The sequence below is a fragment of the Protomyctophum parallelum genome, assembly GCF_964188405.1.
Source record: "Protomyctophum parallelum genome assembly, chromosome: 2".
In the NCBI taxonomy this organism is placed as follows: Eukaryota; Metazoa; Chordata; class Actinopteri; order Myctophiformes; family Myctophidae; genus Protomyctophum; species Protomyctophum parallelum.
Window position 1 is genome coordinate 41,983,791 of NC_139699.1, and position 111,277 is coordinate 42,095,067.

General features: G+C 42.9%; 7 protein-coding genes and 1 long non-coding RNA gene across 9 annotated transcripts; 3 read left to right on the forward strand and 5 right to left on the reverse strand.

The window, feature by feature from the left end:
- Positions 1 to 329: 329 nt before the first annotated feature.
- On the forward strand, positions 330 to 6,405 carry LOC310854626 (organic solute transporter subunit beta; the record flags this gene model as incomplete). The annotated part of the gene is made up of 6 exons (XM_083759301.1): positions 330 to 339; positions 1,790 to 1,915; positions 3,082 to 3,172; positions 4,082 to 4,265; positions 5,221 to 5,397; positions 6,400 to 6,405. The coding sequence occupies exons 2-6, from the start codon at positions 1,864 to 1,866 to the stop codon at positions 6,403 to 6,405; spliced, it is 510 nt and encodes a 169-aa protein (XP_083615427.1). The 5' UTR covers positions 330 to 339; positions 1,790 to 1,863.
- Positions 6,406 to 7,572: 1,167 nt separating this feature from the next.
- On the reverse strand, positions 7,573 to 20,103 carry rasl12 (RAS-like, family 12). Its single transcript, XM_083760164.1, has 9 exons — positions 20,087 to 20,103; positions 19,429 to 19,480; positions 19,045 to 19,286; positions 18,137 to 18,246; positions 16,870 to 16,926; positions 15,663 to 15,736; positions 10,256 to 10,431; positions 9,260 to 9,425; positions 7,573 to 8,842 (listed from the first exon to the last, which is right to left on the reverse strand). The coding sequence occupies exons 4-9, from the start codon at positions 18,243 to 18,245 to the stop codon at positions 8,618 to 8,620; spliced, it is 807 nt and encodes a 268-aa protein (XP_083616290.1). The 5' UTR covers position 18,246; positions 19,045 to 19,286; positions 19,429 to 19,480; positions 20,087 to 20,103; the 3' UTR covers positions 7,573 to 8,617.
- Positions 20,104 to 25,553: 5,450 nt separating this feature from the next.
- Positions 25,554 to 32,808, forward strand: kbtbd13a (kelch repeat and BTB domain containing 13a). The gene is made up of 7 exons (XM_083759302.1): positions 25,554 to 25,710; positions 26,055 to 26,296; positions 27,701 to 27,714; positions 28,314 to 28,733; positions 29,819 to 30,041; positions 30,333 to 30,558; positions 31,889 to 32,808. The coding sequence occupies exons 1-7, from the start codon at positions 25,576 to 25,578 to the stop codon at positions 32,288 to 32,290; spliced, it is 1,662 nt and encodes a 553-aa protein (XP_083615428.1). The 5' UTR covers positions 25,554 to 25,575; the 3' UTR covers positions 32,291 to 32,808.
- A 91-nt stretch (positions 32,809 to 32,899) lies between these two features.
- Positions 32,900 to 35,319, reverse strand: LOC310853865. The gene is made up of 3 exons (XR_014568846.1): positions 34,800 to 35,319; positions 33,528 to 33,584; positions 32,900 to 33,444 (listed from the first exon to the last, which is right to left on the reverse strand). It is a non-coding gene; the product is annotated as an uncharacterized lncRNA (long non-coding RNA).
- A 652-nt stretch (positions 35,320 to 35,971) lies between these two features.
- ubap1lb (ubiquitin associated protein 1-like b) lies at positions 35,972 to 53,568 on the reverse strand. Its single transcript, XM_083759303.1, has 9 exons — positions 53,486 to 53,568; positions 47,861 to 47,996; positions 43,054 to 43,253; positions 42,451 to 42,592; positions 41,498 to 41,579; positions 40,651 to 40,913; positions 38,190 to 38,405; positions 36,581 to 36,682; positions 35,972 to 36,462 (listed from the first exon to the last, which is right to left on the reverse strand). Exons 2-9 carry the CDS (start codon positions 47,984 to 47,986, stop codon positions 36,331 to 36,333), a joined length of 1,263 nt encoding a protein of 420 aa, XP_083615429.1. The 5' UTR covers positions 47,987 to 47,996; positions 53,486 to 53,568; the 3' UTR covers positions 35,972 to 36,330.
- Positions 53,569 to 54,559: 991 nt separating this feature from the next.
- On the reverse strand, positions 54,560 to 69,101 carry pdcd7 (programmed cell death 7). Its single transcript, XM_083759677.1, has 11 exons — positions 68,911 to 69,101; positions 68,020 to 68,349; positions 66,375 to 66,517; positions 65,275 to 65,478; positions 64,641 to 64,765; positions 62,814 to 63,341; positions 61,941 to 62,029; positions 60,788 to 60,837; positions 57,856 to 58,086; positions 55,961 to 56,048; positions 54,560 to 55,539 (listed from the first exon to the last, which is right to left on the reverse strand). The coding sequence occupies exons 2-11, from the start codon at positions 68,307 to 68,309 to the stop codon at positions 55,419 to 55,421; spliced, it is 1,869 nt and encodes a 622-aa protein (XP_083615803.1). The 5' UTR covers positions 68,310 to 68,349; positions 68,911 to 69,101; the 3' UTR covers positions 54,560 to 55,418.
- Positions 69,102 to 73,410: 4,309 nt separating this feature from the next.
- On the reverse strand, positions 73,411 to 76,155 carry LOC310854927 (uncharacterized protein). Of its 2 annotated transcripts, none has more exons than XM_083759689.1 (3): positions 76,063 to 76,155; positions 74,207 to 74,799; positions 73,411 to 73,881 (listed from the first exon to the last, which is right to left on the reverse strand). In XM_083759689.1, exon 2 carries the CDS (start codon positions 74,666 to 74,668, stop codon positions 74,252 to 74,254), a length of 417 nt encoding a protein of 138 aa, XP_083615815.1. In that variant the 5' UTR covers positions 74,669 to 74,799; positions 76,063 to 76,155; the 3' UTR covers positions 73,411 to 73,881; positions 74,207 to 74,251. The 2 variants fall into 2 exon arrangements, with proteins under 2 accessions (XP_083615815.1, XP_083615814.1); XM_083759688.1 differs by having other exon boundaries at positions 75,787 to 76,147.
- Positions 76,156 to 79,172: 3,017 nt separating this feature from the next.
- On the forward strand, positions 79,173 to 104,377 carry clpxa (caseinolytic mitochondrial matrix peptidase chaperone subunit Xa). The gene is made up of 13 exons (XM_083759573.1): positions 79,173 to 79,540; positions 85,004 to 85,158; positions 85,523 to 85,622; positions 85,930 to 86,084; positions 90,627 to 90,789; positions 94,901 to 95,074; positions 96,746 to 96,910; positions 97,441 to 97,529; positions 99,567 to 99,731; positions 100,626 to 100,919; positions 101,551 to 101,643; positions 101,885 to 101,991; positions 102,255 to 104,377. Exons 1-13 carry the CDS (start codon positions 79,486 to 79,488, stop codon positions 102,343 to 102,345), a joined length of 1,806 nt encoding a protein of 601 aa, XP_083615699.1. The 5' UTR covers positions 79,173 to 79,485; the 3' UTR covers positions 102,346 to 104,377.
- Positions 104,378 to 111,277: the final 6,900 nt, after the last annotated feature.

The window sequence follows — 111,277 nt, forward strand, 5'->3', positions numbered from 1 at the left end:
CCTTGAAATTAAAATGGTTGAGCTATACAAATCTTCTCTTATGGGGGTCCCTGGCATATATTTTCAAATGGGGGGTCCGCGGGCTAATAAATGTCGATTTGGGGGTCTTTGACATGAAAACGTTTTTGACGCATGCAGACCCCCGTGTCCAGACCGTGTCCTGTGACGACCATGCACAAGAAGGGCTGGTTTGGGACTGTGAGGGCGACAGACTCATCCTCCAGAAGAACCCGTCTCTGGAGCTGTCCACAGACGGGACGCGTCTGTCCCTGTCCCACCAGAGCAAAGAGACACTGTGGAGATCTGTGGAAGAGGGAGATATCTGCAAAGAAAACCTCAGTAAGTCAATCTGGTTTCTTTTGTTATTCCTTCCGCTCAAGGTTCAAGGTTATACCTTACGTAAGAGTAAAACCTATTTTTGTTTGGCATTCCAATGTCTGTTAACATTTTTACAGTATACACTGGATAGTAATGCCTGCCTTTAAAACGAATCAACAGTTCAGCACATTACAGAATTAGTTTTCATTGAGGTCCATTTGACTTATATATAAGCAAGATATAAAGGAATTTCCTCAGCAAACTTAACATCTTCTATGTCAAGGGTTTTCACTGATTGTGAACGAGGGACCACCACCCTGACTTAGAATCAACCTGGGTACCACTGACCACTTGGGTGGGCATATGGGCTAAGATTAGTGCTTTTGTAACACTTGCTATACAATGCATCCCATGTGTATACATCCCAATGTTTCTCAACCAAGACAACCATTGACTACTAATCATTTACTAATAATAATTACCTCAACCAGATAATCCGGTGCACTTCCTCCTCTTGAGATTCGAACTCCCTTTTTCTGTTGAATTTCCTGACCTCCGACTTGTCAGTAAAATGACTACATGGACGTTCATCATAGGTCACCAGGGCATTCACTTCACGGTTTCTCAACTAGTCGAAAGAAAATTACAAAAAATCAACAAATTCTACATTACTAAATGCTTGGTCAGGGCCCACCTTCACAGACACGGGCCACTTGTTGAAAACCCCTGGTCTGTTTGTGGAGACATCAATCAGTTAACCCATTTTGAACTGAGGCCGATTCCAAAAATGCCATCTAAATACTGAAATAAGTTTTCTGAAATTGTTCAAATATTAATTCAAAAATTACAAAACAAATTATGCTGCTAATATACTGTACATAGCAACAAGAACCGGCCAGAGGGGCCAAGGGGTTCTCGCCTGGAATGGAGAGAAAGGTTTCTGGCGTTTAATACTGTATATGGCTATAGAAATTTCAGTAGTGCATGTAAGATTGAAATATTACATAATTATTGAGAAATCCAATATATACCAGTTTCTGAGTCGTGGAATTGACCCCTTCACGCCACTGATATAAGCCTGTGAATGATGGAAACATCAGCGTTTTGGGTAAAGGTGAAGGTCCATTCATTTAGCCTACCCTACCGTGTGAGTGACAGTGTCCTGTGTTGTAATGCAGGCCAGGGGGTCTGGGACCACTAGGTGGTCCTCAGAGGTACAACAGGGGGTCAGCACAGCGCAGGGTGCATAGCATTGGTTACCAATGCTATCTGCTCTCTGTAATTTCTTATGTTTTTAAAAGGCTCTGCCTCTTTTTTTAATGTGTCTATTGTTTTTAAATGCGAAGCATCATGAGTTGTGGAGAATGGTATTATGCGCCCGTGTGCCCAGTGTGTACTGTAGGTTATTGTGGAAGTGACAATAAAAGTGATTCTGATTGTGTGTCTTGTGATGCGCCCCGGCCTCTGACAGGATCCAAACGGGCGTCCAAGGAGCCCGAAGAGTTTGAGGTGAAGATCCTGGAAGAGGATCAGGGACCTGCAGCCATGACGGATGAGCAGAGAGAGTTCCTGCGCTGGTACTATCGCACCGAAGACCGTAAGTGTGCTGTTTACTCACTCACTCACTGCTGATGCTGTAAATCACTCACTCACTCAATTGTGCACTTGCAGTTTGGGCAACTCCAAAGCAAACTCCACATGCAATGTCCGGAGCAATTTATATCTCTTTGGATAATGTCAATCCATTTAGCCTATTAACTAAAAGCCGATCAAAAGCTATTTCGTTCCACAAACCACATTCCTGAAGTTAAACAAAGACTCACGTATGAACATTGAAGGCCACCAACTAACACACAACATACACATGACATGGCACGTTCAAAAAGATGCGTGGCACACCTGGCCACACCCACCCACCCACCAGATTAGACTGTGATCAGGATGACATCATTATTATCAAGGAAACACCTATATACATTTCGGAATGTACATTTGAAAATAGCAGATCTACAAGCTCACAATGCGTCACATTGTGAGACTTGGTGCATTTATAGATAGATTTTGTAACCCTTTTTCAGAGGGGTGAAAGACCTTTCTTTGGGTGGAACTGCAACACTGTTGTGCAGACAGAAGGACTGCATGACAAACCCATCGCCCTCGTCTCAAACCCATAAAAAGACACATTTATAGTAGCATTTTGCTGAGAAGATTCACATGGCAGTAAAACCTTTACTCCTTCCAAGCAGTAAATAATTGCTCAAATGTCTTTGATTACCTCGTAAATGTCCTGCTGCACTTTTCATTTATTTGATGATGTGATAAGATGTGCTTGTGGTCTTGATTGATGATTGGAAATGTTTATTCACAGTAGCCAAAAACTGCTACGGGGATAAAACCAGAAGACTTGTTTACTGTACGTCACGGTCCTCCATCTTCAATTCATCAGAACATTTGAAGACATACAGATAATATACACTTCTATGAAAAAAAGGAAATAATCATATACAGTTGAAAAAAAGGGGGGGAAATGTGTGTGTGTGTGTGGGGGGGGGGGGGGGGGGGGGCTTTGACTTTGTTTTACAGGGGCCAGTTACGAATTGTCTAGGGGTTCACATTTTTCAATGGCTGTTGGTATAGGCCGTTCCACATTTTTGTGACGAAATGAATTTAACCCCTTGTTTGAACCCAATCTCGTGGAAGTTAGATTTAATTGTAATGTATACATTGATGGTGTGATAAGATCTCCCTCTCTGTCTGTCACAGCAACACCGTGGAAGTTTGCCATGCTGGCGTTGTCCTTCGCCTGTCTCCTGGTGGGTTTCCTGCTGCTGGGAATGGGATCCATGGCCAACAAGTACGTATTATCTGTCTCCATGGAACGTAACTAAGTACATGTACAACTAAGTACAACTAACAAACCATGTGCAACCCAGATACGGCACAAACAAGGGACAAAATCTATTTTGCTCCTATGCCAACAAAATGTGGAACGCCCTACCAACAGTCATTAAGACATGTGAATCCCTTGACTCCTTCAAAACCACTCACAAAGGGCACCTATACGGATGGCTGCAATTCGAATCCCGTAAAGTCCCCCTCAGGACCCCCACCCACCCCCTTTTCCCAACCATTTCGGACGCAGCGTGGCTCGCCGGAATCGGGCCTACCCCCTGGGCACGTTCCTGGGGGTCAGGATGTTCCGGGGATGTCCCTAGCCGTGTTCCTGTGGTCTGGAACTTCCGCGGAACCCCACACGGAGTTGCACCACTCACTTCACACAGGTGTGATTTTTTTATATAGCCTATATATAGAAGTGTTTTTACGTCTCTAAATGTTCTGATGAATTGAAAATGTTGGACCCTATTGTAAACAAGTGTAATGCTTTATGGTGTCGACCACAATAACAGTTTTTGTATTGAGTTGCCCATCCTGCAGTTAATAAATACTTCAATCAATCAATCAACCAATCACATTTACTTAAGTACAATATTTAGGTATTTGTATTTTACTTGAGTATTTCCCAATTTCCAATACTTTTTAACTTTTAACTTTTAACTAATATCCTTTATTGGATAGCGTACAGTATGGTGACAGGAAATGGGGGGAGAGAGAGATGGGGTGGGTTGACACACGGCAAAGGTCGTCGGGATCGGGAGTCGAACCCGCGGCACGCCTTCAGGTTGGCTTAGCAGCCTAGGTGCTCAGACCGCTACACTAGCCACCCGGGCCTTATATAACCAGCTCTGTATCCTCTCCCATACAGGAACAGGAAGAAGATAGCCAAGTACAAGGCGGCCGCCACATTGGCTCAAAAACCCGAGGCAGAGGAACTGCAGCTCATCATCACAGAGGTCACCGCAGGGGTCACCACAGAGGTCACGGACCACAAAGAGGTCCTTGCGGTGGTCAGCAACGGCGCCGAGGCCTCCCAGGCAGACACGACGCAGGTTAGGGATGGATGGCGATATGGAAAAATGTAATATCACGATACGTTTTCAAGCAGTATCACGATACAGGATGTTATCACTATATTTTTTTCATGCGTTTTTTAGGGTTATCGTTCAAGTGACTTAACAGTACAACCACTATAGAGGGTATGCACGTGACATCATCATCAAACCCGGAAGTTACGCAGGAATGCCTACTGAGTGGGAAAAAAAAGACTTTCTGGCCTTGCAACCCATGCATCCAAACAGAAAAGTCCTATCTGATTGCATTAAACAACGTTAAACAATGTTAAACTCACTTTGGCAACAAGGGCGCTCCTTTGCCACTCGATGTACCATTCACTTTAAGCATGCGCATACCTTCTATGGGTAACAGAAACGAACAGAAAAAGGAGTAACAGAACATTTAGAACAACGAATTTGGCTAACGAAACCGTCGTTCTACAAAAGTATAAATTAAGGTATAGCAGTGGTTCCCAAAGTGGGGTCCCCAGGGGTCCCTGAGGGAGTTCCAGGGGTCCCCAGCTAAATGATAGTTTGGAGCCAAATGGACCCTTATGGGTCTGTAACTCAGTCCATTTGTACATGTTTACAATATAAATTGGGGCTCCCAGAAATAGAAATGCCATTAAATGGGGAGCCGTAAGACTAATGCATGTCAACCTGCGGGTCCTTGCAATTAAACGGGTTGAGAATCTCTACTAGAGCCGTAAAAAATGTCTCTTATGGGAGTCCCTGGCATATATTTTCAAATGTCCGCGGGGCTAATTAGTGTCAATTTGGGGGTCCTTGGCATGACAATGTTTGGGAACCACTGAGGTATAGAACCGCTTCAACCGCAAATCATAGAATGCCCATTCACTGTATCACGATTCACGATACATATATACGATACCTCTGAAGATCGCATCGCGATACGATATTAATCAGCATTATCGCCCAACCCCTGACGCAGGTGCGCGGACACCACAAGGCCAACGGGGTGAACGGCATGAACGGCGACACGGCGGAGGCACTCAAACCCGGCGACATCGTGGTCACGTGGAAGGACGGGAACATTTCTAACCTCTACTCGGACGACTCTGCTGCTGCAGAACTGCCGGAGGAGGAACAGACGGAGAAGGAGGAGGAGGTGGTGGAGGAGGAGGTGGAGGAGAAGGTGGTGGAGGAGGAGGTGGAGGTGGTGGAGTCAGCGGCTGGGACTGATGATGCACAGGTTATTGGAGCAGAATAAACAGCTAAATACAGATTCTATGGCAGGTGGTTCTCAAATTAACATGTTCATGTCGATCCCCATCTGAAAATGTTTTGTGCCATGGAGGGAGGGACCCCCAGAAGAGAATAAAGAAAGAAAATCAAATCAAAATAATTAAAGATTTTCCAAACATTTGATGTATTTAAAAGAAATATATATATATCCAAAATAGCAGACTCACAAGCTTGCAGTGTGGCACAAAGTGTCGCGCCGTGAGCTTGTATATCTGTTGTTTTTCGAATAGCCAAACACACACATGGATAAGTGGTTCAAGTGATTGTGATGTTAACTAGCTTGATTCTGAACACACGGGGCGAGTGTGAGTGAGCGAGTGGCCGAGATTTTGGGTATTGGAATTTGGCTCTAGGGTAGGTACCGTCACAAAAAACATGCAGTAATCCTATGTCTCTAAACGGCCTCCCCATGGCCAGCTGGGGCGCCTGATGGAAGGGAAAGGAACTGGTTGGAATAACGCGTTCCTTCCACGCGCTATATCCAACCGGGGAAACTCTCCCCGGTCAGGTGAAAAGAAGCGGCTTGGACATGCAGTGAAGGAAGCATGAGGTCACTCCGTTGCTCCCCCAGGTTGGCAGAGGGAGTGTAGCACCCATGGATTACATTAGATAATTGACACTGGGTGAAAAAAATGGTTTACAAAAATCTTGGGATTATGGAAGACTCCAATTAAAAAATACAAAACTTCCCTCATACATTGTGCCAGTGCTGTTTCAACAATTAATATTTTATTGCTATTAGTTGAGAAACGCAATATTATTTACATTAATCCACTTTGTTACAACAACACCAGTTGCACACAATGTACAAGAATTTAAACGTTTCAGCTTTTGTGTGTTACAATGATCTTTTGGGGTTATTCAGTTTTAGTCAAATATGAATTGGAAGAATAAAGGTATGAACAGGCATTTTAAAATATTCCATTGATTTGTATCTTATCTTTCCATATGTTTGTATATTTTTACCATTAAACTGTATACAGAATCAAGTTGTACTATGTTTAATACCCAGATGGGAATAAACTTCAAGAATATCAAGATATCACTTTTTCACATTTTAATTGTGCAGAGTACACTATCATATATTTACTGTACGTAAGAAAATGCAATAAATAAAAGTTATTTTATAAATGTTTTGTGTGGGTACATGGGTAGTAATTCTAAGAACTATTGGTACACTTAACAGACGTTGAAGTGTGTTTATGGAGGAAGTGCTTTTCATTTCAAATGTTGGCTTTACCTAAATCAGTGGTTTTCAACCCTTTTACTATCAAGGTCCGTTATTTATTCAACATCTGAGCCACGGACCACCATTTGATGACATTTAGCCTCTCGGACCCAAAATGAAAGAATATTTAGTTATTGTTGGATAAGATTTTGTACACAATTTCATGCTGTATTGATGTTGGTACCATTAGGAGAGGTAACAGGCAAACGTTAATCATAATAAATAAAAAAAATCTACATTCTAATTCTAATTCTAAAGTGTATACTTCTTGAAATGTAATGCAGATAATAATAATTTAAATGAAACCAGGAAAACAAATTCTAAAATGAAACCAAATGGACCCTTTTGGTTTCATTTTACACTCTCAAGAGTTAAAGATCTATTAAGGGTCCATTTGGTTACCAACTCTCCATCATTTAGCGGGGGACCACCTGGAACCCCCTCAAAGACCGCTGGTGGTCTGGGGACCGCTGGTGGTCTGCATGGGGACCGCTGGTGGTCTGGGGACCGCTGGTGGTCTGGGGACCGCTGGTGGTCTGGGGACCGCTGGTGGTCTGGGGACCGCTGGTGGTCTGGGGACCACTGGTGGTCTGGGGACCACTGGTGGTCTGGGGACCACTGGTGGTCCGGGGAATAGGTCATAACAAATTACCTAGAAACACCACGTTAAGTGTTTTAAAACTACAGTGAGTACACAAATATCTGATGAGTGAAATCACTCCAGTGATAAGAGTGATACAGTGTCCCTATAAGATTGACAGCATGGATAGCATGGTAATGTACACTTTAACAATTACACGTTCAGTGTCCTACCATCGGAGTCGCATGTAGGGCCGGCTATTGGCTACAACCTCACGATACAGAGGCTACCGTACGATATTTATCGCGATGCGCGTTGAGTCGAATCGTCGAGTGTCCTACTAAATTCACTTTTACAAAGTCCTAGTCCTAGACCACTGATTGCTGACCAATTTCTGTCAATATATTGACAGAAAATGTAAAGTTTACAAATCAATTTGAAAAACGTAGTTTTGATGGATAAATACAAAGAAAAAAAATATATATCATCACTGTCGATCAGAAACTGATCCTGTTTTGTACTGTAGTCCTCCACGCATCCTGAAACATTTCCTGTAGTTCTTTTGACTTATACCTCAGGTCTGCAGTTTTTGTTTATTTTTTGTTTTGACTTTGTTGGCGAGGACGGACTAATAGGCACACAGAATAACTCTTCCTACTTCCGGGCCCCTTCCCTATATACTTCCTTCACAGGTGTTACAGATGATACTAATGAAGGCTCTATTCTGATCAAACAGAGTCAGAGTTAATGATACTAATGAAGGTTCTGTTCCATTCTGGTCAAACAGAGTCAGAGTTAATGATACTAATGAAGGCTATGTTCTATTTTGGTCAAACAGAGTCAGGGTGCTGCTATTGTGCATGTCGGCTCACTGGAAACACTTTTTTTTCTTCAAGAAGTTGCTGCCGGTTCCGTAAAAGCAGCAAGAAGGTTCCAAGAATCTAGAACGGAAGCAGTTCTAGAACCAAAGTTATTTTGGTGGAAAAGGAGCCTGTTGTGTCCTTGAGTGGGTCACGGGTGTGTAACTCTGAGAGTGTACAAATGGAACCAAATGGGTAACCGTAAGGGTCCATTTGGTTCCAACTCTCTCAGAGGTATATGGGGGGTACTTGAAATAAAAATAAATCTTGAGAAACACTGTACACTAAATGGAACAGAGGCTTAACATCGGTAACAAACACCTGTGAAGAAGAAGGAGCCCGGGAAGTATAGGATCGGGTTCTTTCCAAAATGGCTGCTGACTGTGCATGTATATATAAATATATACCCTATCTATCAGAAGATCTTAAAACCCTTGAGCAGCATGAGCGTGGGGGCACGCCGTTTGCTCTGGGCCCTCGCCGACTTGACGGTCACCAGCTTGGCGGTGGCGGGCGCCGGCAGCTCCTTGTAGCACGGCGTGGCGAAGGACGGCAGCGTCGAGACGACCAGCGGTTTTTTGTCCTCACTGATGTAGAGCGTCGGTCGCAGCGGAGGGACGCTCCTCTCTCCTCCTCCTCGCTAGGGGTGGGCGATATGGAAACATATAATATCACAATATCTTTTCAAGCAGTATCACGATACACGATATTATCACAAAAATAATTCATGTGGTTTTTAGGGTTATTTCTCAAGTTACTTAAACAAGGAAGTGAACGGCAGTTACGGCACTGTGCATGAAACCGGCTTAGGATCGCTGAAGAAGGAAAGGCCTTTTTTATTTTCATAATATGGTTTGATATCAATAATATGGTTTGATATTAGCATAATTAGTGTTAAGGTATAGAATTGCAACTGTAGAATGTGGATTCACTTTATCACGATATATATACGGTATATATATATATAATTATATATACATACACGATATCTCTGAAAAGGCATATCGTGGAGACATCGTATCGTGGAGACAATATTTATTGCGCTTTATCGCCTTACCCCTCCTTCTCGCCTGGCCTCCCTCGCCGCCTGGCCTCGCCTGGCCTCCCTCGCCGCCTCATGGAAGACGCGCTGCACAGACAGGAAGTCCAGGCAGGCCGACACCTCGTAGAACAGACAGCCGAAACGAGAGGCGAGCGCCGAGCCGTCCGTCTTGTTTACTTGCCTGGAACCCCCCCCCCCCCAAAAAAACAAAAAAAAACATATGTTTATAAAGGCATTATAATGGCCTCATTTTGATCATAAAGACTAAATGACTAAAGACTAAATGTCTCAGTATCCAGGTTTTCTTCAAAATATCTATGTATGACACTGATTTACTATGCCTATGGCACATTAGGAGTCCAACTAGTACTAGTGGTTCTCAAATGTTTCCAAAATAGAAACATAATTGTCCAACAGCCATTAAACAAGAAATGATCTTGATATTTGTCAGGTGAAAGAACGTTGTTTGCGTTTGTTTCTGACGTTCAGTGGTTCAATGACTGTATTTTGTTGTAGCTTTCCTGCTGTCCAGCTCATAACATTAGCAGCTGTTTTCGCTTCGAGGCTTCGGTGGTGCGGAAATCAGCCCTTTCATAGTGCGTGTGGCATAGTTTAGGAGGCAGGCAATCATACTACACTCCCATTGGCTTAGGCAGCGTGTGTGGCGTTTATCTAATTATAATTAATTCTGAACCAAATAGGGTCTGGATCTCAATGTGTTGAAACATGCACGCACACACATATTCTGTGTGCATGCACGCACACACATTCTGATGAATTGAATATGAAGGACCCCAATGGAAACAACCAATAGTGCTTTATTCTGCAAACTGTTAATAAAGTATTCAATCAATCAATCAAGGCAAGCAATCAATCAAAACACATACGAATATGCCATTATGCGCACTTGCGCACTTGCGCAGTCGTGCGCACACACACACACACACACACGCACACGCACACGCACATGCACACGCATGCACGCACGCACACACACAGAGATACACAGACCTGTATCTCTCCATGTCCAGCTTGTTTCCCAGCAGTATGACGGGGGTTCGGGTGTGAAGGGTGACCGTCTCCAGATATCTCTGACATCCTTCGAAGCTCCGCCTGTCGTCTAGGCTGTAGACCACCAGGAACACACTGGCCCAGCACAGGTAGCGCTCGCTGTTCACTGGACCGTCCTGACGGAGTACAGAGAGGACACTGTTCACTGGACCGTCCTGACAGAGTACAGAGAGGACACTGTTCACTGGACCGTCCTGACAGAATACAGAGAGGACACTGTTCACTGGACCGTCCTGACAGAGTACAGAGAGGACATTGTTCACTGGACCGTCCTGACAGAGTACAGAGAGGACACTAGTGTTCACTGGACCGTCCTGACAGAATACAGAGAGGACACTGTTCACTGGACCGTCCTGACAGAATACAGAGAGGACACTAGTGTTCACTGTACCGTCCTGAAAGAGTACAGAGAGGACACTAGTGTTCACTGGACTGTCCTGACAGAATACAGAGAGGACACTGTTCACTGGACCGTCCTGACAGAATACAGAGAGGACACTAGTGTTCACTGGACCGTCCTGACAGAATACAGAGAGGACACTGTTCACTGGACCGTCCTGACAGAGTACAGAGAGGACACTAGTGTTCACTGGACCGTCCTGACAGAATACAGAGAGGACACTAGTGTTCACTGGACCGTCCTGACAGAGTACAGAGAGGACACTGTTCACTGGACCGTCCTGACAGAATACAGAGAGGACACTGTTCACTGGACCGTCCTGACAGAGTACAGAGAGGACACTGTTCACTGGACCGTCCTGACAGAGTACAGAGAGGACACTAGTGTTCACTGGACCGTCCTGACAGAATACAGAGAGGACACTGTTCACTGGACAGTCCTGACAGAGTACAGAGAGGACACTAGTGTTCACTGGACCGTCCTGACAGAATACAGAGAGGACACTGTTCACTGGACCGTCCTGACAGAATACAGAGAGGACACTAGTGTTCACTGGACCGTCCTGACAGAATACAGAGAGGATACTGTTCACTGGACCGTCCTGACAGAATACAGAGAGGACACTGTTCACTGGACCGTCCTGACAGAATACAGAGAGGACACTAGTGTTCACTGGACCGTCCTGACAGAGTACAGAGAGGACACTAGTGTTCACTGGACCGTCCTGACAGAATACAGAGAGGACACTAGTGTTCACTGGACCGTCCTGACAGAATACAGAGAGGACACTGTTCACTGGACCGTCCTGACAGAATACAGAGAGGACACTGTTCACTGGACCGTCCTGACAGAGTACAGAGAGGACACTGTTCACTGGACCGTCCTGACAGAGTACAGAGAGGACACTAGTGTTCACTGGACCGTCCTGACAGAATACAGAGAGGACACTAGTGTTCACTGGACCGTCCTGACAGAGTACAGAGAGGACACTGTTCACTGGACCGTCCTGACAGAATACAGAGAGGACACTGTTCACTGGACCGTCCTGACAGAGTACAGAGTGGACACTAGTGTTCACTGGACCGTCCTGACAGAATACAGAGAGGACACTGTTCACTGGACCGTCCTGACAGAGTACAGAGAGGACACTAGTGTTCACTGGACCGTCCTGACAGAATACAGAGAGGACACTAGTGTTCACTGGACCGTCCTGACAGAGTACAGAGAGGACACTGTTCACTGGACCGTCCTGACAGAATACAGAGAGGACACTGTTCACTGGACCGTCCTGACAGAGTACAGAGAGGACACTGTTCACTGGACCGTCCTGACAGAGTACAGAGAGGACACTAGTGTTCACTGGACCGTCCTGACAGAATACAGAGAGGACACTAGTGTTCACTGGACCGTCCTGACAGAGTACAGAGAGGACACTGTTCACTGGACCGTCCTGACAGAATACAGAGAGGACACTGTTCACTGGACCGTCCTGACAGAATACAGAGAGGACACTGTTCACTGGACCGTCCTGACAGAATACAGAGAGGACACTGTTCACTGGACCGTCCTGACAGAGTACAGAGAGGACACTGTTCACTGGACCGTCCTGACAGAGTACAGAGAGGACACTAGTGTTCACTGGACCGTCCTGACAGAATACAGAGAGGACACTAGTGTTCACTGGACCGTCCTGACAGAGTACAGAGAGGACACTGTTCACTGGACCGTCCTGACAGAATACAGAGAGGACACTGTTCACTGGACCGTCCTGACAGAGTACAGAGAGGACACTAGTGTTCACTGGACCGTCCTGACAGAATACAGAGAGGACACTGTTCACTGGACCGTCCTGACAGAGTACAGAGAGGACACTAGTGTTCACTGGACCGTCCTGACAGAGTACAGAGAGGACACTGTTCACTGGACAGTCCTGACAGAGTACAGAGAGGACACTAGTGTTCACTGGACCGTCCTGACAGAGTACAGAGAGGACACTGTTCACTGGACCGTCCTGACAGAATACAGAGAGGACACTGTTCACTGGACCGTCCTGACAGAGTACAGAGAGGACACTGTTCACTGGACCGTCCTGACAGAGTACAGAGAGGACACTAGTGTTCACTGGACCGTCCTGACAGAGTACAGAGAGGACACTGTTCACTGGACCGTCCTGACAGAGTACAGAGAGGACACTGTTCACTGGACCGTCCTGACAGAGTACAGAGAGGACACTGTTCACCGGACCGTCCTGACAGAGTACAGAGAGGACACTGTTCACTGGACCGTCCTGACAGAGTACAGAGAGGACACTGTTCACTGGACTGTCCGGACAGAGTACAGAGAGGACACTGTTCACTGGACTGTCCTGACAGAGTACAGAGAGGACACTAGTGTTCACTGGACTGTCCTGACAGAGTACAGAGAGGACACTAGTGTTCACTGGACCCTCCTGACAGAGTACAGAGAGGACACTGTTCACTGGACCGTCCTGACAGAGTACAGAGAGGACACTGTTCACTGGACTGTCCAGACAGAGTACAGAGAGGACACTAGTGTTCACTGGACCGTCCTGACAGAGTACAGAGAGGACACTGTTCACTGGACCGTCCTGACAGAGTACAGAGAGGACACTAGTGTTCACTGGACCGTCCTGACAGAGTACAGAGAGGACACTGTTCACTGGACCGTCCTGACAGAGTACAGAGAGGACACTAGTGTTCACTGGACCGTCCTGACAGAGTACAGAGAGGACACTGTTCACTGGACTGTCCTGACAGAGTACAGAGAGTACACTGTTCACTGGACCGTCCTGACAGAGTAGTTGAAACACAGGTTCCACACCCCCACAGTGCCCGGTGTCAAGTCCATCGGATACATGGTTGTCCAGAACCAGCACAAAAGCCTCTGCCCCAGGCTCCGGACAGGGCCCAAATCCAGATCACCCCGTGAATCCCCACATATGGATCTGGCCTTTTCTGACATCACAATTATTTTCTGACATCACCCCTAGAGTTCTGACATCCCAATGATCCTCTTAAAAAGGGACACATACAGTGCATAATAACTGGGTGGGGCACACATTTCCAACTTGCATCGTTCCAAGTAGGCCAGTGCTCAATGGGCACCGCTCTAGTCTCTGTGTGTACGAATCCACGTAACTCGAGAACCGTTTGCCCCACCGACTTTAAACCACCACAGGGAGTGCAGTGCAGTGCCCGGCCATGAGTCAGTCTGACCCACGGTTGACCAGAACCGCCACAAAAGGCCTCTGCCCGGGCTCTGGACAGCTTCATATATGGAGCTGGCCTGTTCTGACATCACAATGTGTTCTGACATCTGCATAGACCCCATGTTTGGGCATGCCTGACAAATAACTCCATATATGGGCATAAAAGGGACACAGACCTAACTAGAACTGCACTCTGTCGAGTGCATACTTGCTTGTTGCACACTAGTATAGGCCATAAATGGCCAACTAGTGCGCAAGCAGAGCGCGCAAGTCCTTTCGACCGCTGTAAACTGTCAAATCTCAGTATCTCTGTGAAGGAACGTTTGAAATGTATCATTTTTAGATGTAACTATTTGCTACCTACCTACTTTATGCATATAAACACCTAGTATTATTAAGTATGATTCAAGTTTCTATCTATACGTATAAGTTTGGGTGAAGAGCTAGTCATACATATACACACCACGTACTCTGGTCCCAGCAGATCAGGCACAACTTGCTATTTTATTTTTACTGATTATGTACATAGTATACGTATGACTAGCTCTAAATGATGACGTAAGAGATATGGTCATTTGTGGTCGTTTGGTCCCAGCAAAGCAGGCATATACTATATAGGCCATATACTATATATAGTATATAGGCATATACTATATACGTATACATATATACTATATAGAGTGTGTAGTTGTAAGTTGATTAGCGGTATACTGTGGTTACTTTGCGCCAAGAACCATTTGATGTTTATGTAAGAAAACAGCAAATCTGTGCCTGGTTTGCTGGGACCAAACGACCACAAATGACCATATTTTTTTTTTTTTTTTTTTAAGATATTTTTTTGCGGCTTACGCCTTTTTATTGATTTTTGAAGGGATAGACAGTAGGCTGACAGGAAACGGGAGAGAGATGGGGGGATGACATGCAGTAAAGGCCGTGTCGGGCTCGGGAGTCGAACCCGCGGCACACTGCGACTGGATTACCAGTCAGGTGCCCAGACCGTTACGCCACGGCCTGGGCAATGACCATATTTCTTACGTCATCATTAAGAGCTAGTCATACATATACACACCACATACTCTGGTCCCAGCAGATCAGGCACAATTTGCTATTTTATTTTTACTGATTATGTATATAGTATACGTATGACTAGCTGTAAATGATGACGTAAGAAATATATATAGTATTATGTATATATAGTATATAGGCATATACTATATACGTATACTATACTATATAGAGTGTGTAGTTGTAAGTTGATTAGCGGTATACTGTGGTTACTTTGCGCCAAAAACCGTGACAGCTGTCCCGCCATTTGATGTTTATGCAAGAAAACAGCAAATCTGTGCCTGGTTTGCTGGGACCAAATGACCACAAATTACCATATTTCTTACGTCATCATTAAGAGCTAGTCATACATATACACACCACGTACTCTGGTCCCAGCAGATCAGGCACAATTTGCTATTTTATTTTTACTGATTATGTATATAGTATACGCAATGAGAATGTAGAAGAATTGTTATGTTATCTCTACTAATGGTACCAACATCAATACAGCATGGAATTGTGGTGACAAAATATTCTTAATTTTGGGTCCAAGAGGCTAAATGTAATCAAATGGTGGTCTGTGGATAAAAATGCAGAATAAATAATGGACCTTGATAGGAAAAGGGTTGAAAACCACTGATCATACCTGGTATGACAGGTATGAATCATACCTGCTCAGCAGTGTCCATCACCTTCACTGTGACTGGCTGATGGTCCACCATCTCCTCAGATGAGTAGATGTCCTCTAGATGGCGCCACCAACGCATGAAAGATGGTGGAAAAAGTAGTCACATTTTTTATTCAAGTAAAAGTATCAATATGTAGAAATACCTCTGTTTTGACATTTACTTGAGTAAAATACCAAAGCATTGGCATCAAAATATACTTTTAAAAGTACCAAAAGTTAAAGTACTTACTTGTTATGCAGAATGTTCCATTACACAAGTTTTCAAAAGTAAAACAAAACAAAAAAGCAGATCTACAAGCTGACAATGGTTTGCATCGCGACGCATCATGAGTTTGTAGATCGGGATCGGCTATTTTTAAATGGCCGAAATGTGTATAGGGCTGTATAAGTTGTTACTGTATGCTTTGTAATGATAATCAAAATCTACAAAGAATAACCAGTAGTAATAACTACAGTTTTCAAATAATCGTAGTATTGTAAAAGTATTATATTTGCCTCTCTGTGGAGTAGAAAAGTACTGAAAATGTATAATTATTATTAATTTACAATTATTATTGTAAATTAATTTACAAGATGTCTACAGCAACAGCAATACAGCATGGAATTGTGGACAAAATCTTATCCAACAATAACAAAATATTCAACATTTTGGGTCTGAGAGGCTAAACATCTCATCAAATGGTGGTTCTGTGGCTCAAATGCCAAATAAATAATGGGCCTTGATGTTTAAATGGTTGAAGCACTGCTTTACACCACTGATTGATATCCAGTCTTAAGAGTCAGTGATGCAAATAGCCTAGCCTCGCGTTGCGATACTAATATACCACTGCGCTGCGCTGCGTCGGGGCATATGCATATGCAATAGGGGCGGATGAAGTATGGCTGTGCCAGGCTACAAATAGCCTGCATCCTGCATCCTTAGACGCACTAAATTGAGAAAGGACGCAATCATGCAATCATGTCACCTTCCGTGGATCATGGGATGCAATGCAATACTGTACTCAGTACTGTACTCTAAAGTAGGACTCATAAAATGTCCCCGGGACCCTTCTAAAAGACCACCCCTGGGTCCCGGGACCCATCTAAAAGACCAACCATTGGTCCCGGACACGGAGCCATTACAATGACAACCTATTTACATTAAAGATCACATTTACAACAGTTCATCAATGAGACAAGAGGAATCTCACCCAGTTTGGGGTCGTATTCACTGATGAATCTCTTGGTCAGGAACTTCACGGTCAGCGCTGCAGAACAAGAGAAAGGCTTCCTGTCATCAGTGCTGATTTTGACCTCAAAGTTTGATTTTGTCTTAGTCATAGTCTTTTGAGTAAAATGTAATTGTAGTTTTAGTCACATTTTAGTCACCTGAAATGTTTTAGTGTTAGTCTCGACTTGATATTTATTATCATAGGATTTCATTTTGGCGGGCCTTAACTGATGCCATATCATAGTGGCTGATTTTACACTTGGTTCCATGCTGAAAATAGCAGATCTACAAGCTCACAACGTGTCGCAACGCAACAAGTTGTGAGCTTGTAGATCTGCTATTTTCATAATACAAAATGACCACTAACATTTTTCTCTAGTCTAGTTTTTATCTGTTGACAAAATTGTCAACATATTTAGTCTTAGTTTTAGTCATCATAGCTTAGTCTCTATTTAGTTTCAGTGAAAAATGGTAGTTGACGAACATTTTTCGTCATAGTCGACAAAATCAACACTGCCTGTCATGCAGTGTCCTCAGATGTAGGGTCTCCTTCCTCGTAGAGTAGAGTTATAAATAAACGGTACACAGGGTCTTCCTCTCCACAGAGGCCATGAGAAAACCACTCTACTGTAAACACTCCCAAGACATTTATCACAGGGCTGACGACACTCCTGGATCCTGCAATGCCATTTCTCCTGGATTTGGTATCAATGTGCCAAAACTCACCAGAACACAGGAACTTAGAATCTATACGCACGTAGTGCATAGAAAAGCGCTAAAATAATAATAATAATAGACTAACACTAAAACAAGTTTCATTCCGAAGACTATGACTAAACTAAAATAGAAATTTGATGCTAAAAACAACACTGCTTCAGAGATCAAATCAATTTCTGAAGGCCTATACGTTTTGCGATTTAATGGCTGTAGGCTAATGGCTGAAAAAGCTTGTAACTCTCAAAATACACAGGAAATGATCGACATCTACTCTGTTAAATACTCTGTGTATGGGGAGGACCCCCAGACCCCCCCCCCCCCCCAAATATATAATAAATAAATAAATAAAATAAACAACCTCCTGCATTCTCACACTGTCCCTGATTTATATATTTTTTATCACAGGACGTGTACTGTATGTCATCAGATTTATAAAAATAACAAATAGGCCTAGGCCTACCTATATATGCAAACACTATAACCACATGTGGAATAAAATGCACCAATCATAATCACAGGTTCAAACCAACCTGACTTTCCTGAGCCCGTCACTCCTAGAATCACCACTCTGACCTCAGGATGATGAATCTTATCTGGAACTACAGGACTGATCTTTGCTTTCCCAAACATCACAGACATGCTTTTAGAATGAGAGAGAGAGACAGACACACACAGACACACAGACACACACACACACACACACACACACACACACACACACACACACACACACACACACACACACACACACACACACACACACACACACACACACCAATTCAACAGTGTAGAAGCCATTTAACTGTTTTTTTATTTTCTTATTTCCGTTATTTAGCCTTAGTAGTTTGAGGGTATTATTTAGATAATTGGATGTATTGGCTAATTGAATTATTGTTTTGGGCACAAACGGGCACGCCTCCCAGGCCTAGGCTATAATTATGGACAGGTGTGTTGGGAAAATCCGAAATCACGCATGCACCTACGTGGAGACATGTTTTTTACCAGTAGCACAGAAGAATGAGTAAATGTTTGTATTATGCATTTTATTTCCAGTAAAAGCAAAGCTAAATGAATGCAACTTGTGGACATTGAAGTTGTTCTTCATGGGTGCATTGATTGATTGATTGAAATATTTATTAACAGTTTGTAGAATTTACAGTACATTTTAAGCACAAACTCAATACAAAGACTGTCAACTGTGAGTGGACGACCCAATTAAGCATTACACTTGTTTACAACAGGGTCCACATTGTTCAATTCATCAAAATGCATCAGTGGGTTTGTCATTGAAATGTTTGAAAGCAAACAGCACTTACAACAAACAGAATTCAGCACCGCGCTGGGAATAGTTCTTTACATGATCAAAAAAAGTAAGATCGTAAAATATATATCTTCTGCACAAATAAACATGCATCGACAAATTAAGTGATATACGTACAGGTATGTTGAAAAACGACGACACGGTTGGCTGCCCTCGATCGGGACGAATTAAGACGTGGACAGGTGAAATATATGATCCGTCGTCAACTCATCTTCTTCTTCTTCGTAGGATTCCGAAAATAAGTATTACACATGCTTGCACCCACGATCAAAGTCCATGACGATAGGAGGAGGAATAGGAAACAGCTGGAGTTGTACCCTGCATGGCAGTGAGTGGAACTCTGAAATACTTCCCAGCTCCTAAAATGTGGCCAAACACAAAGCTAAATTGATATATTCCCCCCAAGACAGCCAGGGTAGGCTTAACTTATTATTTGACACACTGTTTTCCAAATTATATAATACTGTATCACATTATTTTATTTTGTATTATGGTTCTTACATGTTTTGCTGCACTGTTTCAACAGGTTTGGAAATCCACTGATGTCTGCGAGCTAAAGAATACATTGAAGACAACAAAAGAATGAGAAGACAATTATTTATTTGCAATAGCCTACCTTATGTTTATTTCTATTTCTATACTACCTCCAGCGTTTCATTTTTATGTAGTTTTCAATCATTGTTTAATGTCATATTGCTTATGTGAACTAGTATTGTCTATAAATATTTTATGTAATAAAATCATAAAACAAAAAAGAATAGTGTTTTTTTATTGTAGGCTATATGTGCAAAATAGTCATGATGTCCGCAATGCATAATGCTTTGAGAGTTAAGTTGACACTGATTTTTCTGCGCAGGGTATAATGTACATTTTATTTAAGGACTTATTAAGCCTTAATCCATCAATTCAGCCTGTCATGTAGCCTACTGGAATTTAAGAATAAGAATCAATACATTTGACTTTGAACTCAACTGTTTTTCTCTTAGCTATTTGCATGGCTTTCCTTTCATCTTGCCAATGTAGGCCTATAAACAAGATTAATTTGCAAGTGATGCAATTAAATGTCACTTGAACTCTACACGGGAGTATTCACAAATAATGTTACAAACTTACATAGGCCTAGGCCTATAGATAATATAACTAATATAATAATCCTCACCCTCTTCAGCATCAGCGTTGTTCAAAAAACGGATAGGCTCATCGCTCATGATCATCATAGTTAGTCATAGGCTACTGAAATTGATGTTTAAACTGTCAGTTCACATGTTAGATCAGTAGATGGCGATATTACCCTGCATACAAGTGATGCTGAGGTTGTAGATAGGGCTACTCAGGTTAAATATAATACATTTATAGGTTGGTATATGGTGGCAAATTGCCTCATTTGCCTTGTTTGGTGGTGGGTGGAGCTAATACTAATTTGGCACACCTGGGACTATATAGGCCTAAGCCCTGTAGGAGGCCGAGGCACACAAACATTTGCTTTTCTCACTGGAGAGGTGCTGGGGCACACCACAGCTATCCTGTGTTTGATGTTGATTCATTATTCGTAAGTTTGCTCCTCGTTTCCCAGAATGTCCTTTTTAGTATTTGATTTGTTCATGTTTAAGTTTGTTTATAGTTTGAATTGTTATGCCTAAGTTAGTTTGTTTTGCTCTAAGTCTGATATGCCTTTGGTTTATTTGCACTACTGACTACTGTCTGTTACCCGTTTCCTTTCTTGTCAGTTAAAATCATCATCACTTCCACCATCCATCGTTTCACCATTGTCATGCCTTAAAACCATCTGAATAAATCACAGTGAATATTGCATAGCCTGGTCTGTGGCCCTCACATGCTCTGATAGGCGTGCTGGTGTAGGAGTGATCATTATAGCCTGCAGCAGCCTCCCACCAGTTGGAATACTTTTCACATGTTCAAAATCATGGGCCTTGGCCTCACCATATTATGCCACCAGAATATTTGTAATTGTACAATTTACACATTTGTATATGGGTTTAACCAACATAACTGTAGAAAGTCCCCTTACATGGTGAGTAGGGAAAAGTGTAGAGAAGACCAGTGTACTCAGGAGTGGGCGGGGTTTAGTCATTTTCCCTAATTGGCGCACCTGTGGTGGGCCTATATAGGCAGCCGAATACAGGGAGCAAACATTTGTGTGGGAGGAGGCAGCACCACCATATGCAGCACCACCATAACTGGTTATTTGTTCCATGATGTTCCATTATGATGCATTAAGTAAGTTCCCCCATTCTGCTTTAGATCGTCTGTTCCTTTACCTGTTTGCCATTAAGTGACAAATTTAGTTTGTCATTTGTTTTACCTTCCTGTTGTATGTACTTTGGTTGATTTGTTTCCCTTGTGTATTTTCATTCCTCTGCTTATAGTTTAAAATCATCGTTCCTAATCACCATCATCATGTCAATCGTCACCAATGTATTGTGTATATATATATATATATACAAGCACTTGATTATCTTGAGCTAAAGAAGAAATTTCTGATTCTTTGCTAATTTAATCTACATTTACAGGCCCCTCTCAAACAGCTTCTCCTGTGCGTTTCATAGGTGATGAGACTATATTTTGCGATCATCCTCCCCCCCCCCCCCCCCCCCTGGTAATCCTGGTCTCTAAACTACCTCCCCCTGGCCAGCCTGATGGAGAGGAAAGGAACTGGTCGGAATAGCGTGTTCCTTCCACGCGCTATGTCCGGCGGGGTTGCAAAATTGTGGGATAAAAGGGACCCCCCGGAACCTAACCACTAGGACAATCAAGGTTTGGCTGGATTACAAAACTCCTCCCCTTTAAGAGTCAGGGGCGTGGCCACAGCTCTTGGCTACACCCGGCAGACCCTCCATGCGCTGCATCAAGGACGCCTCACTTTCGCCTACATAGGAGGAGGGGCATGCATACATGGCCCCAGAAATACTGCTGGTCCCCCAGGTGGTGGGTAAAATATTATATATATTTACAAAGTGGCCCTTAATGTATGTAACATAATAAACGCCTGATCATTGGATGAGGAAAAAAAAATATATTTTTTTTTGTGTTTTTTGACTCTCAGGCTACAGGAATCTCCAGGTCTATCACACCAGAATCTGGATAACGTGTTCCTTCCATGTGCAATGTCTGGCCAGGGGGTTGCAAAATCGTGGGATAAAAAAAAAATTGGGACCCCCAAAAAGCCAGGCCTCTCTGGAGGAGGAGAGAGACACCCAAGCTTTTTTTGGGGTCCCCATTTTTTTCTCCTGGATTGTCCTCCTGTACATGTTTTATTGTTAAAGTCAATTGACCAACCATGTTTTCGTCCTATACATGTTATTCAGATGGATCAATTTATCAACGAGGCTAAATTGAAAATGATTGCTCCATAATCCATATGACACCAATGGGGATATGCGGTGAACCAGCTCCTTCAAAAGGGCTTAGGTTCCTGCAGAGCTCGAGATTGCCATTTCAGTGCTACACTGCCAGCAGGTTTCCAGGAGTCCGTCCAGAGCCAAATTGGCTATTAGGTCGGTGGGGCAGGGGCCCTTGGCTCTCAGGGGCCCTTCAGGGAAATTGGACTGCACAGTACTGGGTTTGAGGCTGTTAAATTTAGGTAAAACAATACAAAAAAAAATCACACCTGTGTTGTGGGGTGGGGGGGCGCTAATTAAATTGTAACTCATGTTGATTAGGGATTAGGTGATGTAAAACAAACGGTGCCAACACAAACAAATGCCAATAAAGACATTTTCCCTTCATTGTTAATGGCGTTTTTAAAACAACATTAAACCTGTGTCTAGGAGACGCTAGCACCCCTCAAAAATACAAAACAATTAAGACGTGGACAGGTGAAATATATGATCAGTCTTCAACTCATCTTCTTCTTCGGACTCTGAAAATAGAAGTAGGCTATTACACATATATTCTTGCACCCACGATCAAAGTTTAGTCCAAAACAGATGTCCATGATGATAGGAGGAGGAATGATAGGAAACAGCTGGAGTTGTGCCCTGCATGGCAGTGAGTGGAACTCTGAAATACTTCCCAGCTGTACAGACTCTAGTCTAATGGTTGACTGGCTGGCCAACTCCATTCATGGACAGGCCAGGGACACAACTACACATTTTAGATTAAAAACCTTCATCAGTGAGTAACTATAGGCTAAATCAGTGGTTCTCAACCTGTGGGTCTCAGGTTCTAATGATCCTCAGGGGGTCCCCCACATGATTATCATGGATGGATCATGGATGGATGGATAGATAGATACTTTATTGTTCCCCAAGGAGAAATTCAGATGATCCTCAAGGTTAAAAATACATTTAAAAAAAAGTGAAAAGAAATATAAATATAAGAATATATAATGAATAAGCATAACAAATAATTAAAAAGGTGTCAGTGGATATTGCACATTATAGACCCATCAATAACTAAAAACAAAAAGTTGGAAAGTTAAAGAGCCTGGTTGCTGTTGATACAAAAGTGTTCTTGAATCGTTTGTTCTTACACGTCAAAGAACGGAACAGATATTTGCGACCACTTTTCTGCCAAGATATTGTGGAGAGGATGACTCACATTGTCCATTATGGCCCGCATCTTATTTTGTGTGCATAGCTCCCAGTGTTAATTTTGTTGACTAAGACTAAAGACTAATTGATCGACTAAGGTTCTTCATAAGACTATGGACTAATATAATAATATAATTATTATATTATATTATATTATATTATATTATAATATAATATATCTTATAACATATTGTTACATTGTTTTTATTGGTTTTTCACACAACACAACATACAGCAACATAACAACATACACAGCCTACATATATACACCACTGGACTACAAATTAACATAGAATACATTTACTTGAGTCTCATCTTATTTTGTGTGCATCTCTCCACAACAGACTGCTGCAGTCCAGTGAGTCCGGCCTCTCCCCAGTAGCCTACTGAGCCAGCCAGCCTTCTTCACCAGTTTGTTCAGCCGCTTGGCATCCTTGTCCATCACTCATGACTGGTAAAGGACACTTAATTGCCATTGCTGACTGGTAGAACATGTACAGCATTCTGCTGCACACACGCGTCGAAGGATCTGTGCCTCCTCAGACAGAAGAACCTGCTCTGTGACTGCTCTGTGACAGACAGCGTCTGTGTTCAGAGTTCAGGTTCAGAGTCCAGGTTCTCGTCTATAGGTGAGCTCCCTGCAGGACTGTACTGGTTTGATAGCTGTCCCTTAATTGGACATTAATACCTTTTTAATACCAAAAAATAATTAAATACAAATTAAATGATAAATATAGGCCCTTATACTGCATCAAAAGTAATCAACAAAGCATTTTATAAAAAAATTAACTGGCCAAACTATTTTCACAATATTTAACAGAGTCAAACTAAATGTAATGCCTCAACTCCTTGTCAAAACTCTGATGCTGGCATTCAAAGCAACCAAAGGTATGGCTCCCCCATATCTTGCAAGTATGATCGAACCCTACAAACCCTCCCGCGCACTCAGATCAGCCAACGCAGGGAAGCTGGAAGTACCATCACTAAAAACACTGCAGGGACAACGCTCCACACGTCCCAAACTCTTCTCCCTTCTGGCTCCAAAACTATGGAATGCACTTCCTATTACAATCAGAACTGCAGATTCACTCCGTCTCCATCTTCCGCCGTAGTCTGAAAACCCACCTCTTCAGACTCCATCATGGCCCGTAGCACTTGCCCTAGCCCCGACATTTTATGTAGACTTAGATAGTATTTTATGTAGACATAGCACTATAAAGTATACTGTACATGCGTAGTTCCATTAGGGGGGGGGTTCAAATAGGATTATTTTGGGACCACGTAAAGGTGTCTTTCAGGTGTCTTTGTTTTTAAGCCCTTTTAAGTGCTTAGTGCACGGATTCATCTCTGATAAAAAAGAAATGAAGCTTGGCTGTTGAAGTATTGGTATTTATAATAATAACCTCAGAGAACAACCTATTGTTATAGGTCGATATTTTTAGACGTCCGTCCATCCAAGGACAGTATTTTCCGCTGTGATTCCCCAGGCCACCACAGACACACAAAGAGCCATCAATCATCGGCACATTAAGTGTAAAATGCCTCCTTTGGCCCCTGACTGTCATATTTATTCCATCTCCTCTTTCAGTACAATGCCTCCTCTCTGGCCCCTGACTGTCATATTCCATCTCCTCTTTCAGTGAGAGGGTGAACTCTGGTGTCTGCCTGCCCTTCCTCGACTGCATGTCATCCTAATGTACAACGGTTCTATGTATAGAGCTGGTCTATTCTAGTATAGCCGGCGTGGACACAGAATACAAACAGTCGATACAGTTAAGCTCGTGCATCTGCTCTGCTCTGGACTGGACTGGACTGGCAGCATTCACGCTGCATGGTTGCCGGTGATGCCCAAAGGACGTATTATGGAATCTTTCTAGGATTTAGATATTTCGAATCATCCTCTGGGTGCGTTTTCTGTGTGTGTGTGTGTGTGTGTGTGTGTGTGTGTGTGTGTGTGTGTGTGTGTGTGTGTGTGTGTGTGTGTGTGTGTGTGTGTGTGTGTGTGTGTGTGTGTGTGTGTGTGTGTGTGTGTGTGTGTGGGGGTGGGTGGGTGGGTGGGTGGGTGGGGTGTGTGTGTGTGTGGGGTTGCGTCGTAATGAAGATCTTTGCCTGTGAAGTGATGGAGGTGAGCAGCTGCCCGGGCTCAGAGGAGGCTGGCAGCCAGCGGGATCCGGAGGTCCACTGCAAGGCGCCCAACTCACCGGTAGTGCTGCACGATTCTCGCTCAAATGTGAATCTCGATTTTTATAGTCCACAAGATTTGAGATCACGATTCTCACACGATTCTCATTTTATCCATGAAAATATGTATTGTATCTGTAAGTTGCTAAACATTACTACATTCAAAATGTGTCACCGCTGGAGCCATAACTACGGCAGTGGCTTTAAACAGACAACATCAACAAGTGCTCGACTTAAACCTCTCTTAAAGTCTCTCTCTTGTAGCAAAAACACAAGAGTAATGAATTGGACAGCTTAACTAGTTCCTGCACCATTTCTGCTCAAATTTAGAAATTAAATCGCAAAAGTGCATGTCTGAATCTAGATCTCGATCTTTTTTAATTAATTGTGCAGCACTCACTCACGGAGAGGCCGGAAAGCCTGAGGGTGAGAGTGGACGACAGCATTTTCGAGGTGGACAGAGCCCTCCTGGGTCACGGCTGCGAGTACTTCCGGGCCCTCTTCCGGTCGGGGATGAGGGAGTCCCGCCAGGAGGAGATCTGTCTGCGGGGCGTGGGCGCCCTGGGCTTCCTGCAGGCGCTGTGCGTCCTGCGCGGCGAACGGCCCGTCCTGCAGGCATGGATTAAAGTTCTCAAGTACTCGCCCCCACGACTGATTTCCGTCATTTGGATTCCATAGAAGCCATGCAAGCATGTCTTCTATATAGACGACATGTTGCGCACCGAAAATAGCCGATCTACAAGCTGACAACACGTCACGCTGCGACATGTTATGGATCGGCTGTTGTAGATCGGCTATTTTCTGTCATTAGTCATTTTAAGATTATAAAGGATATTTGTTGTTATAAGTTGTTAAACTAGTAATAGAATACACGTTCAGAAGCTTCACAGCGTCACAATACAATAAAAACTGTTGGAAATGGGGAAAGTACAGTTGGAGGGGGTATACAGCATTTTGTAAACGGAGCAATGTCACATTGCATCATACATCATACTATTTAAATAGTATACAGAACAACTCAGATTTAAGATCTGTTTAAAGGTACCAGCTCTGTTTTACATGTGCAAGGTCCAGCGGTACCGATAGTAGACGTAGTCCTTAGGGTGGTTGTATTCCATTGGCTAACCTTCTTTTGTCGCAACAGTTCACACATCTTGCTGCATGTTTTTTTTTGTCATTGATCATAGTAATCTGTGGGAAGTATACTGTAGGTCTCCATCTTGCGCCACCCTTATCCCTTATCCCTAAACTTATTTGCCATTTTTTACTATTTTGAAAATCATTTTAAAATATTTCTACTAGCTGATCTACATCTACATGTTGTGAGCTTGTAGATCAGCTATTTGAACTATTTTAAAGGACAACTTTAGTTTTTTTCATGTTTTAGTTTGTTATTAGAGAAAGTAAAAGATGAGTGTTCTTTTTTTTCCATTTGCTGCTTTCTTTCGTTTTAGGGATTTTAGCTGTTTTGTACAGGGGGGCGGGGGCATTCGAGCATGGGGCAAAATATGTATTTTTTTACAAAATATTATGGAGATTTATTTTTTTATTATTTACTATAGCCCTAATAAACCCCAGGAAATTACATCTGGCCACAAATAAATCACAGGATCTACTGAATGTGAAGGTAGTCTACTGTGTCATAGGCTCAATGTCAGTTTGACACATTCAGTAGATCTCGTGATGTTTTGTGGCCAGATGAAATTTCCAGGGGTTTATTAGGACTATAGTAAATAATTAAAAAAGAAATCGCTATAAAATGTTGTAAAAAATACATATTTAGCCCCATGTTCGAATGCCCCCTGTCAAAAACAGCTAAAATCCCTAAAACGAAAGAAAGCAGCAAATGAAAAAAAAGAACACTCATCTTTTAGTTTCTCTAATAACAACCTAAAACATGAACCTTGGTTGAAAAAAACTAAATTTGTCCTTTAAAAGGTTTTTTTTAAATAGTAAAAAAAAAAGGCAAATAACTTTAGGGATATAGCAAGATATAGCAAGATATATAGCCCATATGTGTCTCTGATCTATTGGTATAGTCAGTGGGCAGGTGGTTAGAAAGTGTAGCTCTGTTTCCACCACAGTCTGTGTGCAGTGCAGTGTTGTTTTGGAAATAAATTTCCATTTTAGTTTCAGTCATTAGTCTCTTGAATAGTTTTCATTTACTTTTAGTCTCATTTTAGTCAACTGGAATGTTTTGTCGTTAGTCTAGTTTTAGTCGACTAAATGTCATGCGATTTCAGTCGACTAAATCTACAGTTGATTTAGTCGACAATTTATTTTTATTTTTATTATTGCCGTCGTAATGACTGTTTTTACTCTTGCTGAAAATAGCCGATCTAAAAGCTCGTAGATCTGCTAATTTCAGCCTGCAACCAAGTGTAAAATGACTTGTATACTGGATCTCATCTCCACTAGTCCCTTCCTAACATTTTAGTCTAGTTTTTATTTGTTGACGAAATTGTCAGTATATTTAGTCTTAGTCATCATGGCTTAGTTTTCATTTAGTTTCTATTTAGTTTCCATCAGTGAAAAAAGGTAGTCGACGAACATTTTTCGTCTTAGTTTTAGTCGATGAAATTAACACTCTGTCTTCCCTTGGGAGCGGGGGTCTGTCTGTGTCTGTGTCAGTCATGAGATTTTTACTTATAGCTTTATTCCATGTGCTGCAGGGCGGCGACCAGATCGTGGCGGCCATCGAGTGCGCCGCGTTCCTCCAGGTGGGAGCGCTCACCGAGCACCTGATCCACAGCATCGACTCCGACAACTGTCTGCTCATGCTCCACACAGCGGCCACCTTCGGCCTGTGGGAGCTGTCCCACAGCGCCGCTCTGTTCGTCAGGGACATGTACCGGGACCTGCGGGAGCACCTCGGCGCCTTGCCGGCAGAGCTGGTCCAATACGTGGAGTCTCTGGCTCCCAGCAGCTATGCGGCGGTGTGCACCCATTCGCCGACCACCCAGGCGCTGAAGGGCTGCCAGAGGACGGTGTTTTATTTGGACGAGGAGAGCAACGGAGGAGAGTGGAAGGCCCTGACCGATCTGCCCATGAGCGCTAGCACCACCATGGCAGGTAGGGGTGGGTGGGACGACTCACTGACCTGCCGATACCTGCCGATACCATATCGATATCTGCCGATACCATATCGATACCTGCCGATAACATATCGATACCTGCCGATATCATATCGATACCTGACGATACCATATCGATACCATATCGATACCTGCCGATATCATATCGATACCTGCCGATACCATATCGATACCTGCCGATACCATATCGATACCTGCCGATACCATATCGATACCTGCCGATATCATATCGATACCTGCCGATACCATATCGATACCTGCCGATACCATATCGATACCTGCCGATACCATATCGATACCTGCCGATACCATATCGATACCTGCCGATATCATATCGATACCTGCCGATACCATATCGATACCTGCCGATTTGATTTATATTGCGATTCTTATTTCATTGACACACTTCAGCTCAGATTGACCATAAACCATTTTATTGCAAAGCTATTGCATGTTAGTATGGCGGCGTGGCTCACTGGCTCTGCTCATGTGATTATCAGATAATCTGAGTACCGAGACACAGGTCTGCTATCACATTTGATATCTCGATTATCTGTGCACCGAGACACAGCTCTGATATCAACAACCCCCCAGAGCAGAGCCAAAGATACAACAATACACAGTAACAACACATCAACACAATGAATCTTCACAATCGCAAACAATACAATAATATCCCATAACCCCTGGACTAAGAACTACAGAGAGGAGGCCGGGGAGGTGGGGGACATTTTCACGCAGACGCTGCACGAGCTGCTTGTCAGCTCAGCATGGAGAATGAGTAGTGAGCTGAGGCTTCTAAAGAAGGCCGCCTGAATTGCACTGTGGGAATGAGGGCGTAGATGAGATAGCTCGTACCGAATGAGTGTGAAGGCCGATGGCCTGGTCCCTGGAGGAGGCCAAATAACGTCAGTCAGTCTTTCTGACATGGACAAAAATAAATACAAAATAAATACATACATACACAACTGTAAAAATCGATTTGAACTTGGCGATTCGATTTTAATACCACAGCATCACGATATATCACTGAATCTTTTTTTTGTTTTTGCCCACCTCTAGGCGTTACCGTCCACGACAACAGACTGTACATCGTGGGCGGTGTGCACGACGTCAGCAAGAAGGTGGTGCAGGGCGGCTTCTGCTACGACCCGGCCAGTAACGGCTGGTCCGCCATCCCCGGTCCGCGGCAGCTACGCTACAACCTTACTCTGATAGGACACGAGGGCTGCCTCTACGCCCTGGGAGGGGAGTACGAGCGCAAGGCCATGTCGTCCGTGGAGAGGTAGGGGTGGGTGCGATATGGTGATGAATATCATATCGTGATATGATATTCAGAGATATCGTATATATCCTGATTCTATAACTAATTACTTTTTAAAAGTAACTTGAACAACACTGATCCGGATACAGTGAATGCACATTCTATGATTTGCAGTTATACCTTGAATTATACTTTTGTAGAATGACTGTTTCGTTAGCCAAATTCTGTTCTGTCTTGACCGCACACAAAAGGATTGTGATAACATCATCTATCGTGATGATACTGCTTGATATATATCGCCCACCCCAAAAGGTACAGCGTGTCTGACGCCAGCTGGAGCTTCATGTCTCAGCTGCCCTGCCCAGTGGCGTCCGTGCCCTCCACCAAGGCCATGAACAGGATCTTCGTCTGCCTCTGGAGGGCTCATGGCGCCACGGAGATCCACGAGTACGTGCCCCAAACGGACCGCTGGGTGCTGGTCACGGTGCTCGTTCGCCCGCAGAGCTATGGGCATCGCATGGTGGCACACCAGGACAAGGTTTGATTTGATGTCTTTATTAGATCCTCACAGCAGCTATACTCTTCCTGGGTTCTCTAGCGTCTAGCACATCATCAAAAACAAAACACCACCTCATGACATGATTTGGGTGATTTGGAAAACCCCCTCTGTCCGCCCCGCGGTAGTACTTAGTTTAGACAGTTTTTGGTTTAGACTAGTCATAGGTTAGACCAGTCATTAGTCCTACAACTACAACCTATCTCAAACCCTCACCCTAACCCTAACCTCCCACGGGGCAGCACACCTAAACCTAACCTTAACCCATGTCTAACCAATGACTAGTCTAAACTAAGTATGCACCCCGTGCACATGCACGCACAACAGTGGGGAGAGACGTGATAGGCCAACAGCACACACACCAAGGCCCGCCCCCGCTCGATCATGATTGGTGGAAGGCCCCTCTCTATCCTGATTGGATGAAGGCTGGGCCACCTTGCCAAAAACGAAACCTAAGGTTTTTTTTCACCCCGAGGGTTAACTGGGGACAGGGATGGGATGTCTCCTTTACATCTCCTGAGTGAACAAAAACCACTATATCCTTTTCTCAAAAAGGTCTCAGAAAAAGAATTAAATTAAAAAATACGTAATGAGTTCCATGCCACCATTTCTCTGTAATGGACTGTTCTTTTTTTTGTTTAACATTTTGTTCTACATGAAGGGAAGGGAGCAGGAACCGACACCTCTGATGACTGCCCAGTAAAATAATGATGTGTATTCTGAGACCGATGATACGTTATTATAAATTATTGCTGGGGCTTATAGTTGTGATGTATTTGACAAAACACAGTAACGAATAATCCAACCATGTTTTAACCACACTAAATAATTGTTCATTGTACTTTATACTCTTGTTCTACTGTATATGGCAGTGGTTCCCCGAAGTGGGGTCCGGCCGGGGACCCCCAGGGGTCCTTGAGGGAGTTCCATGGGCTCCCCATGCAGCTAAATTATTGGAACCAAATGGACCCTTATGGGTCTGTAACTCTGAGAGTGTACAAATTAGTACACTCTCAGAGTTAAATTAACATTGATTTTACAATATAAATTGTACAGAGATAGAAATGCCATTAAATGGGGGTCCGTAGACTAATGCATGTCAAACTGGGGGGTCCTTGAAATTAAACGGGTTGAGAATCACTGCTAGAGCCGTAAATATCTTGTCTCATGGGGGGGGGGGGGGGGGGGGGGTCCCTGCGGCATATCTCTTCAAATGGGGCTAATTCGTGTCAATTTGGGGGGTCCTTCACATGAAAAAGGATGAGAACCACTGCTTTGTGGGGATTTAAAGCAGTGCTCTGTTTGTTCCAAGTTGTACGTGATGCGCAACGGGCCGTGCGACGACTTCCTGCTGTGTGTGATGGACTGCTACAGCCTGACCTCGGGTCAGTGGACGTCCGTGGCGGGACAGTACGACAACAGCAACTGTTCCCTGTTCACGGCGGCGGTGCGCGGCGACTCCGCCTTCACCCTGGACCAGGCGGTGACCACGGAGTACGCCGTGGAGGAGCGCGGCTGGAAGACCAGGAGGCGGATGAAGGGGTTCGGAAGGATCGGATCCATGTACACCTTTCTGATGCGGCTTCCCAAAGCCGCCGCCGGTGGTGGTGATGTCACCGTCCATCCTCGCGTGGCGGGAAACACCATGGACGTTCTGACGACGACGACTCGCGGGCGGTGGCGGGAAAAGTACTCAAATGTTGCACTTAAGTAATAGTATCAATACTGCAATGTAGGTGTACTCAGGTTATGAGTAGAAGTCCCATATTCGAAAATGTACTTGAGTAAAAGTAATATTGTGAGCTTGTAGATCTGCTATTTTTCAAACGGCCGAAATGTATATTGACGAATTCAGAAACGGGTCTCATGGTTGCAGCCTACCGGAGCCGCCATAGCTGCGAAACCTGCTAACCTCTTCTACTACAGTGAATGGTAGAGTGACTGATGTTAGTCTGATCATTTACTCTTTTACCTGCTTTTTACTAACACTAACTTTACAAAGATGCCCATTCAACTTTGGAGAAAAATGGAATGTCAAAAAATACACCACGGTGGCTGAGACCAGAGCCATGATAGAGTAATGGTTGAGACGAAGCAGTGAAAGGTCCTGAAAGATACATAACGCCAGTCTTACCCAATACCCAATTTTTCTGTACACAAGGCTGCTGTACTGGTTCCATTTGGAGTTAAAATAACATTGATTTTACAATATAAATTGGGGGTCCCAGAGACAGAAATGACATTACATGGGGGGGGGGGGGGGGGGGGGGGGGGGTCTGTAGACTAATGCATGTCAAACTGGGGGGTCCTTGGAATTAAATGGGTTGAGAATCACTGCTGGAGCCGTAAACATCTTCTCTTATAGAGGTCCCTGGCAAATCTCTTCAAATGGGGGTCCGTGGGCTAATTAGTGTCAATTTGGGGGTCCTTGACATGAAAAGGTTTGGGAACCACTGGCCTAAAGGACTCTCTCTCTCTCTCTCTTAGCCCTGGTCCAGTGCGTTAGCGAGAGAAGAACTCTCTAATGCACTACACTGGAACAGGGCTATAATGCTCTCTCCGTGGGGAGAGAAAACTATGAAAATGAAATAGCAAATTAAATGAGTCGCTTCAGTTAGTTTTGGAAGAGTGAAACCAGATCTAGCCATCGATACACTGGCGAATCGCGATGCCAGTCAACCCCTGATAACAGGCGCTCTGTGCAAAGCAGACACTGGCAGACACATGCACTTTTACTGTTTTTACAGAAAACAAACACTTGTATAACGGCACGCTCCCAGGGGGGGCATTCATTCTGGGAACCATGGGATTAGATAAGGCCAAGAAGATGGTGTTCCTTGAGAGGGAAATAAGAACACTTGTGCGTAGCTGTGTTGAAGTCTCCCTAGATTGACGTGTTATTAGATTTAAAATCGTGCATTGTTGTTAAATGACTAAACATTATCTTATACTTTGTAAGCCACAAAGAGTGCATATATTTGTGATGTCACTGATCACAGTTTCTACACCTCCAGTTCTAGGCTAAACAAGGGGGGAACTTTTTTATGTATTACTTAAACACATCTCTAACGTATATTAATAGTTCAAATGTTGAAAATCTGTGGTTTGCCACATTACATATGTAATGATGTAATGAAAAGGGCGACCATCTCCAAGGCATAATAGAAGTCTCATAATCCATTTGAGTGGTGGGTGAAGATCCATTGCGAGTCGCAGGTAGGGATGGAGCTCGTTTTTATTGATAACGATCACCTTATCGATCAGGCTTATCCAGGTTCTTATTGAGCCCACTATCGAGCATTTTATATTATTTTGTGGTGTGGTATATTTTCATACCATTATACACTGCAGAGACTTAACCAAAAACTGGAGAGCAGAAGAGAATTGTGACACGCCGACACAGCACGACAGCAGATCAGAGATGTTCCTGGTGTTTATTTAGCAGCATACAGCATAGGCTCACGCTGGCCTTGACCAGCCACAAGGTAGTGACTGGCCATACTGACCCAGTTACATTGAAATCAACTTGGTTATCAAGAGTCCCAATACACATTGATCCAGACTGGCATTTGGCCACTCCCTGGAAGGTAGATCACTGTAGCTTTGATCCATTGTTTATCTTCTAGCATGTAAAATCCTTAGGTGTGACCCAGGATCTGAACTCAGACAAAAGGCATGTAAACAAGCCAACACCACAAGTTGAGCACTCTACTGTATGTAAATAACAAGGCACATTTGTCCCAGAATTATTGGTTCGAGATTCCACAGTGGAAAGACGGGAGATGACAATACATTCTGAAGAGAACCAGTATCTTTTACTAGGGCCTACTAGATGGAAGGCAATTGACCTTTTTTTATCAATAAAATAATATTATAGAAACTGTTAACTGGTCACTTTTAAAGCGTCATTTTGTTTACCCGAGCAGCACTGGTTGGCTGGCAAGTATCAATACACTTTTAGACCGAAATGTTTGTGCCAGCATGGATTATTACACTTATTTCTTGATCGCCTCTGGTCTTGATTGTTTCAACATGACGTCATGGGCCATACTATGCTCCATAACAGGCTTGATAAGCCCAAAGCTTATTGATACCGGGTACGCAAGCTTGTTATCGGATTATTTCGGGTATCGGTTATCGAGCTCCATCCCTAGTCGCAGGCGTGGAGGAACACATGTCAGACACAGTTAGCCGCCATGCATTCTGAAGTTTATTACACACACAGAGGTATATATACAATAGGACAGTAGATCTATGACGTCCCTAGTAGATTATGGAAACCATAAGAACAGAATGAGCAGGAACCCGCTTGCATCTCATATCATATTGTACAGTCAGTCCCTCTGATACAGTACAGTAGTAGACATGGTTATCAATATGCTTATGCAGCTATTTGTGTCGTCTGAGTTAGTCCCTTCCGTAACAACACCATGCAGTAGGTACAGTATAGGTGGGTATGACTATGTTCATTACATTAGCATTACACCGATGAACAAAAATAAAGTTAAAAGGTGTTCTCCCTTCGTAGAGTGTTTTCTGTCCATCATCACAGATACACATCTTTAATATCCACAGACTTCCCTTTGCTCGGCTCCGATGCCAAGCTGCTGAATCGCACACTGAAACAGGCTGCTAACAAACCTGTATTGTACAGCCATGTGAAAACTGGCACGAGTCCACAGCGAAGGCACGGCAAATATGTGCACGAATACAGTTATGTTATGAAGAGCTGCTGAAAACACAATAAAAACACAACCGTCTTTGTACTGTATGTTTAATGAATTTTAGACAATTGCTGTTTTGTGTGTATGTATGTGTGTATATATATATATATATATATATATATATATATATAATATATTATACACACACACTCTGTAGGCTATGTATACATATATATAGTCACAATTTGCATTCTTATAAATTAGAGTTATAGGCATATTAAAAAGCAAAAGAGCCAGGAATTGCCAGATGTATGTACATCATTCATTCACTTGGCAACAGCATCCATCAATCACAAGGGAAACATTACGTGACTTTTGCACATTGAATAAACTATTTGCAAACTAAACTATTTTGGTCAAAGGCTCAATAACAAAACTGGAAAAAAAAGAAGCAATATCCTTATTTAAAGGCCACTGGTCCATAAATGAGCAAAACTATTAATACTTTTCTTTTAAATTCAGAGCACCCTCTACAGATCTGGTCAATGGGTCATTTATGTTGTGCTAAATGTAGGGAGAGCAAAATTCAACAAAGTTTTGGGTCTGAGAGGCTAAATGTCATCAAACGGCTGTCCGCGGCTCAAATGCTGAAAAAATAATGGGCCTTTTTTTTTATCCCATGATTTTGTAACCCAACCCAATTATCTAATGTGATCCTGGGCTCTACACACCCTCCGCCAACCTGGGGAGAGCAACGGACTTTAACTCATGCTTCCAAGTTGCTCCTTTGCACCTGACAGGAGGGAGTTTCCCTGGTTGGACGTAGCGCGTGGAGGGAACACGTTATTCAAACCAGTTCCTTTCCCCTCCATCAGGAGCTGCATGTTTTTTGTGAGGGTACCTACCCTAGGGGACACAGGGAGAAACTCCAAACAGAAGGCCCTTTCGCCAACCCCGCCTTGGGTATGGGCACTGATGAGGCGGAGGAGAGGACACGCTGCCAGCGCCCACAGCGTCACGAGCGGGAATCGAACCCAGGACCTTCTAGCTGTGAGGCGACAGCACTACCTGTCCCTCCCAGTGGTTGTTGTCATGTATGCATCATTAGTTCCTCCAGGGCTCTCTCCCAGTGGTTGTCATGGACAAGCAGGACCTCTTTGATGGCGTTCTGCTGGAAGCCCATCTCGTTGAACTGCCTGAGCAGATGAAGGAACTCCTTAGCCTGAGAACGGACACGACAAGATCGTTTTACACTCTTTACACTCGTATAATTATTATACACAAGCAGTGTATACATGACATAGGAGGAGGAGGAGGAGGAGGAGGAGGGCGATCTTTACCTTGGTCTCACAGTTCTGGAACATCTCCAGGGCCTCCTCCACCTGAGCTTCATCGTACCCCAGCTGACAGAGACGCTCACAGGCCAGCATGTAGCTCAAGATCTACAGACAGAGACACACCATGTAGCTCAAGATCTACAGACAGACACACAACATGTAGCTCAAGGTCTACAGACAGACACACAACATGTAGCTCAAGATCTACAGACAGACACACACCATGTAGCTCAAGATACAGACAGACACACACCATGTAGCTCAATATCTACAGACAGACACACACCATGTAGCTCAAGATACAGACAGACACACACCATGTAGCTCAATATCTACAGACAGACACACACCATGTAGCTCAAGATCTACAGACAGACACATAGACACACCATGTAGCTCAAGATCTACAGACGGAGACAGAGATGGTCACATCAGGCCACCATGTAACTGCAGCATCTGTCGACCGGGTCCGGGGACCCCCAGGGGTCCTTGAGGGAGTTCCAGGGGGTCCCCAGCTAAATGATAGTTTGTAACCAAATGGACCCTTATGGGTCTGTAACTCTGAGAGTACACGTACAAATGGAACCAAATGGACCCATTAGGGTTAAATTAACATTGATTTACAATATAAATGAGAATCCCAGAGATAGCAATTCCATTAAATGGGGGTCCGTAGGGTAGACTAATGCATGTCAGTCCTTGAAATTAAACGGGTTGAGAATCACTGCTAGAGCCGTACAAATCTTCTCTTATGGGGGTCTTTGGCATATCTTTTCAAATGGGGGTCCGTGGGCTAATTAGTGTCAATTTGGGGGTCCTTCACATGGAACAGGTTTGGGAACCACTGAGATACACTGGGAGCTGAAACCAGATGTTGCATTGGTTCAACCAACGCCAACAGTGAGCTAGAGGCGGTCTGCTTCACGTTAGGAAAGGTGCAAAAAAGGATACAAATAATAAGAAAAAATGGATTTGGCAGACCGTTGCAAGAATTACATAAGTTAAATAAATTCTATCAGTTGTATGACGGGGATCATTGCACAAAAATGTTGGCCCCGTCGCAAATTACACAAACGTTCAGTGACAGTGATGGATTGCTGCTATTAGATCTTTGAACTATAAGTGTACCAATATTACTATACAAAGGAATAAGATGTCAGCGTGCATTAGAGCTCTGAATGGGAACGGAACAGAAGAACAGCGAGATAAGAGAGACATGTTGACATTATTGAACGGGGCAGTGTTGATTTCGTCGACTAACAACTAAGACGAAAAATGTTCGTCGACTACCTATTTTCACTGACGAAAACTAAATGGAAACTAAATGAAAACTAAGCTATGATGACTAAAACTAAGAATAAATATATTGACAATTTCGTCAACAAATAAAAACTAGACGAAAATGTTAGGAAGGGACTAGCGGACGAGAGATCCAGTAGAAGTCATTTTACACTTGGTTGCATGCTGAAAATAGCCGATCTACAAGCTCACAACGCGCCGCAGCGCGACGGCCAATTACAGATAAGTCTGGGGGTCCTTGACGTGAAAAAGGTTGAGAACCACTACGGTTTTGTAGAATGGTCCTCAGGTCTGATTGGGTGAACCAACCGACCTGTTCAGGGGACTGCTGGCCCGTCCTCTGCAGGGCGACGATGGCCTCTCGGAGGGGGTACCCTCGGTCCGTCACGGCCCTCAGCAGAGCCCTCTCCTCTGGGCTCAGAGCCGACAGCAGTTCCACAGACCAGTCCGGCTGTAGTGGTGCTGCTGCGTGGGAATCCAGGGGTCGCGGCGGGGTCCCAGAGCAGGGATAATAATATGGGCTGAGAGACTGCAGCGGGGTGGGAGAGAGAGAAGAGACCAGAAGTCATGGAATGTGTCCCTCGGGTGCGTATACGAGTCATGACTGGATGTATAAAGACAGAGGAAGATAAACAGGGTGTGGAAAAACTAAATATGACTTTAGATGCCCATGTGGGGGCTGACTGTGACCCTGCATGCTGACAGACAGTGGTGGTGGAACAAGTACTGAAATGATTTACTTAACTCATTTAGACCTGAGGACGATTCTACAAATGCCTTCTAAATCCTGACAGTTTTCTGAAAAACCTCATGTTTCTATGTCAGTCGTTCTCAAACATTTACAGGTCAAGGACCCCCAAAAATATACGTAATTTGACCGCCGACCCCCCATCTGAAAATATGTTGTTCCAGGGACCCCCCACCCAGAAGCAAAGATTTGAACAAAAACGTTCACTCTGAAAGAATATATATAAAGATTTGTAATACTACTAATAATCCAAATCTACAAAATAACTAGTTTTCAAATAAGTGTATTGGACTAAAATTATACAAAATGTGCCTTCCGAGATGTAGTGCAGTAGAAGTAAAAGTATTGGAAATTGGAAATACTCAAGGAAAGTACAAAACAATACCTCAGAATTGTACTAAAGTACAATACTTGAGTAAATTAACTTAGTTACTTTCCTACCGCTGGCTGACAAGACGGCGTGAACGTGCCAAATGGAATGACATTCATGGCGTGTCTCACCTCCGGGCGAGTAACCTTGAGACGCTTTGCCTTGCTGAGAAAGACCGTTTCGGAGCACATCCACTTGTTAATCCTGGTGAACTCATAGTAGGATCTTGGCCAGATTCCAGGGCCAGACTTTACGCTAGCTAAGTTTAGACAGCACAGTAATCCACAAGAACATTTTAGAAATGTGCAGTGAAAAGTGAAAGAGGGGGGGGGGGGGGGGGGGTTGATAGTTAAATACATTTTCTCTTCTATTTGCAAAAACAGTGGTAATCTTCAACCAAAACATTGTACGTAATAAATTGAAACAAATGCCTCAAATGACATGGAATTGAATTACGTGAACTGTAAATGATGTGAACTTGAACACAAGCAAGTTCAGCTAGGTCGGTGTGTATGAGCCTACAAGGTCACACACGTTGTGAGCTTGTAGATTGTCCACTTTCCAAAAGTATCACAATACTCTAAACAAGGCTACCCCTCCTTACCCCTTATCCCTAAACTCATTTGCCATTTTATGCTATTTTGAAAAACCTTTTAAAATAGTTCAAATAGCCGATCTACAAGCTCACAACGTGATGATGTAGATCGGCTATAGTCGAACTATTTTAAAATGTTTTTCAAAAGCAAGATAGGGCCCTCATTCTGCAAAGTAACTAGTACTGTAAGTTGCCAAATTATTGTTGTGTAGTAAATAAAAAAAAGTACAAGCATAAAGTATTTAACAATGTAATGATCAAGAAAAGTACGTATACCGGTACGTAAGTAACCAAAGTAAAAAAAGTACAATTACACAGAGTAAATGTAATTTGTTACTTTCCATCACTACTTGTGGTGATTAAAATGCCTACTGTATGTACTGTAAGCTACTCATAGTAAGGTCATTCCTCCTGGCCGCTAAAAATAAGAAATCTGGACTTCCAGCTAGAAAACATCCCGCCTTTGGGAAAACCAGCCTATGATTATTTATCCCAAGAGAAAAGGACTTTGTTTTCTAGCCAACATATTTCCAGTGATTCCAGTAAACACAGCTCAGTGTAACTAAAATAGTCACAGAGTCTTATGTAAAAAACAAAAAGGCCAAATTTATAATTCTCCATTTCTTTTGTGTGATGATGGGCTCTAAAGAATGAATGAAATTAAGAGAAATTAGAGTTGGTTTTGTGAGTAATTTTTATGAGGTTTCTCGGGGGGGGGGGGGGGGGGGGGGGTGTCAATCATCCCCCGTCGTGGGACATGTAATCCAATGTTTTACTTATAGTAAAAATAGAAATACTGCAATATAGAAATACTCTGTTACAAGTAAATGTCCAGAATTCAAAATGTACTCGAGTAAAAGTACAAAAAAAGTGTAAAAGTCATTACGATGGCATCAAGTCCCGCCAAATTACATTTTAGTAAATCACCTGTAGATTTAGTCGACTAAAACTAGACTAACACTAAAACATTCCAGGTGACTAAAACTAAGTGAAAACTATTCAAGAGACTATGACTAAAACTAAAATCAAAACGCGTTGCCAAAAACAACACTGCCCCTTACCAGCTTGTTGTTGTGTTTAATGTCGGCGACCCCGCCGACCGTGTTGGCCCTGGTGGTGGGAGGTCTGTGCTTCTGGGCCGTGGGAGCCTGCGTGGCTTTCCTCTGGGCCGTGGGAGCCTGCGTGGGTTCTGCGCTGTGATTGGTCTTCTTCTGGCCGTCCAACGACCCCGAGAGGGAACACTGGCGCAGGTTCTTCCTGCGCTGATGAGGCAAGCTGCGCAGACACAGGGACGTGCAGAGAGTGTTATAGAGAGGCATGCAGGCTGCGCAGACACAGGGACGTGCAGAGTGTTATAGAGAGGCATGCAGGCTGCGCAGACACAGGGACGTGCAGAGTGTTATAGAGAGGCATGCAGGCTGCGCAGACACAGGGACGTGCAGAGAGTGTTATAGAGAGGCATGCAGGCTGCGCAGACACAGGGACATGCAGAGAGTGTTATAGAGAGGCATGCAGGCTGCGCAGACACAGGGACATGCAGAGTGTTAGAGAGGCATGCAGGCTGCGCAGACACAGGGACGTGCAGAGTGTTATAGAGAGGCATGCAGGCTGCGCAGACACAGGGACATGCAGAGAGTGTTATAGAGAGGCATGCAGGCTGCGCAGACACAGGGACGTGCAGAGTGTTATAGAGAGGCATGCAGGCTGCGCAGACACAGGGACATGCAGAGAGTGTTATAGAGAGGCATGCAGGCTGCGCAGACACAGGGACGTGCAGAGTGTTATAGAGAGGCATGCAGGCTGCGCAGACACAGGGACGTGCAGAGAGTGTTATAGAGAGGCATGCAGGCTGCGCAGACACAGGGACATGCAGAGAGTGTTATAGAGAGGCATGCAGGCTGCGCAGACACAGGGACATGCAGAGTGTTAGAGAGGCATGCAGGCTGCGCAGACACAGGGACGTGCAGAGTGTTATAGAGAGGCATGCAGGCTGCGCAGACACAGGGACATGCAGAGAGTGTTATAGAGAGGCATGCAGGCTGCGCAGACACAGGGACGTGCAGAGTGTTATAGAGAGGCATGCAGGCTGCGCAGACAGGGACGTGCAGAGTGTTATAGAGAGGCATGCAGGCAAGATTTGCGCCACATTTTCATGATTTTTCAAAAATAGCAGATCTACAAGCTACAAGATCTAAAGCTCGCTATGAGCTTGTAGATCTGCTATTGTTCAATAGCTAAGGTATAACATAATGTTTAAAAAAAGGGGTTCCCGTCCAGAATGGGTTAATGCAAAATGCTGCGTTCAGGAGACTTCTGAATGCTGCCTTCCGGTATGGCATCATGGAAAGGAAAGGAAAGGGGGGGGGGGGCAGTCGTTTTTACAGACTGGGTAAAAGGGGGCAGGGGCTGAAGCCCCCCATTGATGTCTATGTGTGCACGTGCCTGCTCAGACAGGTGGGCGGGTTGAGCAGGTCTGGGGTGAAGGGTCTCTGGGCTCTCCTCTCGCCTGGCAGCTGGCATGAAGCAGGCACGGTGGGGCCTCCTCCTCCTCCTCCTCCTGCTCCTCCTCCTCCCAAAGAGTAGGGCTGCACGATATGGACAACATTTCATATCTCTGTATTTATGCCAAATATTGCGATATTGATGCGATACACGATATTACCGTTAAACAGTCATATTCTATATATTAAGTTCCCACACTTGTTATTGTAGCGACAATGAAAACTAGCATCGATGGGATGGCTTTACAAGTAGTGGACAAAATATCGATATATCAATGATATATTGATACCGGTATATCGATACTGATATTGCGCATTTTCATACCTCGACAACAATAACGATGTATCGTGCAGCCTTACCAAAGAGGCTTCTTTAGCCAGCAGAAGAACCTTTTTAGTTTTCTCCGCCGCGGCGGGGCTCTTCTCTCCTTCGTCGCCCGAGGAGTCCGAGCGGGCAAAGTTGATGGCGGTGCGTGGGTCCTTGGGGTCGAGGCTGTGGGACCTGATTGATTGATTGATTGATTGAATTTTTTTATTTCACAGTATGTAGAATGGGTACATTTCAAACGAAAGCACAAGTCAATACAAAAACTGCTACTTTAAAGAGGATGAAACCATGATAAAGCACTTGTTTGCATCAGGGTCCACCATTTTCAATTCATGCATAACAATTAAAGACGTACAGATATACGCTTCTATGACAAAAGAAAACACGTACAATATGGGAAAAAAGGAAGTCCGATTTTTATTACGGCGGCCAGTTTTTCTAATTTTTCGAGTCACACTTTTATTGGAAGGGCATTATTCTTCCGGTTTGAGGGAAAGGGAGTTCTGGTTACAAGCTCGTAGTGCCGCGCTACGAGCTTGTAGATTTGCTATTTTTCAATAGCTAAAGTAGAACAGAATGCTTAAAACACCAAAAGGGGTTCCCGCCCCAACATGAGTTATAACGGCTATAATAACCTCTGTCGAGGGTTGGGCTCCCAGAAGTCTGAGTGGTGTCGGCTGGCCAGGCGGCTCTGCTGGGGGCTGCTGAACATCATCCAATATGGAGGGCAGGACGGCTGCACGGAGCACGGGACAGGAGGTTTAGGCTGGCTGGGGGGGGCAGCGTAGCCCCCCTGGAGCCCCGTCAGCACCCACTTCTCCAGACTGAATTCGTACTGCATGAGACACAAAAACATCAAGAAAAATGATTAGTATGTACATTTCTTCACTCCATTTCTTCCTCGGCTAATTAATAAAACTGTAGGGGACAGTGGGATTTCGCAGTGGCCGCCCCTTCACTGTGGAACTCACTCCCAGCTCACATCAGAGCTGCCCCCCCCCCCCCACCACCACCTTCACCACATTCAAAAGCACACTCAAAACCCACCTTTTCAGACTTACTTTCCCTACATACTGTAAATCCCTACCACTATTTGTTTTCCCTTAGTCTCTAGTTTTTAACCTTTTTAACTAGTTTATTTCATCATAAGGGATCTCTTAAAGGCAATGGAATGTGGCACAGTGATTGGTTTAATTATTGTAACACCCAAACCACACCTATGCATAATGTAACGGGTAACGGAGGTGTTTTAGGGATTTAGACAGGTAACCAAAATACCAACTTTAGTGGGGGAACACCCCTTCCCCAATGCTAAATCCCCAAATAGTGTATTTAGAATGCTCAAACGAAAATGGAGCCCATAGTGTTGCACTGTTGCCTGGAAATTACAATGGAGAGAGAGAAAGCTAGGTCTGCTAATTCCCCAACACAGTAACTCTGTCATTTCTTGACCATTTCGGACGCGGGCGGCTTGCCGGAACCGGGCCAGCACCTTGTGGGTCTGGAAGTTCCACCATGGACCCCCAAACGGAGTTGCTCTGACGAACGACAAAACACGTTGGTGTGTCTGTAAATTAAACACTTCAAAAAAGGAAAAGAGATGAGGTGATTTTTGTTTTACTTTGTTCTACCTGTTCTTGGAGTGCTGCCTTTTTCTTTGCAGGATCTCTCTCTCTATAATTGTGTCTTTACGTACTTCTCATGACTATATGAGGCAGTGCTAACGCCGTGTCTTAAGACTCTTGGCTATAGTCCTACAACATTAGCAAGTAGGCCTACGTTGTTTCTTTCTAATAAGTCATAAGCGATCCATGTCCAAATATACAGAGGAATGAGACTGGGCATGCAGTCGCTGCAGCTGAGTGGGATCAGAGTTGATTGTTATGATAATGCTAATTACAATCAGGTACATTCACAGGATGTTTCACATGCCTCCTTGTAGCGTTTGATACATTGTGATGCAGAAAGAACAGAAAGCAGGCACTGACACCTCATTAGTTATGAGCTAAATGTTAAAGAACAGAAAGCAGGCACTGACACCTCATTAGTTATGAGCTAAATGTTAAAGAACAGAAAGCAGGCACTGACACCTCATTAGTTATGAGCTAAATGTTAAAGAACAGAAAGCAGACTCTGACACCTCATTAGTTATGAGTTAAATGTTAACGAACAGAAAGCAGGCACTGACACCTCATTAGTTATGAGCTAAATGTTAAAGAACAGAAAGCAGGCACTGACACCTCATTAGTTATGAGCTAAATGTTAAAGAACAGAAAGCAGGCACTGACACCTCATTAGTTATGAGCTAAATGTTAAAGAACAGAAAGCAGGCACTGACACCTCATTAGTTATGAGCTAAATGTTAAAGAACAGAAAGCAGACTCTGACACCTCATTAGTTATGAGTTAAATGTTAACGAACAGAAAGCAGGCACTGACACCTCATTAGTTATGAGTTAAATATTAAAGAACAGAAAGCAGGCACTGACACCTCATTAGTTATGAGCTAAATGTTAACGAACAGAAAGCAGGCACTGACACCTCATTAGTTATGAGCTAAATGTTAAAGAACAGAAAGCAGGCACTGACACCTCATTAGTTATGAGCTAAATGTTAAAGAACAGAAAGCAGGCACTGACACCTCATTAGTTATGAGCTAAATGTTAAAGAACAGAAAGCAGGCACTGACACCTCATTAGTTATGAGCTAAATGTTAACGAACAGAAAGCAGACTCTGACACCTCATTAGTTATGAGCTAAATGTTAAAGAACAGAAAGCAGGCTCTGACACCTCATTAGTTATGAGCTAAATGTTAACGAACAGAAAGCAGGCACTGGCCCAGGCCGTAGCGTAACGGTCTGGGCACCGGACTGGTGATCCAGTCGCGGTGTGCCGCGGGTTCGACTCCCGGACCCGACACGGCCTTTACCGCATGTCATCCCCCCATCTCTCTCCCGTTTCCTGTCAGCCTACTTTCTATCCCTTAAAAAATCAATAAAGGCGTAAGCCGCAAAAACATATCTTTAAAAAAAAAAAAAAAAAAAAAAAAGCAGGCACTGACACCTCATTAGTTATGAGCTAAATGTTAAAGAACAGAAAGCAGACTCTGACACCTCATTAGTTATGAGCCAAATGTTAACGAACAGAAAGCAGACTCTGACACCTCATTATAGTTATGAGCTAAATGTTAACGAACAGAAAGCAGACTCTGACACCTCATTAGTTATGAGCTAAATGTTAAAGAACAGAAAGCAGGCACTGACACCTCATTAGTTATGAGCTAAATGTTAAAGAACAGAAAGCAGGCACTGACACCTCATTAGTTATGAGCTAAATGTTAAAGAACAGAAAGCAGACTCTGACACCTCATTAGTTATGAGCTAAATGTTAACGAACAGAAAGCAGACTCTGACACCTCATTAGTTATGAGCTAAATGTTAAAGAACAGAAAGCAGACTCTGACACCTCATTAGTTATGAGTTAAATGTTAACGAACAGAAAGCAGACTCTGACACCTCATTAGTTATGAGCTAAATGTTAAAGAACAGAAAGCAGGCACTGACACCTCATTAGTTATGAGTTAAATGTTAACGAACAGAAAGCAGGCACTGACACCTCATTAGTTATGAGCTAAATGTTAACGAACAGAAAGCAGACTCTGACAGTCCAGTGTTGTTTTTGACAGCACATTTCTATTTTAGTTTAGTCATAGTCTTTGGAATGAAACTTCATTTAGTTTTAGTCACCTGGAATGTTTTAGTGTTAGTTAGTCTAGTTTTAGTCGACTAAATGTCATGTGATTTTAATCGACTAAATCTACAGGTGATTTAGTCAACTAAAATGTATTCCGGCGGGCCTATAACAGGACCTATAACATAACATTGCTTTTTGAGCTCCCCTGTGTATTTCCTATCCCCACAAATATGCAATTATGAACAATCAGGATCAGAAACAGCACAACATTTTCTGTTTGGATGTATGGTCTGTCAATCAGATAGGACCTTTCTGTTTGGATGTATGGGCTGTCAATCAGATAGGACTTTTCTGTTTGGATGTATGGGCTGTCAATCAGATAGGACCTTTCTGTTTGGATGTATGGGCTGTCAATCAGATAGGACTTTTCTGTTTGGATGTATGGGCTGTCAATCAGATAGGACTTTTCTGTTTGGATGTATGAGCTGTCAATCAGATAGGACTTTTCTGTTTGGATGTATGGGCTGTCAATCAGATAGGACTTTTCTGTTTGGATGTATGTGCTGTCAATCAGATAGGACTTTTCTGTTTGGATGTATGGGCTGACAATCAGATAGGACCTTTCTGTTTGGATGTATGGGCTGTCAATCAGATAGGACCTTTCTGTTTGGATGTATGGGCTGTCAATCAGATAGGACTTTTCTGTTTGGATGTATGGGCTGTCAATCAGATAGGACTTTTCTGTTTGGATGTATGGGCTGTCAATCAGATAGGACTTTTCTGTTTGGATGTATGGGCTGTCAATCAGATAGGACCTTTCTGTTTGGATGTATGGGCTGTCAATCAGATAGGACTTTTCTGTTTGGATGTATGGGCTGTCAATCAGATAGGACTTTTCTGTTTGGATGTATGGGCTGACAATCAGATAGGACCTTTCTGTTTGGATGTATGGGCTGTCAATCAGATAGGACTTTTCTGTTTGGATGTATGGGCTGTCAATCAGATAGGACTTTTCTGTTTGGATGTATGGGCTGTCAATCAGATAGGACTTTTCTGTTTGGATGTATGGGCTGTCAATCAGATAGGACTTTTCTGTTTGGATGTATGGGCTGTCAATCAGATAGGACTTTTCTGTTTGGATGTATGGGCTGTCAATCAGATAGGACTTTTCTGTTTGGATATATGGGCTGTCAATCAGATAGGACTTTTCTGTTTGGATGTATGGGCTGTCAATCAGATAGGACCTTTCTGTTTGGATGTATGGGCTGTCAATCAGATAGGACTTTTCTGTTTGGATGTATGGGCTGTCAATCAGATAGGACTTTTCTGTTTGGATGTATGGGCTGTCAATCAGATAGGACCTTTCTGTTTGGATGTATGGGCTGTCAATCAGATAGGACCTTTCTGTTTGGATGTATGGGCTGTCAATCAGATAGGACTTTTCTGTTTGGATGTATGGGCTGTCAATCAGATAGGACTTTTCTGTTTGGATGTATGGGCTGTCAATCAGATAGGACTTTTCTGTTTGGATGTATGGGCTGTCAATCAGATAGGACTTTTCTGTTTGGATGTATGGGCTGTCAATCAGATAGGACTTTTCTGTTTGGATGTATGGGCTGTCAATCAGATAGGACTTTTCTGTTTGGATGTATGGGCTGTCAATCGGATAGGACTTTTCTGTTTGGATGTATGGGGCTCACGGCGGTGCCCCCCCCCCCCACACACACACACACACGCACATGCACCTACCCCCGTCTGTTGCAGTATGGTGAGGTAGTAATCAGGGACCGTCATGTCTGGGGCAGTAATCAGTTCCACCTCTTCCTTGGCTTCTTGTAAATTCCCCAGAGGCATTCTCATAGGAACACAGTCCATTTTAACTGCTCTCTGGGAGAGAGCGAGAGAGAGAACAATAGTTACTTGGTTTTCTTGCTCCTAATACTGTATTACATCCATTTTTTAAAGTTTTCAGGTGACCAGATATGAAAGCCATATCCACCTAAATTTGATTTTGTGGCTTGAAGGCCTATAGCCCTATATCCTACAATTTACAATGTAGGCATTTAGCAGACACTCTTAATACAGAGTGACTTACAGTAAGCATGAACAACACATGGTATTGTAATATATCATATACATAGAAATAGTCATCAAGAACCATACGTAAGCTAAGAACCTAAGAATGCGTATACACTATAGTGATATGTCTACATAGAATGCTATCTAAACATAAGTTGAGCCTTTGCATACGCCTGTAAGGGCAAGTGCTACGGGCTAAGATGGAGTCTGAAGAGGTGGGTTTTAAGACTACAGCGGAAGATTGGGAGTGAGTCTGCAGTTCTGATGGCAATGGGAAGTGCGTTCCATAGTTTTGGAGCCAAAAGGTAGAAGAGTTTGGGGTGTGTGGAGTGTTGTCCCGGCTGGTTTTAATGAATGTTCTTCCAACTTCCCTGCATTGGCTGATCTGAACATGCGGGAGGGTTTGTAGGGTCCGATCAGACTTTGAAGGTATGGTACAGTAGGTACATCAATTGGAGAGACTTAAGTGTGCATGTAGGCCAGTAGAGAGTGAGTTACAATAGTTTACATTACAAGTATTACAAGTTTTAATATGACTGATGTCTGGATGAAGAGCTGGGCTGACTCCTGGGTGAGGAAGGGTCTAATTTGTCGAATGTTATAGAGTGTAAGCCTACAGGACCAAGTGACCGTTGTAATGTGTACTTTGAATAAGAGACTGTCCAGGACAACACCAAGGTTCTTTGCTGTTGAAACAAAAGTTACCAAGGCGTTGTCTATGGAAATAGTTAGCTCCTGCAGGACTTAGCTGGGAAGAAGAAGAGAAGCTCAGTCTTGTCTGGGTTCAGCATGAGGTGATGAGAAGACATCCACTGTACCCTAGTCTTATTTTATACATTGTTGGTTCTATATTGGTTAAGAGTGAATTTACACACCTAGGCCCAACAGAGAACAGACTAGAGCTATAGTCTGCAGGTGCACACACACACACACACACACACACACACACACACACACACACACACACACACACACACACACACACACACACACACACACACACACACACACACACACACACACACACACACACACACACACACACACACACACACACACACACACTCACACTCACGTTATGAATACTTCTATTCCTCTTTTAGTGGAGGATATTAAGTCAATATTTCATGTGAATCGTTCACTTTATGGTACAAGCACCAAAATTGGCACACGAGTGCTTCGGAACCTACTCTCTCAGAAAAGTACGTTGTCCACTTGAAAAAACAAAATGGACACCATTTTTCAAGATGGCCGCCAAATGAAAAAGGCCTTTTGTGGCGGTTCTGGACAACCGTGGGTCCGACCGACTCGAGACCGGGCACTGCACTCCCTGTGGGTGTGTGGAACGTGTGTCGAATTTGAAGTCGGTGGGGAGAACGGTTCTCGAGTTACGTGGATTACAGACGTACACACACACAGAATTTGTGCAATTAGCAGATCATTGGAACGGTTGTTCGCTTGGTGATACAAGCGTGACATTTGCCGTGAACATTCCTTTGGTCAACTCTTTAACTTCTTAAACCGAGCCATCCAAAAATCCAATATGGCGGTGATATTTCAAGATGGCCACCAAAATTAGACTGGTTTTGCATTTCAGCATATATTTGGCTATACCTTTGTGATGTAATGTACCATACTACTGTATAATACTGTACGGCACTGTAGGGCATCATACTGTACCATACTGTACTGTACTGTACTGTACAGTACCATACTGTACTGCACCGTACCGTACTGTACTGTACTGTACTGTACTGTACTGTACCGTACTGCATGGTACCATACTGTACCGTACTGTACCATACTGTACCGTACCTTACTGTATGGTATCATACTGTACCATACTGTACCGTACTGTACTGTACTGTACTGTACTGTACCATACTGTACCGTACTGTACCATACTGCATGGTACCATACTGTACCGTACTGTACCTTACTGTATGGTATCATACTGTACCGTACTGTACTGTACTGTACTGTACCGTACTGTACCGTACTGCATGGTACCATACTGTACCGTACTGTACTGTACTGTACTGTACCGTACCGTACCGTACCGTACCGTACTGTACTGTACGGCATCATACTGTACTGTACCATACTTTATGGTATCATACTGTACCATGCCGTACCGCACGTTACTGTACCGTACTGTACTTTACCATACTGTACTGTAACATACTATAGTGTACTGTACAGTACCGTGTGTGTGTGTGTGTGTGTGTGTGTGCACTTGCAGGGAAAAGGGGAGGGGTCGGGTAATGTGGAAATTGTAATGTAATTTGTGTCACAGTGAAATGTTGTGCAATAACAGTATGTCATACAAAAGCAATATTTGTACAGTAAATATGACATGGATGCAATGTAATGCAGATGGATTTCTGTGGCATGCATCATTTTTTGTGCATAGAGAGATGTGTACTAACGGAGTGATTTGGTAGGAGAAGTCGGACGGATAAACGGACATATTGCTTTTCATCCCCTATATATAGTAGTAGGATCTAGGATGAGCATCAAAACTATATATTTTAAATACTTTTCATTAGCACATGCTTGAATTTTACATTCCATAGGGCTGGACCACACATGGACCCCATTTGGTTTTGTTTTCTGCATCTTCCTCTGTGACCTGCCACCTTCATGTCATCTCTCACAGCATCCTTTAACCTCGTCTTTGGCCATCCTCTTACCTGGCAGCTACATCTTCAGCATCCTTCTCCCAATGTACCCTCATCCCTCCTTTTCACATGTCTAAACCATCTCAACCTCACCTCTCTTGCTTTATCCCCAAACCTTCTAACCTGGGCTGATCCTCTAATTCAGTAATTTCTGATAATGTCCTTCCTTTTCACTCCTAATGAGAACCATAGCATCCTTAATTCTGCCACCTCCAGCTGTGCCTCCTTTTCATCAGTGCCACCGTTTCCAACCGTACAGCATGGCTGGTCTCACTACCATCATATACATCTTCCCTCTCACTGGTAGCCTTCTGTCACAAATAACTCCTGACACATACTATGTCCCATATTCTCAATACATTGGCTTCTCTTGCTAGAACATTTCCATCTCTATACTCACCTTAACCTGTTACACTACTGTCTACTGTCTGGTCAATTGGTACAAATAAATGTCTCCCTCCCTCACCATCTCTCTTTGCACTTACTGTACATCTCAAATAGCCCTGACCACTTCTTAGCCCACACCACCTGACATCACATCTCTCTCTTCTTACCCATCATCAAAAAAAAACCCCAATGGGCATTGCCCATTGACATATATTCAAGTCTGTGTGTGTGTCTGTACATCTGTAATCCACATAACCCGAGAACCGTTCGCCCCACCGACTTCAAATTCGACACACACGTTCCACACACCCACAGGGAGTGCAGTGCCCGGTCTCGAGTCGGTCGGACCCACGGTTGTCCAGAACCGCCACAAAAGGCCCTTTTCATTTGGCGGCCATCTTGAAAAATGGTGGCCATTTAGTTTTTTCAAGTGGACAACGTACGATCGTGTCATTAATATCCTCCACTATTTGGAAAAACGCTGACATAACACGGTCTTCAGTGTAGAAGCAGCAAGCGTGTCCTACTTAGCAATTAACAGTATCGGGGAGGGGCGGGGGAGGTGTGGGAGCGGGGTGGCGCTTACCGTAAGGTCCATTGAGACGGGCCAGACTTAATCTGCCTGGGGAAATATGCATCGCAAAGGCAGATGAAGGCTGGCTACGCGAGGCTAGTGACAGACAGGCCAGATGCTGCTGTCCTTCCATAAGCTCATTAAGTGCTTTCAAGAACGAGAGTATATATAACTAAGGCATACATAATACAGTTGGATACTTCAGTTTTCACATGCATATTCAAGGCCAGAATATTTGCACAGCACACGAGGTCCAAATGTTTGCTCCGATGCGGTTTTATCAACATTATTCAAGTGAAATGAGTTGGTTCATTAAATTTAACAGTAACATTGGGCTAATATACTGTAGCTACCATGTACGACACAGGACAGGGATTTACCCTAGGAATAAAGGTTATATATATTATCATCTGATCATCTATCGATAGTCGACACGACAGTGTCAGTGAGCACAGCTGTCCTGTGCTCATTGGCTGTAATACAGGACTTCTCGGGACGCGGTCGCAACCCATTTTATACTGTACGATGTCCAGTCGACGACAGAGCCAAATATCAAACCTGCTAGATATTCAGAATCGGCCGGAAGGCGTCAGCTGGATCTTCTCGCTGAGCCTTTCACACGCAGCGAGCAAAACCTCTGCGATCAAAGCCCGATCTTGCGTCAGATCGGGAGTTTTGTCGGCGAGCGCCAAAAATGGTCCCCGACAGCATAATCGGAGCAAATATCGTGCAATGTGTACGAGCCATAAGTGAAATCACTGAAGATAACTTTAAAGTGTTAACTAATATATTATTTATCAATAAATAAATGATAATAGATTGCTGGTCTATATAGTGTCGCAGTCCCGCTCCGTTTCATGACGACGAGCGGCCCGGAAGAGAATTTCCCATTCATTTTTCCCATTGACGTTTCAGAAAGTATTGATTTAAAGACCCGTAGGCGTCAGACAAAGCCAACTCGGATGGTGACAATAAACACAAATTTTGTTTCAGAACAACATATATTTAATTCAGCTAAAGAAATAAATCAGGTGAGCTTCCTGTGGAAATGCCCTTGGTTGAGGCAGTGGGTGCTCAGCTGTGAAAATAACTTGACTCATAAACCAACTAAATGGAAAAAAGTGTCACACAAGACTGGCTCAGATGCAATTTTCAAATAAACATGAGAAAGAGTGCCGCTTTTTCCATTTAGTTGGTCTATGAGTTAATATATTTAATTCAAGTGTGGTATTATTTGACCGTGAGAAGGGTCACGGGTCAACTTTTATGAACAAAATTGAATATCAAAAACAATAAATAGTAAACTGACTCTAGTGGGAGCCAACCCTGGGTAAAGCCAGGAGGGGAAAGAAGTGCACCACCTACGTAGACGCACTGCGGCCCGGGGCGACAGCTTAGCAAAGAGTGTGGAGGTAGTTAACAACACTGTAGAGCTCTAGACCCTGATGTAAATAGGAGTGCGGTGGAGTGTGGATTCAGGGCAGCGATCCAGGAGTCCCAAGTTGGTGTAGACCTCACTCACAGTAACTTATTGCATACACTTTATATGCCTTAGTTTTGAGAGATGTGGAATGACAGATAACAAAAAACATCTTTATATTTTCTATAGAGAACCACCGAATGCCATTTTATGAAAACAATAAAGTCGCATACCCGTTTCTTTTAGAGTAGAGCAGACCAACCAGCCTCTTCTCAAATGCTTTGTTCTCTCCTCTCTGGTTATCTTCTTACGGTGTCTGAATTGTGACGTCTCCGACTCGCTGAAGCTACAAAGACTAATGTCAGGATCAGAAGATGCACCTGGTCCTGGTGATGACGACACTTAATCCCACTGAACCACCTGCTGGACCAATAAAGCCACCACGCTGACACACTTTAACTTAGTGAATGACGATACTTAATCCTCCTGAACCAAGTGAACCACTGAACGAAAAACATCTGCGGTCTGCGACGCTAATGAACCACTGACATTAACCTCCTGACCCCAGGCTGTGTGTGCGCATGTGACTAGTGTCCACGCACGCACAGACATTACACACATTTAGAATGTGCAGGTGTGGTCTACTCTAAACCAGTGGTTCCCAAACTTTTTCATGTCAAGGACACCCAAATTGACACCAATTTGACCCCCATTTGAAGAGACATGCCAGGGACCCCCATAAGAGAAGATTTTTACGGCTCTAGCAGTGATTCTCAACCCCTTTAATTTTCTCTAATATCTGGGACCCCCCCAATTTGTATTGTAAAATCAATGTTAATTTAACTCAGTGTACCAATGTTCCATTTGTACATTCTCAGAGTTACAGACCCATAAGGGTCCACTTGGTTATCATTTAGCTGGGGACCCCCTGGAACTCCCTCAAGGGCCCCTAGGGGTCCCTGCACCCCACTTTGGTAACCACTGCTCTAAACCATTGTTTTCTAAACAGTGGGTCTGGTCACAGACCAATTTTTGGGTGGTCACAACTAGAGTAAATCCCATTTTCTTTTCGTACAAAAAAATCACACCTGTGTGAACTGAGTGGTGCAATTCCCAACCTCAACCTGTTTATTTTCATGGACCCCCGGTTTGACATGCATTAGTCTACAGACCCCCATTTAATGGCAATCTCTGGGACCCTTAATTTATATTGTAAAATCTATGTTAATTTATGTTGGTTCCATTTAACAAATGGAACCAACATTTGGTTCCACTGTAGTTCCATTTGTACACACCGTGTCTAGATTTAGTTTTTACACACCATTTATAATGTTCTTATTTCGATCATGAGACCCAATTTACTGAATGTCAATTCTCCAGGTTTTCTTCAAAATATTAGGACACTGATTTACTATGACACTATGTATGGCACATTAGGAGTCCAACTAGGACTAAGGATCCCCAAAACTCGAGACCCTTGAGAGGTCCATTTGGTTCCATTTGTACACTCTCAGAGTTTGTCTACTCACTTTGCACGTCCGTGGCAAAAATAGCATTTTGACCAAAATGCACACCGCAAGCCAGCATGGCGACAGATGACTCTGGTGACTGCTGATTATAGAGCACCGGAGTCTGACGTCAATATCGCTAGAGGGTGCTATGTCCACGGGTTCGTGTGTTAATTTATTTGTATTATAATCCCCATCAGGGGATCTTAGATCACCTCATATAAGAACTGTGTTTGAAAAATAAACAAATCATCCCGGGCCGTTTTCACTCATATGGATATGAAAAATGAACTGACTGAGAGAAAACGCTAATGTTACATTTTGTGCTAGAAACAGACTGTATCAAATATGACTGACTGACGTAAATGATACAGAGACACTTCCCTGACAATATTGCAGAGACAGTTTGTTTATTTACGGACCACAATTCTTATATGAGATTTTATTCTCCATAGAGAAAAAAATTCTGCGAACCCCTTGGAACCAGGGGATGTCAGGACTTTAGAACCAGGGGATGAGTGAGTGACGTCAGGACTTTAGAACCAGGGGATGAGTGAGTGACGTCAGGAGTCTCAGGACTCTATTGTCCGATGGAGCCTCAGGAAGAGCCTATCCCTGGGGAATGGGTCATTGTTCCAGGGCTGAAGCCAAGGCCTGGTCATTGTTCCAGGGCTGAGGCCCAGGCCCAGTCCGATGGAGCCTCCGGAAGGACCCATCCCTGGGGAATGGGTGTACCATCGGGGTGATCCACAGCAACCAGGAACACATCCCACTCTCTCCTGCCATGAGGAAGCAGAATGGATAAATCATCCGTCACTCAGCCCACATGTTCATTTTGTTGACTTAAGCCCTATCCACACCCAAGGGTCACCATGCAACTCCTTGGGCAGCCCGTGACAACCCTTGCACAAAGACCACACACATCAAGTCAACTTGATCATTGACAAACCAGCTGGATTTGGATGTGTTTTTTACGTCCGGATACCCCATCCAGGATAGTGTTGTTTGGCAGCAAAATTATTATTATTTATTATTATACTGGATCTCTTGTCCATTAGTCCCTTCCTAACATTTCAGTCTAGTTTTGATTTGCACCAGAGCGGGTAGGGAGTGTTCTATATAGAATATACTGTATCTTATCTACACCAGACCAGAGCGGGTAGGGGCGGAGTGCTCTATATAGTATACTATATACTGTACCTTATCTGCACCAGAGCGGGTAGGGAGTGCTCTGCCTGTGTGTAATATCCTCTGAACGGCTGCAGAAGGTGATCAGCGGGCATCTCATCTAAAAGATCATGTGAAAAACAATTAATGATAGATTCTGAATCAGATACTTACTTTCTGACACACACACACACACACACACACACACACACACACACACACACACACACACACACACACACACACACACACACACACACACACACACACACACACACACACACACACACACACACACACACACACACACACACACACACACACACACACACACACACACACACACACACACGGCTCGTTTTGCACATAATGCCTCAAATGGTGAACAAAGTCCAATTTCTGTGAAACTTTGCTTGCACATAATCCCACTGGACTGAGGAAGAAATGTCTCCCTTTCCACATTGGTCATAGAGCCACCAGCAGGCCAATTGAATGCCACAGACGAAAAACAGTCCAAGTCCACACTATTGATCCATAATGTATAAATGATAGATACGGGTTCAGGACAACCAGGCCTTTTCCTGGAGGGGTCAGAATGAAATTTGGACTTAGACAGTTTTTCGTCTGTGGTACTCAATTATTGCAAAACTTTCTTTTAAATATATTACTCCTACAGATTTTGTCTGTGAAAGACCAAATTACACCCAGTCCCCACACACAGCATGGCCTCCATCTCTAAATAATAGAGTTGTCCCGATACCATTTCTTTCAGACCGAGTACAAGTACTTAATTTGTTAGTACTCGTCGATACCGTGTACCGAGTACTTTTTATATTTTCGTTGCGTAACCACGCATTTTACCCCCTTTTTGGATCTCCGATCTACACTTATGGCTCGTACACACTGCACGATATCTGCTCCGATTATGCTGTCGGGAATATATAGCAGGTTTGATATTTGGCTCTCTCGCCGACTGGACATCATACAGTATGAACTGGGTTGCGACCGCACACACAGAGAAGGCCATATTACAGCCAATGAGAGCACAGGAAAGCTGTCTGTCTGTCGACTGTATCGATAGATGATCAGATGATAATATATATAACCTTTATTCCTTTGGTAAATCCCTGTGTCGTACATATTGGTAGCTATATTAGCACAATGTTGCTGTTAAATAGTCTATAAAAGCAACACATTTCAATTGAATAATTTTGATAAAACCGCATCAGAATCAACAGTGCAGAGCAAACTTTTGGACCTCATGCACACACGGAGAGAGACAGAGAGTTATTTAATGAAAATCAAGATTTAACGTCCTGTCACTCTAGCGCATGTAGGCTATACACTATCACAAACATTTCACCCTGTGTAGCCTGTGTAGCTGTGTGTAGCTGTGTGGCTATTCCTGTGTGTGTGGCATGCACTCAGAGAGAGAGAGAGAGAGAGAGGCGTCCTGTGTCGGTCTCGCGCTTATCACGGCATTCTGCGTGAGATGTCAAATTTAATTGGAATAAAAAACAAATGATGTAGCCTATATGTATTGGGTCTGGATCGCATATTGGTGAACTACACACTGTTTAGTGTGAAAGCCACACAGATATGACAGTCGATATAAAAAAAAGACTCCTGTAGAGTGAAATACATAACGATCTGATGACTCGCCGACAACTTTAAAACTCCTACAGTCTGTAGGGGCCATTAGTCAGTTGTTATTTATGCTTGTAGATCGGCTGTTTTGGGCAGCTTGCTGAAGTGTCGGGTCAGACTTGCTCCCGTTGCATCCGTTCAGCCTAGTGTTAATTGGATGTTTTGGTACTCGGGTCAGAGTATCGGGGCCGGTTTCCGAGTACCGACTACTTGTATTTGAGGGTGGTATCGGCCCGAGTACCCGTTACCAGTATCGGAAACAACTCTACTAAATAAATTACCTCCAAACAGCATGGCCTCCATGTCTCGTTTCTTCTGCAGATGTCGCTCTCTCTCCTTCCTCTGGCGTCTCTCCAGGTCCTTTTTGCGTTCCTCCTCCTGCTCTCCTTCCAGCATGACGCGGAGCATGTTCTCCTCCGCTCCGTACACGGCCGTCCTCTTCCTGATCAGAGCTCTGAGCTGCTCCAGCTGCTGGTCAAACACCTGGTCTGCCTGTGGCTCTGGGAAGATACCTGGACACACACGGACACACACGGACACACACACACACACACACACACACACACACACACACACACACACACACACACACACACTTTTGTTTTAGTCAATCTTTTGAATAGTTTTCATTTAGTTTTAGTCACATTTTAGTCCCTTGGAATGTTCTAGTGTTAGTCCGGTTTAGTCGACTAAATATCATAAGATTTTAGTCGACTTCAATCTACAGTTGATTTTTTCGACTAAAATGTGTTTTGACAGGCCTTGATATCGTTGTAATGGCAGATTTTAGACATTGGTTGCATGCTGAAAATAGCTCTACAAGCTCACAACGCAGCACTAGTCCCTTCCTAACATTTTAGTCTAGTTTGTATTATTATTATTTTTTAATTGTCAATATATTCAGTCATAGTTTTAGTCATCATATATTCGTTTTCATTTAGTTTTAGTCAGTGAAAAAGGGTAGTCGACGAACAGTTTTCATCTTAGTTTTAGTCGACGAAAACAACACTGCACCACACCAAAACATCTGAAGATCTGAAGATACCTGGAGAAACACACACCACCAAAACTATCTGTCACCACACCAAAACATCTGACTTCTGTTCTGGGAAGCATGGAATAAAGCTAAATAAAATCTCAAGACTGAAAATGTAACGATGATATTTGAAGGCCAGGTGTGCCCAAAAGGTAGATTGTGATCTACCAGTAGATCACAAAGGCTGTTCAGGTCGATCAAAGCCCCTTCAGGCATAACTATTTTCAGAAATGGGATATTTTTTTGGGTACGTAGATCTTGTCAAACCCCCTAGTTTGACATGTCACATGCTACTTAAAGCAAAAGGAAAGATTGACATTTTTGCCAGCCATAGGATGTTAATGGTAGGGTCACAAGAAACCCCTATAAAAATGGGTAAATAAAATATGTATATAGACAATATTTTAGGCCAATAAAAAAAGACTACTGGTATATACCAAATTTCCCACCCATCCACCTCGGCTGCCGGATTAATCAGACATATTACCGCGTCTGCCTTGATTTTCATACGATGTTCAGATGGTAATAATCTGACATTAAACTGGCACAACCTACTGACGTGGGCGGGACCAACTCGAGATATCTCAGCCAGGGTCAGAGGGTACATAACATAAAGCAACGGTTTGTCAATATAATAATAATAAAAGACACATTATCTGTGCCTGTGTGAGCACTGGGTGGGCAGAAGTATATTATCAAGGGAGGACATGGTGGAGATGGATCTAATGAATGCACATTAATATGACAGCATATAGTTATAGTTAGATGTACATACTGTAATATACTGTAGCTTACATTTCCATTTCCAAGTAAGGGGATTTAGGCTATGGAAATTATACATAGCCCATTTAAATAGGAATGTCAGGTTGGAAGGAATACACACACACTCACACAGTGTAGTAAAATGTGTGCAGTGACGCTAAATGAATGATGTCCCTGATGTAATGGATATTATTGTCAAGCAATTATACCATTTGCAACTAATCCCTATTCCTATTTAGGAATTACCAGCTGTCTGTCCAGAGCTGTAAGGACTGTGGGTACCCAGCTGTCAGAGGGAACTTTGGGGAAATGCATAAGAAGCAAATGTGTGCACTGTGCAGCCATCTCTGCAATATACACATCTAACATCTATTCTTCCATTCCTATCATAAAGTGATGACAAATTATTTTCATGTCTAATGTGGGTTTCCAGGTGAAATCCCCCCAAAAACAGTTGGAGTGGCTACGGCCAGTCGGCCACCCCTATTACAGATGATGGCCCCCCCACCAATGAAGAGGGCATTACCTCCTTCTCCTTCATCTGAACCAGAATCTGGCTCAAACATATATATGGCTGAATCTCACCAATCCGTCATCCCTTTGCCATTTTGTACACAATTGGGCAGAGCTATGGGCAGTCCTTTTGTAAGGAGAGGGAGGGACTATAGGACAGGTCTTAAAGTAGGAGGCGGAGAGACTGGATTAGGTGGGTGGTGCTAAGGTTAAACTCATGTATACGTAATGAACTGGTGGGTGTATCCACATAAAAAACATAATTTTAACAAATACTGTACACTTTTTTTTTATATTTATTATAATATCTGATGATCATGTTTTAGGGTGGAAAAGAATCGTGGCACTCCATTTTTAACTCATATCTTTGCTCTGGGGGGGGGGGGGGGGGGTCTCCTGGATTTCAGATGGGGGTCCGTGGCCAAATACAGATAATTCTGGGGGTCCTTGACATAAAAATGGTTGAGCACCACTGACATAGAAAAATAGGTTTTTCAGAAAACTGTTAGGATTTAGAAGCCTTTTTTTTATTTAGAATCGGCCTCAGGTCTAAAATGGGATTATACATCATATTATATATCTGACATTTTATACTTTAAAAAAAGGTTGTGGTAGACCTGTTGTAAGCTTGTGTACCTGCTATTGGAAAATGTTTGAAGATGTATGATTTTTTTTTTTACATGGAAACGATTCTAGCAATTATCATATCAAATTAATTCATATAACACATTTAAACAGAACTCGCATTGTACCAAATTGCTTAATCCATTTAGACCATTTAGAAATCGGTGCAGATTTTTTTCAGAATCGTCGATGTATAACAAATAACAAATGATCAAAGAACAGGCACTTCTCATAGAATAGATGGAATAGATAGAATAATGGCTGAATAAGGCGCTAACCTTTCCTGGACGCAGCCTCCTTCCTCAGTTTGCGTAGTTTCTCCAGAGACCTGAGGATAGAATAATAGTAAAATAGTTTATCCACAGACCAGAGGTTGTAATAACAACTAGATGGTCTCCACCAGGGCAGGTCAGGTTGTGGCCTCCTGGTGGCGCTATAATAGACCAATGTGAAAAGGGTGCCATTTCTTCTATTTGGATGATTTGAGGCATTTTGTTCCAAAAATGTGTTTTGCACAAATCCACCTGTTGGTGGCGCTATAACAGGCCAATGTGAAAAGGGTGGGATATATTCCTCAGCCTAGTAGGAAAGTGTGTGAAAGGTTTCACATAAATTGCACGCTGCGTTCATGATTTGAGGCATTTTGTTCAAAACGGGCCAATCCTGCAAAATTGAAAGCCAATGTTAGCCAATTAGTATGGAATATGAAATATCGGACAGATCCGTCTTGAACACATGACTATAGAGATAGTGTGTAACGATTTGCGGGATTTAAAAAAAAAGTCGGCCTCCTGGTGGAACACACGTCCCACTGGGAGGAGACCCCGTGGCAGACCACTGGCCTTGGAACGTCTCGGAATCCCCCAGGAGGAAGTCACTAATGTTGCTCTGGAGAGGGAAGTCTGGAGCACTCTGGTGGAGCTGTTGCCCCCGCGACGCGACTACGGATAAGCGGTTGAAGATGGATGGTTGAAGATTAGCTGGTAACAGACGGACGGATGGACACACACGGACGGAGTGCAAAACATACGCTCTCCCCATGCCTTCGGCCTGGTGGAGACAACAAAACAAACCCTCTCCCCATGCCTTCGGCCTGGTGGAGACAACAAAACAAACCCTCTCCCCATGCCTTCGGCCTGGTGGAGACAACAAAACATACGCTCTCCCCATGCCTTCGGCCTGGTGGAGACAACAAAACATACGCTCTCCCCATGCCTTCGGCCTGGTGGAGACAACAAAACATACGCTCTCCCCATGCCTTCGGCCTGGTGGAGACAACAAAACATACCCTTTCCCCATGCCTTCGGCCTTGTGGATACAACAAAACATACCCTCTCCCCATGCCTTCGGCCTTGTGGATACAACAAAACATACCCTCTCCCCATGCCTTCGGCCTGGTGGAGACAATAATATAATAGCTTGTGCACAGACCTGAGGATATCCAGCATTCTCTTCACGTCTGCTTGTTTCTTCAGAACTTCAGAGAGGACAGAATCCGTAGCCAGCTTCAGTTCCTGTTCCTGTTTGACAGGAAGCCATCTATGTTGTTAGATTCACTTCCTGTTTGACACGAGTCATCTATGTTGTTATATTCAAGGCTAGCACTAAACTAAAAACAAGTCGACTATGTTGATATATTCAAGGCAATAAGTAAAACAATAAGCAATAAGTAAAACAATTTTTAATTTCAATGACCCCAAGTTTGACATGCATTAGTCTACGGAGCCCCATTTAATGACATTTCTATCTCTGGGACCCCCAATTTATATTGTAAAATCAATGTTAATTTAACCCTGAGAGTGTACAAATGGAACCAAATGGACCCTAACGGTTTTCCATGGTTTTCCTTTTTTTTGTTTAGTTTGGTGGGTTTGTGGTGCCATCTACAGGCTAAAAGATGTAACAGCCGGCACAACCAATTTAGGACTGAGGCCCATTCTAAAACAATGTCTTCTAAATCCTAAACGTTTTCTGAAAACCTCATGTTTCTATGCCAGTGGTGCTCAATCTATTTCATGTCAAGGACCCCCATAATTATCTGTATTTGGATGCAAACTGCAAAGCATTGAGTTAAAAACGTTGTGCAACATTTTCACAATCTTTCAAAATTAGCAGATCTACAAGCTCATAGCACAGCACTCGGTGCCGCGCTATGAGCTTGTAGATCTGCTATTTTTAAATAGCTAAAGTATAACATCATGCTTACAACAGCAAAAGGGGTTCCCGTCATTTAAATGTTGTGCCTCTTCTCCTCTTCTACCTCCAGAATATCATTAAATTGAATTCATTTTAACGTTAACTCACCCTCTTCCTCTCTTCTACCTCCACAATCTTCTTCAACCTCCATTTATCTATCTCCGCCTCTTTCTCCGCAACGCGCTCCTCCTCCAGCCGTTTCTCTTCCCTCTGTCGGAGTTTCTTCCTCCGCTGCCACGCCCTCTTCTTGGCGACGCGGGACAGTTTGCTCTTTAGCGCGTCCAGGCGTGGTCCTCCGGGGTCGTCGCTAAGCGCCGTCATTCTGTCCCGCAGCTCTCCTTTCAGTCTCAGGGCCGCGGCGTAGGAGTCCGCCCAGACGCTCTCGGCCTCCTTCTCCAGGTTGCGTCTCAGCGTTTCACAGGCGAGTGACAGCTCCGAGACCAGCCTGGCGGCGCCGTAGAGCTCGCTCTGCATGAGTGGAACGGACACCTCGTTGGAGGAGCGTGATGGTTGCTCCCCCTCCTCCTCCTCCTTCCCCGAGGCTGACATCTTGAAGGTTCTCCCTCTGCTCTGCAGGAAGCGCCTGAGCCACTGGTCGTCTTGTCTCCTCTGGACAGCGTCTTCGTCTTCTGGTGCCTTCACGTAGGGGTGGGGCGATATGGGAAAAATATCATATCACAACATTTTTTCCAAGCAGTAACACAACATGGGCCCAGTGTAAATAGGTTTTCAATGTAATGAGTCCCGGGATGCAGGGATGGTCTTTTAGATGAGTCCCAGGATGCAGGGATGGTCTTTTAGATGAGTCCCAGGATGCAGGGATGGTCTTTTAGATGAGTCCCAGGATGCAGGGATGGTCTTTTAGATGAGTCCCAGGATGCAGGGATGGTCTTTTAGAGATGAGTCCCAGGATGCAGGGATGGTCTTTTAGATGAGTCCCAGGATGCAGGGATGGTCTTTTAGATGAGTCCCAGGATGCAGGGACGGTCTTTTAGATGAGTCCCAGGATACAGGGATGGTCTTTTAGATGAGTCCCAGGATGCAGGGATGGTCTTTTAGATGAGTCCCAGGATGCAGGGATGGTCTTTTAGATGAGTCCCAGGATGCAGGGATGGTCTTTTAGATGAGTCCCAGGATGCAGGGATGGTCTTTTAGATGAGTCCCAGGATGCAGGGATGGTCTTTTAGATGAGTCCCAGGATGCAGGGATGGTCTTTTAGATGAGTCCCAGGATGCAGGGATGGTCTTTTAGATGAGTCCCAGGATGCAGGGATGGTCTTTTAGATGAGTCCCAGGATGCAGGGATGGTCTTTTAGATGAGTCCCAGTGACATTTTATGAGTCCCACTTCAACGATTTTAGGAATCATATTTTGCCATTTTTACAAATTGCAGCATTTAACTCCCATTTCATTTTATATGGTTATAATGTGGTTATATTAATGTAGAAACAGAAGAAGAAATGATTATTATAACTAAAGCTAGCAAAATAAACTAGAATATAAAACAGCACAATAGTACAGTAGTGCATCCCGTGGATGCAGATGTCGTTGTTTTATTGCGTCCCTTAACTATAAACAGCGTTTTGGGATGCAAAATGCACCCTATTTTAATCTCTCACAATATTTTTTCATGCATTCTTTTAGGGTTACTGTTCAAGTTACTTAACAGTACAACCACCTACAAGTTAACAGAAACTAAAAGAAAAAGGTGTAACAGAATATTTAGACCAAAATGCCTATTAATTTTGGCTAACGAAACAGTCGTTCTACAAAAGTATAAATGAAGGTATAGAACTGCAAATCATAAAATGTGCATTCACTGTATCACGAATCTATACAGTATATATATATATATATATATATATATATATATATATATATATACACATACGATATCGTATCACGATATGATATGAATCACCATATCACACCCTACCTTCACAAAGTCTCCTGGACTCCACGCAGCAGCAGCAGGAGGGAAGGCCGGGGAGTCTAGGAGCGGTCCCCCTCCCCCTTCTCCTCTCTTGGGCACATCACGGTGTGATTCGCTGCTGGGCAGGCCTGTCACCATCACACATTTTAACATAATCAGCGCCGGGATTCCTTCAAAATAGAAGCTTGGAGGGCCAGGAAGACATGGCCGCTTTTACTCTGTAAAGCCCCCCCCCCCCCCTTACGTGTTGTAAGCTTGTAACCTAGGGGTCCTTGAGGGAGTTCCAGGGGGTCCCCAGCTAAATGATTATACCGTTAGGGTCCATTTGGTTCCATTTGTACACTCTCAGGGTTAAATTAACATTGATTTTACAATATAAATTGGGGGTCCCAGAGATAGAAATGCCATTAAATGGGGGTTCCGTAGACTAATGCATGTCAAACTGGGTGTGAGAATCAAGAGCCATAAAACTCTTCTCTTATGGGGGAGGGGGGTTGGTCCCTGGCATATAATTTCAAATGGGGGGGTTCGTGGGGCTAATTAGTGTCAATTTGGGTGGTCCTTGACGTGAAAAGGTTTGGGAACCACTGATGTATAATGACTGTGAATGGCCTAGCGTTGGGCCGACGACACTCACTCTGGACACTTTGTGGACCAAAGCCGCAGCTTTCCGCTTGACGCTGCTGTTGATGGAATCTCTGGCTGCTCGTCGAAGCCCCCGGGTTATTATTATGCACGTCCTCGAACCATGGACCACTGGATGAGGGCGGTGGCGGGGGGCCGGCCAGCGGTGGCGGCCTGAGGTCTGAGCAGGGCGGACCTCCATGGAGAGATCTCTGAGCTGGTGGAGTTCAGCATAAGGTTATTATAGTAGTTTTTTTGGTATTCACTATTCAGACAGCCAGCAATGGGTAGAATGCTCCCAAAAGGAATTAGTCTCTGTGACACATCTAGGGGCCACAATCTGCATTCAAAGAGTTTCCTAGAAGCTTTGCCATTGGTCGATTTGCCTGTCTGCTTCCTGATTGGTTGCGACCGGGTTTTTTTCCGACAAATGACAAAGCTTCTAGGAACATCTTTGAATGCAGATTGCGGCCCCTAGATGTGTCACAGAGACTACATTTTTTTGGGAGCGTTTTAACCATTGCTGGCTGTCTGAATAAATAAATAAATAAAATAAAATAAAGGTCATTATAAATTTGACATACTATTGCTTATAGCAGCTTTAACGAAAAGACTAAAACTAAAATAAATAAACATTTTCGTTAACTTCAACTAAATAACAACTATAAAAGGAAAATAAAAACGATAACTAAACTGAATCAGTTTACAAAAATAACTAAAACTGAACTGAAATGATAGACAAAATGACATTCGTTTTTGACGATTTATTTATGAGCTTAATCTGTAACTGAATATTCTTATTTTAAATGCCATCTTTTCTTGAGTTTTTTATTACACAATAATTCATCTGGCCGAATAAACTAAAACTAACACTAAAACGAATACAAACTAAACTAAAACTAAGCGTTGTCACACGAATGAAAACTAAATAAAATCTAGCAAACCCTTTCTAAAAAAACTATTTAAAATTAACTGAATTAGAAGGGGGAAAAAAGTAAAAACTAACTAAAACTAAGTGTTGTCACAAGAATAAAAACTAAATAAAATCTAGAAAAAAATAAGTCAAAACAAACTAAAACTAAACTATAATGACAAATCCCAAACTGTTATAACCTTGGTTCAGCATGGGGCGGAACGGGGGGCCATGCGAAGGTGGTGGTGGGCAGTTGAAGGAAGGTGGCGGTACGGAGGGATCGAACCCGTAGCCGTGTCCAGCCATGCCAGGAGGTGGTGGGCCTGGGCCGTAGCCCTCTAACCTGGAGTGATGTAAAAAACGTATCAATACTGCAATATAGAAATGCCGTACTCTGTTACAGAAGTGAAAGTTCCGGAATTCAAAATGTGCTAGAGTAAAAGTACAAAGGTAATGGTATCAAAATATACTTAAAGTACAAAGGTAATGGGTATCAACATTTTGAACCGGAAGAATACCTTCCCAATAAAAGAGTAGTTTAGCTGATTTCTAAAATACAAAATAAATATAACCGTGTGCTTTCCGGAGACTATTTAGCGTCTGTATACCTTTGTTATCCCAATAGTCACGCTTTTATTGGGACGGTATTATTCTTCCGGTTTGAGGGAAAGGAAGTTCTGGTTCAGAGGGTTCCATCAAAATGTGGAACACCCTACCAACAGCCAGTAAGACATGTGAATCCCGCTCTCAAAGAGCACCTACGGACTACAGCAATTCCAAACTGGCCCCTTAAATAAAGTCTGAGTCCCCCCCCCACCCAGTGACCCCCTTTTCCACATACTGTACATATTTTTCCCTTTTTTTTTTAACTTTCTTTATATGATTTCCTTTTTCCCCCCTTTTTTATATTAGTGTATACCGTATTTGTATGTCTCTAAATGCTCCTATGAATTGAAAATGTTGCAAAGAAGTGTAATAAATGCTTCATCATGGTTTCGCCCAGAAGTAACAGTTTTTGTATTGACCTAGTGTGCTTTCGTTTGAAATGTACAAATTCTGTACACTGTGAGATAAATGTCAATCAATCAAAAAATGACTACAAGTTCTACAACATGACGTAACGATATCCCTCTCGCGACTGGATCATAAACCCCGAAAAGGAATGCTGCCCAGGAGGATAACACTAAGATTAAAAATGATCGTCGACTACCTTTTTTCACTGACGAAAACTAAATGGAAACTAAATGAAAACAAAGCTATGATGACTAAAACTAAGACTAAATATACTGACAATTTCGTCAACAAATAAAAACTAGACTAAAATGTTAGGAAGGGACTAGTGGACAAGAGATCAAGTATAAGTCACTTTACACTTGGTTGCATGCTGAAAATAGCAGATTTACATGTAGATCGGCTATTTTCAGCATTACGACGGCATCAAGGCCCGCCAAAATACATTCTAGTCGACTAAATCAGCCGTAGATTTAGTCGACTAAAATCTTATATTTAGTCGACTAAAACTAGACTAACACTAATGAAGACATTCCAGGTGACTAAAACTGTGACTGAAACTAAATGAAAACTTTTTTTTTTTTTTGCGGCTTACGCCTTTTATTGTTTTTTGAAGGGACAGACAGTAGGCTGACAGGAAACGGGAGAGAGATGGGGGGGGGAAGACATGCAGTAAAGGCCGTGTCGGGCTCGGGAGTCGAACCCGCAGCACACTGCGACTGGATCACCAGTCGGGTGCCCAGACGGTTACGCCACCGACTGGGCTAAATGAAAACTTTTGACGAGACTATGACTAAAACTAAATTTGCTGTCAAAAACAACACACTGGCTAACCTGGGGGGGGGTGCTGGCGGGAAGGCTGTTGGTCTGAATGCATAAGGTGGTTGACCTCCGTATACTGAACCACCAGACGCTGGGATGGGTGGACCGGTCCACTCATTGCTGGGTCCACCGGAGGCTGGGGGCGGGGCTGTCCACTCGTTACTGATGGGTGGACCGGTCCACTCATTGCTTGGTCCCCCGGAGGCTGGGGGTGTCCACTCGTTACTGGGACCACCTGGACCGGTCCACTCATTGCTGGGTCCCCCGGAGGCTGGGTCTTGTCCCCCAGGGGGTCCCCACATGTTTACGTTTTAATAAGGGGGTTTAAGACCTTTTTAATACCTAAAAAAAGAAAAAAGAAGAAAAAAAACACAAAATGTAGCCTAATCAACAAACTACACACTATTAAAAAACTGGTCAACATTGGCCAAATTGTCAAATGAATAATGAAAGCATTTTGAAAATAGCTGCTCTACAAGATCACGCTATTTATCAAGTAAATGTAATGCCTCTCAACTTAATTCTCATTAATACAAGGTATGCTAAGAGGATTTATAAGTTATAACCCAAGAAAGCACTATGGCTCGTTTACAAATAGGCTACCAAATGAACCCTGGTTTCATTTTACACTCTCAAGAGTTAAATTATTCCTAAACATCTGCATGACTTAATTTACAAGTCTACAAAATTATAGAAGAGAATGTAGAAGAATTGTTATTTTGATCGACGTTTCCCTGAGGCTGTTAACTCTCCATCAAAACAGCATGGAATTGTGGTCAAAAACTTATCCAACGATAACAAAATATTCTTTCGTTTTGGGTCTGATCATCAGTCAAATGCTGAATAAATAACGGACCTTGATATGAAAAGGGTTGAAAAACACTGCTGTAGATCAATAAATACCTTGTGGGGTGAAGAGAGGTTGCTGCTACTTTTTCGGTAAAGTAATTGCAACAGTCTTGTTATTTAAAAATAAACGCACATAGATGATATTAATTAATGTCACGTTGTTTAATGTGAGCACGAAAGCAAACATGTCACAATTTAAGAGGAAATTGTTCAAATGACGCGCTTTGCTTCATGCATGTTTACATCTTTCTACAACAGGGAGACGCCATGTTGTGTTGTCGTCATCAACGCCGGAGTCGGACACACTTTACTTCTTCTTTTTGTTTAACGGCGGTTGGTTTTGGTGCATTACCGCCACCTTGTGACCCAAATCATGGATCAACCAAAAACACACGTACGTACGCACGAACGCGCGCGCGCGCACGCACGCACACACACACACACACACACACACACACACACACACACACACACACACACACACACACACACACACACACACACACACACACACACACACACACACACACACACACACACACACACACACACACACACACACACACACACACACACACACACACACACACACACACACACACACTCCCAAACTTTTTCATGTAAAGGACCCCCAAAAAACACAAATTTTCCAACGCGGACCCCCATTTGAAGAGATATGCCAGGGACCCCCATAAGAGAACATTTGTACGGCTGTGATTCTCAAGCCGTTTAATTTCAAGGACTCCCAGTTTGACGTGCATTAGTGAGACCCCAATTGTACAATCAATGTTAATTAAACTCTGGGGGCTATATCTTGCGCCACTCCTTAACCCTTATCCCTAAACTTATTTGCCATTTTTTACCTGCAAGACCCGGATATATTTCTACTTGCAAAAAAGAGATTTCAACGTTACTACTACTTGTACTACTATAGGACTTTGTAGAGGAAATTATAATTATTAAAATAATAATAAATTAATAATTTACATTTGGGGATATTTTTCACAATAATAAATAAAACATGGCATTTACTTACTTTTATCAGGGTTAAAGGTCAAAGGTCATAGGTTAAAAATTGTTCAAAATGCATCCAGAGATTTTCAAGCTGTGTGAATTTCTTCCTCTGTGGGGGGTATTTATATGCAAATGATGATGTTTAGGTGAAAAAAGAACAGAAAAAAATATATTAATTAATTAATTAATTAAAATATAAATTGTTGTAAATTTGCAACGGTGGGTCTTGCAGGGTTAAAAAAAAAAGTTAAAATAAGTGATCTACAAGCTCACAACGTGTAGATGTAGATTGGCTAGTTGAACTATTTTAAAATGATTTTCAAAAAATAGTAAAAAATGGCAAATAAGTTTAGGGATAAAGTGGAACAAGATGGAGCCCTCTGAGTGTTTTATTTTGGAGCTCTTTAAGAGTAAGTTCTTTGTCTGTGAAAATCATAGCACTGACGAAGGTCTGAGGACCGAAACGTTTGCTTTTTAATTGCACCATGAGCACAGAGCACCATAAAAGCATGATAAAATAAAAGTTTTCTAAGTCTCAGTCTAAGGAGTTTTACTTATTTTTCTCGGTGAGCGAGTCTTTTCCTGTCAAAGTTCCCTTATGTTTTTGAGACCACCGCTACCGTAGTCAAGTTTGAAAAAAAAGGACGAAGAAAGGCGGCGGCGCAACAGTTTTCTCAGCCCTCTGAGTGTACAAATGGAACCAATCGGACCCGGCCTCAGAGTTAAAGGCCCATAAGGGCCGGTCCATTTGGTTCCAAACTATCATTTAGCTCCCTCAAGGACCACTGCCATGCTCTGACTGACTGACTCACTGACTCCTCTTCCTGACATGAATCAGAATCATGATAACATATTATTCTAGTTTCTTCTTTTCAACTTTTAGCTTTCCGGCATTCTAGTCTAGACCTAAGCTGATTCTTCCTGTCCAACAGGGGGAGTGGTTCTACCAGGCTACTCTAGACCAGTGGTTCCCAAACTTTTTAGCCTGTGACCTAAAAGAGAAATTAGACATTCTAACAGGACTCAAGCTAGCAGATCTACAAGCTCACAACGTGTCGCTTTGTGCCGCATTGTGAGCTTGTAGATCGACAATTTTCACTATACCTCTTAATTTATGGAATTTCTTTCGATTTTTCTTTTATTTCTCCATGAAGTTCAATACTGAAAAGAATATTGAATTTTGGTTTAATTGCTTTTTTTGGGAGTGTTTTTTGAAAATGTTTTGAAATAATAATTAAAAAACAATTACCAAAAAAAAATCACACCCGTGTGAAGTGAGGGGCGCTCTTTACATGCTCAGACAATGTGACGTAAAATTCTCCATTCATTGTCAATGGGAATTTAATGTTTGTGAAAAACTAAAATAGAAACTAAGCCGATTTGCTCAGACACTATGATGTAAATTCTCCATTCATTGTCAATGGGAATTTAATGTTTGTGTACGACGGAAATCTACACTAATAGCTGAATATAGGAGGGGCTAGCGCCCCTCAAAAATAAGGGGACCCATAACAATGTGTCTGCGACCCACAAATGGGTCCCGGCCCACTGTTTGGTAAACAGTGCTCTAGACTAGAGCAGTCGTTCCAGACTTGTTTATACCAAAGTACCACCCCAGAAAATATCTGGCTCTCCAGGTACCACCATAATAACTGATGTTAAAATACAGGAGCGTAGACCCGCCCCCATCCTATTCAGCTATTAACACATGGAGGAAAATGTGATTTATTCTTTGAATTGTTTTGTTTTTGTTCCATTCCCAAGCCAATTTTGCTGCTGCTCTGACGGAACTGTCTAATCAACACAACTGAATACAGTAAGGTAGACAGGAAACAGGGAGAGAGATTGGAGGAAGACACACAGTAAAGTTCGTCGGGATCACACCCCCGCACAGTTTGCGCGATTAGGCTCTCAGTCAAATCTGGTCCAAAACGCTGCTGCTTGTCAAGAGGTTGTTTGATACTGTAGTATATGGCAAAGTAGGGCATACAAAATATCAGGAAAAGGGGGTACAGCTTAGTGCTTACTGAACCACTGCTCTATTTTGTGATAGTAATCATTGCTAAAGTGCATTTGTTCAGTCTCTCGACTCCAGCTTTTTATTAAACCAAAAATAATACATTTTCAGGTGGATCGCCAAACAGAAGAGAAGACCCATTTATCAGCTTCAATTTTATATTGTTCCGATGCATCCATTGCTTGCTTTGAATTTCACATGTTGACATGATGTAACCTGACCTGAACCAACACCTGAAAATGCATGTTCTGCTTACTAAAGAGCTGGAAAGACAGAGGGATATCTGTTACAAAACACAATACAGAACTATCTAACCCTTATAACAAAGAATACTCCATAAAAAGATATATAGTATGGGTAATCTTTGAAGGACCCAAACGTACAGAAGAAATATTTTGAATTAACCACTTAAGCCCCATTTAAAATATTTAGTTAAAAATAACTGATCTGGAAGCTCGATGACAAATTGACACGTTGAGCTTGTAGATCTGCTATTTTCACTTTCGCTTCGTATTATGCACACATATGGGAAATGTTCTAAATATTAAAGTACAGCAAGTAATGCACTGATATTAAGGAGAAATGTTCTTGGCAATATTGTACTTGAATATTTAAATGAATATAAGCTCCATGATATGGACAGTCTACCTTTATTGACCCCAAGGGGGAAATGATCCATGTACACAGCACAGCATCAGGGACATGCACACATAGACACAAGTAAGACGCGCAAACGCGGGAAGCGAACGCAGCTCGTGTGTGTGTGGTTGTGTGTCTGTGTGTGTGTGGTTGTGTGTGTGTGTGTGTGTGTGTGCTACAGCTGCGCCCTGTGTGTGTGTGTGTGTGTGTGCTACAGCTGCGCCCTCTGGTGGCGGGCGGGTGGTGTAACAGCGGGACACACAGACATTCAGCCCTTGCTGTCATAGTAAGTGGCTCACTGCGTTCGCAATCAAAGGGGGCATCAGCCCCTGTCCTTTTACCCATCTGTAAAACAACTGCCCTCTCCAGACTATGAGTGCAGCATTTACTACAGTGAAAGAAATGCAAATGCCACTCCTTTCCATGCCATAACAAAAGGCAGCGTTCAGAAGAATAGCTTTTTTCCCGAAGTCTCCAATAGATAAAGAGTGCTGGGTTGCGTCGCAGCACGACGCGTTGTGAGCTTGTAGATTTTTGTCCAAAAGTGCCCTCTTATGGGATTCCAGCCCCTGCCTCTGCACGTAAATTAAACTGCCTTGCCTCATGCAGCACTCTGAATCAGCACTGCCTGTTTTTTGTGCTTGGTCGTTATAGGACCACTTCACCACTTTTCAACATCTCTTCATATAATTAGTCCTCACTAATGTTCATGATAAAATATCACGATTCTTTTCCTACTCAGTCTGTGGGCAGTTCAGAAACCCGTCCACTATAGTGACATCATCGTTAGGCAGATTATTTTTTGAACAAGATTTAAAAAAATATATAGGCCTATTTAGATTCTAAATAGGCCTATATATATTTTTTAAATCTTGTTCAAAAAAAAAAAAATTGATTATCGTGAGAACCTTTCAGGAAAAGAAAACCTGCAGTATAACAAAACATACATGGCATGGATGCACCTGGGACGTATCCTCAGTGATGTATCCCAAGGTCATCAGGGTTTCAGGTCTTCCAACTCATACTCAGGTGACCCAGCCAGGGTGATCAAGTCCCGACTTACGTCCCAGTAGCTACCCTCGATCAGTCCCATTAGGGCAAGACAAGGCCACACAATCCGTTGCTCCAGAACCACTCTACCGGGACTGGGAGGATCAGCAATCTGGCGCATGGAGAGACTAGGCTCTGTGGGTTGGCTCCTGTCCCGGGCTCCTCCTACGTCTCACCAGGTCCACCCCTGCTCTCACCAGGCCCAGGACCAGTGCGTTGCACCAGACTCCCACTGGGTCTATTAGCTTGGATTCCCCATCGATGATGTCACTGGTGGACGTGTTTCTGAACTGCCCACAGCCCTCCTAGGAGACACAGAATGAGTAGAAAGAAATGGTGCTATTTTATCATGATAATTAGTGAGGACCAATTATATCTAGAGAGGTTGAAAAGCGGTGACCAATCTGGTAGCTCCAGTACCAAGACAAACATGTACCGGTATTCAAATAAAAAGAAACCATTCTCACTGAAGGTTGAACAAACTCAATGTTATCTGGTTGACTTTTATACCACTTAAACGGTATAAATTGAAATATAGTTTTCTCCAGATCGGATAAATTGCCGATCGGATCGAGTCATTTGGAGTGAAAATTCGGAAAACACGAGAACAATAAGTAGTATTTTACTCACTCAATAGAACAAACTAGCACTTCTTCGATCATACACAGCACTTTATTAGGTACTAAGGAGTACTGCAGCTGGCGCAGCAGCAGGGACAAACTCTGCCTCATAGAAGTCCCGGAGAACTTTCATCTTCAGCTCCGACTTTTGGGGAGCGGGCAGCCTCTTCAACGCCGGCAGCAAGCTTTTGAGGAAGAGCTCGTCTTCGTCGGCGGTTTGAGAACCGAGCTTCTCCACGGCTTCCAGGAGCCGCTTGTCAAACTGTCTTTCAAACTGGGACTGGGTTCCTCCTTGTTGGCCTTCTGAGCGACGACGCTTCCGCTGAGTGGAGCCCGCATTCTGCTGCTGAGTGGAGACCCCAAGAAGTTCCGCCGCCGCAGCAAGGCCAGTCTTCAGCTCAGTGTCTCCTCCCAGGTTCGGGAGCGTTGGCCTGATGCTCTCTATGTCTACGACATGGTCCATGAAGCTCATCAGAGTTGCGTATTTCCATCTGGCTGGACATCCTTCGTCCACGGCCCCACATGTCTTTCTATCCCTTTCGTATTTTTTTGATCTTCGGAAACTATCAGCCAGGGTTTTCCATTTGCGCCGACAATCCGCCTCTAAATTGAATGAATAATAACAATTAAAACATGCATATGTTTTCGTGAGGTACCCTAAAAGAAACATGCAGTAATCCTGGTCTCTATACTGCCTCTCCCTGGCCAGCTGGGGCACCTGATAGAGGGGAAAGGAACTGGTTGGAATAACGTGTTCCCTCCGCCTCCACGCGCTAAGTCCAACCGGGGAAACTCTCCCCGTCAGGTGAAATGAAGCGGTTTGGTGAAGGAAGCATGAGGTCTCCCCAGGTTGGCAGAGGGAGTGTAGAGCCCAGGATTACATTAGATAATTTACACTGGGTGAAGAAATGGCTTACAAAATCATGGGAGGAAAAAATTAAATTAAAACATATGGTACACTATGCATGTCTTTGTACTTTGGTGCAGTGAAGGGCTAGAGGGGAGGCTCGACCTCACGCCAACACAAGTTTACTGGAACCTTTTCCACTAAAATAACTTCTTCTTTCCGTTTGTTATTATATTATCTATTCTGCATCAACCTGAATAGTGACACGCCCACTTTGGTTCCCACTTCAGGGCAAGAAGTATTTTCAGTAAAGTACAAGCAAGCAGGTCTACACAAGGAGAGATTTGTTTTATAAATAAAATAAACAATTATTATATTATCCAGTACATATTTCAACGTGCAAGTGCTGTCAATGTTGTCACTTGTTGTTGTTCAAAAGTCGAGTGAGTTAGCTAGAAGCTACTCGGCAAATCATAGCAGTGACGGATTAAACCCCGAGGGCCCCTGAGCCGCAAATGTTTTGGGGTCCCCCCAATAGTGCATCTTTTTTTTACCAAATGTAACACAATCAACGCCCAACGAAGGGCCACAGGAGCCCTTGTTGGGGCCTCAAACCCATAGCATAGTCCAATGTCCCCAAAGGGCCCCTGAGAACCATTGGCTAATTTGGCCCTGGCATATAGCTATATAAAAAATAAATAAGATATAGCTATGCCTGTGTGCTTTAGTTTATTTGAAATTACCTGGTATTCCCGTGATTTCTTCCACTCTCCTCCACGCATCATCTTTTTTCTCATTTTTTCGGTACAGGTACAATTGTTTATTCCATATAACTGGGAACTGGCTGACGGCGAAAATAAGTTGCTCTTCCATTCCCATGTTTGTTTGTTTACAACAACAAGCCAGAACAAGGTGGAATTGGTTGAAATTTCTATTCGAGTTAAGTACAAATACAGATTAAAAAACGGTTGTAGTTTTATATCCTTGCATCTGGAAGTTAGTTGAACCCGCGGGCTCACCTTCAATTTGTATCTTTGTATCTTTATATCTTTTGCTGCAACAAACATCGGATTTGTTAGCTTGTAGCTTCAAGTGTTCACCACGTCGCTGGCTTCCATTGAAAATGAACGGTAGGCTGCATCTTTGCATCATGCTCTCGTGCGCCGACAATAGCAGATATACAAGCTCACTGCGCGTAGCAGCGCGGCGCGCAGTGAGCATATAGATCTGTTGTTTTCGGTGCTGCATGACACCGCGCAACTATCAGACCTTTTTATGGTCTCCCTTCTACTACGGTTCTTCGGTGAGGACAAACTTGTTTTACGTTTGCGTTCTGCGCGAGGGAGTGGGCCTGTTGTCTGCAGGGTTGCCATGTCCGCCTATTATATGCGACTTTGGGTCTTTTGTGCCTTTTTTGTAAAGTTGCTTGTAAATATTGGTGTATTTGTAGGTTGCTGTTTTGGGGGCTTGTTTGTAGTTGCTTATTTTGGGCCTCCCCCCTAATGTTGATTCATTGATTGATTGATTGGTTGATACAGTTTGTAGAATGGGTACAGTGACAGTCCAAGGAAAGTACAGGTCAATACAAAAACTGCTAGGAAAAAAATCACACCCGTGTGAAGTGAGTGGTGCAACTCTGTGTGGGGGGCCCCAGTGGGTCCCCGGAAGTTCCAGACCCCCAGGAACGCGCCCAGGGCTCGTACTGTAGTGTACTCTGTGGCTGTGCCACTTTACTCTGTGCTGTACTTAGTCTACTGGACACTTTTGGTGTTGCAGCTGTCCGTGCTTGGACAGACACGTACACATAGGGACATATTAGGGACAAACATAGCTGCGTAATGGAGCGGAGGCACCGCTCAAAAAAGGGAATACGTGAACAGTATAGAAGAATAGAGTGGGGGCCTGGGCCGTGGCTCAGCGGTCCAGGCACTTTGGCTGGTAATCCAGACTGGCAGTGTGCCGCGGGTAACAGGTTCGACTCCCGATCCCTTGTTTGAGCCGAATCTGGGTTGCACGTGGTTTGTTGAACTCTCTCTGGTATTGTGAGTGTGGACTTTGTTGACATTCCCAAATTAATATAATACTATATGCTTCTCCACAGTCAGACCCCCATCTTAAAATAGTTTATGCCAGGGACGACATTCATGTTGTTAAAAGATATTCTACATTTCTCACCATTTTGACCAAGAATGTCCCGTTCAAAAATATTGTTAAGTGCCCATGACCCATGGGCTTGATTTCATAGGCTTGTTTCTGTCGCAGGACCTGGCAACATATTTCACTTCAGAATAAGAGCTCATAACTAATGTGTTCTTTTAAGTGCTACATTTATTTAAAAAAAATGCATTTATGATATGTATTTGTAAATGGCATATACTAGACTACTTATATGTGCCCTAAAACGTTTTTTTACCAATGTAAAATGACTATTCCCATTACATTGGGCACTTTGCACATGTTCCTACCATACCTCCTCCATTATTTGCAGATGGATTCTCAGATAGGCAATTATTATAGTGGTCTTCAACCAGTGGTGCTAGTGGTGGTGCTATAGTGCCACTAGTGGTCCTTGAGGGGGTTCCAGGTGGTCCCCAGCTAAATGGAGAGTTGATAACCACATGGATCCTTACAGTACGTTTTAACAGCGGAAGACCTTAGAGACCAACGGCGAGCGTCAATTGAATTTCATTGGCTATCGCCCAATCGCCCATTATCACCGGGCGACGTCGCCCAAAAGATGAATTATTTTTATCTTTTCGGCGTTTCGACGTTCCTCAAATAATGCACTTCCGGAAAATTCGTCTGGCTGTCGCCCGCTGTTAAAACGTACTGTTATAGATCTTTAACTCTTGATTGATTGATTGATTGATTGATTGATTGATTGATGAATTTATAAAAATAATGTAGAATTACAGTACATTTCAAGCACAACTAAAAAAAAACAACTGTTAACTGTGGACGACACCATAGAGCATTACACTTGTTTACAATAGTGTTGTAGTATGATATGATCTGAGTGCCTATGCTGTGTACTAACTAATGTACAATGTACTTGTACGTGAATATACAATGTACTTGATATGTACTAGATATGTATTGTGTACTGCCTGAACTGTAACATACTTTATAGTTAGCTCCTGGAGTGGAGACAAGCAAGGTCAGCGTGCTGCAGGCAGCTAGATTAGTGACGTCATTAGGACATGAGGATCCAAAAGCTATATATGTTCTGTATGTATGTAATAAATCTTGTGAACGTCTTAGCGTGATACTGTCTGGTGTCATGTTATTGTTCTTCCGGGCCCGTCGGTCTGTCCGCCGCCGGACCAAGGAATGATTCAACCGGGTCGTCACACGCCACCCAGCCTACACACACAAGACCGGTCTGTCAGAACCAGACGAGGGTCCAGTACTTAGGATAATACAACAAATAGGGCCCACCATGTTCAATTCATCATAACAATTAGAGACGTACAAATATAAATCATCATAGAGGAGGTAAAAAAGGAAAGAAACAAACATACATACTGGGGTCAAAGGGTCAAAAAGTGCCGATTCCGGACCAGAGTGGACGCTGGACAAAAAACGGCTCTTCGTGTCAGCTCGTCCAACATATGCACGAGTGCGGGGAGAACTCCTTTAACTCTTTGTTAAGCGGTAGAGGTTTAAAATTAAGAGTGGCCGTCCTTCTATTGGGATCAGAGGTAAAGAAAAGTGCCGTTTCTAGATCCCAGTACAATTTTTTGACCTCTGATCCCAGTAAAAAGCCTGTGACTTTTTATTTTACTCCTTTCCCGCTTAGCGGAGAGTGTGGCGTTGTAGAGGATGTCTCCCCGTCAGAACAGCTGGCACGAAGAGCCGTTTTTTTGTCCAGTGTCCAATTTGTAAAGGCCACGCACTCCAGTGAACAGCATTTATCCATTTAGATATTTTAAAGTTATTATTGATTTTATGTGTTTACAAAGAAACATAATGTGTGTTGTAGTGCATCGTTTAAATGTGTTTTAATCATTTAGATGTTTTTTAGTGTGCAAATAAACAGTTTTTCAATGGATTCTGTTTACTCTAGAGTATACTTTTATTTTGAAGATATCGTCCACCGGAAGTCTTATATTCGCTAGCTTAGATTCGCCAAAAAAACACTGGTCTCACAACCAACTGGTTGGATCAGGCTGGCTAGCTTAGCCAGCTAGCTAATGACATTACATTAAACACATTATAATATAATAATAATAACAGCACACAGTACACTTTTTACTAGTTGTTTATATTTATGCCACCTCCCTTATTGTCTAGCTGGCCCTCTCTCTGCCTGCCGACGGGACACACGCACAGGCTGAGAGCAGGACATTTTGTTCTGTAACCATATAGCATAATACAGTCAGGCAAATATTCTGCCACAACAACATATAGAGCTCGTTTTTCATTTCACAGGAGAAAACAACATGTCCTGCACTTGTAGAACAGCAGCGACCAGGCTGTTTTCAACCTCCAGAAAAGGTACGTGAGTCTGTGTGCACTTTACTGTTTAAAGTAGACATGTAGACCTATATTATATACCTGCTAATCCTTACATTTAAAGCCACGATTCAACAACCAACACACCCACTTTGGACTTGCTTGTGTTTAAGTCAATCCTAGCATACATAGTCGTTAAATGACAACAATAACAATGATAATACTGAATAATAGTGTAATAAGCATACTTATACTGATACTTATACTGATTTATTATTATTATTATTATTATTATTTATCTGCTGTGGTTGTATTATGTTTTATTTAACCCTGCACTGTCTAGGCTAAACACCAAAGTAGTTCATCCTCACAATGGAGCTTCAACATAAATTAATTAATATAAAATATATAAATATGTAATTTAGTTTTTGGAGTAGGCTACATTGTAATGTGCATTGTTTTTATGTTACTAGAACTAGTAGAACGGCCCTGCATGCGCTATCGATTAAATAATGTATTCTGCAATTACAGTAATGAATAGCCCATAGAGTAGAGAGGTCATGCAGAACATGTAATCAGTCACTGTCACTGACATACGTTGACCTACATGTCTAAATTGCGTGGCTGACATAGGCAGCGGCATAACTTATATTAGAACAATGATGAAGACATCCAAATTATATGAAATAATAATGCATACAGAATGTTGTTAAACTTGTTACAATTCATCAGAAATCTTTTAAAGAAGCCACCACAGGGCGCCTGTAGCCCCTTTCGGGACCCTACGTAAAACTTTTTTGATATTTTGTTTAGTTTTACGTTGGGTCCCTGCTCGCTAGTGTATTTTCGTATGGAAATTCCTAAATGCGGATGTGGAGATTCTCTCTAAAATAGGACCCGCGGCATGTGACGCCATTATTTTCCTTGAGTTATTCTGAATTCGGTAACTTTAAGTAGCTATACATCCCGGTGCGAATATCTCCTGTGGCGCGGAAGCCGTTAAGTATTTTTAATCTTTGTTTGACCGATTTGGTCGCTTTATTTCTTCTTGTTTGTTTACCGTTTATTGTACCGCCTCCCGGTGTGCGGTTGGCTTGTGAGGCTACGTCCCTGCCTCTGATCTGCTGTGTCATAGCTATAGCGCCACTAGCTAGCCAGATAGGCGGTACAATGAGGTGTCAATAAACAAGAAGAATCCAAGCTTCCAAATCGGGCAAACATATATTAAAAATACTTAACGGCTTCCGCGCCACAGGAGATATTCGCACCGGGATGTATAGCTACTTAAAGTTACCGAATTCAGAATAACTAAAGGAAAATAATGGCGTCACATGCCGCGGGGAGGCGTTTTAACATGTAAACATGAGCCAGTAAATGTTTTAATCAGGTGGCATGGACGACGTGGAACAGGACCCAATGCACTGGGTCGAACAAATGTCAGAAACTTCAGTAGCATTTGGGTTCTGCTTGGAGGGCTAGGGCGCCTGTGGAATCTAAATTAAGCGCATTTAATGTTTACCTATATACACGTGCTGTTTTCACTGTCGCTGCAATATAATATATATATATATATTTTTTAGCTGAACCCATATTCATAGCTATGCAATGACACAATGATGAAATGTTGCCGTTCTGTTTTGTTGTTTTTGTTGGCATAATAATTGAGGCATGATAATTGAGGCATTTATCGCACAGCCACATAAACAAACAAACAACTAATTAATTAATTAATTAGTAAATGTTGAATTGAATAATTAATTGTTCAATCACTATCATTTTATAATAGACTTTTGGGGCAAGTGGGCATGCCCTGGCTGTACTTGCCCGATGTCGAGGCACGCTGTCTGAGCACGGAGGAAGTAGCGTTTCTTTCACCACCAAGTTCAATTCAAACCTTTATTTATTCTCGGGAGACATTGAGGTTTTCCCTCATTTGCCGTGTCGTCGAGATACGGTACAACATAAATACAATACATTTTCAAAGCAATAAACAAAAACGACAAAACAGAACGGCAACATTTCATCATTGTGTGATCTAATACATGTTTAAAAACAGACACTTAAGTCTGCAATCAAAGATTTAAATTGACCGTATATGTAATGGGAGAGCAGATCTTTAATTTAAGCTGTAAATCATTCCACGTGGTTGAGGCACTAAAACAAAAGGTTGTTTTCCCCAGTTCTGTGTTTACATTTAGTGTGAGCCTATATGTTACAGGATTCCAATCCAGCAGAGCTTAAATATACAACGGTAATATATTTCGCTTGTCGGCCAAGGAAGGCCACTCTGTCATACAGGACGCAGTGATGAGTTCTATATATGAGGTTCATCAGATATACATCGCAGAGTGATAAACTGCATCCAAGGGCTTGAGTGTCACTGTTGCACAGCCTAACACACACACACACACACACACACACACACACACACACACACACACACACACACACACACACACACACACACACACACACACACACACACACACACACACACACACACACACACACACACACAGTACAAGTAGGCCTACGCTACAGCACCACTCACTTCAGATGGGTGTGATTTTAAACAGCTGGTGGATGGAAATTATGCTAGTGCGCAGCTTCAACTTGTAGCGCTGGCTTTTTTGCCACTATTCGGCCGAATAGTTTTGGTGGCCCGTGTCCGAATATTAGGTGCATGATTACAAATAAAGATCTTATCTTAATAGCCATATTACATCTCGAGGCTGAGGTGTATAAGTGTACAAAGAATAAAACGATTGCGAGTAGACCAAGCGTGCAACCAGTAGGCACACATGACATTAGGTATAGAGCACTGGTTCTCAAACCTTTTCATGTCAAGGACCCCCAAATTGACACCAATTAGCCCCGCGGACCCCCATTTGAAAAGATATGCTGGGACCCTCCATAAGAGAAGATGTTTTATGGCTCTTGCAGAGATTCTCAACCCGTTTAATTTCAAGGACCCCCAGTTTGACATGCATTAGTCTACGGACGGACCCCCATTTAATGGCATTTCTATCTCGGGGACCCCCAATTTATATTGTAGAATCAATGTTAATTTAACTCTGAGAGTGTACAAATGGAACCAAACGGACCCAGTTACAGACCCACAAGGGTCCATTTAGCTGGGGACCCCCTGGAACTCCCTCAAGGAACCCTGGGGGTCCCCGGGCCCCACTTTGGGGACCACTGGTATAGAGCACTGGTTCCCAAACACCGGGTCGGGACCCACGGTTGGGTCGCGGACCAATTCTTATGGGTCAAAGAAAAAAAATGTCAAAGAAATTCCATAAATTATCAAACAAATGTTTAAGATCTAGTGAAAAAAATAGCTTATTGCGACACGTTGTGAGCTTGTAGATCTGCTATTTTCACTAGTTTGGGTCCCGGTGTCGGACTCGGGAGACATAACATTTGGTTCACGGGCTAAAACGTTTATTAATCACTGCTATAGAGTCAAAGCAAAAACCAAGAGTACATTGAATGGCGTCCGTCCGTCCGTCCGGTCAGATATTATGAGTACAGTACAAGCATGGATTGACATGACATTAGTTAATGATAAATAAGACTGCTGGCTACTCGGGTTACACTGAGTGTTCTATACATTATGTAAGTGGGGTGGGCAGAGAGACCGCACGCAGTTCCCACAGGAGGTGTGGAAACGCAGTGAATATCCTGGTGATGTTAGAGTATACACTATACAGGGGATACATTAAAACAACAACCACACTGCAGTGCTATATGCTGGTTATGTTAGAGTGGGGCTATACATTATTATAACAGCAACCTCAATGCAGTGACTATGCCGGGGTTTAGAGCGGATAATGCGCTATAACAGCAACCACATTCATCCTACTCTCGTCATAGGAACTAGGAAGTGTACCATGGGTGGCCTTGCGGTCAGAGTGTCTGGGGGGCATACGTTAGTCCGTCAGAGTGTCTGGGGGGCATACGTTAGTCCGTCAGAGTATCTGGGGGGCATACGTTAGTCCGTCAGAGTGTCTGGGGGGCATACGTTAGTCCGTCAGAGTATCTGGGGGGCATACGTTAGTCCGGCGACGTACCAATAGTCTGCCATACCTGGCCGGTTCATCCCCCAGCCAGTGTCACAGTCCCGCCCCCTTTAATGACAACGACAGGGTGGCCCATAGACGTTTCAAAAAGTATTTATTTAAAGACCTTTTTTTTTGCCTTGGACAATGCCAACTCTTGCTGTGACAAATCATGACTATAAACACAACGTTTTGGGCCGATCAAATAATTAAACCTTTTGAAACGTTTTTCTTCTTTCTAATTATTTGATCGGCCCAAAACAAGAGCTGGCTTTGTCCGAGGCTTAAATGTCTTTAAATAAATACTTTTTGAAACTTCTATGGGAAACATGACTGGGGAATTCTCTTCCGGGCCTGTCGTTGTCATGTCTAGGGGGTGTACTGCACTTCACGCTACAGAAACAGGAGATAGGCTCCGGCTGCCCCTATGGGCCTCATGGCTCGGCGTAGGTGGAAACTCGAACCAGGCACAATGATTACGTAATCGCCACTGCAGTTATTGTGCCTAAAAAAATAGCAGATCTTCAAGGTTACAAGGTTTTCTTTTATGTACAGCAGTGGTTCCCAAAGTGGGAACCAAATGGACCCTTATGGGTCTGTAACTCAGAGAATGTACAAATGGAACTGGGTTGCATTTTGTACACTCAGAGTTAGATTAACATTGATTTTTCAATATAAATTGGGGGTTCCAGAGATAGAAATGCCATTCGTAGAGCGTAGACTAATGCATGTCAAACTGGGGGTCCTTTAAACGGGTTGAGAATCACTGCGACAGCCGTAAAAATCTTCTCTCATGGTGGTCCCTGGCATATCTTTTCAAATGGGGCTCTGTGGGCTAATTAGTGTCAATTTAGGGGTCCTTGACATGAAAAGGTTTGGGAACCACTGATGTACAGTATATGTCCAATGCCAAAACACAATCGCAATTATTTGTAATGTGACAATTAATCAGACTATATCCAGCTTTCCGGGTTTGGTTGAGTAAACACAAACATTGAAGATAAGAGTGAAGACGGAAAAGTGAGGACGCAAATTGTGATTGGCCAGAATGAGATTATGTATGATGATGACGTACGATGATAAGAGCGCCCCTCACTTCACAGTTGGGTGTGATTCTTATGTTTTGTTTGTGAACGTTCACTAAAGGTGCGTTCAGACTTGGATGGTTAGAGCGGCGCGATTACATACAAAGTCAATGCAAAGGCGAGAATTGCGCGAACAGGCGCTGCGCGACCTGGCGAACCGAGGCGAATATATATATTCATCTCTGAACGCAGCTTTAGACCTTGTATTTACCTGCTTAGTTTGCTAAATGCCTAAATTGTAACTGTAAATGAACTAAAAGGAGACTCTGGCGCACTCTCTTCTTCCAGTTGATCTTGGTGTTCATCATTCTATGATGTTTTATAATATTTATTATGTTTCTTTTTTATTCTCTCGCCAGGTGTCTCTTCTTCACGATTTCATCTGACCATTTTAAGTAGAGCGGAGAAAGCTGAAGTACCGCTGACCACCAGGAGAGTTCCGGTGAGATCCTTCTCAGAAACGTCTGTATATTTTTCGTCAAGAGACGTCAAAGATGGTGGCGACGGTGGCAAGGTATGTTTGTTTCATTCAAATGAATTAACCCATTTTGGACTGAGGTCGTTTCAAAAAATGTCTTCTAATAGTTATCTGCATAGACTTATCTGCATTTGACCGCGGACCCCCCATCTGAACATGTTTTTCCAGGGACCCTCCCCAGAAGCAAAGATTTGAGTTAAAAATGTTCGCTCTGAAATATACTGTATATTCAAAGATGGACACATTTCAAATGTAGTGGGGAGAAAAGGGGTACAACAGGCGTACGACAGCTCAAGACCAGACATGAGTTTTGGCGTGGCGTACTTCAAAGTTCAAAGTCACGCTGGAATGATAAATGCCAAAAATTGCCAAACCGTCATTGTGTTTCCTTCCATTGCAGAAATCGGGCGGCGAGTCGGGGAAGCGAGGAGGGTCCGGTGGCAGCCAGCTTCGCTGTCCTAAATGTGGAGACGCCTGCATACGAGTGGAGACCTTCGTGTGTGAGTGCTTTTTTCTCAGTCTTAATTCAGGGGGTAACGGGAATGGAAAAACGGGTAACGTATCAATTAAACATGGCTGCCTGCCAGGCAGGTGTTTTGTACACTAACGGGAAGAAGAACATTAACGGGAGGTTAATGTTTAAGTCATTAAATAGGTCAAAGGTCATGGGTGTGCAGGGACTCACTGACCTAGTTTCTCTACAGAATGACTCACTGAGATTTATCTCTCTCTTTCTCTTTCTCTCTGTGTCTCTGTGTCTCTCTCTGTCTCTCTCTCTCTCTCCCCCCCCCCCCCCCCCCCCCACAGCCTCCACTCGTTTTGTAAAATGTGAGAAGTGTCACCATTTCTTCGTGGTCCTGTCGGAGACTGACTCCAAGAAGAGTCTCAACAAAGAGCAGGAGTCGGCGAACGAAGCGGTCAAGTTTGCCTTTCAGCAGAAACCTCCTCCTCCTCCTAAAAAGGTACAGAAAGAAACCTCCTCCTCCTAAAAAGGTACAGGAAGAAACCTCTTCCCCCCAAAAGCTACAGAAATCGAACCCAGGACCTTCTAGCTGTGAGGCTACAGCACTACCGACTGCACCACTGTGCCCCCCACAAACATTTCTACTGATACTCTCTCTCTCTCCATTTGTCCAAACACGTTCAACACATGACCCAAAACGAGGTAGATTTTACTTGAATAACAACAAGTCCTGTTTCTCTTTCCCGCCTGCCTATTTCACCACCTGGTAATTGCACATCGTTGTCATCGTACCAAAACTCAAAGTGTGTTGCGTCCGTGTTTGTTTATGTGCGATGAGAGAGCAACTATTCATGTCCAGATAGCTGTACGGTCCAAGGTTCTACCAAAGATAAACATCACTTTAAGATTACACTTATTTTACTCAGTAGAATACCACCATGTGCTTTTACTCAGTAGAATACCACCATGTGCTTTTTGACACCAATGAAAGTGGATGCAACTGAAACATGCGCTAACCCAGGTCAACCCAGGTCAACTTTGAATATGAGAGGGCCACTATATTTCCACATTCACTCCAGAGGGCCACATTTAACATACTGTTGTAACAAAAATAGCATATGTACAAGCATGTAGATCTGCTATTTTTGCTATATTTGAATTGAAATCCAGATTCTTTTTTAAAATATATATTTGTGGGCTCGTCTCAGCGAGCACACTATTGTTATCCTTGGATTTCAACCTTCGTCATCTAACTAGTTCCACATACTTTGTGCTAGAAATTTAGTTCAAACTTCAAACTGTTCAGCTCTTTGCAGTGAGGTGTGCTTGTATTTTGTTTTTCACAAAGTTTTATACTTTTTATACTTTTTAACTTTTTTAACTTCCTCCCATAGACAATGAATGGGATTTTATCTCTAAATCAACCTCACTTTTGCAGCCTCATTACTCTGGCATACTTTGTCGTAGAAACGTGATTTAAACTTTAGAAAGCTCACACGACTCTGGACCTTTTCGTGGTTCAAACCGTATTCTAATACGTTAAACGTTTTTTCCGAAATCGCAGTTGAATCGCAGGCCGTTTCGCCTAATTAGTGCCAACTTAGGTCAGATTCTCACCTAATACTTCGGTAGACTCAGATTCGTATGGGCGGGGAATTGGGATTCTTGCCTATTTAATTGGCTGGGGTTTGCCTTCACACTGTCATTCGCAGCAATTGGAAATGCAGCAGGGGGGACCTTTATCAATGTGTTCCATTCATAAACTATAGCCTACGCAGTGAAATCTATGGTGATAAAATTACACTCATAACGTGCATGTGTCGTGCCGTCTGGGACCCCCCCCTCTCTCTCTCTACGCACGCAGCCGCCACACACTGTTCTTTTGGGCATGCAGCACAGCGCTGCATGAGCGCACTGATATAACTCCCCAGTCCCACACAGTGACAGCACTCCATGTTTACGGCACGCACATTCCTCACACATTCCTTACACTTCCACAGCTGAGACATATAAGGGCTTAATTACAGGGCTGAAATTAAAGTTACAAGATCTCAATGAGTTGCTCTGCGATACCTTGTGAGCTTGTAGGTCTATTTGTGCAATTGGCTGGCCTTTACACAGCTCTCGCAAGAGCACGCACGCACGCACACACGCACACACACACCCTGTCTTCCTATTGGCTGGCCTTTACACAGCTCTCGCAAGCGCACGCACACACGTTTATAAAAAATAAACTTTAATAAAAAATGTAATAATAATAAAAATAAATAAACATAATTTAAAAATAAATAAAAATAAAAATAAATAAAAAATTTAAAAAATATATAAAAATTTAAAAAATATATAAAAATGAAAAGAATTAAAAATATATATACAAATTGAAAAATTAAAAAAAAAACCCACTTACAATTTTTTTTTTTTTAAACATTACTTTAAAATAAAATAAAAAAACCTTAAAAAACAAAACGTCTAAATTAAAAACTTTAACTTTTTTTTAACTTAAAAAGCTAAAACTTTAAAAAAAACTTTGAATTATTATTATTATTTTTTTTATTTTTTTTACATTTAAAGAAAAATCTTAGACCATTGTCAATAATCATTGTGTTTATGCTTTTAAACATAGGCCTATATGCTATTTGAAGCTTATTTTTACATGTAAAAGTATGCTATTCAAAACAATTTCTGTTAAGCTCATGAATGCTTTTATATGTATACTCCATTGGATTGATTCTTTTTTTACCTTTTCTTAATTCATCAATAATACAGCATTAATAAAGCATTATTCATACATTACAAATCATTAGTAGACAGTAATACTTTACTTACTTTATTCTGCCACTTTTTGGGCATCATACTACTTCCACATACTTTATTCCGCTTTATGCAGTTATTTATGCTTATTCTTTTTACACATTTTTATACATTCTTTTTTTAACTTTTCCTTCAGCTTTAATACATTTTCTACTGTACATTATATACATTGTGTCTTTTGGCGAGCCCACGCAGTTTCTGCAGGGAACTGCTTTCTAGTTTATATTGGAATCCTGAACAGTAAATGTTTTATTTAATTTCAAATGCATTTAGTTATACTTATGTTAACTTTATGAACTTAAATGCAAATACATTGGACATAAAAAAATAATTTTAATACTAGTCATTAAGCTACTAATTTAGACTGAAGTAATTAAAGTGGTTTGGAATTGTAACAGCTGAAATAAATAATATCAGTATTCTGATATTAACCTGAGGGCCGCATTAACCCATTTAGACTAGGACGTGTGGAGCCGTCCTAGTGCCTTTTGTCGGTTTTATTAAATTATTTTGCCTTGCTTTTAACCCTGTAGCATTTGTGAGAATGTAAAGTCCTTCGTAAATAAAATGCATTATTATTATTAGTGTGGTTGCCCAAAGGGCAAACAGACTATAGTTATTGTCACCAGGGCAGGAATTTCACGGCGGCCACGGCCGTCATTGCCCCTCTCTTTGGCCGTGTGCCCCTCGAAAAAGTATATGCCCATATGGCCACAGTGGCCGTGGTGCCCCGACCGAGTTCATTTTACCGTTTTTCCTCTGCGCAATTTTCCAGTCATTACGGTAACCAATGTTCCCCTCACGTCCCACGCAGAACAAATCTGTGTTGTAGTTGTGTTGCAATTTGCAAAGTGGTTTGATTCTTTTGCTGTACTTTGCCTTAATAACTACCCCCACTGCCGCTGGTCGTCATGATGCGCACACACACACACACACACACACCCGTCCGCACGCCTCCTCCGCGCCACACATACACGCACTGACAGAGTAAACAGAGGGCATTTAGCCCACACGCTCTAGTGTAGCTAATCTAGCTATCCGTCAAACTGCAACTATCACTCAAAACAAAATAATGTTTTCTACAGTTGCGACAGTGTGGCGGTCCTACGTCACATGCATTAACGTTGGTCGCTGGTCGGACATGGTCCAGCTGATTTATTTTTGTCTAATGCGAAACAGCGTGGCTGCCCATACAAGGAGGAGGAGAGATGATCTACCGTATCTATCTAGCCCACCAAAACAAACATAAATGTACTTTTGCGTCGCATTATGGATAGCGACAGAAAAATCCATGGATATAATTAAACAATTGTTCCCCTGTGCACAGCACACACTGTCTCCAGGTAAGAACAAAAAACTGATCTGAAGCTGCTGCTGCACTTTCACTTTGTGTTGACTTACTGTATCTCCAGAGTCCTCAGTCCTGCAGCCCCACAATGGAGAAATTATCTTATCTTATCTCTCTACAATGCCATGTTATTAAATATATTAGTTTAGCACAAAATATAGGCTTTTCTAAACCAAGCCCTTATTCAAAAGTTATGCAGGCTGTCATTGCATTTTCTGTGAATTAACTCACAGTTTAACTCAATGATCCTCAGCCATTTAAATTTCAAGGACTTAAATGTATATGAATTAGCCTAGGGTGACAGCCTGACAGGGTCCTAGGCCATTTCATTATGATTTTCATCTCTGGACTGGGACCCCAAAACATTTTACAATATACAAAACAGTACTTATATTTTGTTATTTAAAGCTGTGATTATTTATTTAAGAAGCACTGTTCTGAACCAATGTTCGCCAATGTAATCCTTAACCTTTAAGCTAAAATAATTTACTTAAAATAATTTTTGAATTGATGGCCTTCATGCCCTGACACTTGGCCTTGTGCCCTCAAAAAGTTGACCACACTTTGGGGCAAGGCCAAGTGGCCTTGCCCCTAAAAGGATGAAATTCCAGGCCTGATTGTCACACTTTATTATTTTCCTTTTTCCGGAGTAACCTACCTAACTTCTGCTGTGATTGGCCGAGCTTTGCATAACGTTTATAGAGACATAAATTGAAATTCCCTTGCAGGGGCAGAAGACCAAACTATTAAAGCGTTATAGAAATGTTCAATATTAGAAGGAGTATATGTAAGCGACTGCAGCAACCACACTTTGCAATTTTTCAAAATTGTGACTTTTCAAGTTATTATTATTATAATTATTATTATAACGTTGTCTTCCAGATCTACGCCTACCTCGACAAATACATCATCGGACAGTCTTATGCAAAGAAAGTGATGGCGGTGGCCGTTTACAATCACTACAAACGCATCTACAACAACCTTCCTGCTACCGGGGCCAAGCAGCCAGCGGAGACAGAGAAACAGGCCTCCCTGACTCCCCGAGGTGGGTGTATCGCAAACAAAACGTGTCAAACTTAACTATAAACACAGTTTTAGACAGACAGAGAGTCTAACAAAATGGTGGCAATCACTGCTTATAAAGGTTCTTGTTAACCTAACTTCTAGTTATTTAAATGCTAGAATGGAATATCCAATTGCCACTCAACACAGACGTGTTTTGGCACACAGGCCCTTCGTCAGTGTCGGAAATTCCAAATTCCAACACTGACGAAGGCCTGCGGGCCGAAACGCGTCTGTGTGTTTGCTTTGACTGCCAACTGCTGATTCTACCATTATTCTGATGCTGCTGATCCTATCATTATTGTAAGATAGCGGTGCCCAAAAGGTAGATTGTGATCTACCAGTAGGTTTGCAGGTAGACCACATGACATGCCCCTACAACTATATATAATTTAAAATAAAATATATTTATAGCATCAGCCACTTGAATTAACCCATTTTGACCTGAGGACGATTCTACAAATGCCTTCTAAATCCTGACAGTTTTCTGAAAAACCCTATGTTTCCATGTCAGTGGTTCTCAAACATTTTCATGTCAAAGACCCCCAAAAATATATGTAATTGGCCGCCGACCCCATCTGAAAATATGTTGTCCAAGGACGCCCAGAAGCAAATATTTGAGTTAAAAATGAATATATATTCAAAGATTTGTGCCACATTTTCAGGAATTTTCAAAAATAGCAGATCTACAAAGCTCGTAGTGCAGCACTCGGTGCCGCGAGCTTGTAGATCTGCTATTTTTCAATAGCTAAAGTATAATATAGCAAAATGTTTAAAACACCAAAAGGGGTTCCCGTCCAGAATGGGTGACTTGATTGAGTGAAATGAAACGGAAAAACTACTATGTTAGTTAGTAGCAGTCCATCCATTTAGCCCAGGGGTTTTCAACCGGTGGTCCGCGGCCCCCTGGTGGTCCGCGGAGGTACTGCTGGTGGTCCGCAGCCAGGCATTCAGAAAAGTTGTATTTTTGCCCTTTTTTCTTTACTTTTTTTTTTACCTTTCTAATATATATAAAACTTATTTGCACTATTTTTACTTGTTTAATTGTTCTAACATTACAATTCAAAAAGTCAAGTGCTCAACGTGTCAAATAAACTAAAAAAAAGCTGACGGAGCCATCAGCTGCTGCAGCGGAACAACCATCCTTCTCTTCCACCCAACGCATGTTGTGCTTCCACCCAACGCATGCATGCTTACCGTGCTTGCTGCCCAAGGCAAGCACGGTAAGACGTTGCCATAATTATTCATCCAATTCATAATAATACGTTTGGGAAAGTCAAATCTCCCTGCCATAGAGTTATAATATCTGCCGCGGATCGATTGAATAGTCTCACATAATACGTGACGTAGGCCTATTCAATGTGCAACTTCTCAGTCTATCGTTGCCGAAAAGGCAGAGCTACAAGCTCACAACGCGATGCAACCAGGTGCAATGTGAGCTGGTAGATTGGCTATTTTTGGTGCGTGACACCGTCGTACGATGATGTATACATTACGCTTTTAAAGTGACGGTACACAATGAACAGTTCCCTCTGTATGTTAGATAGGTAATGTATAAACCGGTGCAGGTTGTAGGTTGGTTAAAATAAAGAGAAGATTATTAGATTAATAGAATAAGATAAAAAATATATATTCTGTTTCTGTGTGTGTGTGTGGGAGGGGGGGGGGGGGTTGTCAGAAACAAACCTACTGTGACTGTCAAATGTGTCAAATGTGTCTTCAGTGTTTGGGTGATTAACTGAAATGGATTATTATTTTGAGACTTATTTTGAGTCCAGCTTAGTACATTTAAAAAAACACTTTTGTTAAACTTTTGATCATAAAATACGTTTTTTTTGTCCAGCTCATGAATGTAGCCTGTGATAGTGTGATTAGTGAGTAACAAGTAAGAAGAAAACAAAAACAATCTTAACCCATGGTGCATGAATGCCCCACCACTATTGTGTCGGGTGGGTCCATCGTAGATCTACGATGAACCCACCCGACACAACAGTGGTGGTCCCCAGGCTGCTGCTAGTCAGAATGGTGGTCCCTGGGTCAAAACCAGTTGAAAACCCCTGATTTAGCCCATGGCATTTCACTAGTGTCATACTGTAGTAACCTGCTATGTTATATTGACTCAGGATGTAACCAAACACTTCCAAGAGACTGGAAGAAAGGTTTTTTTATTTATAGAAAGCGCTTGGTGACAACAAGTCAGTCAGTGCTGTTTGTTATGTATAGGGTTCCAAAAAGTAGGTCAACCTGGGCCTATAGCATGGGGTTGATGTTCTCCCTTGGAGTAAAAAAATACTGGCTGCAGTTATTTACTGAGTAAGACTACAGTCTGCGAGTGAGACAGTCTAAAAGGCAGTGTTGTTTTTGGCAGCAAATTTAGATTTTAGTCAGTCTCTTGAATAGTTTTCATTTAGTTTTAGTCACATTTTAGTCACCTGGAATGTTTTAGATTTAGTCTAATAAATCTACAGTTGATTCAGTCAAACAAAATGTATTTTGGCGGGCCTGGATGCCGTCATAATGATTATATAATTTTCACTTGCTGAAAAATCTACAAGCCCACATGTTATTTTCAGCATGCAACTAATTGTAAAATAACTTATAGTGGATCTCTTGTCCACTAACAGTTTTAGTCTAGTTTTTATTAGTTGACGAAATTGTCAATATATTTAGTCTTGGTTTTATCTTAGTTTCCATTTTGTTTACGTCAGTCAACAAACAAACAAGTCAACGAACATTTTTCGTCTTAGTTTTAGTCGACGAAATCAACACTGCAATGTAGGCATTTAGCAGATACGTACCAGAGCGTCATCAAGAACCCCTGGCCTCCTTACCTTCAACCCTGCAGGATCCTAATTCTCACCATTGGCTCACAAGCAGATTCCATCATTGACATTATTACATGATAATGCCAGCAGAAACATTGCTTTACTTTCTTAAAGCAGATGCTAGGCTTATATTTATGCCAAAAACCAAATACACCTAAAATTACTCCAGAGTAGACGGGCTTAAGACCCAAAAAGCGGAATTAGACAATTTTTTCCCGGGACCCAAACTATAATGAAGTTATGGAAATTATCACAATGTTTTATTTTTATTTATGAAATACCCAACATGGATTATAAAGTTATTGGTCCGTCTGTGACCCCAACATGGATTATAAAGTTATTGGTCCGTCTGTGACCCCAACATGGATTATAAAGTTATTGGTCCGTCCGTGACCCCAACATGGATTATAAAGTTATTGGTCCGTCCGTGACCCCAACATGGATTATAAAGTTATTGGTCCGTCTGGGACCCCAACATGGATTATAAAGTTATTGGTCCGTCCGTGACCCCAACATGGATTATAAAGTTATTGGTCCGTCCGTGACCCCAACATGGATTATAAAGTTATTGGTCCGTCTGTGACCCCAACATGAATTATAAAGTTATTGGTCCGTCCGTGACCCCAACATGGATTATAAAGTTATTGGTCCGTCTGTGACCCCAACATGAATTATAAAGTTATTGGTCCGTCTGTGACCCCAACATGGATTATAAAGTTATTGGTCCGTCTGTGACCCCAACATGGACTAGAAAGTTATTGGTCCGTCCGTGACCCCAACATGGATTATAAAGTTATTGGTCCGTCTGTGACCCCAACATGGATTATAAGGTTATTGGTCCGTCCGTGACCCCAACATGGATTGTTTGGTGAAAACCATAAAGTTATTGGTCCGTCCGTGACCCCAACATGAATCATAAAGTTATTGGTCCGTCCGTGACCCCAACATGAATCATAAAGTTATTGGTCCGTCCGTGACCCCAACATGAATCATAAAGTTATTGGTCCGTCCGTGACCCCAACATGGATTGTTTGGTGAAAACCATAAAGTTATTGGTCCGTCCGTGACCCCAACATGAATCATAAAGTTATTGGTCCGTCCGTGACCCCAACATGAATCATAAAGTTATTGGTCCGTCCGTGACCCCAACATGAATCATAAAGTTATTGGTCCGTCCGTGACCCCAACATGGATTGTTTGGTGAAAACCATAAAGTTATTGGTCCGTCCGTGACCCCAACATGGATTGTTTGGTGTTTTTTTTCCACAGAGCTACTGCAGATCGCTGGGCTCAATCCCCATGGGAACGCGCTGGGCGCCTCGTCACAGCAGACCAATCAGCAGCCTCCCCCGGAGAAGAGGGGCGGAGACGTCTTAGACTCAAACCCCACCCACATCAAACTAGAGAAGAGCAACATCGTCCTGCTGGGGCCCACCGGCTCAGGTGAGGAACTGGGTTCACCCATTAAGACCTGGAACGCATCTGTGTAACCTTATAGCTTTTAGCCAGGGTGTCAGTGGATCAGGGGTAGAGTGGCCGGTAGAGCAGCTGGATGGGGAACCGTGAAATTGCTTTCAATTAATCGTGATTAATTATTTTCTAAGCTGTGATTAATGTGATAAAGAATTCAAATCATTTGACAGCCCCAGTTATAAGTCGAGACTTTTGCATTTCTAAAAGGCCATTTAAGCTATAACTATAGGCTACGTTTTTCTTCCCCCAGCCTCAAGTCTGATTCTGGTTGATTTACAGACGGGTAAAAGATCAGGGGCTGAAGCCCCCTTTGATGTCTATGTGTGCACGTCCCTGTGTACAGGAGCTCATGTTGTAAACTACCTAGAACTGAACCGAATCTAATCCAGCCAGTCTGACGTCACCAGGGGCAGCGGTGGCCGAACGGTTTGCGGAGCAGTCTTGATATCGGAAGGTCACTAGTTCGTATCCCCGGACTGGCACGTTAAAATTACCACCTTGTCCAAGTGCCCTTGGACAAGGCATTGAACCCCTACCCTATGAAATGTTCTATGAGCAGGGCCTGGCTGTAAACAAGTTATTGAGCTTAGTCCAGTTACCCTGGGTAAACATAGTACCTTTCCTTTCCTTTACCAGACTGAGAGTCACTCTTCCAGTAAACCTGTTGTGAGAACTGGTTAAGCAGCATGCCCTGGCCCGATGTCACAAACAACACACGTACACTTTCACAACACCAGAGAGTTTATCTGGGGGCACAGGGTTAGTATGGAAGCTGAACAGGCTCAAGATTATTTGTATCCGTAAAATCTGATTTGTACTCGTGGTAACAAAGTGCAATTCATAACTACAAATGTTCATATTTCAGTTACAAATCTGAAAATGAGACTCAGTGGTTCTCAAACATTCTCATGTCAAAGACCCCCCAAAAATATATGTAATTGGCTGCCGACCCCCATCTGAAAATATGTTGTTCCAGGGACCCCCTCAGAAGCAAAGATATGAGTTAAAAAGGTTCACTGTGAAATAATTAAATTCAAAGATATCCACCGCATTGGTGGGTCAAGCACTTAAACCCCTTTATAATGAATTGGCCGCAGTCCTCTAAGGGTCCATATACTGTCTAATTAACTCACCTCTAACGAATCCTCACGCTTGCATGGAGGTTGCTTTGAGACAATGTCTTGCGAGCTTGTACAGTAGATCTTATATTTTCTCAGAATGGTTGTGCCCCAGAATGGGGACAGTAGGGTTCATGGTTAACCCATTTTGGGCGGGAACCCCTTTTGGTGTTTGTAGCATATGCTATTTAAAAATAGCAGATCTAGTGCAGCGGCCACGCTATGAGCTTGTATTTTTTTTTAATCGTGAAAATGTGGCACAAATCTTTGAATTCTTTACATTTTTAACTCAACTCTTTGCTTCTGAGGGGTCCCTGGAACCAACATATTTTCAGATGGGGGTTGGTGGCCAATTACATATAATTTCTGGGGTCCTTGACATGAAATATGGAGCACAACTGATATAGAAACATGGGTATTTCAGAAAACTTAAAGAAAATTTTGAAGTCTTTTTTTTATTTTGACGTCGAGCCTAAATGGGTTAAAGGAAAAAGAAATACTAATAATGATATCAACGTTGCAGGCAAAACTCTCATCGCTCAGACGCTGGCCAAATGCCTAGACGTGCCCTTTGCCATCTGTGACTGCACCACGCTAACCCAGGCGGGCTACGTGGGAGAGGACATCGAGTCTGTCATCGCAAAACTCCTCCAAGATGCCAACTTCTCTGTGGAGAAAGCACAACAAGGTACAGGATGTACAGCGTTCATTTGTTTTGAAAGATTTATTTTGGGCTTTATTGGATAGTGTACACTGTACAGTATGGTGACAGGAAATGGGGAGAGAGATGGTTGGGTTGACACGTGGCTGGCTTAGCAGCCTAGGTGCTCGGACTGCTACACTAGTGTTGTTTTTGGCAGCAAATTTTGATTTTACTTTTAGTCATAGTCTCTTCAATAGTTTTCATTTAGTTTCAGTCACATTTTAGTCACCTGGAATGTTAGTGTTAGTCTAGTTTTAGTCGACTAAATATCATAAGATTTTAGTCGACTAAATCTACAGTTGATTTAGTCGACTAAAATGTATTTTGGTGGGAGTTGATGCTGTCGTAATGGCAAATTTTACACGCGTTGTGAGCTTGTAGATCTGCTATTTTCAGCAAGTCGACCCAATAAATACAGACTGACAACGGGGGACTACTATCACTCTGTTTTATTTGGTGTGTGTGCACAACAAAACCTTTAAGTGCTTAATGAAGTTCATGCTCGTTCCTGGCAGGCATCGTGTTTCTGGACGAAGTCGACAAGATCGGCAGTGTTCCTGGAATCCACCAGCTGAGGGACGTAGGTGGAGAGGGAGTACAGCAGGTCTGTATACTTACTGGAGTACATTTTGCTGTGGCAATTATTCGAACTTATGATTTTGGTTGTGATCCTAGATCTTCATCAGGCAATATTTTGCCTGATGGGCAATATTTTGACATTCGACCCACCCAGGGCTCCAGACTAACTTTTTCACAGGTAGCACTGGTGACACCTACCTTTTCACTTGGTAGTGCCACCACAAATTAGCGTGTTATTAATACATGACCTTATCATGCTGATGATAGTTAATTGTTCATTTCCATACCTTCTGCCCCCATGGCTACGATGTTTACCTTCCAGTTTACACATTTTGGACCAAGGCTAGCAAAAGCTTTCTTGGCTGAAGCATAAATGCCTTAAATTAAGCACATAACATGGAATATTTATATACTGTATATATTCTCTCTCTCTCTCTGTCTCTCACTCACTTACTCACTCACTCACTCACTCACTCACTCACTCACTCACTCACTCACTCACTCACTCACTCACTCACTCACTCACTCACTCACTCACTCACTCACTCACTCACTCACTCTCACTCTCTCACCACACACACACACACACACACACACACACACACACACACACACACACAAACGCACACACACACACCTCCCAATGTATGAATGAATCAATGAACCATTGCAAAGCGCTTTGAGCACTTGGACAAGTGCTATAAAAATGCAATTCATTATTATTCCCGACTAAATGAGGAGGGGAGAGGTGGGCGCTTCTGGTGATACAGTGTTGCGATCTCTGCATGTTTTGTGCTTTTGGCTGTCGTGGTGCTTCCTTAATGACTGAACCTTAAACCATTCTGGGTGGGAACTTTTGGTGTTTTAAACATTATGTTATAATTTAGCTATTGAAAAATAGCAGATGGCGCGCTATGAGCTTGTACTGTAGGTCTGCTATTTTTGAAGAATCGTTAAAATGTGGCGCAAGTCATTGAATATATTCTTTCAGAGCGAACATTTTTAACAAAAATGGGGTCCCTGGAACTACATATTTTGAGATGGGGGTCCGTGGCCAAATAGAGAGGATTCTGGGCGTCCTTCCCATGAAAACGGTTGAGCACCATTGACATAGAACCATGGGTTTTTCAGAAAAATGTTAGGATTTAGAAGCCTTTTTTTAATCGACCTCAGTCCAAAATGGGTTAAACACTGTCGACCCATTAACAAGTTGTGTTCTGCCTGCAACGGACGGGCCACATTGCTTGCAATAAACACACAGCGCTAAAACGGCATGGCGAGGTCGCAGGGATTTTGTATTGAGCTCCTAAAACATGGATGTTGTTCTGTATGATCGATCACCTCAATCTGAGCTTCAATTTGGAGAAAAACGTGGCTATAGATCGTTGCTAAAGATGAGGACGGAAGGGAAAATATTGAATGACATTACAACACGGAAGCAAAGCGTTGCCCGGCGACGGAGAACCAAGGCGCCAAGAACTGCTAAATGAGTTAACTCATTTAGACCTGAGGCCGATTCTTAAAAAATGGCTTCTAAACTGTTTTCTGAAAACCCTCTGTTCCTATGTCAGTGGTGCTCAACCTTTTTCACGTCAAGGACCCCCAGAATTATCTGTATTTGGCCACGGACCCCCATCTGAAAATATGTAGTTCCATGGACCCCCCCAGAAGCAAAGATGTGAGTTAAAAACGTTCGCTCTGAAAGTATATTCAAAGATTTTTAAGTGCTTGTAGATCTGCCATTTTTCAATAGCTAGAGTATTAAAAAGGTATCTTTGAAAAACAAAGAAAAGGTCCCGTACACTGTCAGACACTTGCCAAAATGTTGCTCTTTATTAGGTCGACGTTTCGGTCGCTTATTTAGACCTTCATAATCAGGACAGACAAATTATATACCGTATGCTCTATTGCCCCACGCACCTGTCACCAGCCTTTCTGAGGTGTGCATCAGCCTTTTGCTAAAAATAGCTAAAGTATGACATACGTCCAGAATGGGTTAATGTCATGCTGGCAGTCAGGAACATTGCTGGATCATCCTGGATTACATCATGTTTCATTCCAGGGACTCCTGAAACTCCTGGAAGGCACGGTGGTCAGCGTTCCCGAGAAGAACTCCAGGAAGCTCCGAGGAGAGATGGTCCAAGTAGACACCACCAACATCCTGTTCGTAGCGTCCGGGGCCTTTAACGGACTGGACAGGATCATCAGCAGGAGGAAAAACGAAAAGGTGAATCATAATTAAAATAAATTGTTTCCTTGATGCGTTTTCATAACATAAGAACAATAAATTGGTGTTTTATTGTTTTATAGGGTAATTTACACACTTAAAAAAATGCATGGCCTTGGATTTATGCATAAATGGCCCGTCCCTCTGCATGATTGTTCAACTTTGACTAGATATTGAGCCCAAAAAATGTTAATGATCTTAAAAAAATCTAATCAAACTTTGATCGATCACAGTCGTTTTTTTTTTTTTTTTTTGCGGCTTACGCCTTTTATTGATTTTTGAAGGGACAGACAGTAGGCTGACAGGAAACGGGAGAGAGATGTGGGGGATGACATGCAGTAAAGGCCGTGTCGGGTCCGGGAGTCGAACCCGCGGCACACTGCGACTGGATTACCAGTCCGGTGCCCAGACCGTTACGCTACGGCCTGGGCCAATCACAGTCGTTTTTAACCCTTTTTGTGTTCTAAGCATTATGTTATACTTAACATAATGCAGATCTACTTAACAAATAGCAGATCTACAAGCTCATAGCGCAGCACAGAGTGCCGCGCTATGAGCTTGTAGGTCTGCTATTTTTTAAATATCATGAAAATGTAGTGCAAATCTTTGAATATATATTCTTTCAGAGCGAACGTTTTTAACTCAAATCTTTGCTTCTGCAAAGATTCTGCCTGGAACAACATATTTTCAGATGGGGGTCCGGCAGCCAAATACATAATAATCTTGGGGGTCCTTGGCATGAAATAGTTTGAGGACGACTGACATAGAAACATAGGGTTTTTAGAAGGCCTTTGTAGAATCGTCCTGAGGTCTAAATGGGAGTAAATGTGCTTCATAAATAATAATAAAGTTTGATTTGATTTTGATTTCTTTATTTAATTTCCTCTTTCCCAGTACTTGGGTTTTGGCGCTCCACCGGACATGGGCCAGGGCCGGCGGGCCGCCGCCGACCTCTCCAGCAGCGCCGGAGAGCTGGACGCGGTGCAGGAGATCGAGGAGAAGGACCGGCTGCTCAGACACGTGGAGGCCCGGGACCTCATCGACTTCGGCATGATCCCGGAGTTCGTGGGCCGTCTGCCCGTGGTGGTGCCGCTGCACAGCCTGGACGAGGACTCGCTGGTCCGCATCCTCACCGAGCCACGCAACGCCCTGGTGCCTCAGTACCAGGCCCTCTTCAGTATGGACAAGGTAATGCATGCACACTTTACCACTTTAACCACTCTGAAAGAATACACTTTCAAAGATTTGCGCCACGTTTTCAAGATTTAAAAAAAATAGCAGACCTACAAGCTCGTTGTGCGGCACTCTGCCGCGCTATGAGCTTGTAGATCTACTATTTTTCAATTGCTAAAGCAGAACAGAACCAAAAGGGGTTCCCGCCCGAAATGGTTTAACCCATTTTGACCTGAGGCCCATTCTAAAAAAAAATCTTCTAACCCCCAGAATTATCTGTATTTGGCTTCAGACCCCCATCTGGAAATATGATGTTCCAGGGAAAGATTTGAGTTAAAAACGTTCGCTCTGAAAGAATATATATTCAAAGATTTGCGCCACATTTTCATGATTTTTCAAAAAATAGCAGATCTAAAAAAAGAAACCTGCCTCGGGTGGTCCGCAATTCTCCCGTGATAGGATTGCTTATCCCTGAGCTAACTTCCATAACTTTTCTCCTTGAATAAGTCACCTCACTTTCAAATACCCGTGGCAAATGACTAGACAGAGACTGAAACAATGGTGGCAGTCGTGTTAAGAGAATAGCTTCATGAGTAACACTCATGCCTTCGTTCAGTAAATATAGCATCCCTGTGTTGTCTTTTAGTGTGAATTGATCGTCACTCCTGAAGCCTTGAGGTCCATCGCAAAGATGGCTTTGGAAAGAAAGACCGGCGCTCGCGGTCTGAGATCTATCATGGTGAGGAAGACGTTCATTTGTCCTTAAAAAATAAACGCTAACTGTAGACACAGGCCATGTTGGAAATATAAAATGCTAACTGTAGACACAGGCCATGTTGGAAATATAAAATGCTAACTGTAGACACAGGCCATGTTGGAAATATTAATTGCTAACTGTAGACACAGGCCATGTTGGAAATATTAATTGCTAACTAGACACTGGCCATGTTGGAACTATTTAATGGATTGTTGTTCAACAGGAGAAGCTGCTGCTCGATCCGATGTTTGACGTTCCACACTCCGACATCATGGCTGTAGAACTGAACAAAGACGCTATCGAAGGGAAATCGTCGCCGAGATACGTCAAGTAAGTATACTTAATGTCTTCAATTGACAGTGATTTAAACATAAGTCAAGTTATAGCTTCACAGCTTCAATTTGACCTGAAAATCATGCTCTATTTATTTATTATAGTGTTTTTGTTTAGTGTCCGTGTGGCCAGTTGGTCCATCAGTCCGGACTGTTCTGGTCGCAGTTTATTGGATTATATGCTTGTTTTCTTATTATTTGGTTGTATGTGTAGACTTAAAACTGTTTTTTATTTTATTTTTAATTTCTTTAATTCTCCAGAGCACCAGTGAAAGAACCTCTAGAAGAAGAGTACGACTCTGGCGTTGAAGAGGAAAGTTGGCCGAGGCAGGCGGATGTAGCCAAAAACTGATGGGGTGAAAAACCCCCTCTCCCCCTAGAATTTCTACTGAATAAGCTATTGACGTTTTATTTGGGAAAAAACTGATCATTATGTATGGACCCATTTTCAAAATTTGAAAACTTGGAATTCAGAGGCCAGGCCTGATAGCAGTAAGGAGCATTTAATCCTGTTTATTAAGACTTTTTTTTCCACGTGATTGTAGAATTGAGTCTCTCGCCCATTAGGCGACACAGCGGAATGTCGTCAATAATGTTTGTATCGGACTGCCTTTTATGCTGTCTGTCTGTCAGAGGAACCATTCCTTTATGTCACTGATTTATTAATAATAATAATAATAACAAACATTAACAAAGACCTTTTTGTATTTTCTAAACGTTTTGCTGCTTAGGGGTTGATTTTAAATATTCTACACAGAATACACATACAGTGCCACACACACACAGAGGGGCGGTTTAACATGAAGCAATATTGTTTGCATCCTGGATACTCAGCAATATGGCATCTTTTTCTTTCTTTTTTATTGACGTTCTGACAGATGGTAGTATACAATTTGTGCAGAACCATCCATTTTTAACATGAAAAACAAAGAATAGCAAGTACCACAATATACAGACATTACGTTAGACAACAAAGAAAAGAAAATAAGGCAAGATAAAATAGTCAAACATAAAGTACACCACCAGTTTTACATGATTGCATATTCCAGACAGGAGTCTTTAGAGCCCAAACTCGGGCACTCCTTACAACAAAACAGTTTTAAGGCCAACCGCACCAATGCAACTCCTTGCAACAAAACAGTTTTAAGGCCAACCGCGCCAATGCAACTCCTTGCAACAAAACAGTTTTATGGTGAACCACACCAATGCAACTCCTTGCAACTGCCATTGGGGATAATGGTTGCAAGGAGTTGCGTGCCGAATTATTAATGTGAAGACGTAAAGTCCAGACCACACCATACTGTTCAATAATGTACAATGAGGCTCGGTCTAGAGAGGTCCACTGCTCAATATGGCATCTTGAAGCTTGCTTTCATCTGTGTTAAAGCCATAATATGGTGTTCTATAAGAATTGGATGAAGGATGGCCAGCTATTTTCTTTTCTTTGAATCATCCCGTAGCATACGCCTGGTGCATTCTGACCATGTTCGTATCAAAATCAGTGTTATTTCTGTTTTGTGAGCATAACTGGATCAGTTATCCAAAATCCACATCTTGCTGAGATTTTCTTTTTACAAGGGACAATTCATCCAGGGATCAGATCATTGATTATGTATATGAGCTGTATATAATCTTTAAGTTGCCGTGACAAAAGTGCCACCGACATAACAACCAACCCTGACTGTAAAAATAAAAGTACAGGTAAATTAACCAGCAATTTGCAATCAAAACCATGAAGATCAGTGTGATTGTGAACCGTTTCATCTCTGGAACGCAGCAGTTGGGGAAAACGTGTAGTATTGTCATTACATTTGGGACCTTTCTTAGTAACCTGTAGGTCCAAAAAGTCTTTACTACTGTATAGTTTCTGTATTGTGCAAAATGTCTTGATTGACTTAGAAGGAAAAACATATATTAAACATTGTGTGTTCTGTTGAATGAACTGATAATAAGACAGAGGATCATCAATAAGTTACAGTCAGTCAACACAAACAGCTTTTCCTCAGTGATTTGTTTTCGTAGACAATCTGAATTCTCTGCTACTTTTGGACACATTGAAGCACCAATGCTACTGTCATAATGGAAAGGTCATTGTGTGGCAGATGACATGAAAAATGTTAAGGCAACTAATGAGGTGTTCATTGATATTTCCCAGTAAATGTATCTAAGAATGATTGCCTGAGTAATGAAACTGAAAAACCACCATGAAGCATGTCTTTTGAAACTGTGGTAAAGTTGGAAACTAGTCTTTCCAGTTGATTCATAGTTCAGTTTCATTATTTCTTTTTTTTTTTTTTCAATTCAAAGATGGACAATGCATTTGGGTTTATTATTATTATTATACCTGTTTCTAATATAAAATGCTGTGCGAAGAACATGAATCTTAAGATGTCTTTCTTCAGAATTCATTGCAATGATTACTTTTCTAGACACTGAAACGTATCACTCCACAAACTGCATTAACTAACAGAGATACTACTACCAAGCTATCCATGTCAACATGCTCTATAGGAGTCTCAATAACAGGTATAAGTAACGTTTAATGTTTAGTAATGTTTAATGTAGCAGAAGAGGCCATTCATTGAACAGAGTTTTGCACAATTTTAACATCCCAGATCGATTGAAATATGAATCTACTGTGCTGTGCTACACCATGATATATTAAGAGTACAATAACATTCCATTGTGAATAAAAACGTATTAACCACAGTGTAATGCTAAAGGTTTCATCACAGGGCTGTCTGCTTCATGTAATATCATTAAAAGTGTTGTTGGTGACAGTTATATGAGTTGGAAGCATTAAGACCCATTTTAACCCTCAATGGCTTCCTTTCTGACAAATAACGTTATTGTAAAAAAAAAAAAAAAAATATTCACGCGTTCATATGTAGCTATTTTGCATTAGAAGCGGATGGGACCAAGGGACCCGGATGTAACGTAAGAGGACTACAATAGATTCGCGGTTAAATCTCGCGGGCGTGGCCTCACACCGGAAGGAAGTGCCGCCGCCCTCAAATACGGAAGAGACGCGTGGAGGTAGGTTTGGTCAGTGTTTGTTTGGAACGTGCCACGTCACCATCGCGGGTCCGTCTTCGGAGCAAGTAAGTGATTAAATGTTATTTAATACTTAACGCTGTTGTTGTTTGTGTGTTCAAACGTCTATCACTTGAAGTTACTTGTTATGATGTTTATAAATGATGTTTGTACGAAACTGTAAAACAGTGTTTCAGTAGCCGAATGGTCGAAGGTTTATAAACAACTATGCCCGGCCTCAATGTTTACTAACCGTCGACAGTACCCACTCGACTACCGAAACACGGCTTTAAAGAGTAGTATTTACATATCTAAACACAACAAGTAACTTCAAAAGTGATAACATGTTTGAGCCACGGACCACCATTTCACATTAATAGACTCTCACAATGGTGGTCAGTGGCTCAAATGGGTCTGAGAGACTAGATGGCCTCAAATGTTGGTCCGTGGCTCAAACGCTGAATAAATAATCGACTAGAGGTGAGAAGAGTATTGTCTGGTAGGTAAAAGGACAAACATTCTGTGAAAATTGGCACGAAGCAACAAACATTCTTTGAAATTGGTGGGAAACGATCCCGGGCACTCATGTTAACAAAGCTCAGTCACTAACCACTATCGCTATGCTACAATCAGCATTATATAATCCAAGGATCAAAAGTAGCAATCTTCTACATTCTCTAATTGTGTAGTTTTTTGGAAATTAAGCAGATGCTTAACAACAATTGAACTATTGAGAGTGTAAAGATCTACTATTGGGGTCAATTTGGTTACCTAAATTAAATTGCTCTGTATTGTGACAGTAATCATTGCTATAGAGTGTGTGTTCAGTAACAGTGTTAAATAGCTCTATAGTGTGACAGTAATCATTGCTATAGTGTGTGTTCAGTAACAGTGTTAAATAGCTCTATAGTGTGACAGTAATCATTGCTATAGTGTGTTCAGTAACAGTGTTAAATAGCTCTATATTGTGACAAAATCATTGCTATAGTGTTTGTTCAGTAACAGAGGTCTCCCGGTCTCTCCAGTTTTTTGTTAAACACAGTCCCATAGTCACAGTACCTCCCATTCACTCCCACTCAGTCCCATTCACTCCCATTCACTTTTATTCACTCCCATTCAGTCACATAGTAACAGTACATCCCATTCAGTCCCATTCACTCCCATCCACTCCCATGCACTCCCATAGTATCAGTCCCATAGTAACAGTACCTCCCTTTCACTCCCATTCAGTCCCATAGTATCAGTAACTCCCATTATCTTGCAACACAGCAGCCAAGTATATGCAGAACACGTATACACGCATTTGACATAACACAAACAAGACAATTTACATACATAAAGACATGAAGACAAGAGCAATATCCACCGCTTTGATTATCCTGTGGCTACTACAACTCCTGATTAAACCCTTTTCTATTTATTAAAGAGCTGGAGAGACAGGAATATTCCTGTTACTGAACACACACTATAGCAATTATTACTGTCACAATAACTTTGTACTTTTGCTACTGATGTTTGTGTGCAACATTTGAGCTGGTGTCAAGTCACCTTAATTCAAGTGATAGATTATATACAGGGGCATGCCATATGGTCTACCTGCACAGCCTTTGTGATTACTGGTAGATCACGATGTACCTTTTGGGCACCCCTGCAATACAGGATTCCTGTCCAGAATTGTTTTTTATTAAATATAGAGGGTTTAAGTGTAGGGTTTGTCATGTTGGTGTTCTCTATAACTTTTCGTCCTGGGCATGACGTTAAACTGTCCAGTGTAACTCCAAGTTACATGGGGTGGGTATGGTTTGAGAGTTTGTGATGCTCAGTTCTTTTTTTGCGTCTCGGTTCCTCAGGTGGAAGCTGCATATTTGGGTTTTTGATGGGTTGGGTTTCAAGTGGCTGGTCGTTTGTTTAGATATTGAAAAGGAGGGGGGCGAGCGCGCTACCTTGTGGGAGGCCGTTCTTTTCGGCTTTCCATTTACTCCTCTGGTCATTTAACTGAACATAGAAGCGCCTGTTGTTGAGGAGGCTTTTCCTGACCATTGTGCGGTGTTGGACAGTGTCGTAGGCAGCAGAGAGATCTCTGAATGCTGCTCCAGTTATTTGTTTCCCCTCAAACCCATCCTCAATGTGTTGGGTGAGGTTGAGCTCTGTCCAGCACAGGAGCGGCTGGGACGGAAACCAGCTTGGTCTTTAGTCAGCTTGGTATCTATGAGTGGCAACAAGGCGTTGGAGTAGCAGCTTCTCATATAGCCTTGTAGGTGATGCAGAGGGAAATGGGTCGGTAGCTCTTTGTGGATAATGGGTCTATGCCAGGTTTAGGGATTGCAACCACGTTGGCCTTTTCCCAGACAGAAGGGATGGTTTTCTGTGCTATGCATGTGTTCAGCATCCCCACAAGCCAGGTCTTTGCGTTGGGTCCCAGGTGCTGTAACATTTCTGCCAGTAGGTCATCAATCCCTGCTGCTTTTCCGGGTTTCAACTTTCCCATTGCAGTTTCAAGTTCTTCTAGGTCGAAGGGTTTGGTTTGAGGGCTGGCTGATTGTGGTTGGTCTGATATCACTGTGCGATGGTATTCTCCTGTGGGTCGGTGGCGGTCTTGGTCACAACTGGTGGCCAACAGTTGTAACCAACACCGCCACCGACCCACATAGAATACCATCGCACAGTGGTATCAGACCAACCACAATCAGCCAGCCCTCAAACCAAACCCTTCGACTTAGAAGAACGTGAAACTGCAATGGGAAAGTTGAAACCCGGAAAAGCAGCAGGGATTGATGGCATACTGGCAGAAATGATACAGCACCTGGGACCTATCGCAAGGACCTGGCTTGTGGGGATGCTGAACACATGCATAGCACAGAAAACCATCCCTTCTGTTTGGAAAAAGGCTGGAGTAGTTGCAATCCCTAAACCTGGCAAAGACCCATTATCCCCGAAGAGCTACCGACCCATTTCCCTCCTCTGCATCACCTACAAGCTCTATGAGAGGCACTACAATTTCTGAACAGACTATATTTACATCAATATGTCTGGGTCCCCACCTACTCACTCAGGGTTGACGTGTCACACCTGCAGTGATGGGAGGGGCACCAAAATGTGGTATTTTGATTGTTTAATGGGGGCACTCCCTTAGTATAAAAGTGTATGTTTTGTGTACACATGACCTGATGAAGATCAAATGGATCGAAACGCTGTCAGTATTTCAACAAAGAACATCTTTCTTATACCTGTGGTGTGCGGGCTCCATCCAATACCTACACCAGTTGTGATGCAACAGAGTTTGCTGTGACCGTTGTGAATTATGGGTGGTGTGGTTTTTGCCAAGACGGTGGATTGTGGCCCATGCCTTCCTGCTGTTATTTGACATGTTGGTGTTCTCTATATCTTTTCGTCCTGGGCATGACGTTAAACTGTTCCGTTCGAGAGGACCAGCGACCCTCGAATGTAAACGGCCACGAAAGGAAATTATGTGTGTGTGAGGTGTTCTCTATAGGTTGGGTTTCAGGTGGTTGTATTGTAGTAGCTTGACATTTCTTGGAGGGCACTTTCAAGGACAGACTCAATCTTCTGGAAGTCTGCTTGTTGGGTCGTAATGCAGAGGTTGTCGGCGTAGATGAAACGCTGGCATTAGGCATTGGGTAGTGGCTGGTCGTTTGTGTAGATATTGAAAAGGAGGGGGGCGAGCACGCTACCTTGTTGGAGGCCGTTCTTTTGGGCTTTCCATTTACTCCTCTGGTCATTTAACTGGACATAGAAGCACCTGTTGTTGAGGAGGCTTTTCCTGACCATTGTGCGGTGTTGGACAGTGTCGTAGGCAGCAGAGAGATCTCTGAATGCTGCTCCAGTTATTTGTTTCCCCTCAAACCCATCCTCAATGTGTTGGGTGAGGTTGAGCTCTGTCCAGCACAGGAGCGGCTGGGACGGAAACCAGCTTGGTCTTTAGTCAGCTTGGTATCTATGAGTGGCAACAAGGCGTTGGAGTAGCAGCTTCTCATATAGCCTTGTAGGTGATGCAGAGGGAAATGGGTCGGTAGCTCTTTGTGGATAATGGGTCTTTGCCAGGTTTAGGGATTGCAACCACTTTGGCCTTTTCCCAGACAGAAGGGATGGTTTTCTGTGCTATGCATGTGTTCAGCATCCCCACAAGCCAGGTCTTTGCGTTGGGTCCCAGGTGCTGTAACATTTCTGCCAGTAGGACATCAATCCCTGCTGCTTTTCCGGGTTTCAACTTTCCCATTGCAGTTTCAAGTTCTTCTAGGTCGAAGGGTTTGGTTTGAGGGCTGGCTGATTGTGGTTGGTCTGATACCACTGTGCGATGGTATTCTCCTGTGGGTCGGTGGCGGTCTTGGTCACAACTGGTGGCCAACAGTTGTAACCAACACCGCCACCGACCCACATAGAATACCATCGCACAGTGGTATCAGACCAACCACAATCAGCCAGCCCTCAAACCAAACCCTTCGACTTAGAAGAACGTGAAACTGCAATGGGAAAGTTGAAACCCGGAAAAGCAGCAGGGATTGATGGCATACTGGCAGAAATGATACAGCACCTGGGACCTATCGCAAGGACCTGGCTTGTGGGGATGCTGAACACATGCATAGCACAGAAAACCATCCCTTCTGTTTGGAAAAAGGCTGGAGTAGTTGCAATCCCTAAACCTGGCAAAGACCCATTATCCCCGAAGAGCTACCGACCCATTTCCCTCCTCTGCATCACCTACAAGCTCTATGAGAGGCACTACAATTTCTGAACAGACTATATTTACATCAATATGTCTGGGTCCCCACCTACTCACTCAGGGTTGACGTGTCACACCTGCAGTGATGGGAGGGGCACCAAAATGTGGTATTTTGATTGTTTAATGGGGGCACTCCCTTAGTATAAAAGTGTATGTTTTGTGTACACATGACCTGATGAAGATCAAATGGATCGAAACGCTGTCAGTATTTCAACAAAGAACGTCTTTCTTATACCTGTGGTGTGCGGGCTCCATCCAATACCTACACCAGTTGTGATGCAACAGAGTTTGCTGTGACCGTTGTGAATTATGGGTGGTGTGGTTTTTGCCAAGACGGTGGATTGTGGCCCATGCCTTCCTGCTGTTATTTGACATGTTGGTGTTCTCTATATCTTTTCGTCCTGGGCATGACGTTAAACTGTTCCGTTCGAGAGGACCAGCGACCCTCGAATGTAAACGGCCACGAAAGGAAATTATGTGTGTGTGAGGTGTTCTCTATAGGTTGGGTTTCAGGTGGTTGTATTGTAGTAGCTTGACATTTCTTGGAGGGCACTTTCAAGGACAGACTCAATCTTCTGGAAGTCTGCTTGTTGGGTCGTAATGCAGAGGTTGTCGGCGTAGATGAAACGCTGGCATTAGGCATTGGGTAGTGGCTGGTCGTTTGTGTAGATATTGAAAAGGAGGGGGGCGAGCACGCTACCTTGTTGGAGGCCGTTCTTTTGGGCTTTCTATTTACTCCTCTGGTCATTTAACTGGACATAGAAGCGCCTGTTGTTGAGGCTTTTCCTGACCATTGTGCGGTGTTGGACAGTGTCGTAGGCAGCAGAGAGATCTCTGAATGCTGCTCCAGTTATTTGTTTCCCCTCAAACCCATCCTCAATGTGTTGGGTGAGGTTGAGCTCTGTCCAGCACAGGAGCGGCTGGGACGGAAACCAGCTTGGTCTTTAGTCAGCTTGGTATCTATGAGTGGCAACAAGGCGTTGGAGTAGCAGCTTCTCATATAGCCTTGTAGGTGATGCAGAGGGAAATGGGTCGGTAGCTCTTTGTGGATAATGGGTCTTTGCCAGGTTTAGGGATTGCAACCACTTTGGCCTTTTCCCAGACAGAAGGGATGGTTTTCTGTGCTATGCATGTGTTCAGCATCCCCACAAGCCAGGTCTTTGCGTTGGGTCCCAGGTGCTGTAACATTTCTGCCAGTAGGTCATCAATCCCTGCTGCTTTTCCGGGTTTCAACTTTCCCATTGCAGTTTCAAGTTCTTCTAGGTCGAAGGGTTTGGTTTGAGGGCTGGCTGATTGTGGTTGGTCTGATACCACTGTGCGATGGTATTCTCCTGTGGGTCGGTGGCGGTCTTGGTCACAACTGGTGGCCAACAGTTGTAACCAACACCGCCACCGACCCACATAGAATACCATCGCACAGTGGTATCAGACCAACCACAATCAGCCAGCCCTCAAACCAAACCCTTCGACTTAGAAGAACGTGAAACTGCAATGGGAAAGTTGAAACCCG

Coding starts and splice junctions, on each gene's coding strand:
- rasl12 (XM_083760164.1), bottom strand. CDS start 18,245: ATGTCTGTGATGTTTGGGAAAGCAAAGATCAGTCCTGTAGTTCCAGAT. Junction 16,927..18,136: donor GACGGGCTCAGGAAAGTCAG/GTTGGTTTGAAC, acceptor CTTGTTCTGCAG/CGCTGACCGTGAAGTTCCTG. Junction 15,737..16,869: donor TGAATACGACCCCAAACTGG/GTGAGATTCCTC, acceptor GGCGCCATCTAG/AGGACATCTACTCATCTGAG.
- kbtbd13a (XM_083759302.1), top strand. CDS start 25,576: ATGAAGATCTTTGCCTGTGAAGTGATGGAGGTGAGCAGCTGCCCGGGC. Junction 28,734..29,818: donor CGCTAGCACCACCATGGCAG/GTAGGGGTGGGT, acceptor GCCCACCTCTAG/GCGTTACCGTCCACGACAAC. Junction 30,042..30,332: donor GCCATGTCGTCCGTGGAGAG/GTAGGGGTGGGT, acceptor CCACCCCAAAAG/GTACAGCGTGTCTGACGCCA.
- ubap1lb (XM_083759303.1), bottom strand. CDS start 47,986: ATGGACTGTGTTCCTATGAGAATGCCTCTGGGGAATTTACAAGAAGCC. Junction 38,406..40,650: donor TTAAACACAACAACAAGCTG/GTAAGGGGCAGT, acceptor ACCCCGCTGCAG/TCTCTCAGCCCATATTATTA. Junction 36,463..36,580: donor TCCAGAACTGTGAGACCAAG/GTAAAGATCGCC, acceptor GTCCGTTCTCAG/GCTAAGGAGTTCCTTCATCT.
- pdcd7 (XM_083759677.1), bottom strand. CDS start 68,309: ATGTGGGGACCCCCTGGGGGACAAGACCCAGCCTCCGGGGGACCCAGC. Junction 66,518..68,019: donor CCGCCAGCACCCCCCCCCAG/GTTAGCCAGTGT, acceptor ACATCACTCCAG/GTTAGAGGGCTACGGCCCAG. Junction 64,766..65,274: donor TGGTCCACAAAGTGTCCAGA/GTGAGTGTCGTC, acceptor TGATGGTGACAG/GCCTGCCCAGCAGCGAATCA.
- LOC310854927 (XM_083759688.1), bottom strand. CDS start 75,922: ATGGGAATGGAAGAGCAACTTATTTTCGCCGTCAGCCAGTTCCCAGTT. Junction 74,800..75,786: donor AGAAATCACGGGAATACCAG/GTAATTTCAAAT, acceptor CATTCAATTTAG/AGGCGGATTGTCGGCGCAAA.
- clpxa (XM_083759573.1), top strand. CDS start 79,486: ATGTCCTGCACTTGTAGAACAGCAGCGACCAGGCTGTTTTCAACCTCC. Junction 95,075..96,745: donor GCTGGGGCCCACCGGCTCAG/GTGAGGAACTGG, acceptor TCAACGTTGCAG/GCAAAACTCTCATCGCTCAG. Junction 96,911..97,440: donor TGTGGAGAAAGCACAACAAG/GTACAGGATGTA, acceptor CGTTCCTGGCAG/GCATCGTGTTTCTGGACGAA.